At 41.7% G+C, this 131,538-nt stretch overlaps 2 long non-coding RNA genes across 4 annotated transcripts; one reads left to right on the top strand and one right to left on the bottom strand.

Annotated features, from left to right (window-relative positions):
• The first annotated feature begins 21,458 nt into the window (after positions 1-21,458).
• LOC143271194 (uncharacterized) lies at positions 21,459-80,143 on the top strand. Of its 2 annotated transcripts, none has more exons than XR_013048425.1 (4): positions 21,459-29,433; positions 37,603-37,782; positions 70,970-71,088; positions 79,765-80,143. It is a non-coding gene; the product is annotated as an uncharacterized LOC143271194 (long non-coding RNA). The 2 variants fall into 2 exon arrangements; XR_013048424.1 differs by having other exon boundaries at positions 34,655-37,782.
• On the bottom strand, positions 48,129-61,039 carry LOC143271193 (uncharacterized). Of its 2 annotated transcripts, XR_013048423.1 has the most exons (4): positions 60,654-61,039; positions 58,070-58,191; positions 53,848-56,214; positions 48,129-53,415 (listed from the first exon to the last, which is right to left on the bottom strand). It is a non-coding gene; the product is annotated as an uncharacterized LOC143271193 (long non-coding RNA). The 2 variants fall into 2 exon arrangements; XR_013048422.1 differs by having other exon boundaries at positions 48,129-56,214; positions 60,654-61,007.
• Positions 80,144-131,538: the final 51,395 nt, after the last annotated feature.

Below are 131,538 nucleotides of genomic sequence, written 5' to 3'. Positions count from 1 at the left end.
TTTTAAAATATATTTCTGTGGCCAGAAAGTAGGAAGGAAGGATTGGGTGAGAAAGCGGCACAGTGCTTTTGCTTGTTTAATCTGCTGGTCTCTTATTTGGTATTAGTTTTATTTGGGATGAGTTTTAATTTAACTTAGATATTTTATTCATTAGAACAATAAAATGAAAACATTATTCTTAGAGTGTCAGTGTTGCCCAAGGAGTATAGTCATGGCCACATTGAAATAAGGGTTCTTTGTGGATCAGTAATAACTATGGTTCCTGAAGCTTCAACTTGTTCATTTACTACCTCCAGAATGCTTGAATCAGATTAGTAATGTGATTGTCAGTTACTGTTGAGTGAGATTAATATGTTTTAGGCCATTGGTATGGCATTAATGTAACATGATTTATTGTCTAAGTACTTGAGGCCAGAACAGCTTACTGAAGAACAGTAATTTTGAGCTTTTACTGCACTGGTTTTGAGAAGTAAAGTTGGTAGTGCATTCTTGTTTAGGAGCCCTCAGGATGTTTCTGATTTCAGCAGAACATTCTATTTCTTTCACCAAAAGGAGAGTTTGAATATATAATCTCAAGCTTGCTATAATTAGTTCTGATGACAGTTAAATACCTTAGCCAAGACTGTAAATCAGCAGCTAAACTCTGATTTTTGCAACTGATCATAAATCTCAAGCACTGTGTTTTGGGGCAGGCGGATAAAAGAGGGGCAGGCCTCGAACAGAAATAAAGTGTCATTGGAACTTTTGGTAACAGCTGTAAACCCCATACTTAAAATCTGATACCGCTTACACCTTTTGTCTAAACTATCTTTGAAGTCCTGTAGTAACTAGGTTATTTACAGCCGATGAGAAAGTTGAATCCTTGTGTGTGTGTGTCTGTGTGTGTGTGTGTGTGTGTGTGTGTGTGTGTGTGTGTGTGTGTCTGTGTGTGTGTGTGTTTGTGTGTGCTGGTGCACACCTGGGTGTTCTTTAGCACTTAGTACCTCGTTGTAGATGGGGCCTCATTGAAGCTAGAGTGAGGGGAGCCCATCAAGCCTTGTTCTTATCTCTGCACTCCCAGCACTGGGGTGATAGGCCTGCACGTGGCCATGCCCCGCTTTTTACAGGAGTTCTAGGGATCCAAGCTTGGGTCCTCCTGCTGTGCAGCAAGTGCTGCTACCCACTGAGTCATCTCCCCGGCCCAAGAAATTAAAATTCTTAAAATATGAATGTATTACTTTCAGAATGTCTACATTCACTTTGTTAGGAAAAGATTAAAAGATTGATGCTATGCATTTGGAAATATATGTTTTAATTACACAAGGCTGATTTTTCAAACAGATGGCAAGTGTGGTGGGTTTTTTGTTTGTTTGTCTGTTTGTTTTTTGGTTTTAAGCAATAATAAGGTTTAGGAAAAGAAAATTGATGTTATGTCCGGTCCCATTTTGGAATGTGGTCATCAAATTCAGAGCCAACTGATACAATTCAAGTGTTTTTTTGTTTTGTTTTGTTTTGTTTTGTTTTGTTTTGTTTTTTTGTGTGTGTGTGTGTGTTGGCAGAAATTGCCTTTATTTTTAGTCTCTGGCAGGGGTAAAAACACTTTGCATGTCAACTTAATATTTTTAAAAGCCAACTGTTTATTCATTGGCTTAAAATTTACACTCTACTAGAGTCTTAGCTCTGACTTTGATAAAATAAATAGCAATATTTAGAGAAAATGTACACATGAACCACCTTTTTCCAAAAGCAAATATAGATTGGTGTTTGTGGCATCAGTGCCTTCTAACCTAGTAACAGACCTGAAAGTACTCTGTAAACTTGGGGGCTTTATAAACACAGGGCAGCACATTTTATGTGCTTTTCCCCACTGACTCTGTATGTGTGTATATGTTTGTATGTGTATATGTATGTGTGTGTGTGTGTGTGTGTGTGTGTGTGTGTGTGTGTGTGTGTCTTGTCTCTGCTTCCCGAGTGCTGGAATTACAGAAGGCTACCATGGTTGCCCAACTTTTACATACATTCTCAGGATCTGAACTCCAGTCCTCTAACTTGCAGCACTGAGCCATCTCCTCAGGTCACTTGATATAATTTTGTTATTGAATAATCAGAACACATTTTTAGTTTTCAAACATAAATTAACTTTATGCTAGCAAGCTCAGTGTGGCTCCAAGTTTCAGTGACGTGTTGAGGCATTTTATTAATGTGTATGTGTACCTTTTTTCGTGGTTTGAATACTTTTGTTCTTTGACAGTTTCATGTGTATGTGCAGCATATCTTGATCATATCCACCTTTACTCTCCCCTCCCATTCTCCAACATGTTGCCCTTACCTTCATGTACTTAAAGATGATGGTGATGGTGATAACCTACTAAGTCCTATTAGTGCTGCCTACATACATATGGGTGTGATTCCTTCCACCAGAGCGTGGGTAACCTACAAATGATCACTACCCTAAAGAAATGTCCTCATCAATCACCTGCCAATAGCTCTTAGCTAGGGGTGGGGCCTCATGAATTCCTTCCCATCTATGTTGGAATGTCGACTTTCTTGATCTTGTGCAGGCCTCGTGGGTTCATATGTGCACTGTTCTTCAAGTCTAGAAGATAGCATGTTATAGCACTCTTCTCCATCCCCTGGCTTTTTCTTTGTTTCACCTCCCTTTTCTATAAGTTCAGTGAGCCTTGAGCATATATGTTCTTAACCTTAGAAGATACTAAAGTAAACATTTACCACCTTGGAGATTGAGTACTCCATAGGTTTTGATAAATACACAGAGCTGTATTCTTTAGTCTGTATTTTTAATTTCTTCTCTATACTGCCCACCTTGAAAGAAAAAAATTCCTTACATACATGTTAGTGTTATAGCTGTAATCAGCAGACTGACTGGGGAAGGGATCCTTGACCTCAGTGAAGAACAAGACAGTGTGGCAGGTTGTGATGGCCATAAAGAAACTTAGGCATCACTACTCTTTCCTTGGGGTTGGAATGAAGTATGTTGCCTCTTTGCCATCTCTCTCTTTTGCTCACTGGTTAATGTTCTGCAGGTGAGTGTTACTGTTGCCAGAGTGTCTTCAACCGCAGCAGTGCCCTGAGTAGCTTCTTGACTGCTGGCTTTGGCAAATCTGATCTCTGGAATCCAGCTACTGGCTCTGGTGGGGCAGTTTATGAAATGCCACACAGTACTTTGTTTTCAGACTGCCTGTAAAATTAAGAATTAACTGAGACATAATTACATTTTATTGGTATTAGTAATTCCTTTTTAAATTCAAGAAAAAGTAATAAAAATTTCCAAGTGAGATGGTATTTTCAAGCATTGGGTGTTCAGTGTATGTCTTTAACATTCAGATCAAACTTATTAGGGGGATAATATTCAGGAATGAAAGGGAAAGTCAGGGGCAGTGCCTCCACCCACTTCAAAATGTTCTTGTGGAAGGTTTCTCCCATGTCTTGTACCACCTGAGCAATTGCTGCCTGCCACCTCCTGAGTTTGTGGGCCACCTCTTTGTTAAATTGCAGTGAGGGGCTTACTCAGTTACAGGTATGGAATGAGGTAATCCTTTCCCACCTCTCATTCCTGAAGGGTGTGTTTGTCCAGTTATTACTTGTTCATTGAACCTGGAGCTTTAGAAACCAACTACAGTACAAGCTGTAATTATTGATGTCTGTTTCATTTTCATCTGTAAGCTCTGGCATTTGATCAAGAAGTTAATATATCACTTTATCTCCAGGCTAAATGTCTCATCTCTCGAGGTTTTATTATTTGACGGATAGCATACAATTATGACTGCCCAGAAAAAAATGTATTTATTTGTGAGGTGAATGATACTAGAAGTAATTATGAATGTCATGGGGAGTGGTGAAACAAAGAAGCTTTCAGTTCCTTTGAATTCCTATCCTGGTAATATCTGAGAAGCATTTCTTGAACACCTCCTCTCTTTTAGCTCTGAACATGGAAAGATGAGTAAATGCAACCTAGTAGAAAACACTATAGACTAAATCTTAGACAACTTAGCATTTACAGTTATTAGTGACTTGGCGGCTTTGCTGAACACAGAGAAATAATCCATATGTGGTAACTTAAGTAACCCAGGCCTACATATTGCAGTGTCTGGTTATCTATCACATATCCCCATCCCTAGCTGGGCAACTGGCTATAGTAGTTGTCTATCTTAATGACTGATAGATGCTCTGGTGTTCCTGGAGAATAGGTGTGTTGATGTCCTCACTTTCTCAGCTTCCTGTGTAAGCATTGGTAGTATGTGACTGCGGAAGGAATGTACTTCTCTGTACATTCTGTCATTATTTTAAGCTGGGAGTTTTTCCTCGATGGTATCAGCATGTTCCCTACATTTAGAAAGGTTGTCTTAGTGCCTGTCCATGTTAGGTATTGTCATGAATGTGTATCCAAAATACAGTAACTCAGGCACAGTAGGAATTGGTTTCTTATTCACTTGAGGGACAAAGGCTGCAACCAGAAGCCTCTGCTCCATGCAATCTGTAAAAGATCCAGTCTGCCAGTAACTTTCCACCTTTGCATAGGAAACCTGAGTGTCACCTCTTTAATCTTCCAGAAGTTCAGACCTGGCTTGGAAATAAATCTTGCTAATCCTGCTCACTCTTCCCTGGCTACGACTTTATTACTGTACCACACTTAATAGCAAGGGGGCTGGGAAATACAGACTGCTGTTTGCAGGAAGGAGAGGAAATAACTTTAGCTAACAATCTGCTGCATTGCCTTAATCACACATGACCATGCTGTGGCAAGGGTAAGCTTTGCTGATACTGTGAAACAGACTGCTACTTATGGTTTGATAGAGTCATTTTTACTTGGACATGTTGACAAAGCTGTGTCAAAATAGCCACTTGGAACAATGTAGAATGTGGTGGCAGAGTAGAGCAAGTGCTGAAGGGACATCACTGTGCTCAGTGAGTGAGGCAGAGGCAGTTGTGAGGGCCAAGTTGTGAAGGACTGTTGAGACTGTACCAGGCAGACATTTGAAGAAAGTGTCCCAGGCAGGAGCAAGAGACACTTGAGAAGCAACAAGAGACTTTGCACAGAGGAGGGTTAGCAAGGCCATGAAGCTGCAGAGTTGGCCTAAACCAGCTCCCTGCTGTTTGGATGCATACCTGGTTGGAATGGGGTTTTTCTAGGCATCCTCATATGTGGCAGGAAGATAGAAGGATGTCAGGCTTCTGTTTCTAAGTAATATCAAAGGAATGTCAGTCACAATTTAGACTTGCTACATCAAGGTTCCTAGGGAGTGTGCTAGAAATGTCAAGTGGACAGCTACAGAGAGATGTGGGGGTCAGAAAAGAAGGTTGCTGCAAAAGACAGGTCAAAGTGAAGTTTCTAAAAGGTGGCATGCCATCAATAGATGCCGCTGAGCCTTCAGCAAGAGGACAGTGAAAAGGTGGCTGTTATTTGCATTCAGATGGCATGTAGTCATGGTCACAAGAAACTTTAAGCTGGGGTGGAAGTGCATAGTGCCTTGGGTGGGTTTCCTCAAAGTGGTGCATAAGTCTCTTCTGAAAATGATGTATGCAGACAGGTATATATTTGAAAAGTCTGAGCTGACAAGATGGAAGTGGTTCAACAGATCAATGCTAGTGCCCACAGGCAGAACCCCACATGAATCCTGCATTTGTAACTTCACACTGGAGTCATATGGTCAGTGCCTTGGGAGAGGCAGCTTCTGGTTTAGAGGTCTTCCTCAGTGAAGGACATCTCTAGAATAGGGGCTGGTGAACTTGGCAAGCAGGACAGCATTGAGGAGTAGACACAGTGAGGTAGCTATCTGGTGTGTACTGAAGATAGCCACCCTGAAGAGGAGAAAGCTCATGTGTGCAGCAAGCACCCGGATAAGCCATCCTGGATGTGGATAGTGGGACAGCATCTGTCCACAGGAGATCTATTTAGACAAAGCAATATGCGATGATGATCTTGAAATCAAAAGGGTTTAGATAATGCCCAGTCTACCTAGTGGCTAGGATTAAGTGAGGAATACATACACTGGGCTAGATAGAAACCTGCTGGGTCTGAAACTAAAGTGTGACTAACTCAAAATACATGAAACTAGGTCTCAAGTCCCCTTAGTCCTCTAGATTTTGCTTGGTATTTAGCATGGTGCTCACATCCTCTGACCCCAATCCAGGTAGACCCACTAAATCAAACAATTTATTGCCATGTCTTTTTAGCTTAGAGAATCTACAAACATTGTAGAAGCAGCAGATTAGCAACCCGGAACTCTTCACTCTTTGCATACAGAGCCCTTGCAACATCCTTCTAAGCAAACATTTGTTCTGTAGATGAGGAAGTTGGGGTGCTAGGAGGATTAAGAGCTCTAAGACAATATAGCTAACATGAAGGAGCCAGAATTAGAATCTAGGCCAGGCCTTTGGGCTGTGCCCTATTATGGTGTTCTGTGTGCCCCCTAAAAATTGGAAACTTAATCCCTAACTGTGTGGTATTTGGAGGAGAAGCATATGAGAGTTGGGCCTGTCCGGTTTTATTAGTGGCTTTTTAAGAAGAGAGACTAAGCTAGCAAATATGCTGTATCTCGCCGCGATGTTGTAGGCCCTCACCAGATGCTGAGCAAACACCACTGTCATTCTCTTGGACTCCTCAGCCTTCAGAACAGTGTCCCAAATAACCTGCTTCATAATGTACTTGGTTATCAGCACCCACCTGTCACAGAATCACATGTTAAAATGTAAATGTCAGAGTCCCTCTTTGGAGTAGTTTAGTTGGCAAACTCCAGCCAGGTGGCACAAGGAACAGCACCAGGAGTTGTCTTCTGGCCTCCACACAGGTGCACACGTGAATGAATGTACAAGCTGGTGACTAGTGCATCCTAACAAAGGCAGGCTCTTTCCTACATGAAGAAACTGGAATAGGAAAGAAATACATACCAGCCAAACTTGCACATTCTGCCAAAAGCAACAGGGAAAGAAGTGTACTATGTAGTGCAAATATGAAGTCTATTACTGGCTCCAGTCACTAAAACACTTAGATTGCAAATAGAAGAAAAGAAAGCAAAGGAAGGCTCCATCCCTGACAGATTCGATTGGAATCCTCACTTGACACTTGCTTCCTTGCCAGCTGTGCTCCTAAAGAAAACAGGAAAAGAAAATCTCAAGTTCACATTTATAAAAAAAAAAAAAAAATGTTTTGTTCCCAATGACAGCTTAAAGTCCTCATATGTGTTTGTGTTTGGAAGACATTTTTATGAAATTAATATATTACCAGAAGTGGCTGCAACTATTCTTGCAGTTGGAAGCCTCGTAATTTTTTTTTTTTTTTTTTTTTTTTGGTCCGTTAGAATCAGTCTGCCAGCTGCCACCTGCAAGATCCTTGTCCATTCTCTACCTCTCCACCCTTGAGGCAGGGGGGACTACCCAAGGCTCTTAGCTGCCAGGGTGCCACTGGAGGATATTGCAAAGTTGGGTCAGATAACAGACGCTGGAAGAATATGCTTGTCCATTTTCTTGATTCAATAAATATGTGATGGAAACCATACTGAACAAAACAGCCACAGGCCTCATAGAGCTTCTCTTCTAGTAGGGAAAATGGATAAAGGACCATGGTGGTACCCAAGCAATCTTTGGCAGCAACATCAGTATCAGCTAATATAAGGTCTAAATTAGATACCATTGAAACAAGACTTGCAAGGTTGAGACTGTACCAATGAACTATAGACAAAAAGAGGGCCATATTGCTGGCATGCAAATGTTATAATGAAGCAGCTCTGGACCACAGGACAACTATATTCAGATCCCAGCTCTACCACTTAAGAACATGTAACTGCCAGGCGGTGGTGCTGCACACCCTTAATCCCAGCACTTGAGAGGCAGAGGCAGGCTGATCTCTGAGTTTGAGGCCAGCCTGCTCTACAGAGTGAGTTCAGGACAGCTAGGACTGTTACACAGAGAAATCCCATCTCGAAAAAAATCAAAGAAAAAAAAAAAAGGTAACCTACACACTACACATCAGGGATCTTTCTCTGTGTTAGATTTTTCTGAAAAAATTGGAGGTGGAAGTAGCACCCAAATGAACTAATACTGAGCACAAAAGACTTACATGAGAGTACTTCCACATAGCAGCTAGGATGCTTGTTGGAAGAGTTATACTTTGGCACCTTACACATTGTACCTCCTTTGTTCTGTCTCTACATGGATAGGCAACCAGGGAGACAGGTACTCAGTCTAGATTAATGGTCAGCCAGCTATGTTTACTCCCATTTCATTTATTCCCTAAACTCAAAAGTTGCTATCCTTTAATGAAACCACACAGTGTACAGATACTGTCCCACTCTCTTAGACTCACTAGCAATCAGGAGAAATGCCAAGACTATCAATACTACTGCTGTCACAAAATTCTCTTACCCATGAATCTAATGTCTTATTGGCACCCATGAACAGGCTAACAGTAACTTAAAAGTGGGATCGGATTCAAGATCTTTCCTGATTCTTGACAAAATTGTATTCAAATGTTTCATAGCATGATTATGTTGTACTCCACCCTGCAGATTTTGTGGAAGAAACAATCATGAATATAGTGATTCTGTTTTCAAAGACTTCCCAGATGAGGCAATGGTAGATTTCGTGAATAAAATTGACATTGAAAAAGGTTTTGGAGGCTGGGTGGTGGTGATGCACACCTTTAATCCCAGCACTCAGGAGGCAGGGGCAGGTGGATCTCTGTGAGTTTGAGGCCAGCCTGGTCTACAGAGTGAGTTCCAGGACAGGCTCCAAAGCTACACAGAAAAACCCTGTCTCAATGGGAAAAAAAAAAGTTGCAGATATAGCTCAATTGGCAGAGTGCTTGCCTAATGTGTGGAGCCCTAGGTATAATCCCTGAAACCACATTAGCTAGGCATCATGGAGTGTGGGTATAATCCCAGTACTCATGAAAATCAAGTTTATCCTTTGCTGCGTAATGAGTTCAAAACTATCTACTTGGGATACATGAGACTGTCTTTGAAATACAGTGTGAATGAAGATATGATGATAGGAAAACTCAGGCTTTGGAATAAAATGAATATGGCTTTGGGTTCTGGGCACTAACCAGCTGCAGACATTCTGGCCTCTGTGAAGTGTCCTTGCTTACACTGTAGAGTTGTTGAGAATAGCATGCACAGGACCAGGCATGGATAAGCATTCAATTGCCAGTTAGATTCTCCATTCCTTTATTTTAAGACATGGCCAGCTCACACAGGAACTTCACCCTGGATCATCAGTTAGATTCTCCATTCCTTTATTTTAAGACATGGCCAGCTCACACAGGAACTTCACCCTGGATCATCAGGATAATAAGGCCCTCATGATTCTCTTACATTCCAGGTAGAATCTGTTTCTTTGGAACTATCTGAACCATACCTCAGACTTTACCACAAAGAATTCCACAGTTCTAAGTCCCTATGATGAACTAAGAAAAGGACTGCCTTTGGAGTCAGCTCTTAGTTTATATGATATGTAATATGATTGTATAAATTACATCTAGATGGCTTATGCAGATTTTATAAATGTGCACAAGTATTGTATGCAATATGTGCTCAGTCAGTGCAAGTTCTTGCCTATGTCTGTGACCCATGGTCTAACAGGCCTTTTACTTTTTATGCTGTATCTTCAGGACCTTTCCCAGTGTCTCATGTACCAGGCTTTCTCTTTTTGATCTACCAACCAGCTCCCAAGTCATGACATGGTGACTTCTTATTAGTTATTAATGCTCAGCCTAGCTTAGGCTCATTTCTGTCTAGCTCTTTTAACTTAAACTAACCTGTTCTCTTTATCTACCTTTTGCCTACCTTTTTACTTTTCTGCCCTTCTGTGTCTTACTTTCACTGCTTCTCATGTCTGGCTGCCGACTGCCTGGCTTCTGGCTTCTTGCTGCAGATGTGGCCCCCTCCTTCTCCTAGTTCTCTTCTTTTTCTTCTTCCTCTTCTTTTTCCTAAGCCAAGATTTCTCCTCCTAATTATTCTCTCTGCCTACCAGCCCCTTCTATCCCTCTCCTGCCTAGCTATTGGCCATTCAGCTTTTTATTAGACCAGTCAGGTGCCTTAGGCAGGCAAGGTGAAACAAATGCAACACATCTTTACATAATTAAACATGCAGCATAAACAAAAGTAACACATCTTTACACAGTTAAAGTAATATTCTACAACATAAACAAATGTAACACATCTTTGCCTAGTTAAAGTAATATTCCATAACAGTCTCATGTGGCAAGTGTTCAATAAATATTCACTGATAGAATTAATGAACTAAGGAACAAACAGATTCTTTAATTTTACCTGTCCTGAGATATTTCTGCACTAAATTGTCCTTAGTATATATTTCTGAAATCAGAGATCATTCAGAATAGTGTTTCTCATCTCCTGTGTTGCTGATTTTTAAGCTATAGAACTTTTCTGTAAGAGAGATGTGCATGTGGACATAAACACTAATTTTCACAGTTAGCCCTCACATACCTTCTAAGTTTCTCACATCTATGGAAACACTTGTTTAAGCACACCTGGGTTGTCTAGCTACACTATAGCTGACAATTTGGCTACTGTGTCCTCACCCCTGCTCAGCAGGCCATCAAGGACAGTCACACTTGAAATTGTGTTCTGGTTTAGAGCACATAAGACCCACTTCCAGTCACATTGGAACTTAAGGACGGCAAAGGTAAAGTAGTGTGGGAATTTTGAGGCTCATCATGATCATCAAGACAAACTAATGTAAATGTTATAAGAAATGTTACCTTTCATTCCCCTACCCCCATCCAGGCTGAGAGTTGGGGAACTGGCCCTGCCGCTTGCTAGCTTTGGCACTGTGTGGGCCCTGCCCCTCTACAGGGCAGTGTTGGAGAGCTGGTCCCACTTCTTGCCAGCCAGCTGCTGCAGGCGGGAGAGGTGGGCTAACCAACTCAGCTACCACCCAGGCCCAGATCCAGGGCTTTGAGTTGGCACACCCCAATATCTACCCCATCTAAGAACTGCTGGAGTGTATGAAGGGGCTGGTCCTGCAGAACCCAAGTGGCAGGATCTCCATGAGGTCAACAGTATATCTAAGAGGCAAGGATCCAGATCCAGTATTGATAGTGTAGCAGGAGCCAGAGATCTGAGATCAATGACTAATTTTAATGAACATGCGCAAGTAAAGCTGTTTGGGCAAAAGGGTATATACTGTGTGACATATTGACACACTGCAGCTACCATGACGAGATTTTTTTTTTTTTAATTTTGTTTTGTTTTGGTGGGGAGGTTGCAAGGGCAGAGAGCAGATATGGAGGGACACGGAGATGCATGGGATTGGGGTGCATGAATTAAAATTCACAAAGAATAAAAAGTAAAAAAAGAAACTGTGTTCTTTCTTATTGTCTATGTTTACAGTCCTTACAATTCTCAGTGTACTTATCTCTTCATTTTTTTTTTCTTTTCCTCATTCTCTAGTTGTAAGAAAATCCAACTGTCAGAGAATTATGGTTTTCTTTTACCCTTAAGGAACTGAGCATTCAAGACTTTCTTGGAAGGAAGGAAGATAAGGCAAATAACCATGTCATGTACCTTGTTTGACCTCTAAAAATACTTAACCAGGATTGGTCATTGATCAACAGGAAGAGGAAACCAAAGCGGTAGGGAGGAGGATGCAGACCCTTAAGTAGTGCCACCCAAAGGAAGATTTGGAAAGTTCAGCTAGAGTTCTGGAAAGATGTAAGCATTAGAATATTCAGGAATTAAGCAGTGAGTCTTCTCTCTTTGGGGTTGAAAAAGGAAGCATCCACAAGACAAAGAATGGGATTATTTGGGCCCAGAGGGAATTGTCATGCATTGCACACTGTCCAGGGGGCTGAAGAAGGATTACAGCCACCATTGTGGCTTCTTTAGAGTGAAGCAGCAAACAATGTCTAGTGGTTGCTAAGCAACCATTAGCCCAGCGCTGCCCTTTTCCATTAAACATTATCTGCCTTCTTAGATTGTTTTAATTTACTTTTTAAACAGGAAAGGTAATGCAGCAAAATTACCAGTGAAACTAACAATGAAAATGTGAAGATTTTGTAAAGGTTAGATCACTCTTGAGTGGAATAGTTGGCAATAGGTAGTGACAGTTGACTGAAATCTTAAAACATTCTATTACCTGTCCTCGTGTTGGAAAAAGAAAACACACACACACACACACACACACACGAGAAATGATTATAGTTTCTGATACTGTGAAACTCAAGCCTGAGGTCCAGTTTGAATAACCTCGGTCTTCTACTTTGCCCTGCTCCTCAGCAGTGTCTCCTTCAGTACAGAATGGTTAATGGTAGGTACCGTGGCATTCTGGCTCACTCAGCTCCGTAGACACCTGAAACCATAGCATTGACAGATCTGAAAAGAATGTAGAAATAACACCTGTCTGTATAAGGAATGCTTTCTGGCACATAAAGGGTAAAAGTGCCTGTTAGGAAAAGAAGCATTGTTATTTAGAAACCTATTTGCATTCTAATTTTAGAAAGACACTAGCTACCTGTATAAGGGAAAACTGGGGTGACAAGCAAAAATGTACATACAATCAAAATCAGGAAAGAGCTCCTCCTAGTCTGTCATGTACCTTGCTCATAGCCTATGCTTTTAAATATCAGTGGGTTCACCATTTTGCTTATAGGACCTTTCTTAGAAGGGATTCTGGGCAAGTCAATGGTTGGTTCCATGGACTGGCTGCTAAAAAATGTATTATTACACATGTGAAGTTAGCTCCTTGATTGTTGCAATACACATTAGATGACTGTGACCTGAGAAGGGTATGTAGACAACTGTATTCTGATTCTAGTTTTCCTACTTCTGTGACCTTGGGCAAGTTTTTTTTTTTAATTCTTCACCTGTGAGAATAATAACTACCTTGTCAGGGCTGTCCTGAGAATTTAGCAACAGACTTAGATGGTGATCACTACTAATACAATTATCATCTGACTGTTGCTGTTTCTGTATCTGATTAGTAATCAGGTTGCCCTTTCAGATGTCTCTCCCCAAAATGCCATCTGAATAGGAAGAGTCGGGTATATGCCATTCTGGAAGGGCTCTTTAACAGAAAGGAACCCTGCCATGTGGAATAACTGATGTCCTTCAAACAATGGTAGGTCAGTATGTTAATTGCTTCAAGGGTACAAGGCCCTGTCAGAACAGGTGACAACATTGTAGAGCAGGTTCTCCCATGTGCTGAGACAGCCACCTCTTCCTCCTCCTCCTCCTGCTCTTCCCCCTTTTTCCTTTCTTCTCCTCCTCCTCCTCCTTCTCCTTTCTTTCTTTCTTTCTTTCTTTCTTTCTTTCTTTCTTTCTTTCTTTCTTTCTTTCTTTCTTTCTTTCTTTCTTTCTTTCTTTCTTTCTTTCTTTCTTTCTTCCTTCCTTCCTTCCTTCCTTCCTTCCTTCCTTTCTTTCTTTCTTTCTTTCTCCCTTCCTTCCTTCTTTTCTTTCTTTATCCTCCTCCTCTTCCTCCTCTTTCTCTTCTTTCTCTTTTCTTTTGCTTTTTTCTTTCTCCTCTTCTTTTTTTTCTTCTTCCTCTTCCTCTTCTTTTCTTCTTTCAATATAGCCAACACCATGTTATGCCCTTTATATTCATTATCTTCCTTAATTTTAAAAGTCTATGAAGTAGTGGAGTAGCTACAATTATCCTCATAAAGAAACTTATATACCAGAAAGTTGTAAAATTTTTCAAGACTGAACTAATATAAATGGCAAAGCCAAAGCCCAAAGTTGGACTAGGGCTGTTTATTGTCCTATTCCTGGTCTTGGCCAACTAGGCCTTCTGGGAATAAGGAAAAAGAAAGTCTGTGCAAGTCACACAACCACATAAAATTTAAGGTTCCTGACATCTCTTGATGTGCCAATGAGACATAAGACTGGAAGACCCCACCCAGCAAAATGATGACAATGACAGAAGAATCAATATGTGGTTAGATTGTCATGATCCCCATGCAACCAGTTCAGGTTACTAGCTCACCATTTAGCAGGTGTGACATCTGTAGAGACATTTATAGGAGATGTGTATTTGAAGCTTTGTAGGTTACTAGATGCCAAGGGTGATAAGTTGGTTGATGTGGAGTGGTCAGAGAAGTAGAAAAATCAGAAGCAGAGAATTTTGGTGTCTTGATTCAGCAAAATCAGAAGAAATTTTTAGTGATCTGTTCATTCAACACACCCTTGGTCCTACATACCAATTTTCTAGACACCAAACTGTCATAGGATAGAGTGCAACTTTTCTTCTTGCAGTCATCTTCCTTTTGTAGCTTGAAGTCTAGTGCAGAAGAGTGATTTCACTAAAGGATTACCCATCACCCACAAAGATTTAAAATATATACCTGGGATAAATGTTATAAAGGCATTTGTGCTTCTGAAAGGGATTACAATGGAGATGTGGCCTGACTGGGAAGGGGCTGGACTTCACTGGGGAAATGAGAATGGAATTTGACTCTAGAAAGTGAGGATGAGTGAGCCCAAAGAAGAGGATTCTATACAGAGGCAAAGGATTTGTGGTAAGAGAGAGGAGGGACCTATGCTGAGTAGCAATCCCAACCCTTCTGTATTACATCTCTAAAGGCATTGGGGCTAGGAAATCCCAAGATTGCTTAGAGGTGTGGCCTAACATCTACATCCACATGTCTGCTCTCCATGGTTTTCAGCTTTGCCATGTTATCAGCGTCTGAAGACACTGCTTGTGGCATTGCCTGGTGCCTCTCTGTACATCTGTCATTTAATGTTGGTAATGTGAACGAATCACAGCTTTCATTTCCCCCTGTTGTTGAGGAGCTTTCACTTGGAGCTTTTCTATCTGTTAGGATAATGCATCCGGAAAAGCTAAAGCAGGCTGAGAAATTGGGCCCCAGGAACAGCACCCTAGACTTCTGGACACCCAGAGATGCCTCCCTTTCCTTCCCAGAATACAGACATGATGTCTTTGTAAAAAGATGTTGCTCCTCCACCTCTAGTGCCTTTTAGGTGTCCTTTGGGGGTCATGAATACAGCAGAGTGGAAAATTACCCCTATGATGATCATCATCATTCATATATATTATAACCATCATTTACTTAAAAGAACAGATGATAGATAATCTCTGGGTCTATGTTCCTCTGTTTGGTAATGCTAATTGAGTAATTAAAATGACAGCTAAAACTGCTCAGAATTTTTGTCTCATTCATAGTTTTGAGCGTAATGCATGTGGCTATCACTCTGGATTAAGGGTGGTGTTTTCATACTCTAAAGCAGTGGTTTTCAACCTATGGGTCACAAACCCCTTTGGGGTCACATATAAGATATTCTGCACATCAGATATTTATGATTCATAACAGTAGCAAAATTATACTTCTGAAGTATGGGCAAAATAATTTTATGGTGGGGAGTCACCACAACATAAGGAACTATATTAAAGGGTTCGGGAGCATTAGGAAAGTTGAGAACTGCTGCTCTAAAGGGACTAGTCAGGTAACAAAAAGGAAAGATTTTTTTTTTTTAAAGCAGGGCGGGGGAGGATAAGGGTGGAACAGGGATTGGCAGAGTATTCATGGGGCCACTAAGACCAGATGTTCATTTTAAGAAGCCATGAATTTAAAAGAGCAAAGAGTATATTTGAGGTTTGGAAGGAGGAAAGGGAAGGGGGAAATGATATAATTATAATCTCAAAAAATAATAAAAGAAATAATTTAAAAAGAAACTCCAATACCCAGGTATGTTTGGAAGTTCTCAGTTTTGAAATTTTGCCACAGTTGGCTACTAGGTTGAAGATAATGTACCCATGAGTTTTTAGGGGACTACTGTTTTTCATTTGCCACTATACTCAAAGAATCAGAAAATTTGTTTATTGTATTTATTTTGTGGCCTCTATCTGTATCTGTTCTTTGCCTGTACTACTTGCTTTCAGTGTTACCCATTAAGCCATGAAAAGTACAAGCTGACTGTGATGACAATGTAGTTTTCAGGTTTTAACTAACCACATTAAAAATAAGAAGATAATGAAACCACTTGATAGTCAAAGCATGAACTTTAGCATTCAAGTGGTTGGGGAAACTTCACCAATTTCAGCACATGAATGCTGGGAAAAGCAGTAAGGTATCTGATGGTCCAATTATCCACCACTATGCTCAGGAGAGCAAAGCCAGACAACTCAAAGACAACACAGGTAAGAGAAGGGGAGGGGTGTCCAGAGCTGTCAGACCCCCAGGAGCTCACAGAACAATCCACAGGGATTCCTTCAGGATAAGGCTCAGCAGAGGAAGTCAAATTTGATAGGATAGAGACAACTGGGGTGAAGGAAGGGAAGGTCCATATTAAAGGTATAGGGGTGAACTGAGCTGGGAAATCACAGGAAGCAACCAAAGGGTGCTAGGGAGGGAGGCTGAAATCAAGTGAGGTCTCTCAGGAGCCAATGACTGACTTTGCAGCAAGGTAGAGAGAAGAGAGGGCTGTTTCTGTCTTTTTTCACTCAGCCTGACTTAGAGATTTATCCATTTTGTTGCATGTACTAGTAGTTCATTTCATCATATCTCTTAAGTAGTGTTACCAGTATCCGTTGTGTCCTTATACCACTTTGTTTATGCTTTTGAAGGATATCTAGTTGTTTCCAATTTTATACCATTATGACTAACACTGTTTTCTGTTCAGTGACAGATACCTGAGAAAATTAAGGAGGCAAGGTTTATTTGGGTTTATAGTTTCAGAAGATTTTGTTCAGGCACATTTGAGTCATCACTTTGGACCTCTGATGAGGCAGAACAAAGATGTTCATAGCTAGAAGAGAGAGGTGCAGGAGAAGATCCTAATATACCCTTCAAAGATGTGGCTGCAATCACCTATTTCCTCTGAGTAGATTTCATGTCCTGAAGTTTCTGCCTCCTCCTGATAACACTGTTCTATGGAGTTCAAGCCCTTAGCATGGCCTTTGGGGACATAAAAGATTCAGATCACAACAAGCTGTTGTGAACATTCATAGAATATAGTTTTCAGTCAATCTATTTCAATAGCCTTTTCCTAAGTCAAGATGTTTCCAGCTTAATCCTGCACCAACACAATCTACATATCACTTCCAGAACATTCTTCTGCAGACAAACCTCTGAGCTCATTAACCTTTCAGTGGTGTCTCGTAGTCTGTAATGTCAACATTTCTTATTATCGGGAACATGTACATTTTTTTTACACCCATTATAATACCACTGCTCTTTACCTTTGTTTTATCTACAACAAACCATGCTCTCCTCTGATTGCTATCTACCTTCTGTCCATCCTATTATTCTAGAAATGCCTTCTCCTATCATTGTACATCAAATGCCCTACAACCATGACCGGTGTGAAGAAAAGTCATTTCTTCCTTGAACTTCCGTTTGGCCGTGTGTCACTCTTACTTCCATATTTTGTTTTGTGCCTGTGGTAGACTTGGTGCTTTGGAGGGAGTTGGTCCTCTTTCTACTTCCAAATTAACATGTGGGTGCATTCACCATTCTGTGTGGCACTTACACAGAAGAATGCATTTTAGCCTATGCCACTGAGATGGGACATAGAACATTGAACAATCCAGGGAACTTAAATGTAATAGCATTTAGAATAATACTAAACCATTTATATAGATATACTTCTGGAATAAGTTACTAATGCCTTGTGGTTTCTTAACCAGAATGAAATGGGCATAATTTGAATCTTTTGCTATGGCAGGATAATCATTATAATCATCATTTATAGGTGTTTACTGTAGTCATTGGCTGTCCAAGGGGCAGTTATGGGTGCAGAGAGTTTCCCTTTCTTTCTCTACATACACTCCCCCCCCCAGCAGCTGCACTGTTGAACTTATTTTCCATTCTCCATTGGGCTGTAAATTGTAGGCAGACTGTGGTGGTATTGTGTTCCCCAAAATATTGTGTACCCTAATAAACTTATCTGGGGTCAGAGAATAGAAAAGCCACTAGATACTTAGGATAGGCAGTGGTAGCACATACTTTTAATCCTAGCATTCCAGAGGCAGAAATCCATGTGTTCAAGGATACACCCAAGCATGGTGACTCATGCCTTTAATCCCAGAAAGTGAGCCTTTAATCCCAGGGAGTGGTGGTAGAAAGCAGAAAGATATATAAGGCATGAGGACCAGAAACTAGAAGCTTTTAGCTGGTTAAGCTTCAGGCTTTCAAGCAGCAGTTCAGCTGAGAGCCATTGGGATGAGGACACAGAAGCTTCCAGTCTGAGGAAACAAGACCAGCTGAGAAGTTGGCTAGGTGAGGTTAGCTGTGACTTGTTCTGTCTCTCTGATCTTCCAGTGTTCACCCCAATAACTGGCCTCAGGTTTCATTTTATTAATAAGACTCTTTGAGATTCCTGCTACAGAAGACTTTTTTTTTCCTGCCAGCCAATTACCAAATAACCACACAGAGACTTATTAATTATAAATGCTTGGTTGATAGCTTAGGCTTGTCTCCAGACAGCTCTGACGACTTAAATTAACCCATTTCTGTTAATCTATGTGCTGCCCCAAGGCTCGTTTGCCTCATCTATGAACTTCCTAGGTTGTTTCCTTTGCATCTGGCTCAAGACTCCTCAGACTCTTCCCTTCTTCTTCCCAGAATCCTCCTAGTATGGTTCTCCTGCCCAATCTCTTCCTGCCCAGCTATAGGCCAGTCAGCTCTTTATAACCAATGAGAGTAATACATATTTACAGTGTACAAAGATTTATTATTCCATAGCAATAAGTTTCTATTGCAAGGTGCCCAGATGCTGCCTTCTTCATAAACAACAGTGCCATGGTCAGCAGAGTAAAGGTAAGTTTTGTTTAACCACACAGTTGTGTCAGATTCTTCAACGTGGGACTCATGTAATTTTTTATTCAATTATAGGTACACTGAAGAAATACTGAAGGAGAGCTATTTGTTAGTTCTGTATGTCATATCCCAGACAGAGAGAATAAGACTCAGAAAGAAGCCTATGGTTGGTTGGGAGCAAAACCAGGGAGACTAGAACCTAACTAAGTCCCTAACTCTGGTCCAGAACTGACCCACCCCCTTCACAGGTTAATTTCCAGGTAAGAACATGGAATTTGATTTGGTGTATGTCTAGAGTTTGGACATCTGGATTTCTAGAAGCATACCCATAGCTCAGTGTTTTGCTATGCATACATTTGCCACTGTGGCTCTCCTCATCTTCTGGTGATGTTCTTGAGACAGTAATATTGAGAAGTGTGCCAGAAGTTGACAAAGGGGAGGAATGGATGATTCTTTGTCTGTTTGTACCCATATGGGGGTCAACTACATTTCCAGGTCTTTGGTGATAAAAGTACCAGTAATACCTAGATTTGTAAGGAGTTTTTCCCTGTGTGCAGCCCCTGCTGGTAGCAGATCCGGTGTCATATTGACAGAATGTTAGGATGATATAGTGCCACTTCTTTCTTTCTTCCACAGCTCTTATTTTATAATGCCAAGATGACTAATATAGAATCTGCTTGCTTATGACTGTTGGATACATTTCTGGTCAATGAGATGTAAAATGCTGGTCAGAACAAACTTTATGAGAGTGTTTAAATATCAGGAGGTCTTCAGTTTATTTTGAAATGTCTCTGAAGTCAGTAAAATGGATTGACAGATAGCAAGAGGGATGGACAACAGCAGATATATAATAAAGCAAGTAGGAAAATGTTAACAGCAGGGGCTAGGTGTCAGGGGTATTGCTGTTTCTTTCCAAACAATTTTCATTTTAGTACATGTTTAAATTTTTCCCAAAATAAAATGTTGAGAGATGTCATGCTACTGGGAAGAAGGCTTTTGCCTTTTTTCTTTCTTCTCTTAAGTGTTTGAGCCAAATGTAGAAACTGCTATGGCCATCTTGTGACAATGATGGTTTGGTCTTATTCTAGATAGGAGAACCAGGAAGACAAATAGTGCAGGTCCTTGATGCATTACTTGAACATTTACATCAGGACTTCCCCTCTAGACCTCATTCTACTTGAAGTAAATCAAGCTTCTTGAAGTTGAGGCAACTTTGATTGCATTTTTTGGATGCTTTTGGATACTCTAGGAAAAGGCACTTGTTTTAAAGATGGAGCATGTAGTAGAGGGAGGCAGATCCCCAAAGCCCTTTTCTCTGTGCTCTTTTTTGCAATGCATTCATTGTGCTATCTTCTTGGTGGTCTGGAGGCTTCATTACTTCTTCTTTAGGTAGATTTCTCAAGTAGTGGCTTGAGTTTTCACTCTTAAGCAGATGAGATGCAACAGAGTTTAGAGATCTGAATCCTCACTTGGAGAAGCATCCCTAGTCAGAGAAGTATCACTACTATGGACAAGAATGCACAGGCTCCATATGGTACAGATCTACCTTTGCATTGGGAGTCAGATCAAAAGAGTGCAAGTTGAAGCAATGTCAAAAACTAACCTTGGGAGTCAGGGATTTCCTAAACATGGTATTAATACAGAAAGATTTAAGGTCACCAGAAATGGCAGTATCCCAGCATACATTGACATGGACTAATTCTTGTGTGTGTGTGTGTGTGTGTGTGTGTGTGTGTGTGTGTGTGTGTGTGATAATGTGGGACTCTGGAGTCTTGGATCAGGAAAGATTTATTAAGGAATGAGGTCTATAAGATACACTCATGACACAGAACAGAGCTGAGACACCACCGCTGATTCAGCTGCTGCCATCTTGCCATTCCTCCTAAAGGTAATGGAGCCAAACTGCAAGCCATGTTTCTCTGCTGCTTGTTCCTTCACTGACCACCCAAGAGAGAGCATGCAACCCTTACTCCACTGTATCTTCAGAGAAAAATCACACCCATGAGGCCAAAAGTGTTCCATCCAATTGGTCATTGGACAAAATGGCAGAATTCCCACAACAGGGGTACATGTGTGTACATGTCCACTATATTACTTATACTACATTGTTTCCTAAGACAGGGTCTCTCACTTGTCTGGAACTTGCCAAGTAGGCTAGGTGGGCTGGCCTGCAAGCTGGAGGGATCTGCCTGTCTTTGCCATCTCTCACTTGGGATTTGTTTGTATATTCATTCATTTGTTTATTTTTGTGTGGTGATGTAGGTGTGAATCTGTGGGTACTTTGGTGTCATAGCACATGTGGGGGGGGGGTTAGAGGGCAGCTTATGGGAGTCAGTTCTCATTTTCTATCTTGTTGAAGCAGAGTCTGTGTTCTGGAGTTCAAAGACAGATCTTAATGCTTGCAAATGAAGCACTTTCCTGACTGAGCCATCTCCCCTCAGCCTAAAGCCTAACTTAAAATTCCAGTGTATGATCTGTTGTTTATTTTTGCTCTTCTGGGGGGCCCACCAACCAGCTCCCAAATAAATCACACATGGAGGCTTATTCTTAATTATAAATGCCCAGCCTTAGCTTGGCTTATTTCTAGCCAGTTTTCCTTTACTTAAATTATCCCATCTACCTTTTGCCTCTGGGCTTTTTCCTTTTCTTACTTCTGTGTATCTTATTTTCATTCTTTTTTTTTTTTTTTGGTTTTTTGAGACAGGGTTCTTCTGTGTAGCTTTGCACTTTTCCTGAAACTCACTTGGTAGCCCAGGCTGGCCTCGAACTCACAGAGATCCACCTGGCTCTGCCTCCCAAGTGTTGAGATTAAAGACATGTGCCACCACCACTCGGCTTATTTTCATTCTTACTCCATGTCTGGCTGTGTAGTTGAGTGGCTGGCCCTTGATGTCCTTTCTCCTTCTTCTTTTCTTGCTCCTCAATCCTCTCTTCCCAGATTTCTCCTATTTATTCTGTGCCTGACAGCCCCACCTATCCTTTCTCCTGCCTCACTATTGGTCATTCAGCCCTTTATTAGACCATCAGGCATTTTAGACAGGCAAAGTAACACAGCTTCACAGAGTTAAACAAAGCAACATAAAGGAATGCAACACATCTTTATATCATTAAGCAAATGTTCCACAGCATAAACAAATGTCATACTTCTTAAAAAAAATATTCTACATGATCTAATGGAAGAACCACAACTCTGGTTGTGGAAAAATAGTTCTATTAAGAGTTATCCTATTTTGATCATGGATTGGTTTTTTTTTTTCAGTGCATTTATTAAGATTTTGATACATTTGCTAGAATTAGTTCAGCAAAGCATATCTACTCTCTTCCCATGTCAGGCCAGGTTTTCCCATCTGCTCTCACCTCAGTTCTGTGTCTCCTGAGACCAGACTCACCCTAAGGAAAAGTTGGCAGTGGCTGGGGCTATTTGTACCTAAGTGTGGCTGACAACATTTCTTTTCCTCTGTACATCCACAGGGCTCTTTTGCTCAGCTCTGAGGCACAAGCTTTTCAAAGGAAAGTTTCTAGTCAAGAAGCAAGAAAAAGGTCTTTCAAGAGTCTGAATGTCCCTGGAAGCTGATCAGATCTGACTTGGCTCTGTGCCTGCTGGGGAACAGGCTTCCTCCACTGAGGCCTCCTGGGCTCATCACTGTGTTTGGATCAAAGTATTGCAGTGTGTCCAGATACCTTGGAAGATCAGCATTGAGTATCTGCTGGTTGTCTTCATCCTTGATAGCACTCCTTGAGTATCTGCAGTACAGAGCCTCCAGGCTTGGTAGCTGGTCTCTTGCTGTCTATGTGAGTCTCTAAGAATGACTCTGGTCACTAGTCAGAAAGCTCTTGATCACCCAGGGTTGCTGATGGGAATGAGTGGAGCATGCTTAGCCATATCCCCTGGTGTATTAGGGTTTTCTAGAAGAACAGAATTGATAGAATGAATAGGTTAGAAAAGGAGTGCTGTGGGATGTTCTGTAGGTCCTGTGGGAGCCCATTCTCAGGTTCTTTGTGGCATTACCCAGCAGGTCCGTATAGAGGATGATTAGGACCATGGGCCTGAGTGCAGGTGTTTGAGATGGTCTGCACTTGGCTGTGCTGGGGGATGGTCTGTATGCTCTGATTGGTTAATAAATAAAACCTGATCGGCCGTGGCTAGGCAGGAAAGATAGGTGGGACTAACAGAGAGGAGATATAAAAGGACAGAAAGGCAGAAGGAGATGCTGCAGCCGCCGCCATGACCAGAGACACTGCAGCCGCTGCCATGACCAGCAGCATGTGAAGACGCCAGTAAGCCACCAGCCACATGGCAAGGTACGGATGTATGGAAATGGATCAATTTAAGATAAAAGCACAGTTAGCAAGATAAGGACAGTTAGCAGAGGCCTGCCACGGCCATACGGTTTGCAAGCAATATAAGTGTCTGTGTTTATTTGGTTGGGTCTGAGCGGCTGTGGGACTGGCGGGTGACAAAGATTTGTCCTGACTGTGGCCTAGGCGGAAAAATCAAGCTACAAAGGAGTTTATTAATTAAGAAGTGTTATCTGCACACTAGAAAGGGTTGAGAAACCCATAACCTCAGTTTATGAGGCTAGATCCTCTGTAGTCCCGATATGGTGCTGAAGGCCTGGAGGATTCCTGGAGAGCCACCAGTCTTCAGTCCACATTGGGATAGCAAAAGCTAGAGTCTGACATCAGCTAAAGTTGGCAGCAACAATGGTAGCAGTAACAGGATAGACACACTCATCAGCAATAAAGTGAAGGTAGGCAGGCCAGGAAGTGCTGCTTTTCCCTTGGACATAGAAGGTGTCACCCACTCTAGAGGAGGGTCTTCCTCTCCCAGTTAACCTTTCTTGGAAATGACTTTACACACCTATCCAGAGCATGTGTCTTGGTTGATTCCAGACCAAACAAGCTAACATACAATATCAACTGCACAATCTGGATGTGTAGATCATAGAGGTATACTAGCAGCCTTCTGAGTCATGATCTTGCCTATGAACCCCAGAGAGAGGAAGCAGGGCTTCCAGACATAGGCAGAAACCCACCTATAGGCCTAGGATGAATCTCCCCTGGGAAGCCTTCCTGCCTAGGGAGCTTTTCCTAATCCTTTTACTCTGGATTTTAATGCCTGGATCACTGTCATTAGCCCAGGCCTCATTTCTCTTGCTCAGGCCATTGCCTACCCGATACCCTTACTTTGCTCCCCTCTTAGCCAGAGATCCAGGATTGAGTGTGTGTGTCTAAATCTTATACATCCTCCGAGTAGTTGCCTCTCCTCCAGATGCCCTTCCTGTCCCTATGTCCTGGCTGGGTGGCCCTCTCCTATGTAGCCACATTATCCATTCCTCCTCTCAAAAACCTTGACCCACTTTGTGGTAATTAATTCCTTGCTCTATGTCTGTCTCCCTTGGTAGACCTCAAACCCCAGAAGGGCCAGCCTATAGTGAGTCCTTCTCTGTCCTGTCAGCCAGCTCCCAAATCACAACAAGGAGACTTATTATTAATTATGAAAGCTCAGCTGATAGCTTAGGCTTGTTTCTAACTAGCTCTTATAACTTAAATTAACCTTTTTTTTTTTTAAACTAATTTCCTTTCTGCCTTGTGGCTTTATTACCTCATCTCCATATTGCCCATCCTACTTGTTCTGTGTCTGGCTGGCAACTCTCCCTTCTTCTTCCCAGCATCCTCTATGCCTGGAAATCCTGGCTAGCTATTGGTCATTCAGCTTTTTATTAAACCAATCAGAGTAACACATCTTCACAGTGTACAAAAAGATTATTCCACAATACAAGTGTAGTAGAATATTATTTTAAGGTGTGCTACTTTTGTTTATATGGCATTTGTTTAACTCTGTGAAGCTGTGTTACTGTGCCTATGTGAAACACCTGATGGTCTAATAAAGAACTTGCCAGTAGCAAGGCAGGCGAAAGGATAGATAGGGCTGGCAGGCAGAGAGAATAAATAGAAGGAGAAAACTGGGAGGAGAGATCTAAGATCTAACAGCCAGAGAAGGAGAGAAGGAGGAGGACTCCAGGGGCCACCCACCCACCTACACAGCAAGACACCAAGTAAGAGTAAGATTTACAGAAGTTAGAGAACGGGAAAAGCCCAGAGGCAAAAGGTAGTCAGAATAATTTAAGGAAAGCTGGCTAGAAACTAAGCCAAGCCAAGGCTGGGCACTCGTAATTAAGAATAAGCCTCCATGTGTGATTTATTTGGGAGCTGGGTGCCCCCCCCCCGAAAAAATAAGAGTAAAAACAACAACACACCAGCCTGAATCCTCATTTTTCTCCCTGCTGCTCCCCAACCTCAAGCTCAGGGCAGGGCTTCTAAACAGTGATCATGGGTGTGTGCTCAGTGTGATGGAGGGTGGTGCACAGTAGTTCACATGGCAGCTCATGGTGGCTGCCTGACTCACAGGCTGACCTCAAAAGCACACCTAAGAAGCAAAATACAAGATCATTTGACTACCACTTTAATAAAATTCCCAAGGGAATCATGCCTTTGGCTGGGACTGGGCTTTGCTTTTTTGGGGGGCGGGGAGTGGGGCAGGCAATAATACATTAATTTAAAGCCAAACTCTAAGCAGTGCTGTTGAAATTCCCGCACAGGCAATGAGGAAACCTTAGAGTCTTATTCCCCTGCTCCTGCAGTTTTATTCTAGAGTTTTTTTCTATGTTGTTCTCAGATATCACACTCCATTAATCCCTCCAAGTCTTATTGGTCAGTCATCCCTATTCAGTGTAGAAGAAACTGTGTGTGGGGAATAAGAGTCATTGGGACCATTCTGGAGGCTGGCTCTACCACTCAAGGTATGAGATACTTGTCTAATGGAAGTTTTCCATCAAACAACAGTCGCTAGCATTTTTCCTGTATTTGCTACCTTATGGCTACTGTCGACAGTATTCACATGTATTTATTCACTCAAGCTGTCCAGTCACTCTGTAAGGTGGGTACTGTTGTCCCCATTTTGTAGATGAGAAAACTGAGGTGCTAAGAGTTTAAGCAATGGCTGAGCATATGTCATTCAATTAGTGGGAGGAACCCATTGCTGAAGTACAGTTGGTCCACCTTTACAAGCCGTACTTGTCATACTGTATTGTTCCATCTTTAAGTCATAATACATTCTGCTCCCACGGCTGTTGTGCAATTGTTTGTGGGAGGAAGAAAGGAAATATCAAAGATAAAAGGGAGCTAGTGGAGTAGAGATGGTTTATCTGCTGCTAAGAATAGTGTGTTCCAGAATCTGGAAGCCCTGCTGTGCTAAAGATCACAATGTGTGCATGGAGCTTGTCTCCCTTCTCCAGTGGTGGCAGCTTCCTGCTTCCCACTGTGGCCAGGAACACCCGAGGATGGCTTCTGACCATCACATAGATGCTTCCACGGTGCTTTCTCAGGGTTTCTACACTTCCCTGGAAAGAATGTGATTTACCTTTCCCTGTAAATAAACTTTCTAAACTATCGATAGGCTCTTGTTCTCTGTCACTAGGGAGTGCAGACACAGGACTGTTTCATTGCCTTTGTTTGCTGAGTGTTGGGCAGAAGATTATAAGTGAAAATACACCCTGCTCATAAGGACCATACCCATGTGTTTGATTCCAGAGAAACTTAAGTGGCATCAGAAGAAAGCAACTGGATTTCTGAGTTGTGCTTACTTCTGTGGCCCCTGAGATAGGGCTGGGCTAGGGTGGACCAGCTGGAGATGGACATGGTTGAAGTTCTGCATGTGGCTACATGCAGGGTCAATTCACCTCCTTCTGGGTCCTTTGTTGACTCAGAAGAGGCAGCATGCCAGCCTTTAAGGGGAGAAGCACCAGGGTTTGTCACAGAGAAATATAAAGTGTGACTCAGAGCAGGATTCGGTGTGGGGAGAAGAGCCTGGGTAGTGGGAGAGCTGCCATTTTTGCTGCTCTGGCTCCCCCCCCCCCGCCCCCTTTTTGGCTCAGGAGATGAAGGAACATGTGGCTCACAGCTGACTCCTGCAGGCCCTTAGATAAACGACGAGAAGACAGGTGACACCTGGGCACCTTTTTCCAATTCTGTGTCTAGGGAATGAGCCAGATGGCCTCACTCCTCTACCCCATGCAGTCACTTTCCAATGAGAAGAGAAAGGAGGGAGGAAGGAACACTGTGGGTGTGTATCCAGAGACAGGAAGCAGTGTGTTTAAGCAAGTTTGTGCTGGTAAGTGAATGCTAATGGCCATGGGTACTGTTCCTCTCTGATTCCCAAAGCCATCTGACTATGGTCTGGTCAAGGACTCCTTGAAGGTCAGATACAGGTTGCATAGAACTGCATAGAGCTAGGTTTATCCTAAGAGCAATCTTTTCGAGATATGTGTGTGTTAGTCCCATCTTACAGACAGGAAACTGATGCACTAAGAAGCTAACGCCTGTGAGTGTCTCCAGATGTGTAAGTGTAGATCCAGGGGTGCAGATCTGGAGCCCATGTCCAGAACTACCACTCTCCACTGGGGTTCAGAGCAGTAAATTCTCTGAGGTCTAATGACCCAGTGTTTCCCACATGTTCTTCCTGAGTCCCCTTTTATAATTTTAACCTTTCCTTTTCAACCATTGACTGTGCTTACTTAAGTCTATTTTTCAAAGGAATTTTAATATGAAAAAAACCCCAACATTTAGTACAAATAGCAAAGAAACTTAAAAAAAAAAAAAAAACCTCATTAGAAACAGCATTGTTACATTTTTGCTGGTTGTTGCTGCCCATTCAAGTCTCAGAGCCCCAGGCCCCTCAAGTAGAACATGAGGGAGAACAGACTGGGGAGTTCCTCCCTGCTGTTTTGTGTTTTTAGCTTTCCATTTTGCTTGCTTCCTGTACTCTGAGAAAGTCAGTTTACAAGAGTGTTTCCTTACTACAGAGGAAACTGAGACTTAGATAGGGGAATTGTGTGCTTAAGGCTGTGATGGTTGTTGTGGAATATTAGTTTAAGATGTGTTACATTTATTTATGTTGTGGAATAGTTGTTTAATGATGCAAAGATGTGTTGCATTCTTTTGTGTTGCGTTTGATTAATTCTGTAAAGCTGTGTTACTGTGCCTGTCTAAAACATCTGATTGGTCAAATAAAGAGCTGAATGGGCAATAGCTAGGCAGGAGAGAGAAATAGGTGGGGCTGGCAGGCAGAAAGAGTAAACAGGAAGAGAAGAGTGAAGAGGAGGAGAAAAGGAGAGGAGCGTGCCGGGGGCCAGCTGCTGGGGATGTCTTTCTGTTTGCTGTGAATGTGTTGTTCTGATTGATTGATAAATAAAATGCTGATTGGCCAGTAGCCAGGCAGGAAGTATAGGTGAGATAAGCAGAGAGGAGAATGCTGGGAAGTGGAAGGCTGAGTCAGGAGATGCTGCCAGACACAATGGAAGTAAGATGTGAAGGCAGAACTGGGAAAAGGTACCAAGCCACGTGGCTAAATATAAATAAGAATTATGGGTTAATTTAAGTGTAAGATCTAGCTAGCAAGAAGCCTGAGCCACTAGGCCAGTTTTAATTAATATAAGCCTCTGTGTGTTTATTTGGGTCTGAGCAGCTGTGGGCCCAGGTGGGACTGGAGAAAACTCCAGCTACAGCCAGCCACCCAGCTACACAACCAGCTACGGAGTAATAAGGAAAGAAGGAATAAATACAGGTAAAAAGTCCAGAGGCAACATGCAGAAGAGAAAGGGGATGATTTAATTTAGAAAAGCTGGCTACCTAAAAACAAGTCAAGCTAAGGCCGGGCATTCATAAGTAAGAATAAGTCTCCATGTATTTATTTAGGAGCTGGATGGTGGGCCCTCAAAGAGTAAAAGAAGAAATAAACAAACAAACAAAAACAAAACTACAGATGGTGGCCCCTGCATGTCAAGGTCAGCACTCAGAGTCCCAAGCTCCTAAGCATCACAGCCTGCCTCCATTTCTAGGCACATTCTCACACATCCCAATTATATGGCAGGTTCTTTGAACTTATATCCTAACTGTGGCTTACCACAGGGTCTTTTTCTTGGCCAGCATATTTCTGTGACACTTGCAAGCCTCTGCTATCCTAGCTGGTATTGTCCATAATGAACAGAGCTTTTGACCATGTGTGAGGGGTTTAGGTGCTGAGCTAAGAATCAGGACCCCTAGACATACTGGGGTTCACTTTTCCTGGAGACTGTAGGAGACTGCATGCTTGGCTTCTTTTGATCTGCCAACTTCTCTTTAAATGATGGCTAATGGTGTATTCTCTGTGAAGTTATAGGGGGTCACTGGTATAAGCCAAGTGAGTCAATGGATTTGAAAATGCTGTGGTGAAAATGTTCAGCTAAACATGCAAGCTTGTTGTCATTATTGCACTCACTTCTCTGACATCTGTGAATAGTGAGAACCATGAGGGCAGAGTGGGGGGCCATTTGAATCAACACAACAAAACTCGCCAAGTTGCCTCCTGCCTGAATGGGACATCCACTCACCCACAGTGGACATAGAGAAATCCAGCTATGATACCACATGACCTCCAGCATTCATGTGTAAAAGACAAAGTGTTTTACAGCCCTGTGCTCTGTCACAGTGCACACCCTCCTCTAGAGCATCAGTTCTACTTGTTTCCAAATCCAACAGGTCCTATTATCTGTTTTCCTCAATCTAGTGTCTTTACAACAAACAGATGAGAGGAAGTGATTGTTTCTGGAGCAGAGAAAAATTGTGCTGATGAAGAAGACACATTGACTCAGAGAAAAGAGGTGAGACAACTGTGAGTCAGCAATGTGTACAAGGAACATCAGGAGTAATGTGGTGAAGCAGCATAAAACTTACACCAGAACTTAAAAACTCTACAAACACTGAGTTTTGATGGTTTTGAGAATATGGTAATGAAGAACTAATTTTCACAATGATCTCCTGAATTAAAGGCTTGGTGCTTATTGTTCTTTTTGCTTCCTGTAACTCCTTACTAGCTTCTAGCTTCTGCTCAACTACCCTTAATCTCAAGAAGGCCTGCCTTGGCCCCTATTCTAAAACCCATTTCAGTCTAGCTCTAGAATAGAACTTCTGGTCTTTTGACTCACTATCATTTATCTATTTATCATCTATCATCTATCTATTCTCTGTCTGTCTATCTATCTATCATCTATCATCTATCTATCTATCTATCATCTATCTATCTATCTATCTATCTATCTATCTATCTATCTATCTATCTATCTATCATCTATCTATCTATGTCTCTGTCATGTATCTATCATCATTCAATATCATTTACTATGGCTTTTCTTTAACTCAACTCAAACATTTGCTCATTAGTACAATAGTATTTTTCTTAATGATCATTTAGTTGACACTCAGTAAATATTTGCCAATTGACTTCCAACTCTGAGTTTTCAAGGAAAAGTCAAACTGCAGCTATTATCATTGAAACTAGAATGCTTAATGGTACTTCCACTCTTATTATCTATCACATTGTGAGTATTTTTCTGCATATACTTTTATTCCCAGGACCCAAACTCAGTCATCTTTATGTATCTTCTACAAGCTAGTTTTGGCACCTAGAAGCCTTCCTAAGTGGAGGCTGTTCTCACAGACCCCAAGACAATGCCCCACAAAAGGAGCTTCTACAGGAAAGCAGGCCTAGGGGCTGGGGAGATGGCTCAGTGGGAGAAGTGCTCTCTGTCCAAGTGAATTCTGGGGTCCAGCTACTAGAGTTTGTTTCCCTGGACCCACTTAGTGGCCCATTTATAATCCCGGTGCTCAGGAGCCAGATGGGGAATGTTTGGAATAAGCTGACTAGCTAGACAAGTCAACTCAAGTGAGAAACCCTGACTCAGGAAGACACCTGCTCTCATCCTCTAGCCTCCACACACACACATGCATCCCTGCATATGTGCCCCACCATGTAAATATGCATACACATACAAAAAGGAAGAAAAATGTGGTTAAACTTCATATAGGTAGAGATATCCAAATCCTCTTGGACAGTTTCTGGATTTCTTAGCAGATACTGAAGTCATTAGTAGGGTAACTAGTCCAGATATGACTGACATAGAAAGGCAGAGAGTGCAGCATGTACTGCCACTTACTCATCCATACACAGCCACTTAAAAACAACCAGAACGGCCAGAGTTTCAGATTAGCTGCTCTGAATGCCCTGCTCAAGTACTTTTTAGGACTACCATTACCATAGTAACTTGGGCCAATCCTGGTGGTCACTTTGTGCTCAGTTCTACTGAACCTAGAAATTACCTTAGTCTCTTACTTACCAGCCTAGTAAAGGTTCAGTTACGGAAAATTAATTTTTTTTAAAGATAAAATTACTTTTACTGGAGCCAAAGGAACCTCTCAAATCTAGGCAGTTTTCTTCTTAAAAAAAAAAAAAAGATAATTTGTTGGACATTAAAATAACAAAAGGGCTTTGAGAAAGGATTATGGGTTTCTGGCGTGTCACCACTACGGATAGATTTACTTTACATCCCACTGATGTAATCTTGCCTTCTGAGGTAATGTTTTAGCTCTTTCTCTTCACATAAATAAAGATTTCAATGATAGCACTTCATTCCTTCTCCAGAGAATTCCTTTAGATCCCCCTTCCCCCCAGACTCTCAAGACTTGTAAACCATTTCACTGGGCAGGGCCAGGAAGGAGGACAAATTAGATGCAGAACTCTGTCACTGGCAGGGAACTCATTACCAGAGATTTTCTCTGCTACAAGCTTAAAATTGGAATGTTGGAAAAGTCTGGCTGTTTGAATGGGGCTGCCAGGTTGAAGCTGAGGGTGCTTGCCTATACCAAGAGGAGAAATGCCTTTTTGAAATGGGGAATCTAAAGTCCTTAAACCCACGGCCTCCTAGCTATGGGATTTCTCTGAGGCCATGGTTAGGGATGAATGCCAGCTTGGGGTAATCGGAATTCAGAGAGAAGGCATTTATATTTACAGGCTTCATCTGCTTAACAAGTGTTCCTGTCCCCCACTCTCTCTCTGGGCAGCATAGATTTAATTAGGGCTAAACCTATTTTAACTTTTACATAGATGTATGTCCTTCCATGTAAAGTGACTGCAAGCACTATTCTTGAATATCTTTCAAGATGGAAAAACAACTGTATGTAAATAAAGGCCTGATATTTACCAACTGCAGAACAAAAACATGGTCACCCCCTGGCTCCTGGCTGGCTGAAGGACTTCTCTTGCCTGCACTTCTTGCTTATTAGCTTGATTACCAACTTGGATTTATACTTCTCAAACTCACCCTGAGCCTGGCCTTTGAATGCAAAGGAGGAATGCTGTTTATGTTCCAGATTTTTTTTCTCTTTATTCTCATGACTGAAGAGAACGATGAAGTACTTGCTGCCTCTACCAAGGCAGTGTGAGGAAGTCTGTATTGTAATTACCATAAATGATCAGGCCTGGGGCCTCTTGGTACAGGCTCCTGAAAAGCTTGAAAACACTGAGCTACTTGGTGTCAGCCATCCTTGCTAGCTGTCAGGTGGGCAGTAAAGGAGAATCTTACCCACCTTGCAAATGATGCCTGTGCTCAATTTGTGGAGATTAGCTCTAATCAGCCAGAAAAACTCATTCTCTCAGCTGGCTATTTGGCATTATTTGAATTTTAATTAATTATTTTTTTTCCCCAAGCAAATGCTTTACTACTGAGCTGCCACCCCAGCCTCAGCCTTTGTTACTTGGAGTTGAAATTTAGCAACTCCTTTAAATGTTTTAAAGGAAAATCATTCGCATTTGACTCACACAGAAATGTCCTGGATCAATATAAACTTTGCCTGAACAACAACAAAAGAGTTACAAGAGAATGCCAACATCTCCAGCAGACCTCAAATCTGATCAACACAAACCTATGGAGAAAGATTTTGATCTGGAAAAAAAAATCCAAAGATTATCAAAAGTACAAATAGCCTATCCAATGTTTGATCTCAACAATAGTCTCAGATTCTGGCAGCTGAGTAGTGATTTGTTTCCAAAGTCCTCGCCCTCCTCCATCATTGCTGAAAAAAAAAGAAATCAGTGAGTTTCCATTTTACTCCCAAAAGCCTTTGTGCCTGAAGGTTAGACTTAAACAGAAGTTCTTCTTTTAAATACCAGCTATGGGACTTCTCCTGCAAACAATGAGGCCCTAGTGTCCCTGTGGAGGTTGGGAGGTGAGCTGGTGACCATGACGATGGTCATTTTGGCTAGTGCTCCCCCTCCCACACCAGGTGGCAGCTGAGTTGTGCACTATCCCCAGAGGGTGGCATGTCTATTTCTCTTAATTTCTCCTATTCCAAGTGTGTGTGGCATTTCTTCTAATTAATGTGAGAATAGAGAATCAAGAGGGGATCCCTCCAAAGAGTTGTTTTGAGGAGTGGCAAATTAATCCCCTTGGACTTGCCTAGAAGCAGATGAGAGATCTGTTTTGTTTTGCAAAATTCTGCAATTAGAAGTACAGAAGTTCCAGTTTTAACAAAGATTTAAGTTGGTAAATTTCATTCACTTCAGAACACACACATGCATACATACACACCTTTACACTCACACATGCTCACATCACTTCTGGAGAACAATCATGAAAAGTATTTTTTTGATAATTGAAAAACCTTTGCTGAATTCTGCCCCTGCCCCCATCTCTGACCCGGCTGCTGGCCCTCAGTGCAGTTCAGGAATGCCTCAGGGTGGGTCAGGCTTCTTAGGCAGAACTTAGACATCTCCAATTTAAGCCCCCCAACAACCCCAGGAGATATTAATTGTCCTCATTTTATAGATGAAAAAATGAAAGATCAGAGCAGTCACATGATTTAGTTAAGTCACACTGATGAGCAGATAGGATTCAAACACAGACAATTTCAGTCCAAATCCCCAATGCTTTCCTCTGGTTCTCTTGACTGCAGATTTTCTGGAAATAAGAATGAAAGTTGAATATTGCGGGCTTGGGAAATGGCAGAGTGGGTAAAGCACTTTCCACATGAACATGAGGACCACAGTTTGGAGCCCCAGCATGATATAAAGCTTCCAGTGCTTAGGAGGCAGATCTCTGGATCAAGCTGGCTAGTTAGACTAACTGAATTGGCAAGCTCTGGGTTCGAATGAGAGACCACATGAATGCACACACACACACACACACACACACACACACACACACACACACACACACACGTTTACAGGCACACATAGCACACACAAATCCACATTAAAAAGTTGGAAATTTCAAGCCGGGCGGTGGTGGCGCACGCCTTTAATCCCAGCACTCGGGAGGCAGAGCCAGGCGGATCTCTGTGAGTTCGAGGCCAGCCTGGGCTACCAAGTGAGTTCCAGGAAAGGCGCAAAGCTACACAGAGAAACCCTGTCTCGAAAAACCAAAAAAAACAAAAAAAAAAAAAACCAAAACAAACAAAAAGTTGGAAATTTCAACTTTGCAATTCAAAGATCAATACTTGAAATGGAAGGTGATCACAGGCTATGCTTTCAAGTTAAGTATTTGGTTTTTACCTGATGCCCATGTAATTAGTACCTTAGTTCCCACAAGTCAAAGTACTTCCATCAGTTATGGTCTTAGGCTTGAATGCTGGATATGAGTTGTAATCAGGCAGGCTGAATGTGCTTGCTCACCAAAGTCCCCCTGACACACGGAAGCAACTCACCCAGTGAAGTGTTGGGAACTGAACATTGTCTCTCTCATCTTCCAGCTATAGTGCCTATGAAGTCAGAAACTGGCCCTTACCACATGTAATTAAAAAAAAAAGTAAATTCTTCCAATCATTATACTTGGACCAGACTGTATACAATAAGATCAAGATGTGCTTCCACGCTGGTTCAGTGGTGGTACCAAGTCTTTCCAATAGCACTGTTGGGGTAAAAGCAGGGGGATCATGAGCCCCGTTTCACAGATGCACAATTTTGTTATCCTGAAAATTGAGAAACTGATGTTTGACGAGTATAGGGGAAGTGACTTAGGTTCCTTCTCTCCCTTGATGTCATGTTCCCAGAGAGAAGAAATGGATACAGTAAGACATGTGAGCAAACAGTTCTTCCTAGAAGTCTGGCTGCCACAGTCTTGGAAGACCCACACTACAGAGAGTCACAACTCCCTTCCTTGGGTCCATTTTGGAGGGAGAAGCCTACAAGAAAGCCAATGATTCCCCAAGGTCTCTCTACACGCATGTGGTGATAGAGTCAGGATTTAAACCACACCCACTTTCCTTTAATTCCATACTTATTGACACTGAAAACTGTATTTCTGTGAGTATCTTTTAAATTCATTCCAATTGGGTGGAGGAAAAAAGACAGTGGCCTGAGATGATTGACATGGAACCTACAAGTCTACCATCATAAGAAAACGAAGATGTTTACAGATCTCCACTTAATGTTAGCTTTTAAATGTTAGCTTCTCACTGATCAAAGCAACAACTCTTTGTACACAAGTGTCCTGGTAAATTCTGATCTGTCCCTATACATACCACTGACCATCCCCATGACTATTAGGCCTTTCTATGTTTCTTCAAGGCATATACTTAGGCTTTCTTCTCTACTCTTCCACTTCTAAGTGTTTGTATTTGTGTATGATGCAAGAGAAAGTAGACAGGACATTTAGTAGAGGCAGAAACAGGTTTTTGTTGTTGTTGTTGTTTTTCAGAACCAAAATGTTATCAACTGAGCCAAATGTAGACTTCACAAGGTCCCTGGAAATAAAGCTACAGCATTTGGGGGTCTTCCTGTGTAGTTTAGGCTGGTCTCAAACTTGAGATTCTCAAGTCTCTGTCTCCTGAGTATTGGGATGACAGGTGTATGCTGCCATGCCTGGCTAGGATCACAGCACTTGAGCAAGAGTGGATGCTCTACTATACCTTGTTCAGCAAGAGGCCAGTCTAATGGCCATCACAAAGACCACGCCTCTGGTATCTTCTCTTGTTGGCTTCCCAGCTTGCTGTGGTTACCAGCCAGGATAGGGCTTGCAAGTTTATAAAATGGCCTCTTTTCAGAACATGTTGGGAATCTCTGTACTTGGCTTCTAGCCAAATACTCTGCAGGGCTCTCTTGGACTGTGCAAATATCAAATACAATTCAGAGTAAGAAATCTGGAATCTGAAAAACCAGGGTTGAGACAAGTCATTAAACCTTTCTGAATTTTAGCTCCTCATCCATAAAATGGAAATAATAGTTCTTTTCTGATAAAGATGATATGAGAAAACACACACACACACACACACACACACACGATACACACACACGATGCACGCACATGATTCACACACATGATGTAGTACTCAGTGCCTAGCAATGTTTTATTAGCTGTGTAGTTTGGAAGTACCTATGAATACTCTGTATGTGCTAGAATGTGATGGACCTTGGGATGTTATGCCAGGTGATAGAACGCAGAAACCAAAGGCCATGCATTCGTTATATGATGCATTTTTAGGAAATGTTTGTTTTATGCAAACCCATAGAGGTAGAAAGCAGATTGGCAGTTTCTAGGGGATACATAGAGAGGAATGGAAAGTAACTATTTAAGGGGTCAAGAATTTCTTTTTGGAGGTGATAAAAATTTCTAGAACAAAGTAAAGCTGGTGATTACACATTGTTAATGGACTAAAGGCAACTTAAAAGCAAAAACTTGAAAATGGTTAAGATGGTAAATTGTATATTACATATATTTCATCACAATTTAAACCAATTGTTTATATAGACTTTCTACACATATTTCTTCAGCTTTCAATTCTTTGAGATCACTTGTAGCTGAAAGTTTTCCTGTGTCCTGCCTGGCCTGTGGTCAGGACAAATCTCTCTCACCTGAAGGTCTTCACAGCTGCTTGTACCCAAATAAACACACACAGGCTTATATTATTATTAAACTATGGCCATGGCAGGCTTCTTGCTATCTAGTTCTTATATCTTAAATTAACCCATTTCTATAAATCTATACTTTGCCATGTGGCTCATGGCTTACTGGTACATCTTGCTTCTTCTAGCGGCCGCTAGCAGCGTCTCCTCTGCTCTGTCTTCTTCCTTCCTCTCTGTTTGGATTTTCTGCCTTCCTCTAAGCTGCCTTGCCATAGGCCAAACAGCTTTATTTATCAACCAATCAGAGCAACATATTTTCACAGCATACAGAAAGACATTTCTCCCATCAATCACTCATCTCTCCTGACATGCATCAAAGATCATTTTCTGTAGTCACTTATCCCAAAGATGAACCCATCAAAACCCAAGCTTTCCCATTCTGAATGGTTACTAACAAGCCTCCCATACTGAACTAGATTTCTCACCACCCTCCAGAGTAGACAGTGAGTGATACTGCCTCTGTTTCACTGAGGGCCTACATCTTGTTAGTGCTGACATCAGTTTCTTAGGTCACTGGATAGAGGAATGTCAAATCTTTGTTCCCAGGTTCCTGACCAATGCTGTCAATGATTCCATTTCATGTGAGGCCAGTTTCTTGACAGCACATTTTCTGGTGCATAAGTGACCTCACTTTTGTGTTATTTGTATGGGAAGGCTGTTGGATTGATGTTTATTCCTGGCTGACTCTCAGGATTGGGCAGATTGTGGCCTCATGGAGACAGCATTTGGACTGTCTGCTTGCTTTAACTGGAAATTACTGCCTTCACTAGGGGCCATTAGCACATCAAAATGGTGTTTGTTGAGCCAGGAAAAGTGATACATTATGTTTGCATTTATTCTTTGGTCCCCAAAGACTAATTGTTGGTTTGTGTTTTTAAACACCCTTTCAAGTGCTAAGAGCCTCTAATGAGTTAAATTAACAAGCCATTAGGGTTAAGAATAGTGGTGTTGACATGGACACAGTGGTCCAATTACTGATGCTGGACTAGAGAGGATGAAACCCTGTATGCATAGAGCCCAGCTGCCTTGGCCATTTCCGGTGTACTAGGACAGTCGACAGAGCATTTCCCCTGGCTTGTTTGGTTTATCCTTGCAGCAGTCTTTTGCCATGAGGACCAGCCATTACGCAGATGAGGACATCATGGCTTGGAGAGGTGTTGTGCCCCATCAGGCCAGCAAGTGGAAGCATGGGGACCTCAGAGAACCCCTTTTGTGCACAATGCTGACTGAGCTTCTGCTGGTGTTTGCATAGAGTCCAGCTTGATATGGCTGAAAGGTGAACTTCTATGATGCCATTTAAAGACCTGACTTAACTCTAGTGGATAGTCACTTTCTGCAGTTCAGTAACTCTAAGGCCAGCATAGCACTGTGGCAGAATGACTTAAAAAGATCTTTGGGGGCTGTACCTGCAGTATGATGAGGTACTCAGCTCTAAGGGGGAGAGAAACTTGCCCATTCTTCAGAGATAATGCAGTAGCCATGTTAGAAACTTCTGGAGAGATGTTCCAAGTGAAGCTGTTCCACGGTCTAGGCTGATGTCATCTATGCCAACCATTGCCATCATTTCAGCCTGTGTGGGACTGGCTGTTCATTACTGCAGGCATGTTATCATCTTAAGTCCTCTCTGCTGTGCTGTCAGGTCAGGAGGATGATTTCTTATCTTGCAGAAGATAGTGAAACCCAGTGAAATGGTAAAGTCATAATGGCTCATAGGAACACTCTCTTGGGGCAATTTGTGATATCCAAGCAAGATCACCCCCTCCTTTGGGCTGTTCTAGCTTTATTGCTTATCTTCGTAATCTTGCTTGGATGGGCTCCAGATGTCTTAGATTCTTCATTTCTCACCAGGCCAAAGCCAGGTGTGGTAGTTTGAATGTAGTTGGCCTCCATAATCTCATAGGTAGTGGCACTATTAGGAGGTGTGGCTTTGTTGGAGTGGATATGGCCTTGTTGGAGGAAGTATGTCATTGTGGGGGAAGACTTTGAGGTTTGCTATACTCAGGATACCACTCAGTGTCTCAGTTGACTTCCTGCTGCCTGCAAGATATGTAGGACTTTCAGCTACTACTCTTGCACCACATCAGCCTGCACATAGCCATGCTCCCCATTGTGATAACAGACTAAACCTCTGAAACTGTAAATGAGCATCCCAATTAAATGTTCCCTTTATAAAAGTTGCTGTGGTCATGGTGTCTCTTCACAGCAATAAAAACCCTAAGACACCAGGTTAACTTGTCTTGGGTGGTGGGAAAGGGCCAGAAAGAGGTTCATATCAAGACATGGACTAAATCAACCACAAACAGTCTTTGTATTTTGCAGCATTGAGGACAGGGGTCAGAATCATTTAGAATTAAGGGCCTCCTACCTCCTTTTGTGGCAGGAGGGAGATGTTTCTGTTGCTTTTTAGCAAAAACAAATTGTTGCTGTCTAAAGATTGCTAACCAAGGTCTAGCTCCTCAGATCTAGTCTTGATACTATCCCTTTGCTGTTCTGAGCAGCACAGCACTTATGGGGGCTGCTCTGTGCTAGGGGAATTTGGTTTCCTGTTAATATGTAATAATCACCATTACATCTCAATTACTTAACAAATAGAGAAGCACAGGGCCATGTTATTTCCAAAGAGTCTCCTGAGAGTATGGCTGGAGATCTCCAAATGTTATCCAAAATTAGCCTGGAGAGGGCAGGCGATCAGATCTTTTAATATATGCCCAAGAGAACACAGGTGTGTTATTTACTACTAATGCAGGCAGTGCTGTGTCTACTCATGGCCCTCTCAGACCTAGAAAATGGCATGTTCCTTCTCTTCCTGCTAAGAGACACCTAGGCTTTGGAAGAAGCTGCAGCAAGGTCCCTTCTGTTTCTAGAGATGGCGATGGATGAACTTCCTTCTCTTAAGTTGCAAAGCCCCAGCTTCTGGCTGGAAAGGAAATAACAAGTCACCACAGACAGAAAAAAGCACATAAGAAGGAAAAACTCATCAGTAAAAATATAGTTGCAAAAAGAAGTGAAATTGTTTGATGTCTAAGTGAGGGGCAAGTAAACAAGGAAACAAAGCCTCATGTCTGGATAGTGAGACATTTTTATCTCCCCTTTGAAACCACAATAGCTGCATTCTAAGTCTGGTTTGTCAATAAGTACTATTAATATTCTATGAAAGGAGTGCTTTGGGCAAGGCAGCCATAGACCATTTTCTTGGGAAATATACTGTTTCTCAAGGCATTTTTTTTTCTGCCTTGGCAGTTGGCACTTTTCCTATGAGAAAGTAGGAATGGTTGGGGGCAGACCCTTAGTCTAATTTCCAAGACTTGAGTTTGGTTTAATGTAGAATTGTGACCTCGAAAGCAGCTTTGGTTTACTGGTGGCATAGCACTCAAATTAAATTTGGGTTTAGCTAAAAGCCCTCAACATATAATGAGGATTACAAGTTAGGGATCGGTCTGCCCCTGAAGCGTTCGATTTCATTTTGATGGGCATCTGGTAGGGCTCACTGCTCACTGGGGGCAGAAGGCATGCTTTTCATCTACTGGAGCCTGGAGACCTCAGGTACTCTGTGTGCTGGCTTTGCATGTGGGGCTTTATGCTGAGTGAATAGCTGTGCATTTGTTGTAGAATCAAGGACTAAATAAGTAAAGAGGAGAGAAGAGATTACCCTTTGAGCACCCCAGTTCCCACTAAACCAAAGGTAAGCTCTTTGTAACTGTTGATCAGGGAATAAATCCTCCTTTGTAATTCCAGAGATGCAGGAAGCCTCCTTTGCACCAGCCCTGCCTGCACATACAGTTTCTACTGACCTTGCAAGTCTTGCAGAACTGCCAATGTGAAACTTTTCTGACCTTAATTGCTGGATCTTTTTTTCTCCCCTAGAAATGGAAAATGGAAGTAACCCAGCCAGTGAGTTAAACTTTTCCATTCAAAAGGGTACCAAATCATTTACATTTTCAATTCACCCCCATAGTAACAAAAACAGTAATTTTGATCAATGCATTGGAAGCCCCATCATTTCATGTTCAGTGTATAAGACCATGATACAGAATGTTACTACTATCATTCCAGACATTTTTTTCTATTAGAAATCAGAGACAACAGCTCTAGATGCATGCTAAACACTTTTTGAGGAGACACGGCCCTTCCTATTGATGTTCTCTATAGTAACACTCAACTTAGTGCAATAAATAGGTCTGCGCTGCTAGTTGCTGCTGATCAAACATGCATGGGATAATGATTAGCACATATATGTTTATGTTATTTTAGCAGAAAATCCATGCACTGTTGGTAATGAATTGAAGGTTAAATGACAAAATTTTCTTGCAACTATTCCTGTTGTATAGTCTATGAACTGAAAACTGGATTAACCTTTAATTACCCTCAACGATCTCTCAACCCCGAGACAACATTGCCACTGCTACCAGTAGTATTTGCATATACAATTTAATGAGAGAAACATCTGTTTGCATATTTGGAATCATTACTGGCATGCAGATAAATGAATACTTACAGTGAGATAGGCATACAAGCTAATGTCTCATTTTCTTGAGTTTCTTCTTCCATGCTCTGATTCTTCTGGACTTATATTAATTAGATTAGAGGCTGACTACAGCTTTGCACAGAACACACAAATACAACAGGATCTGCAAAACTACATTTCATTCAGCTAGGTAAAAGACACAACTTCTGGGCCTTATAAAACGTATGTGGTATAAGCCTGTGTGTCTGAGCATATGATGTTTAAACCAAACTGTGTTCAACTCAGATATTAAAAAAATCCTAGGGCTGGAGAGATGACTCAGTATGAAGTGTTCACTGTACAAGCATGAGGACCTGAATTTGGATTCCTAGAACCTATATAAAAAGCCAGGAGTGGTGCAGTGTCAGTCAGGGGTTTGGGGAACAGTCTTGGGGACTCACTGGCCAGCCAGTCTAGCAAAATAATAATAATAATAATAATAATAATAATAATAATGAACTTCAGATTCAGTGAGAGACTCTGTCTCAGAAAATAAGGTGGAAAGCTTAAAGGAAGATACCCTAAGCTAATCTCTGGCTTCCATGCATGCATGCATAAGTAAATGCATCTGCACACCTGTTTGCACACATATGCACACATCACATGAACAATTAAGCATAACATTTAAAAAGTATTTTGCATGGTTACTTTGGGAATGACTTACTTTTGCACACAGCTCTCCTCTGATAGTTATACCAAATGCTTCTATGGTGTTGAATAGTTTTACAGTCAACAGAAGGCAAGGCTAATAAAAACTTTATTTTTTTGTGAGACTCACAGGAGATGATGGGGTTCAACAAATTTGATTATCACTTTCTTAGTGGCTCAGTGGAGGGCTGGGCCTCCAAGCCTCTAAGCCTAGTGCTTTTCCATTGTCTTTGAACTGTGCTGTCTTTCTCAATGGTTAATATTTGAAGGCATTTAAAGCAGCACCTAGAACTATTTAATGCAGTTACCTAGGAAATCCACCCAACTACCAGTGGAAGCCACCATTAAAGGTGCACGTATTTACATTGTTTATATAAAATGCTGACTTTATACAACTTTATCATCAAACCTTTATACTGTTTGTACTTGTGCTTCAACTATTACATATGGGACATTTTTATTTTGCATCGGTCCAAAGATCATGAAAGACTCCTTAGGGATTTTCAGGCCTTGAATTTCATCATGTATTTGTTAACGTTTCTTTCAATAGGAAGAATAAAAGTACTGGTCCTTCGTGCTTTTTAAAATAAGAAGAAAAGGAATCTCAATTCTAACTTAACTTCACTCTCTTCTGACCATTACTCCCGAGCCCAGCACCATCACCATCAGCCTCCCCATCAGTTCCAGTTCATCCCTGAGCCCAGCACCACCACCCTCAGCCTCCCCATCAGTCCCAGTTCATCCCTGAGCCCAGCACCACCACCCTCAGCCTCCCCATCAGTCCCAGTTCATCCCTCAGCCCAGCACCATCACCCTCAGCCTCCCATCAGTCTCAGTTCATCCCTGAGCCCAGCACCATCACCCTCAGCCTCCCCATCAGTCCCAGTTCATCCCTGAGCCCAGCACCATCACCCTCAGCCTCCCCATCAGTCCCAGTTCATCCCTCAGCCCAGCACCATCACCCTCAGCCTCCCCATCAGTCTCAGTTCATCCCTGAGTCCAGCACCACCACCCTCAGCCTCCTCAGAATCCCAGTTATTTAGTTGCTCCCAATGATTATATTGTCTCATTAGGATAGAGAGAGTTTTTTGCTTTCATTAGTGAGTCTAGCCTCATTAATTTAAACTAAATGATGGGAGTGGTGAGGGGGGCAGCCAGATTCACTAGGGAACACTTTGAACCATGGAAATGATTTTTTATGGGCATGTACTATTCTGATACCCATGAATGTTCTGTAATTAAAGCTGGTCTGGGACTGGAAAGGTCTTTAAGAAACAGGATTAAATCAATTGGTTTGTGATTGAATATCCATTATTTGCAGGCAAAGGGTGTCATGAGGCTATGGGAAGCAATTTGTTCTCTAAGTATTTTCAGCATCCCTTATACCCTCTCTTCTCATCTATACCTGATTCATTTGCACTCTGTACAACAGGAAAAGCATTCCTAAAAACTAAGAGGCCTAGTTCAGATAGTACTGTTTCTACACTAATCAGATCTTTACCATATTCTGTGTAGAACTAGACAGTCTGATTCAAAAAGACATTTTCAACCCCTAGCGTGAATTGAGCACTGATCATAGAAGGATTAGGTTTCCACGTGAAGCATAGTTAGTTTTTTTTATGATCACTTTAGCTCTCTTTCTCCTACTACTTTTCAGTTAGTAACATTTTAACACTAGGCTGTTTGCTATGTTTTATAATCTATTATGGGTACTCTCAGGGGGTATTGGCAATGGTCCACAAATGCATTCACTTCAGGAGAGAAGGGGAGAGAGATTCTGGGGTATAGATGCAGGTTGCCTTGTGGGCAGAGGCCATATGGGACGAGGCAGGCCCATCTGCCCTGCCGCTGGCTGGGAATTCGTTTTGCTTTGACTAGGTCAAGACCCTTGGATGGTGGTCGGGCCTCTGCCTGCAAGAGGAAATGGAGAAACATAGGCCTTGAAGAGATGGATGGTAAAGACATTTGGGGCAGTCCTTGCACTTCCAAAGCCCCATCTACTGTGGTGATGGGGCGGGGGGGGGGGGGGGGGGGGAGGGGGGGAGAAGGGATTTAACACCACCAGAATTCCACTGGTGTGAGGGAAAATACTAGAACCAAAAGTCAAAAGCACAGAAAGTAGTGCTGGCCAACACGACATGGCTTGAAATCAAGACAAAGGTAATAACTGTATGTGATGGGGACGATCACACCTGCGTTTTTGGGGTGTGTGTGTGGATAGGTGATCGAAGAGTTCAGAGATGTCTAAAGCACAGTATTCACAGTGTTTTCCAGGACAGATGAGAGTCCTTGCCTCCTTTCTGTGTTATCTCCAGCCTCCCTCCCCTTCATTTTCCTGTAATGGTGGACTATTGGGATATTCTACATAATTCCCAGGTCCTAGAATGTGTTACCTTATTGTGTGCCTTGGGGATTTTTACACCTATGTTTCAACCCTGGCCTCTCTTTTCCTGTGCTTTGTGATTTTTAAATTTTTACTTTTGTGAATAGTTTTTTGTACTTATTTGGTCAGCAGGGACCTCACTTCCCAGTGGGCCCCACTCTCTACCCATCTCTATTGTTTACTTTCCATCTTTATTACCTTTATTGTTTGAGCAGCTGGAAAGCAGAGCCTGTGCCTGTAAACTTGTGTAAGAATGCTTGTGAATAAAAGAATGAAGTCAAAGTATCACTCATTTTTGACTAGCTGCTGTTTGCACCCTGCTTCCGTTGAGGTCACCATGAGGAGTCGCTATTTTGTACCTTGTAAGCTTCTTGGGTGGGTCGCCAGGAGGGGTCGCTGTTGGTGCTTCCTGTAAAGGCAAGCATTTGGCTGTTGGATTTTTTTTCCTTTGAGAGATCTGTCTCTCTCAACATGGAAGGGTCTAACTTCATTCACCTTTCCCCTTCCTTCTCCTCAATTGCTTGGGAATGGGCAAGAGACTAACAAAGCCAAGAAGTCAAACCAGAGCGTCTGACTTTATGATGAAATGCTTTGGGCCCAGGGTTCTTCAGAAGGCATAAATTGAAGACTCCCCTGCCCCACAACACACATACACACACACACACACACACACACACACACACACACACACACACACACACACACACACACCTCTTGTGGGATGGACCACAAATGAGCTACAGAAATTGTTGGCTGGGTCTCTGTGGCTTCTTTTAGACCAGAGCACCTATTTTGGCAAGCAATGACATAAAAAAGGGGATTTTGAAAATGCTGGAGATTGTGATCCACACCCTAGAGTGGAGTTTTTTGAGGCAGGAGAACAACAATCACCAACAAAAATCCCTACATGTCTACTTCATCATGTACCCGGCTAGAGGATTCATTTGGCTTTCCTTGGTTAAAAAAAAAAAAAAAAAAAAAGACCCAGCTAATTGACATGTTTTACGCTAACCACAAGACTGGAAGACACATTAGCATTAGCTTGACAACTGTGAGTCTAAAAGACAAATAATTATAAAAGCGTTCATATAAGTTTTTTTTAAAAAAGGGTACAGAGTGTCTCAGTCCTATTCTTTAAAACGGCAAAACAAACAAACAAACAACCAAAACCAAAACCTGAATTTGGGGACATTTTTGTACCTTAGTAATAAATTAACATTTCAAAAGTACTTTTACCTGCTGAGATGGTTCATTCTGCTAATATGGGTAACGCTGTGGACTCGAATAATTAGTGTAAATTGCCTTTGAATAACACGGAGCTGGGAACAACTTTAACTCGAGAAAAGCTTAATGCCTCTTGCTGGACAGGATGAAGAGTCCTTAATGGGGCCTGGAAAAACAACTAATACCTACAAATCAAAGGAGAAAAGCCGTTTTTGATGCATGTGTGTGAGAGTGTGAGTTTTAAACTAAATTGTTAACACTTCTCCCTGCTGAGGGTCACGGATTAGCGAAGCTGGGAGACTCTTTGAGAATCTTTCACACTGACCAGGGGAGGTAGGGGGTTCCAAACACAAGTGTTTTCTTAACCCTAATCCCTACCTCCTTGACCAGGACAGCTCTGCATTTCCCTCTAATTAGGTGAGGAATTAGAAGGTGGATAAATGCGCTCAGGGAAGAGGGTAAAGTGATTAGTTCATTCTGGACCATGATAGTGATTTCTGGCTACTCCTTAGTTCTTTCCAAGATAATAACTTTTCTCTTTCTTACAAAAAAAATATTCCAGCAAACCTCACACATGTATTTATAGGCAGTGCTGATTATCTTTGGGCAAGTCTGGGTCAACATCTTGACAAATGATTTTCCTCTCCTTTGCCTTTGCTCCCTTTTCATCAGATTTTCCATCGTATTGAGAAACTTCTAGAGCAGTTTCTCATCTGAACCAAGTATGATAATTATTTGTGCAATCTGAACAAAATCTAATAACCTAACCTAAAAATGTATTCGCATTTAAATGATCCTTTCAGTGAAGGGGGAAGAAGGACTTGACGCTTAGGAGCTAAGATAAAAACCACTTTGATGCATTTTCTGCATATGAATGCATTCTACTATGTGTGCCTATTTTTTTTTAAGATCTTGTAGATATACTTGGTGGAATTGTAATTTTAAATTTAAGGTTGTATAAAGCAATTATTGAGTAGTTTCAACTTGATGAGTTGCTAGCAACCTTTACTGGTGATGAACTCGCCAGGGCTACCTAGGTGTTAAAGGCAATTTCTATATGAAAATTCCTGACAGGTATCAAAAAAGAACTTTATTTATTTATTTACTTTTGTGTGTAGGTCCTACAGTTGCATCTTAGCTTTCGTCTCTTTTACCCCTCCAGCTTGTGTGTGTACTGCACATTTTGCTCACCTATTACAAAGCTTCCACATCCTAAACACACAACAAAAAGAACTTCAGGAGAGAGAAATGTCATAACAATAAATAACAAGACAAATGTCTTTCCACCTCCTTTCCAAGGGTATCTGAAGAGCCATGACATTGTAACCTCCATCCTTTCCCAAGGCTGTAGCTTCAGTGGGCAAGAATCTAATTATGAGCATTTGGAACAACTTATTTTAGTTTCTGGCACTGTCTCTGGATATTATAAAAGGGTCAGAGCAAAACAGAAGCAAACATCAGGGCTGTGGCTGAGTGTTGAGTCTTCAGGCTCGATTCCTGAGTTAAGCTCATCTGACCAGGAGTAGACACAGTTATGGCTGCCTCTCCCCTTGGGAAGGCACGTTTTTATTTATTTATAAACATTTTTTTTTCTCTGAGCTAGAGGTTTCCCTCCCCAGGCCTAGAAATGTCATGGCTGGTTTAAGGTAAAGCTTTCTGCACAATGCTGATGATGTTGTGCAAGACAGATCATGTTGTACTAGCCGGGATGCTGCTGCCTCTTGATCTTACCAGCTTTGCTTCCTGTGCTGCAGAAGATCTGAAGCAGTGCTGGTCAGTAGTTGGGCTTAGATGACTTCTAGAGCCAACCATCTCTGTCACTGATTGTCAGGAAATGACAGAATGCTCTGCTGCCTGCCACTCCCTTCCCAGGTTAGTCAGGTTAAGCCAGGCACCTTGTAGGCTCATACCACATTTAAATCCATTCATATGAGCCTTCTATGCCTTGGTGCCTTTTGTTTTGCTGTTGTTTGTTTTATTTATAAAAGCAAGCAAACAATTGAGATGTATAACATGTTTGCTTTAAAATTCCTTGGGACTGCACAGAAGAGAGGAAAGGTATGTATAATAAAGGTCAAGTTTAAATTTCTGGGCTATAACAAAGACATCTGAGGGAGAGCAGCTTCACCACTGGACTGCATCTGACCACTCCCATCTTTGGGCATCATCGTGGGAAAACTCTGTTTGGATAAAATTCGAAGTCTCAGCAGAAAGGGCACAGCTGGCCTAGTAAATTGGGTTTAGCCTCCTTTATCCAATGTGGAGCTATTTGAACCTCATCTACTACTTCTGTTGTAATTCTGGTCTATTGTTGTTGTTTGTTTGTTTGTGTAAACATAGTACCAGGGGCTAGCTGAGACTCTTGGATTCTGACCCACTCTAACTCATAGCAAGTGGCTCCTGTGTTGAGGCTAGTTCAACAGCCACATAGGCAGGGGGACTTCATCAGGAGGCTCAAATCTAATAGGATCAATCAATAAGTCTCCCAGCAGAAATATCTGTGTGTCAAACTGTAAACTTGATAATTGTCAGAATACATTTAATGCAGCCAGCGAGAACCCATAGCAGAAGATTAACATTTTCTGTGAATAATTACAAGCTCACGCAGTTCAGCCTCTTATCATTTTATATTGAGTCTAGAAAGTAGGAGTGATCTTTTTTAATTTGTAATTATTTCACTCCAATGCGAGGTCCATCACGGCCTTATTCTTAGTCTTTCGGGATGGAAGACATTGGTATGCAGGAGCCATGCAAGAAGACGCAGTACACTATCAGAGGAGGACATGTTTGATTATTCTTTAAAACCAACTCAGAGAAGTTAATCTCATTGAACTTCTTTTTATTCAACAAAAGAGTTGGCTGTTTCCAAGTCTAACATGACTATAATGTTCATTAAATGGACTTCTTTACACCTTTAAATGGATTAACTGCACATCTTCACAGTCTAATTATTATACATGTCATTCAAAAAAATCACAGATCTAATTCGGGGCATGATAAAGGCCTTTCTTTTGTGGCCATGGAAAAGACATTGCAGTAAATGGATGTGATTTTTATCAGAGCCAGTGTCATTTTTTTTTTTTTTAAGGGCACATGTTGCTCCTGGGAGGTGGGAGGGGGGAGTGGCAGGGAACATGCCCTAGTCATTTTATTTCAGAGATTTAGGATTGGCCCATGCCGATGCTCTTTCGGGCTTGCAGTACCAGGCACCTCGGAGGTTCCTCCCACCAAAGCCTGTCTGGTTAATGACTTCATCTACCCCAGACAGCTCTTAGATAGGTAATAAATTGTGGACCACCCCTTTGGGTCCTTGGCCTTTGTGCTTCTCCAAGTTCTTTTCCATAGAACTTTGTTGGAGGGGGAGAAAACACTCTCATTTCAAGCTCTAAGAAAACACAACCCTGTTTTCACGTTGCTTTTGACAATAGTTCTCTTGGCTTTCTTTTTCTGGGATCTAGGTGAGGGTTGCAATGATATTTTACTACCTGGGGACAGGAAGAATAGTGGGGTGCCCTTTCCACCCCCATGATTCAGGGTCTTTCTGTTACAAGCAGAGCAAAGCTGAGCTCTGCTGTCAGCCATTCATTCCACTAGTATTGATGGAGAGATTCCTATGGATCAGCCACTGCACCCTAGGCAGCCAAAGGCAGAGTGAGTTTGTCACCCACTCAGGGAATGTTTCCTGGAGAGGCATTGGCATCTGTGTGAGTAAATTCATGGAAGCTCCAACGTGCTCTGAGAGAGGGTCTGAGAAAGTCTGTAGTCCAGTAGAAGGCCTGGAGGGCTTGCTTTGACATCGTGCTTGCTCAGCAAACTCGGGTAGTTTTCCTCAAGTTGGACTCAATATGAAGCCACTTTGGAGCTGTGGGTGAGGAACCAGAGGTGGATGATGGACACATTCCTTGGAGCTCATCAAGAAATGGGCTTGGGTGGGACTGTGGGGCAGCTCTGCTGTTCCCATGTGGTACAGTAGAGGGAGCACACACTGTTCCAGGTGGAGAGAGCTGCCCTGGCACTGCCCCTCCCTGGGGATATGACCAGCAAATGGATCAGACACTTTAGATCTCAGTTTCCTCATCTAAAGACAGAGAGGGCTATAACCTTCTTTCAATGCTCTGGAATTTAGAAATAACACAGACCTAAAGGTATAAGCATGGAGCCCAAGTAGTAGTTGTCAGTACTACCTAGTTTTTTCCCTATTGCCTGTCCCTTTAATTGTTCTATCTCTGAGCCTTTCTCTGGCCCAACTTTTTAATGATCTGTAGTAATTAATATGGTCTGGAGTAAACAGAATAGAAGCCCAAAGCTTACTTCCACTCTCAGTCTTTGATGTTAGCAGCCCCTACCCCCCCCCCCCCCCGCGTGCCTTTGTTATGTTAATGTTTTAGTTTGGCTTGAGAGTTCCATGGATCTCAGGCTGCCTTTGAACTTGCTACATGGCCAAGTACGACCTTGAACTCCTGATCTTCCTGTCTCCACCTCCTAAGGCTGGGATTACAGGTATGCACTACCATGACTTCTGTCTTTGCCTTTTGAAAGAAAAATTTAAACCACTCAGAGTTAAAGCCCAATGGAGTGTGCAGTGGTGACCACTAGGGATGGTATTTGGGTCAGGGTGGGCAACCTTAGCACTTCTGGCTATAGGCTATCCCAGCTCCTTGTAGGCTCTGTGGTCTCACATTCCACCTGGTGACTCATTTCCATCTCAAATTTGTCCACTATCTGCATTACAACCTTGGATTATGAGTGAGGATGACATGGCCTAGGGTGTTAATGTACTGTCTTCAAGCCTGGGCTATCAACTTTCCACCTTTACCTGCCTTCTGATGTCCTTTGTTTCTGGTATTCCATAGAGTATGGCAGTAATGGGAAAACACTCACAGAGACGCCTGTGCAGAGCTGAAAACTCTTTCATAAATCATTTAAAAATCCATGGTGTACCAACAGCAATTATCAGAATTAATTGCTCCTTAAAACATAAAGAATTGTGCTACAAAGAGTCAACATCAGCTTGGGACTGTATGTCTCCTCCTCAAGCCTTAGAAAGGAGCTTGCAAAGCAGGTACCAGGATAGAGCAAACATTGGAGAATTGTGTGTTAGGTACTGTGCCCTATTTCCAAACTAATAAATACTGAATGAGTAAATAATTTTGTTTTCTCTCTGGGTTATAAAGATTCAGTTGTATTTGGCCAAGTAACTTCAGGGAATATCATTAAATACTTTTCAAACAGTGCTTCTTGGAGCCATATTCTGCTGTTGGACAATGTCTACAGATGTGATGAGAAAGGAGACAGAAGGAAGTCTAAGTAGGGAGTGGGTATGATTCTCCATAAAAGGCTCCTCAAAACTGGGCACAGAAACCAGTGCTGGGAGGCACACAGGCATCTCGAGAGCATCTGGGAAGCCAATGTAAAATGAAACATTACATTACTGGTGTGAATATCTGACCCACACAAAGCTAAATATTTTATTTTCATTTTATTTTTAGTTACATGTATATGTGTTTCTCTCTCTCTCTCTCTCTCTCTCTCTCTCTCTCTCTCTCTCTCTCTCTCTCTCTCTCTCTCTCTCTCTCTGAGTGTATGTGTGTGCAGGTGCTCTCAGGGTCCAGAAGAAGGAATTAGATCCTCTGAAGCTGGAGTTACATGAGTTTGTTAGCTATCTGACGTGTGTGCTGGGAACCAAACTCAGTTCCTTAGCAAGAGAAACATTTGATTTTAACTACTGAGCTATTTCTCCAGCTCCCACACAAATCTATTATTTAAACAATAAGGTAAAAAACCAGGTATAAATATCTGACTTCTGAATATTTAAGACTAGAAGGCTAGCCAAGTGTGGTGGTGCATGTTCTTAATTCTGGTACCCAGTAGGCAGAGGCAGGTGGATCTCTGTGAGCTTAAAACCAGCCTGGTCACATAGTTCCAGGCTGGTTAGAGTAGGTTACATAGTCAAAATTTTAAAAAAAAAAGACAGAGAAAAGAAAGTAGAAAAGAAGACTAATATTTTATCTGCATATTTATGTGCATATCATGTTTGTGATATGGGCATGTCAATCATATACATAAAAATTTTGTGTGTTGCATATGAATGGATGTTAATACCATTTGTTAGTCAGAAAGCATCATATATTATTGCTTCAAGATTTTTCTCTATGGAGGCAATGGCTGTTTTCATCAGAGATGTATTTGATCTTTATTATTTTACCCAGCACTCCTGAAGGAACTGACTACAGCTTTGATTTGCACATACAGTATTCAGAGACCTGACACCAGCTCCGATGCTCAGAAGGGAGAAGGATCTTTGTTCAGGAAGTAACTTATTGAACAATTAACATGTGGAAGCTATACCAAACAGTATGTGTAAACGATAGGTTCACGTTGAGTCTGCAAAGGGCGGAGGCTCATTCTTCCTGCAAGGAGACCATGACAACTCTTGCTGATGGAATAAATGGGATCATTATATTTCAGCCTCCAAGTAATTATCAGAAATGAAGCTTTGTGAATTCTTTCCTAATGGGGCCACCTGTCACCCCTCAGTCTTTGTGTATAATGGCATTTCATTTCTGAAAACTAGGGCCCCAGTACAGCTCTTCCAAATGTTAGTGGCCATGTCCTGATTCCCTCCCTTGTTTTCCTATGATAAATGGAAACGTTTTCAGGTGGCTTTCTGTCCTCCACCTGACATAGGATTGTGTGTGTCCAAAGAAAGCTGCAGCAGAACCAGGTGTTTCAGCATAATTGCTCGCTTACAGGCAATCCTGATGCTGAGACATCCGTGTGAGGATGTGTGTGTGGGGTGGTGGGGTGGGGTGGGGGGGCGGGCTGTAATTTCTCACCATGATCTCCCCGGCTATGGCCAGATGCCAACTGCTCTGGGCTTGTGTTACTTTATCAGAGGGTGTGCTCCAGGACAGGAGGGCAGCTCAGTGTGGGCTGTAGCCATGGAATCAGAACTTCCAGAATTTACTCAAGGCCTAAGCCAGGACACCAGCTAAAAGGATGCAGCAGGCAGGCTGCATGATTTAAGACTTCTCAGGCTGATGGTGAAAGCAACTTGGTCATGAGGTTTCCCGTGTGACTCTCAGGTTCTCAATTATATGGCTGTTTCCTGGGTCTCTGTAGGTTATTCAAGATTCTTCTACACCAAGGTCATGGCTCTAATGCCACTGTGGTTTGTTTGATCTTCGAGATAAGAAGAGTTGAAAACCTTCTTGTATTTTATGTTAATTCTGTTTGGTCTTGTGGTGCTTTCATTTTCACTTCCTTAGGGACCTGGCATGAGCTTTTGAGGATCCAGAGGAAGAAGGATCTTTGTTCAGAAGGTTTCTTACCTGGCAATTGGCATGTGTCATTCACACAGGAACAGTATGTGAGGGGAATGAATTCGTGTGGTGTTCCCAAATGGTGGAGACCTCCTGGCCTTTTCTCTCTAAACTGGACACTGTTGTATGGGTTATTCAATGACCCCTAAGTGGCAGAAATTCTTTGATAGCCTTAGATCCCCCCTTCTCCAGTGGCTACATTCTGACAGCAGTTGTTGATCTGTTAAAAACACTTGCCTGGTTTACACACAAAGGTCTGTGGATGAATTCACAGGCCTACAAGGAAGTCACCTGTTCTACAGCATGGGGGGAAAACTGTGAACATCTCTCATGTGAGTGACGATTATGAAAGTGGTTTTCAGGGGTTGGGAGTGAGGGTGGGGAAATTACATTTGAGCCTAAGTTCTAGTCTGTGCAATCACAAATGCCTGGTCCATGGGAACACTTGCCCTACCTAGGGAATTACAGCGCTGTAGGTCTGTGTGGATCGGGACTGCAACATCTCTGGGAAATATCATTTCACACTAATTAGGTGTTCTCACAGCCTGCTTCCTGAAAGGTTCAGGTTTACATTAGTGATGCAGATTTTAATCAGCAATCAAGTGCTCTCTCCAAATGCAGCAAGAATCCCCCATATTCCCTTCTATCAACAAAAGATTTCCCAGCTGCAAGCTGGACCCAGCAATGGTGAGTGCCAAACAGCATCTTAACCCAAAATGATGTCTTCAGTCCTCCAGTCTTCTGAAACATCCTAAACTCCCGTTCCTGTCCTCTAGTTAGACAGAGTTTTGCATTGTGTGATTCTGACCACAGTCCCCAGTTTGACACCTGTTGAAAAAATATTGGAACCATATTTGTAACTAATCACAACCAAGATGTCAATTTAATTAATCTGACAATAGAAATGCCCCAGAGATGAGGCCCATGCCCAGGCTGGCACTCCCAGTCAAGCCTGGGCTTACTGTCTGTTACCCGACAAGCCTAGGACAAAATTAACACTAAATATAAGGTAATTTAATTAACTCCTCCCATCCCAGCAGGCAGAGCATAGTGCTCTGGGCACCCCAGGCCTTCTGAAGTAAGAGGGTGGCACCCCCAGCGGGGAAACACTTAGGCTAAGCTTTCATTATTTTAAGTGGGTGATTTGCAGCTAAGGAGATGCATTGAAACTCTTCAGGCCACTAAAGTAACGGATAGCACATTTGTTCTTACCTTACAGACACAGCAACAAACTGTGAAATTCATCATATGAATACATACCTTGCAAGTGTCAGGGTCCCTTGAGGATTTTCCATGGAATATGTGGACCTCAGACAGAGAGCATGGAGGGGTATAGAGAGAAAAGCTGAGACAGAGAGGACAACCTAGTTTTTTTAAAGAAAAGTTAATCTGAAAGTCATCCCACCAGAGGGAAAAGGCTATGACAAATATGAGAAAAATACTTATGAAATTGTTTTATCTTAAAGATATTTGTTCAGCTGATTGGATCCATCCATCCATCCATATATCCAGGTGATTGAAATCGTTGAGTACTCCAGGCAAGTACTTTACCAGGAATGTATACCCCCCATCCCATTTTTATTTTATTAAGGATCATCTTACTAAGTTGCCCAGGCTGTACTTGAACAGGTAACTCTCAAATCAGTGTCTCAAGTAGCTAGAATTACAGGCCTGTACCACCATGACAGGCTAAGAGCTAATATTTTTAAGAGACATATTAAAATCCTTTTTTATTTACAAATTTCAACAATGTTGACTCCCAAATTCCTTCATCCCCAGGATGAAAATCAACCCATTTTCCCAGTGTCCAAGCAGAAGCCAAAGGACATTGGACATAAAGAGCCAGGTTGATCTGTCATGAATGTAAAGAGAAAGCAGGTGACTGGAAAAGTCAACGGTGGAGTTGCAATGTTGAGCAAGCTGAACATTTAACTCACACACAGATGCCCATGGAGGTTCTGAGGAGAAAGAGCCTTTCAGGGGCCCATGGAGAGACTTGCTGAAAGTCAGGTCCCTGTTCTCACTTGAGTCTCGGTGACAATCCACATGATCGAGGATGAAGACTAGCTGAGGCTCTGCATGTGTGGTGTGGGGGACCAGACTTTCTCCCTGTGAAGCCAATTAGGTTAGACTTCAAAACAATAAGGAGGTAGCAGCATATTTCAAATGTGAATGAAATAAGGTACTTGGGTCAGAAAATACCAGATCAAAACATAAAGCCCACAGAACCTCATTAAAAGGCAGATCAACAGGATGGACCCAAATCATTAATTATGTTAATTTGCAATAAGGAAATGAAAATCTTGGGAGAAGCTGGAGGGGGTGGAAGCCCAGCCCTGGGTTCTCTGTACAGGGTGGGGGACCTTGTGTGTTAGCTGCGTTTTCTTTCATGAGCGAGTTGGAATGTAGAATGGAAAGTCACCGTGGGGCCATTGCTTGGTACTTGAGCGCTGGAGATACCACTAACAAGTACTTCTGAGCAAAGGTGCCTAATGGCTTGTGTGGCTTAGCTAAGGCTGTGCTGAGAGCTACTGCCTCTGACAGCATCTTTGGAGCTCTAGGATCTGTCAGTCACAGACAAGGCACTCCAGCTTGCTGGAGGCTGGACGGATAGATGCACTTAAACAGAGATGTGATTTAACACAAGAGCAGCTGCTGTGAGGCAGTGCACATGCAGGAGGCCAGTGGCTTGGCCTTTCTCCTCCGTGTTTCCTGCCAGAGCGGTGCTTTGGAGCAGCCATCTCACCGACAAGGTCTTAGTTAGAGGTGGAACTCAGGATATATTCTGAGATGTGGTCACTTTTTTTTTTTTTTTGGTTGCTGTTCTGTTTGGCTTTTGAGGCAAACCAGGCTAGCTTTGAACTCATGATTTTCCTGCTTCTGTCTTCTGAGAGCAGGTATGTGGCTTGTTGTCTGGCTTTGGTTGTTTTGCTTCCCAGTGACAGTCCCCTTTGTCTTTGCTGGCTTTTGGTTCATAACCCTGTGAACGAACAGAGTTCTGGAAGCCTCAGGGAAGGAAAGGAGGACCCCAAACAGGGAGACCTGGAGATGCTCACCATCTATTTCTCCGGGTACCTACAGATAATGAGAGAAGACAAGGTCTTGGGGCATCTAGGGTCTGTGTGAGGACACTGCTTCTAGAGGTACCTGAGGCTGAAGGCCATTTAAAATGCAGGAGGAAGTGGGAGAAGTGGCAGAGGATGGCATAGGACACCCCAAATGGAGCATTGTACCACTTAGGTCAAGCCTTGATCCTGGCAGGAGCAGCTCCAGACATTGGAGAGGGACAGGAAGCCAGAGAGGTACCTGCTCTTTCAAAGGGAAAGTATAATTTGTAAACAGTCAACATCTTAACAAGCTGTAAAACAACAGCCATGACTTCTAGCAGATTTACGAATATCTGAGTAACTGAAACTCACAATGTTTTTTTCTAAACTCACTTTGTTAATTTGCAGCCTGGTAGTGATTAAGGCGACGAGTCCCCAGGGATGGCCTCCAGCTTGGCTTCCAATTGCAGGGCTGGGGTCTGAGTGTTTTTCTGGCACAGGTGGATGTGGATTTCAGGCAGTTCAATCATGTCCTCTTTTCTTTCTCACCATCTTGCCGGCTGGCCTTGGAACTCACAGGCTAGGATTTGTTTGTTTTGTCTTAGAATTCTAGTGTTTCAAAAATCACCCATCATTTATCACTCATCTGAGCAATTGTGGGTCGATGCTGGCTGGATGCTTTCACCTCCCAACTCCTCCTCTCTCCCCCTCCTGCCACCTTCCTCCCTCAGGGGAAATCAAGAAAAACAAGATTCTACTTGTCCAAGCCCTTGGAGACTCCTCAGAATTGCTGGAATCGTCACAATAAGTGGTAGTAATAGAACCATATACAGGATTGTAAATACAAACTGTTCTGTGGAGTGGCAAAAAATAATGAAGTAATTAGGAGAACTATCATCAGCACCTGTGACTGACTGGCAGGGCACTTCTGCCTGGCTGCTATTGTTTGCCAGGAACCATACACCAGCAGGTCCGGAAGTTGTGGCACTTCTCACCCTGACCCCCTTCTCTCCCCTCACTAGTGCCTCTCTGGTCCACCGAAGTGGGTCCATGCCTGGGTGATCTGAGTGGCCCTGGATGAGGATGTGGGTGCCAGGGCTCAGCCTTTGGAAACCACAGTGGAAAACAAGAGTCCTGTTCACCAGTCCATTAGGGTTAATGCCTCTTTAATTAGCAATTGCCGGGAAGTCTGAAAGTGCTATTTAATGGGCCATTTCTAGCTAAACCTGAGTCTCGCAGACAGACCCAAAGCACAAGACCATTCCAGTGGGAGACAGTTGAGAGGATGGAGATTAGAAAACAGCTTACTGTTGGTTCTGAAGGGAAGTGACCATTGGAATGCTCACCTGCTTTCTGGTACCCACCCCCATCTGGGATTTCTGTACAGAAGTTCCCAATTACAGGAGAAATGCTATTTAACACATAATGTTCTTCACAACATCGCCAAGAGGAGATTCTTCTACCAACCCACTTCACAGATGTAGAAATGGAGGCACAGAGAAGTTAAGTGACCCAGCCAAGGCCACAGAGCTGGGTTCCCAAGTTAGTACCAAACACACACACACACACACACACACACACACACACACACACACACACACACACACACACACACTGAACCTATTACTGTTCCTGTCTAGTGAGCTCCATACAAGGCTGTAGCCTAAGGGATCTTCATCGTGTATCTGATGCAGATACATCAAAGACTGTGCTAAGAACCTAGGAAATGAGTTCTCACAGACTTGCCAAGGACTTGGGAGAAGCCATCATTTTCCACTGGCAGAGGAAATGTAGATACAGGTATGGCCCTCACAGACACAGACCTGTAGACTCAAAAAAGTCTATGTAGTAAACTGGAGAATCACTTGCTAAAACACCCTCTCCCCAACATGTGCACACACACTGACACAGACCCACATCCATACACACAGAGACACATTCAGACACACTGACACAGACATACACACACAGACATGCACACACACACACACACACACACACACACACACACACACACACACACACACACACAGTGCTTCTGAGATTTTTCCTACCCGGAGTCTATCTGAGTCCACAGAGTTCAACTTAAGACAAAGGCCACTTAGGAGTTTAACTTTTAAGCCACCAGAGTGTGTAGAAACCCCAGCCAGTCGGTTGTGTCTTGTTAATTTTATCTCCAGGGTAGGCAGACTCAGTCGTTACTGTCTGGTGTGCAGAGAAGCTAAGGAGAGCATTTTAGGGGCAACAATAGACAAGCACCTTAAACTCTTTGCAATTCAACTTTCCCATCTGTAAAGTTTGTGTGGGGTGACCCCACTTGTTTTTGAGTCATGAGAGTTAAAGAAATGAATGGCTTTTGACTGCTAATTACTGTTATTTTCTCCAAAGAGGTTTTGTCGGAGGAGCTAACAAAGCTTTCCGTTGAAGTCTCTTACCTTGCAGGCCCTCCTCTGTGGACCTGTTTTTACTACTGATAATTTTGTCCTCTGGATCTTAAAACAGGTCTCTAGATAGCATAGACTTCAGGCCCCTCGAACCTGGATCCACCTGGGGTTACCTAGAAAAGGAAATAGTGGCTTGAGCAAACTGTTGCAGCCTTGCCTGACTCAAAGGTGAAGTTTCTAATCTATGGTACAGAGTGCTGGTGTGGGGATTCTCCTGAAAGCCAGTGCTTCTTTAAGATGGGAAATTATGATACCCTAGAACACCTGCCTCAGTCCTGGGCAGAAGCATGACCTATGATTCACTGCAGGGGAGTTCACAGAGTGCCCAGCACAGCCTGGGTTATTTGTTGAATGAAGAAGTATAAACTGAGTGCTGGCACCTTAGAGCTCATGGGTGGGAGAAGTCATTATGACCCAATGTGGACAGATGTAGTCAATGAAAATCTTGTGTGAAAAAAATGAACCTGTGGTAGTGGTGGGGTTGGATCACAAAACCTGCCATCATTTAGGGGTTTGTGGATTATGAGAGGGTACTCCACCCACACAGGAAGGCTGCCATTCCTAAGTTTGGTTTCTATTTATGGCTGTGCACCTGACAACAAATGATATATCTTCCACTTCTAGTCTCTACCATATCTTCTTTTTCTCAGCTTGTAAACAATGCCTATGTCAAAGAAGAACCCTAAACACAATCAGAATTTGGCTAGAGGGTGAATGGTGCCCCAGGCAGGGCTTTGGGCATGAAGGGGAGATGCTCAGGCCCAGATTCCACATGCTGTGTAGACTCCAATTACCCAAGGACTTAGAGATCAAACAGCCCAACTGTGCGGCACAATGAAGGAGGAGGTCTTAATTTTACCATGTGCTACACCCTTCCAGCCAGACTGTGAGAAACAATGCATTCCCTTTATGTCCTCCTGAGCACAGAACCTTCCTGAGATTGTCTTGTGTTATCCCAGCAACATCTCCCTAATGTGGGCAGAGAGGAGACTTAAAGCATTTGAAAGAACTGTGTGATTTCCTCTGGCCTGGGTGAGCATCATGGCAAGCAAAGACAGCTTTAGCAGAGTATCCTATTCCTCTTGGCCTAGGATGGAGCAGGGTTTTAGTGTTATTTATTTTTAGTGTTAGATCTATATTTTAAGATGTATTGTTGGTTTATGGGAAAATGAGTTTACATGAACTCAGCTGTGGCATGTACACATAGGACTCGATATATAGCATATGAGAAAGCTTAGAAAATAGCATCGGCCAGACACTAGAATTTTGCGAGTTTTTGTTTTCTTTCCTCTTATGGTACAAACAAGATTTTTGATGAGTATTGGGTCTGCCAAAAAGCTAGTAAAATTTCCCTTTCAATTTTTATTGAACATTGATCAATATTTGGGAAATTACAATCACTTCTAACATTTAAGATTGAGAAAAGCAGAAATCTCTGAACTTTGCTCTGTGACATTTTAACATGCTTGCCACAGTGAAACCCAAACCCACAGCTTTTATTTATTTTTATGAACCAGTATTTAAAAAAATTCTTCTAATTTCCAGATAGCGGATTTTTAAAGTTTCAAACAGTATACAAAAAGAGACAAAGCTCCTCAGGATTTTTTGATACAGGATTCACTTGTGTAACAATCAGATTCTTCACATTGTTGCTGTGCATAGACTTTGCTAAATATGAGCACTGGAGACATCTCAAGTTGATCAGTGTTTCCATGGAAATAGATAACCCTTTGATAAGGCATGAGAAATAATGTTCAAGATGTTGTTGGTGAGTCTCAACTCCAAAGTAGGAGCAAGATCAGAATTCAGAAGGCACAGGTGCATTTCTGTAGGCGAGAGTTTCCTATGGAAGGCCTGCATCGCTAACGACTGTTTTCATTAGCAGGCAGGGACATGCTGTTGTACAATTTTTAACTTTGTACCCGATGGTCTTCAAGAGCAGTTAACACAACTTTGGAAGCAGTTTTTCCTATTCCTAAAGGCAATAAGCACACTAGCATAGAAAAACCGGGGTGAAGTAAGGTTTCCCCTATCAGTAATAAATTAAGCAATTTATCTTAATTTTAGATATTTTCTATTATTCAACCACTACACTACACCCACACACATTTAATGAATGTGTTTTTTTGTGAAATTCAGAGCTAAATGTCTTGTATCACTCGGAGCTGTCTGGGTATTACCTTTCTGCTGACACTTTCTACAAGAAGAACTCTCCCAGTGTGTACTGCTTACAAGAATAAACTTGCAGATTTTATTTTCTATCACTCCTTCCTGACTAAATCAATATTTTACTGGAATGTCCCAAAATTAGAAAGTTAAAAGTCTGATTATTGATTATTGTGAAATCCTCATCACAGTCCACATCTGAGCACCACCATCCTTCTGCCCGTGGGTAAGAATTAAGATGTTGCAGGCAGGAATCAGCACAGGACATGGGATCAAGCGAGGCTTGCGTTCCACGTGTCGGGCAGCTCAAAGCAAGTTCTCTGAGTGATAGAAGTCGCCCTCAGGCCATGATTTCCACAGACAGAAGTGGTCTGTGCTGGGGAAAAGGGTTACAATGTCACCCACTTACCTCGCTGGTAACCTCAGTTCTGCAGGCACGAGTATCTTCAATCACAGAAAAGTCTGATTTCACACGGATCCAGGAAGAAACCATTTCTCTGACCAGTTACGTCTAGTTTGTTTCCGACACAGGGGTTTTGGGAAACACCACGCATGCTTTCTTTAGTGGCTCCCCTCAATTTAAAGGCTGAAAGATGGGCAAGTGTCCAGTGGCTGCCGGATCGGGACTGGAATTCACAGCAGTAAGGCTTGTTCAGAAAGCTTTTCCCACGACCCAGCACAGTTTGCCGGTGGCCACTAGATGGCGCATGAGAACCATTGTGTCAGACCCTCACGCAAATGGTCAGGTCTGTTCAGAGTACCAAAGAGTCTGAAGAACAATCCCTCCCAAACAACTTTTCTAATATGTTATTATCATCATCCCAATGTTTACATGAAACCTAAATGGTCCTGATTTGCGTGTTGACTGTAGGGGAATCCTCCACATAAGATCCTGTATCAGATTGCAATGTCTCCATTGGTAAGTGTGGCATTTAAATCTGAATTAAATCAGAAAACGTAATTAAGACAGAAAAGGGCAATGTGTATCTACCTACTTGGTACTGCGGCTTCAACAAAAGTTTTCTAAGTGTCTACTTTGTGGAAATGTTCAGTTTATTACCTGAAACGAAGGCAAGTATCAAAAAAGAAAGACACCATCAGTTTCACACTGTGCAGTTATGTCACGGATATGTTAAATCTACAAACATCTCTGGAATTTCAATCGCTGCACTTAAATCTTTTTTTTTTTTTTTGAATGCTTTTTTTTTTTTGAATGCTTTTTTTTTTTTTTTGAATGCAATGTGAAGGAGTCAGCTCTCTCTTTCCACCATGGGAGTCTTTCTTGGGGATTGAAATCATGTCATGAGGTTTGGTGGCAAGTGTGTTTATTCATTGAGCCATCTTGCCAGCCCCTCATTTCTTGATGCAGAACAAATCTGAATGCCAGGGACCAAAAAAAAAAAAAAAATCTCAGGACACAACTTACAATTTTTCCCTCTTAGAGCCAAGGATAACATTCTTTGTCTTAATAAACGTAAACTTCTATTAAAAAAAATACTGAAAGGGACAAAGCTATAGTGGAAGCAGTTTTCTCTTTTGTGTTTTTTTTTTTCATCAAATATAAAAACCATGGCACTATTTCTAAACCTATCTTCTTTCTTTTTTCTTTTTTTGACAGGGCTTCTCTGTGCAGCTCTGACTGTCCTGGAACTTTCTCTATAGACCAGGCTGTCCTTGAACTCACAGAGATCCGCCTACCTCTGCCTTCTGAGTACTGGGATTAAAGGTGTGCATCACCACTGCCAGCCTAAACCTATCTTCTGATAAGCATTAATAATAACAGATGTTATACAAATATTCAGGGTGAAAACTCCACAAGAAAATGTCTTCAAGTTGATTTTAAACTTCTGAAGAAGATTCAGAAATCTTTGACATATGTTCACTGCGAGTCAGCGGCTTAAAAAAATCAGGAGCAGTTGTTTCCTTTACCCTCCTCAAAATAGGTGTGATATTTCTTCTGAGCCAATCTGGAGTCCAGAGTAAAGAATAGCCTCGTTTTTTAGATTACTAGCTGTTTGTTTGAACTGAAGAATTAGTTGCATTTCAAAATAAGGACATGCCTAATGAAATGATTAAAACACACAGAGCATTAAATTATAAGCAGATGGGAGAGAAGAGGGTCGGGGGAGGTGGGCTTGCTGGGGACCTGAGTCAGAGGAGCAGGCACCTTGGGCTTTCCTCAGAGATATAGTAGACAGTTGCTTAAGCAACAGATGTCTACCTCTGGAAGACAAATGTCCCTCTCTCTTTCTCTCTCCCTCCCTCTCCTTTGTGAGGGGGGATAGTGATGAACAATGCAACACCCCCCCCCCCAAAGGATGGCCATTATTGAAAGAAATGGACACTTAGAATGACTCCTGGCGAAGGAACCAGGAGCTGCTTTTGGGGCATTCAGTAGTGGTGAGAGGTCAGGTGCAGGTGAGGGAATCAGGCAGGAGCCACAAAAGTCATCGTCTGGGATTCTGATCTTCATCTTTGGAAGAAAGAAGCTATTTTCCTTGCTGTTGCCTGGCTCCAGTTACTTATGAAATACCTTCTATCCTGAGATTTACCACAGAACATTGCTGCTGCATCTGCTTGAAAGGCTGGGCCTTGGTGGGATGGAGTTTACAGCACTGAAAAAGAAACTTTATGAACAGACATGGAGTGGTTTTCAGACTGTGTGGAGGATCAGCTAGTGGTACCCTGTAGTTTGACATAGCCCATCAGAGTTTAATCTCAAATTTCTATCAGGTCACTGGTTCCTTGGAAACCAACCTTTTTTTAAAATTTTAATATGTGTCATACCTCTTCTTCCCTGGATATACAACAGCAATTTCCACCCATTCGAGCTGTCTTCCTGAACAGTAGCACTGACTCTCACTAAGTGTAGGTTAATGGATGTCGGTCTGGAGATAAAGAAAATGTGCTCTCTAAGATGTTGTCTAATTTTAAAAAGGCTTCTCACCTTCCTCTGCTGTGTGCCCTCTTTGTCTTGGATATCTGCGAGGGAGAGAACAGCATCGTTATCATGACTGTAGCTTTTACCCAGGGCCAGCTAGGCTCTTCATGAGAGCAAGGGTGACCTCCAGAGCTGAAATAGGTGCTTGCTTTAATAGCAGAAAGAATACTTGGCTACAAGTTGTTACATACACATACACACATGCAGAACACACACACACACACACACACACACACACACACACACACACTTGCTGGGAAGGGCTTCTGGACTATCTCTGGCAGGTAAGGCCCTTCCCGAACTTCATCTACCTGCCCCACATGTTGTCTACTTAATTTGTCTAATTTTTTACGTATCTATATCTGGCCTCATTGTGGGAAGCATTTCTCTGGCAAGCCCACCAATGACTGCAGAATCCTCCTTCTCAGCTTCAGCCACCAAGGGAAGGTACAAGGAACTGACATCATGCGTTGCCAGATCAGAATGTCCAGCCCCAAACCTGAGAAGACTTTAAATGAGTGTTTGGGGCCTGTGTCCTGCTTCCCATGCTGTGCTGCCCCATGCTGTGCTGCCCCATGCTGTGCTGCCCCATGCTGTGCTGCCCCATGCTGTGCTGCCCCAGGCTGCCCTTACCAGGGAAGTCAGGCTCAGTGGGAGGCTTAGCTATACCACTGGTGCTGGCTAAGCAGAGAATAGGGCTTGCTCCTCAGACTCTCTCCTAAGGACCACCATGAAATTTCAATTTTGCTTTGTTAATTTTTTTTGTTGTGTTTGTGTATGTGTGTGTATTTGTATGGAGGCCAAAAGGAAACCGTGGGTATCATTCGTTAGCCATGGTTCACCTTGTTTTCTGAGATCAGTGTCTAGGCTGGCTGGTGAGCTCCAGAGCTCTTCCTGTTTCTGCCTCTCAGTGCTAGGATTACAGGTACTTATTCATTTATTTGGGTGGGTCGGGGAGCATGTGTTATGCATGGCATAGGTGTAAAGGCCAGAATACAATGTGTGGGAATTGGTTCTCTTCTTCCACCCTGTGTATTCCAGGGATTGAACTCAGGCTGTCAGGCTTGGCAGCAAGTGCCTTTACCCATGGAGCCACCCTCCTAGCCCATGCCTAGCAGTTGTTATGTGGATTCTAGGGATCAAACTCAGGTCTTCATGTTTGCATACAAGGATTTTCCTAACTGAGCCAGCTCCCACCCTTTTCTCATTAATTTTTAAAACCGCTGGATGTATCTTACAGCAGGGCTCTTTCAGTCCTTAGAAAAGAGACAGGCCACAGATTATATAAATATAACATTTATGTTCAAAATATAAGAATGGTGTCTATTGAGTTGCTGCTCTAGAGAAGAATCCTTGGTGGTTTGAGAATATTGACATTGTGGTTAATACCTTCAGTTATAGGTTAGAGTAGAAGATAGAATCCCGAGGCTAGGCACGGGGGGCTTTGGGGATGGGGTTTGTTGGCAGCTAATCAAATCAAAGCTTATCATGGTGTGGTGAGAAAATGAGTCAGAACTGACCAGTATGGGGCAGGTGCAACCCACTGTGGTTAGGCCTGGGAAAGAGCTAGAGGCATGTATGGCCACTTACCTCAACCTGCATGGATGAGGCTCATACCTCTTCCTGGGCCATTCTAGTTTTCATAGGCTTAAAGGGAGATTGGTGGCCCTGTAGCCAGAATGGGAGGAGCCACTGTGAGTGTCTGGCTTTGCATGCCTTTGTGCAGACCTCTGTATCTCAGTTGAATTTCTCAGTCATTGTCTTGTTTGTCAGTTGTGATAAAATACCCTAAGAAAAACAAATTTCCAAAAAAAAAAAAAAAAAAAATTAGCCAGGCGGTGGTGGCGCACGCCTTTAATCCCAGCACTCGGGAGGCAGAGGCAGGCGGATCTCTGTGAGTTCGAGGCCAGCCTGGTCTACCAAGTGAGTTCCAGGAAAGGCGCAAAGCTACACAGAGAAACCCTGTCTCGAAAAACCAAGAAAAAAAAAAAAAAGAAAGAAAGAAAAACAAATTAAAGGAGAAAGGGTTTACTTTGACTTATAAGTTCAGAGGAATACAATCCTTGATAGTTGGGAATGCCTGGCAGGAGGGACAGGAAGCTGGCAGGTCACATTGCATCAGCCCTCAGGAAACAGAATGAAAAGGAAGTAGGGCGGGACTATAAAACTTCAAGCTGCACCCCTAGTGATCAACTTCCTTCAGTGAGACTCCATCTTCTAAAGGTTTCACAACCTTCTTGAACAGAACAAGAACTACCAGCTATTCCTTGTCTTTGGTGGGGGGAAATGTTAGAGCTGTGGGTTTTACTGGCCCACCACACCTAACATGTAACATTAGACCTGTGAAGATTTGCTAATACTCATTGGATGGTTGCATCTGCATGGGCAGGCTGTCCCTGGCTCAAGGGTGAACAGAGGACCCAATGGCAAAGGCACAGAAGGGCAGCACATGGCATGGACCCAAGACATGCTTCCCTACTCTCAGCTCCAAGCATGCTTCTCTGAGGAGCTTATGCAGGAGGGGTAAAAGTTACAGGTTCTGGACTCCATCGCTAGAGAGACTTTGCCTCACTGGGCAAGGCCAGAGAATTAGCCCCATCACTAAGCTTATCAGGCAGTCCTGATGCTAGGAGCCCATGGACCACTAGAGAGAAACAAAGGCCAAAAGGAAGCAGAGTTCAGAGTAGACTAGTGTGGCTTAGGGATGTTCCGGGTGGGGAGCATTAAGTAAGTCAGATAATGAATATGTCTCAACCAGGGCCATCACACTTTCCAGAAACAAAGCACTGTTCTTCAGGTCCGGGTGCTTTTGAGGAGAGGCAGAGATCAACTCAGGCCAAGCATCCTACTTCTGGAGCTGATGCCTGGGAAGATGCCAGGAGGCTCTGGTCAGCTCTGAGGCCTCCAGGAAGCAGCTAGGATCCTCCCAATCAGGGGCAGGCTCAGGAGTGATTCATTCAGCTTCCAGTCCAGTTGCCTGGATGGGAACAGCTTCAAAAGAAGCCTTGGGTTTACTCAAGAGCAGCTGTGGATCTGTGGGTAGGTGGGGGAGCTGAGAGGAACTGAGGAAAGAGTTGGGCAGTGGAGAAAGAGCTGTTGGGAGATTTTGGGAAATGAACAGATGGGCTTGGGCTTTGTTCATAAGTGGAGATGAAGCCTTAGATTTGTGGTGTGTGTGTGTGCGCAACATGGGTTCTTTATTTTTTGAGACAGGGTTTCTCCATGGCTTGGAACTCCCCAGTTCAGCTTGACTGGCTGACCCGTGAACCACAGGGATCCCAGGACCTGATTTACAAGCAGATGACATCAGGTCTTTGTGTTTGCAAGACAAACATTTTACTTACTGAGCTGTTTCCTTGGCTCCGCCTTCGTGTTTTCATCGGCATTTGATGGTCAGGCTGTCCTAATAATCCTAAGGGTCTCCCCACAAAAATTGTGTTCTTAGGCAGTCAGTTCATCTGATCTCCTCTCTGTGCCTCCCCTTCTCACAGCCACCCAAACACCCCCATCAGAGGAGAGCCAGGAGAGGAAACTGGCTGTCCCTTTGTATGGCTTCCCTAATAGATCCTTTCAAGGTGAAGTGAGTGTAGGGAGTTTGATGAAGGGATGGAGAAATCTCCAAACAAGCAAAATCAGTCACTTAAGATGTGGAGGGCAGAGCCTTTCAGAGGCAGAGCCTTGTCCTGTCTCAGGAAGACAAGAGAGTACCCCACCCCAGCAGTTTTCCAATAGGTGAGGAGACTATATGGAAGGGAGTGCTGTGGATGGCTTAAGTTACAGAAGAAAAAACATGCTGCTCAGAGCTTAGAGTTTAAAAAAATAAAATTAAAACAGGGGCTGTGCAGGACAGACAGAATGCGAGGGTGGACCGCCAAAGAACATGGAATTTCCAGCCCCGGAGCCATCCTGAGAGTGCAGGGCCCTCTTCATCATGGGTTGTTTAGAGTAATGAACCTGATCCCACCTCTGTGCCTGGGAATGGACTTGCTGACCCAGGCAAAGAGCATTCCAGTCCAAACAATTCCCTAATTATTGACCCAGGTGGTCAGGGGGTGTCTCAGAGGAAGAGGAGTTCATTTTCAACCGATTTATAAACAGTCTGTTGCCAACAGTGCTTTGTCATTGACTGGATCACTTTCAAGTCATGGTGTTCAGCAAAATCTCCAATGAGGTGGTTCCCCTCAGCAACTGCATCCTGGAAGATCCTCAGAGTTCAGTCCTTCTCAGACAAATGGAATTCCCGTTTGCTTTGGGCCAGCTTAGAAAAGGTCCCAGGGGTCAGCTGAACAATTCTGTGGCTCCTGGGAGAAAGGGAAGCAGCAGAGATACCATTCACATTTTCCTCTCTTAGAAAGTCCTGTATGTTGCCTACCTAGCTGGTGGATGGAGTTTTCTTCCAAGGACCGTGGGTATGGGGTAGGCTTCTGTGCTGTTCCTGCTTAAAAATGTGTTTTCTCATCATGGTGGCTTGATACGAACATTTTCTATTCTCAGAATTCTTCAAAATGGACTCCCTGATGACACCTTCATCTTGCAGGCTCAGGGATTATCTTCCAAAGAGTTTCAGAGCTAAGGAGAAGGCTCCAGTGGTGGTTGTGCGAGCGTGGCGGCCTGAGTTTGAGCTCCTAGAACTCATGTCAGAAAGCCAGTTGTGGTGGTGCATGCTTATAGTCCCAGTGATCTGGAGGCAGCAAAAGGGGCATTCCTGGGCTTCGCTGGCCAGCTGGCCTAGCTTTATTGGAGAGTTCCAGGCTGGTGAGAACTGAAAAAACAAATCAAATCAAAACAAAAAACAAACAGAGAGAGAGAGAGAAGGGTAGGGGCTAGAGTCTGAAGAGGGACACTGGACACTGATTTCTGACTTTTTCCATGCATGTACACACCTCCACACAAAGGAGTTTTAGTTTAGAAAAATTACTCGACTATTTCATATCTTTAGTCAGTAAGTAATTTTCTATGATAATTTAATAATATACATTATATCTATAAGGCCCAGCTTATATATACTGTATTGTAATTACCATAAATAATCAGGCCTGGGGCCTCTTGGTACAGGCTTCTGAAAAGCTTGAGGACAGCTTGAGGGAGTAAATGGCTTCTCACGAAGGAGTCAACCATCATTCCTGGTTGTTGGCCCACATCCCCCTTTCTGTGTGTGAATATGATTTTTCCCCTCCCCGAACTCACATTGGAGTTTAATCCTCACTAAGAGGTATTGCAAGGGTGAAGACAATCTAACTATAGTGTTGAGAAGTGGGTTTCTTTTGGAGGTGGCAAGGATGGAGTCATCAGGGTGGAGCTCCAGACTTGACCTCTGGTGCTTTATAAGCAGAGCCAAGACCAGAAGAGACAGGTACTGTCTATCTAGTCTTTTATCATGTGATATCGCATGCTACTCTGCCAACAAGAAGGCTATTATCAGGTGTGGCTAGTGACCTTTCTTCTAAGCTGTGAGTGAAAATAAACTTCTTGGAGTGGGGATAATTTGTTTATAATTTATCCTGTAATTGGTACTTTGTTATTAGTGACAAAATGAACTGGGACCCCTCAGAGCACAGCATCCTCTGGTTATTGAAGAGTCCTGGGGCATTCTTTGGAGGGGGAATTCACTACCATTCCTGTTTCAGGGATCTTCCCATTGGAAAAACAGATGCCTGAGTGGAGAACTTGATGTATGTGGCTTCAAAGTGGGAAAACCAAAGGCTGCAGCACAGCTGTGTTCCTTAGACCCCTCCCCATGCTGAAGACACAAACTCAAGTCCATTGAATTGTGGGGAAGGCTCATGTCCACCAAGTGCCCCTCATTGCTATAACACTGAGACAATTAGTAGGAGGACAGGGCTAAGGTGTTAACAGCTGGGACAGGTAGAACTATGCCCCTCTAACCAACTCTGTTCTGCATTGGGATCCTGTTCCCCTCCACCTAACAACGTCAGGTAACCAGGTATACTCAGCCAGGGTTGAGCCAAGGATTGCCACACACTTTTTCTCAGGCTTTATCCATTGGTTTAACAATTATATTTGAGTCTTGTTGAGGGGCAGGGGGTGAGGGTATAGGTAGGGACAACTTCAGAGACTCGGAAAGCTATTATACATAATGGCATTTCTTAGGGAGCAAGAAATCAGAAATCACCAAAATGCTCCACCATTAAACACTTTCCAAGGAATGGTCAGTAAAAACAGGTTTAGTGGGGCTTTGGAGGGTTACAGGAAAAACTTACCACAGGAAAAACATGATTTAAGTACAAAAATTAGAAGTAAATTTTTTTTAAGACTAAATGACACTAAATGATTTAAATGGTAGTTTAAGTCATCAGGGCGGCATACAGTGGTGATTTCTGAGATGTAGTAAGGGGTCCTTAGCAGAGTACAAACTGTCTCTCCATGGGGACCTTCCACAGGTGAGGATTAGCATTTTGTCATGGGCTCCATTTGTTGCTGCTGGCATTCACAAGCTGCATGTTTGGGTGGTCAGGGACTGTACTGCTTTGCTGTACTCTTGGAGTCTTGGGGCCTGGATCTTGCTCATCATAGGTGAACACTTGTGGAATGAATGAATGTGGTAATATTTTATTTGTGCTCTAATAAATAAAGCTTGCATGGAGATAAGAGGAAAAAGCCAGCCACTATATTAAACATAGAGGTCAGGCAATGGTAGCACAGGCCTTTAATCCTAGCATTCAGGAGGCAGAGATTCATCCAGATCTCTGTGAGTTCAAGGCCACACTGGGAACAGAGCTAGGCATGGTGGCACACACCTTTAATCCCAATGCTAGTTAACTGTAGAGGTCTGGAGGTCTGTACAGACAGATAGGAAGTGATGTGGCTGGGTAGAGGAAGGAAGTAAGATGGCAGGGCACAGAAAAGTTTGGCACAGAAAGGATATAGGTGTGAGTATAAAGGAAGTAGCTCTCTCTGGAGGCTGAGGGTTGGTAAGGTGAGATTGGCTGTGGCTTGTCTGATTCCTCTGATCTTTCGGTTTTCACCCCACTATCTAGCTCCCCCCTTTTTTTAAATTAATAAGACCATTCAGCAATTTGTCCTACAAATGAATGTGCTCAAATGGAGGTCTACTGCTCTTAAAGTTTCTTTGTATCTGAATTAAGAGTGTTAGCTGATGTTTCAGGATACCACTGAGGATAAAGAACAGTAGACAATTAAATAGCTACATCTAAAAAGGAAAATATAAGATAGAGGTTTCATCTTTTTTTTTTTTTTTTTTTTTTTTGGATTTTCGAGACAGGGTTTCTCTGCGTAGCTTTGCGCCTTTCCTGGAGCTCACTTGGTAGCCCAGGCTGGCCTCGAACTCACAGAGATCCGCCTGGCTCTGCCTCCCGAGTGCTGGGATTAAAGGCGTGCGCCACCACCGCCCGGCTGAGGTTTCATCTTTTTATTTAAAATAAAAAGAAACTCCTCTCAGCCATCTTCTCTTGGTTAGAAATATATTTTCAAGATGGGAGTTAGTGGTGGCTCATGACTGTAATTCCAACACTTAGGAAACTGAGGCAGGAGGGTCACAGTTTTCAGGTCAGTTTAGGTTACATGGAAATACCCTGGCTGAGCTAGTCTTCCTGCTACTATGCCTAAGGGGGAAAGTGTTTATTTTGGTTCACGGTTTTTAGAGTACAGTCCATCATGGGGAAGTCATAGCTGCAGGGGCGTGAGGCTGCTGGCCTCAGTGTATCTAGTGAAGAAGCAGATAATGATAGACACATGTGCTGAGCTCACTTTCTCTTATGTAGTTCAAGATCCCACCTCAAACTAATCAAGGTACTGTCCCACAGGAATGCCAAGAAGCCCCTCTCCCGAGTGATCTCTTCAAGTTGACAACTGAATTGACATTAGGCATCACAGAGTCTACCTAAAACAAGATAAAGAAAAAATATTTTTAGATGGGAAAAAGGTAGGTAAAGAAGTGTTTAATTTATTAGTTTTAAAATGTAGAACAGTGAGGCATGTTGTAGTCTTGGCAGTAAAACTTGTGATAAAGGACAAAACTCATAGTTTCCTACATTACTATGGTGCAGTTGTTCAAATTTAGAAACCAGTTTGAATGTGTTACTATTAACTGAACCCTAGATGTTTGCATTTCATATTTTTTTTCTCCCCACAAATAACCTTTTTATTTTCTGAACTACAACCTAGGTTATCATGTAGCAGACAGGTTATGTCTTTTCCCAAAGGAAAGGCCTCAAAGCTACCCTGATGGGGAGACATTGAACTAGAACTCACTGTCTGTGATAAATGAAGAATATTCCCATTAATATGCAATAAGAGTGTCTACTTTATGAGTGTTTATTGAGCACTTACTGTAGGCTGAATTAATATGATATATGCCAGGAGCTATGTCTTGGACAATTATATTCATTATTTAATATTTATGAAACTGTATGAGTTAGTTTGTAAAATTCAAATCTCAAGTCCAATTTGTTGCAGAATCTAAGAAAGAAAACTAGTCATAAAAGTTAGAAAGAAAATATCAGACTTTAGATATGACTGCCATTCATGTTCTTCTGTAGCAGATGGGACACAGTTTTGGGGAGTTTAACTTGCTTAAGAGTATACACCTAGTATAAGGCAGAGGCTTGTCTAGACTCTAGTCAGCTGGACCCCAAAGTTTAGCATTTTAATCATCTCAGGAGACACCACTGTCTCCACTACTGGTACCACTTAAAAGTATCAGTTGTGTTTGTTCACTGCTGCATAGCAAACTCTTCCAACATTAGTGAGGTAAAACAGCACCCATTTTTTTTAATGTCCATGATTTTGTAGATCAAACATTTTGTAGCTCACATAGCTACAGATGACCTGTATGACACATTGGGGAATCATACACCAGGATCTTGGTTCTGGCTCATGGTTGGACTCTGGTTTCTTGGTTCTTCTCCATGTCAGTCATGAGAGATGATGGAGGATCAAAGGCTGTCCAGGTGTCCTTTTCTGCATATAGGTTTTCCATGCAGCTTGATTGGGCTCCCATGAGCAGTGGTTTCACAGGAGCGTGTAAGCTTCCTTCAGAGTGAGTATTGCAAAGGACAGGAAGAGGAAATTGGCAGTTTCCTGAGGCCTGGGTTAGAAACTGTCCAATACCGCTTCTTTATTGGTCAGAAATTCATTGCAGCAATCTTATCTTCATGATAAGTGATCATAAGAGTTTCAAATTTTGATAAAGTAGATTTGTCTGTTTTCTTTTATGGCCTGTGGATTTGGTATGAATCTGCCTAGCCATAAATTTTGAAAAGTCTCTATTTTTTCCCTAGAAGCTTTACCTTTTACATTAGTGAGCTAATTTGAGTTAACTTTTGAGAAAGGTAAGAGTTACCCCTCTCTCCATGGGTACTTAGTTGTTCCAGCATCATCTGATATAAAAGTTATCAGTTGCTTATGGGGTGAGTTTATTTCTTGCCTTTGTCAAGTATCAGTTGGATGTGTTCATGAAAGTCTATTTCATTGACTAATGAATTTATCTCTTGTGCATACTACATAGTCTCAATTAACACAGCTATTCAGTCTATTTTGGAATTAAGTAGACCAGCCCAACTTACTTTTTACTTCCAATTTTGTTTTAGCTGTGATGGTTCATTTGCTTTTTCATATAAAAGTTTAGAATAATCTTGACTTTTTGTAGAAAATCCCATTGGTATTTTTTCTGTGAAATATTTTTATTGTTGTTAATAATTTTTCATGCTGACTCTAGAATCCAGAACCTCCCACATGCTAGCAGGAATTCTATCACCAAACTACTGAGGTCTTTTTTTATATAAATTATGTCAAACCTATTGTCAGTTTGGCTAGAGCTATCATTGTTTTCTATTGTGAGTCTTCCATGTCGTGTGTAGAATGTGCCTGCTTCTCTTTTTATTTTTTATTGTTTAATATGTTGTGTTCAACATAGAAGTCCCATGTGTGTTTTGCTAGGTCTATGATCACATGTTTTTATTTGTTTTAAGGTGTATATCTGCTGTGGGATGTTCTGTATGTTAAATGTGTTGTTCTGATTGGTTAATAAATAAAACACTGATTGGCCAGTAGCCAGGCAGGAAGTATAGGTGGGACAAGGAGAGAGGAGAATTCTGGGAAGTGGAAGGCTGAGTCACAGAGACGCTGCCAGCAGCTGCCATGAGAAGATGTTAAGATACTGGTAAGCCATGAGCCACGTGGCAACTTATAGATTAATAGATATGGGTTAATTTAAGATATAAGAACAGCTAGCAAGAAGCCTGAGCCATTAGGCCAAACAGTTTAAGTAATATAAGTCTCTGTGTGTTTACTTGGTTGGGTCTGAGCAGCTGTGGGACTGGTGGGTGAGAGAGATTTGTCCTGACCATGGGCCAGGCAGGACCAGAAAAACTCTAGCTACATACATCAACAAATCAATAGATAAATTTTAATTTTAGGTTTGTTGGTGTATTTGCTGCTAATATAATATTTTGTTTGCTCATTCATCCTATATCCTGAAGCCTTGGTAAATTACTAGTTGTAGAAGATTTTAAATTGTAGATGCTTCAGCCCTCCACAAATAGGGGTGGCTTTCTGTATTTTTTTTCCAACCCGTACTTTGTACGAATGTTAAAAGGTCTTATTAATAAAAAACCCAGAGCCAGGTATCAGGGTGAAAGCTGAAAGATCAGAGAAGCAGAAGTTCTTACCTCTACAAAATCTTCAGTCTAAAGAGTGAGTTCCTGTTTCCTCACACCTTATATACCTTTCTCTAGCCAGACATCACTTCCTGGGATTAAAGGCGTGTGTGCTTCCTAGTACTGGGATTAAAGGTGTGTGCCACCACTGCCTGGCTCTGTTTCCAGTGTGCCCTTGAACTCACAGAGATCCAGGTTGATCTCTGCCTCCTGAGTGATAGGATTAAAGATGTGTGCCACCACTGCCTGACCTCTATGTCTAATCTAGTGGCTGGCTCTGTCCTCTGATCCTCAGGCAAGTTTACTAGGGTACACAATAGATCACCACAGTACTTCAATTCCTTTTTCCAGTATTACAGTAAGTAGAAATTCTAGCACTCTGTTGATATGAGCAGCGAGAGTGGATAATCCAGACCTCAGCCTTTCACTGTTATATATAAGGTTAGCTGTTGATTTTTGATCATTTCTCTTTATCAAGTTGAGCCAGTTCTTTGATTCCTATTTCTCTAAGTTTTTTTCTTTTTATGGATCATGAATGAGTGCCAAATTTTGTCACAGTGTCAAATTGTGATTATATGATCATGTGACTTTTTTCTGTGACCACGGTTTATTATATCGGTTGATTTTAAAGTACTGAACCAAACCTTCATCATGGTATAGAATTCATTTCATATTTTGCTCAATTAAATTTGCTGGTGTTTTGTCAAGAGATTTTTTGCATCCTTACTCATAAAGAACATTTATGAATATTTCTCTTTTTTTGTAGAGTTTTTGTCAGTGTTTGCCACATTGTAATGCTAGCTGTTCTCAAACAGTTGTGAGCTGGAATAAACTGGTGTAGACCCCGTTGATTCTTAAGATACTGAGTAGAAACCTCAGTTGTCTTCTGGGTCAACAAATTTCTTCTTTTATGAATTTTCAAGCTATGGATTCAACTTCCTTAGTAGTCAAAGTATCTATTTCACACTGAGTTATGACAGTTTTTTCAAGTAATTGGTCCATTTATCCCAACTGTCAAATTTATGCACAATAATTTATTACTTTTTGATATTTTAAGAGTCCATGTTATATTTCATACTCCATTTTTCATAATTTTATGTTCTCTATGTATTTCTTTATGTTTTGCTATATGTTTGCCAGGGTTACTTATCTTTATCTCTAAAAATTAAATTTATTTATGTGTGTATGTATATGCACATTTTTTTTGTTTCATTGTACTTCTGTATTTTACTGTTTCAATTTAACTAATTTTTTTCCTCACATTTAAATTTGATTTAGGTTTATTATGTTCTTTTTTTGAGTTTTCATATGGAACCTCAGATTATGGATTAAATCTTTGTCTTTCCTAATACAGGCATTGAGTACTGCTGATTTTCATGTCAACACTACTTTCTTCATGTCTCCCAAACTTGAAATAATTTTCATTTCCTCTCAGTTTGTGTATTTGTTAGATTTTCCCAAGGTATCCTCTTTGACTCATGGATTATTTAGAAATGTGTTGTTTATTTTCCAAATGTTTGCAATAAGATTTATTTTAATCTATCTGTTATTGTTTTCTAGCTCAAATCCAAATATGCTCAGAGAACATATTTTGTTTGATTTCAATCCTTTATATTTGTAGTTTTAAAAAAAATTACTCAAGATGTGGGCTGTGTTGGTACAAGTTTCATGTTTTCTTGACAAAAGCAAGCATCTGCCTGTTGCTGGGTGAGGTGTTTGACAGGGGCTGGGCCCAGTGGTTGTTAGTGTTGAGTTCTTCTGTGACCTTGCTGATTCCCTAGCTGTTACATAGAACACTGACAGAAGTATTTTCATCCCACTTAGCAGTGGATTGACTTTTCCTTTCAGTACTGCTCATTATTACAGCCAAAATCTTATTGGCTTGTTGTTTGGTATACACACATTTAGGATGGCTACATCCTTTTGGTGAACTGACTTTTTCATCATTATAGAATGTCTCTCCTTGTCACCAGTAATTTTCTTTACTCTGAAGTCTCAGTTTTCTTTCGTTCTATCTGCTTATGACTGCTTTCCCCATCCTTTCCTGTTCAATTCCATGTCTCATAGTTGTGAAGAGATTCTTGTGGACAGAGTACACTCAAGTCTTGGTTTCTGATCTCTGCCCATCTCTGTCGTTTAGTTGATGTATTGGATCATTTGCATTTGAATGATTATTGCTATGTTAGGTGTTAAGCCTGCCATTTAATTTTAATTTAATTTTATTCTTTTCTGCTTGATGTATGCTTTCACTTCTTCATTTGCTTTAAACTCACATCCTGTGTTCCACTTGAGTATTTTTTTTTGCATTTTCTTTTTTTTTTTAATTTATTTATTATGTATACAGTATTCTGTCTGCACATATCCCTGCAGGCCAGAAGAGGGCATCAGATCTCATTACAGATGGCTGTGAGCCACCATGTGGTTGCTGGGAATTGAACTCAGGACCTTTGGAAGAACAGCCAGTGCTGAGCCATCTCTCCAGCCCTCTTTTTTTTTTTTTGTTTTTTGTTTTTTGTTTTTTGTTTTTTGTTTTTTGTTTTTTGTTTTTCAAGACAGGGTTTCTCTGTGGAGCTTTGCGCTTTTCCTGGATCTCTCTCTGTAGACCAGGCTGGCCTCGAACTCACAAAGATCCTCTTGCCTCTGCCTCCCAAGTGTAGCTAGAGTTTTCCTGCCTTGCCCATAGTCAGGACAAATCTCTGTCACCCGCCAGTCCCACAGCCGCTCAGACCCAACCAAGTAAACACAGAGACTTATATTGCTTACAAACTGTATGGCCGTGGCAGGCTTCTTGTTAACTGTTCTTATATCTTAAAGTAACGCATTTCTACAAATCTATACCTTGCCACGTGGCTCGTGGCTTACCAGCATCTTCACATGCTGCTTGTCCTGGCAGTGGCTGGCAGCGTCTCCTTCTGCCTTCCTGTTCTTTTATTTCTCCTCTGTTAGTCCTGCCTATACTTCCTGCCTAGCCACGACCAATCAGGTTTTATTTATTGACCAATCAGAGCAACTTGACATACAGACCATCCCCCAGTACAGCCAAGTGCAGACCATCTCAGACACCTGCACTCAGGCCCATGGTCCTAATCATCCTCTATGCAAACCTGCTGAGTAATGCCACAAGGAACCCAAGAAGGGCTCCCACAGGACATACATTAACATCCCACAGCACCCAAGTGCTGGGATTAAAGGCGTGTGCCACCACCGCCCGGCTGCATTTTCATTTTTATTTATCTTAGTGCTTTAGATGCTTTCTCTTCCTATAGCATTTCTCTGATTGTCTTGGGTATTGTGTTGTATTTGGATAATTACCAGCTTCCCCAACCCCCACAAACCAGTTTTAATGAAATCTGGAAATATCATTTCCCCTTTTGTCCATTTATCCTTCTTCAAGTAATGGAACTTTGTCAAATGTTTCCTTTAATACATTCTGAGCCATGTCAGAGTGTTGCTGTTGCTTTTTCTTTTTCTTTTTGTTTAGCTTTAAACATAAAGAACCCAAGAGGAGAATGCATTGCATTTACCTATATATATATTTTTTTTCTTTTTCTTTTTCTCTGGTGTTTGAAGGTTTCTTCTGTCATTCTTCCCTGCTAGCTATTCTTCTACCATAGGTTTGTTCTTTGTTTTCCTTCACTAGAAAATTTATCAATTTCTCCTTATACTCAGAGAATGTTTCCTGGACATTTTTTTTCAGTATGAGAGTGACATGCACTGACTATGGACTCAACAGCCGCTTCTCCTCTGCTGTCCATAGAGTTCATCCTCCTTTTATAGGAGTGGTGTCCTTTGTTGATTTCAAAATTCTTTTGTCTAGCTGGGCCTGGTGATATAGACCTGTTATTCCTGGGACTTGGAAGACTGAGGCAGGAGGATTTCAAGTTCAAGGCCTGCCTGGGTTACAGAGTGAATTCAAAGCCAGCTTGAACAACTTAGCAGGATTCAGTTTTAAAAGTTAAAAAGAGGTTTGGGAAGTATAGCTTAATGGAAGAATGCCTATTGAGAATACATGGTGTCCTAAGTTCAGTTCTTAGTATTAGTGAAAAAAAAAAAAAACCAAAAAATCTGATTTTCTTTTTTTTATTTTTTAAAATTTTTACTCTTCCTTCCTCCCTCCCTTCTTTCCTCCCTCCCTTCTCTCTCTCTCTCTCTCTCTCTCTCTCTCTCTCTCTCTCTCTCTCTCTCTCTCTCTCTCTCTCTTTCCACGTAGCACTGGCTAGCCTGGAATTCTCCATATAGCACAGGATCACCCATGCCAGGTTTCTTTGTCATTAATTTTAAGAAGTTTGACTATGGGGTCTGGGAAAATGGTTAGTCTTTAGAGTCAGCCTGAAGACCCAAGTTAGATCTGAGAATCCCTATAAGAAAGCCAGGAGTGTGCTGGCTTACCTCTGTAATTCTAGTAGGGAGGCAGAGAAAGGCAGATTCCTGGGGCTTTCTGGACAGCCTGCCTAGCCTAATAGGAAACCTCAGTGAGAGATCCTGTCTCAGAAAACAAGATAGGAGATTCCTGAGGAACAAATCTGGGATTGCCCTCTGGCCTGTGTGTGTGTGTGTGTGTGTGTGTGTGTGTGTGTGTGTGTGTTCATTTTCCTCTGTTGTTTAACTTAGGTCCTTTCTGTTCTTCAAAATCAATTCAAGTAATATTCTATTCTTCATATGCAATGATTCTTTCCTATCTTCCATTCATTTGGCTAATGAATTCATATATATATGTATGTATATGCATAGTTGGTTTAATAAAGGTATCTCCAAGATCCCTACCTCTGCTTCTCTAGTGCTTGGATATAAGGTATATGACATCACACCTGTTATAATTAGAAATATTTTAATATAGGCTTAAGCATGAGAGTTAATGAGAAAGATAATTGTTCAGAAAGATACACCTAAGAGCACGGGTGTGAATTTATCTAATAGAAAGTAATAATTTATTCTATATTTCAGTCATAAAAATTTCCTCATATTTTCTATTGCCTGGATGAGACATTTTTAATTGTTTCAAGTCATCCGCTATTGCTCATCAAAACATTTTTGTGATGGTTGCTTTAAAATTTTAGATAATTTGAATGTCTTTGTCACCCAGCATGGGCATCTGTTAACTGTCTTTCTCCTTCAGTTTGATGTCACCCTGATTCTTGGCATCCTGAGAGATTTGAGTTGGAATCTGAACATTTTGAATACAATGTTATGAGACTCTGAATCTCTGCAAGAACACTCTTAGAACTGATTAACACTTCTGGCTAAGTTGCAGGATACAAAATTAACATAAGAAAATCAGTAGACTTTCTATGTACCAATAACAACATGCTGAGAAAAAGATCATAAACACACTCTACTCACAATAGCCTAAAAAATATCTAGGAATAAATATAACCAAAGAGGTTAAAGATGTCTACAATGAAAAGTTTTAAAGTCTCTAAATAAAGAGATTGAAGAAGTCACTAAAAGATAGCATGACCTTCTATGTTCATGCATTGGTAGAACTAATATTGTGAAAATGATTGTCCTACCAAACATAATGTACAGAGTCAATGCAATCCCTGTAAGAATCCCTATGGCCTTCTTCATAGGAAAAGAAACAAACAAACAAAAACAAAAGTCCTGAAGTTCTTATGGAAGCATAAAAGATCCTAGAGCGCCAAAGCCATATTGAGCAAAAAGAATAATGCTGGAGGGATTACCATACCTGCTCTCAAGTTATGTTACAGAGCTACTGTAATAAAAACAGCATGATACTGGCACAAAAAATAGACACAAAGATCAATAGAACAGACTAGAGAACCACCTGGTTTTTGACTAAGATACTAATAATACACACTGGAGAAAAGGTATCTTCAACAAACAGTGCTGGGAAACCTGGATGTCGATGAGTAGAACAAAACTAGATCCTTATTTCTCACCCTGAATCTTACGTCTTACCTGGTTAATTTTCTTTTGCACAGCTTGGACAGGAGGATAGGAGGCAGAGTGATCACCTCATCATGGACAGCTAGGGGTATCCAGTTGCCTCTTGCTCTCTATTGATATCACTTTGAGGGAAGGATCCCTTGCTAATGCTGAGTGGGGATGAGAGTTCTTGCTTGTCGCTTAGCTCAGGTTGCAAACCTGACTTTTCAGTCGCTGTCTGACACAGCTACAGTGTAGTGGAGTCCTTTGTTGCTTTCGGATGAAAGCTTCCTAGATGGTCTCCACTGACACCACACATACGGTGGTGGTTTGGTGGTGGGGGAAGCTCATTACCTCCTGGAAGGGATCAAGGCCCAGCTCCATAACCATGTTATCACAGGTTTCACCCCATCCAAGGTTGTGGTTGGTGTGAGTTTCCTCTTTATGGCCTGTGAGTAGTAGTCCCGCTCCTGCGTGGTCTCTGTCCTGGTTGCCATGTGGTCTTGGTCTTGGCTCCCACGTGATCTCGGTTGCTTCTCTGTGATGCACAGCTGCACCAGGGTGATCACCAGGCATTTCTGTTCTTGCTCAGCTGCTCCTTTTCCGGTGCAGTCCCCTGAGAAAGCAAGCTTTTGTTGGGCATGTTTGGCTGTACTGGTTGGCTTTGCCAGGCTGCTGCTTCTTCCAGCACCTGGTTTGAGTGTGGAGTCTGAAAGAAAACCAAGGATTCATCAGTCCCAAGGGTTTAATCTTATTTAGAAGGAGGACAGGGGAGAGGTCATTTTGCTTCATTGTTCATCTTCACTAATCTTTACTTATCAAGATATAAACTTTTCTTTAAAAATAAATTTGAAAGTACAGGCTGCACAGAATAAAATGAAGTAAAGCAAAAATGAAGGAAACTTAGATGTACATTGGCAATAATGGCTCATCAAGTCGTTTTGGAAAACTTTTCCATCATTTGAACTTCAAACCCCACTAAACAGAAACAATACTTCTTTGCATGTAGACAGCTGTATTCCTTAAGAACATTTTCATCCTCATTCTGGTGAATTCTTCTAGAAACCCTGTGGGGAGGGAAGAGCGAGGGCAAATGTGATGCTAATTTTATAGAAAAGAGAACAGTACTGTATAAACCGGGACAAAACATAGGTTCTATCAAATATTTACCTTTAAAAATTGGAATATTTGTTTTCTTACTATGAAATGAGCAATTCTCTTTTGTAAAAAAACCTAAAATCCAATGTTAACAGAAGCTTTCTTCGCTATCATCTAAAACCAGAATATTTTACCTGCTCCAATGCTTCCAGGTTGCAACCATGAGAACACTTGTTTGGAATCAATGAGAGGGTTGGGATTTACTGTTTTCCTGCCCCTTTCAAACACACGGCTCCATAACTCCTCCAACTCATGAATCATGCTTTGAAAGTCTTGAGTTATATTTTGAATCCTCATCTGGACCCAAGCTGGAGAAATGGCCTCTCTTTTTAGTTTCAGATTTTTTCCGTGCAACTGAGGCCAAGCCCCACAGGGTCTTTCCCCACCTGCCTGTGCACATGTGGCACACCAGGACATGGGAGCCGTTCTGAGGAGTATGTTATGATGCAAGAGCATCAATGGCATTAGTCTGACCCTGAATTAAAGACAGGAGTGCACTGTAGTAGAGTCTCTCTTGGGTACAAAATGGTCTCACAGGATGGGAAAACTCCTGGGGTCTGAGTCTCTCTCGTTTGCCTACATGATCCTGCAAAGGACATAGAGAGATGAACTAGGAATGGGCTTTCTTTTGAAGACACAGAATGGAGAACCCCTGTTTAGTTTGTTGCTGTGTGAAAATTTAAGGGACTCAAATACAGAATCTACTACAAAGAAGGTTGTAGGCAAAATAATATATTACATTAAACTCTAAGACATTTGGTACATGCCTGTAATCTTAGTTACTCAAGAGGCTGAGGCTGGAGGATTGCAATTCAATGCCAGCCTGGGTTACAGATTGAGTTTGAGCTAAGCTCAGCAATTTAGGGAGACTGTGTATTAACTAAAGTAAGAAATTACTCAGTGACAGAATGCTTACCTAATATGTACATGGCCCAGGGTTTCTTTCTCGAAACCACACCTTAACAAACTAAAGTCATGCTAGAGAAGGATGTATTTGAGAGTAAGGAACTGAAGGCTGGCAGAGCGCAACACTGAGTGGAAGGACTTAGTAATGGCTCAGCAATAGATCCAGGAATGGTGTAGAAAATTCATTTCACCAACCAAGTAACCCAGATTCCCTGTTTATTCATCTGATGCTCATCAACTTTGTCTAAGGATACTTCTCAGGGCAAGGACACCCATCTTCACCTTCAAAGAACTCCTGGTCCAGCTGAGGATGCTACAGCCAGTTATGAGAAGGCAAGGAACTACCAAGCAGGTTGTACATACAAGCCTCTGTTTCTGTGAATTTTCTCGTTCTGTGAACGAGGCTGCCCCTGAGATTTATAAGGGGAAAGCAAGAAGTACTGGCACAAGGTTGGTCTCCACCTTATGCCGAGGGGCAGAGCATAAAGGTGACCATTGTCAAGGAAATGTTTCCAGAGTGTGGGAGAGGAAGCCCAGGAGGAAGGGTGTGTGAGACTGAGAGTTCTTGGCTTGCAGTGGTCAGGGGGGAGAGGAGTGACATGAGGGAGGAAGGGCTTTTGGAACATGAAGCCAGCACTGGAGCCAAAGATGGATTGCAAAGAAGAGACCTGCTTCAAGTGGTGACAGGTCGTTTATTTTGAAAGAAATGTGCCCTTCGTGTTTCAACAACAAGCCTCCAAGGGGGAATAATTAGTTTGAATCCTCTTGAGCTGTTTACAATTAATATGGATAAATAAATGTCTAACATCCAAATTTAGCCAAGTCCAAAGTCTGTCAACCCTTGGGATTTCCCTAATGTAATCCTGAAGTCATTAGTCAACATCCTCCAAGCATCTTCTGAGTCCCTCCACTGGATTATACTCAGATGTGGCCTAAACCATGTGCAGACCTGAAAATATTCTGCCCCCTTTACTTGCAGAGAAGAAAATAGTTCACAATGTTGAAATGCTACTTTGCTCAACATTTTTCACTTTTGTGTCGTGTTTTTGTAAACATTATAAAAACCCTTTGGTGTCTTACCTGCTAATGCTGTAGGGAAGACGAGAGAATTCCACAGAGGGACATCTGAGAAGTTTAAATAATGTTAGAAGGTGCTTGATTGGGTTTGCTGCAGCATTCACAACCATGGGTGCCCTGAAGACTGCATCTTACAATATAGGGCAGGCTATAGAAGATAGAGGGTCTCAGAGCTTGGTAGTCAGACAGGGTTGTATGTGATCTACTCCACAACTCCACCTTCAAGTGACCCTTCCAGAGATGTATGCTCACATCACCCCCTGCTCTGCCCTTTCTGTTAGATGGTAAGTTTGAACATCAAATCCCCCCAGTCCAGGTGGGGTGCACATTCTCTAAGGTCCCTCCAGAGTACAATTCTTTGATGACTCTATTCCCAATATCCATCCCACGTCAGTTCAAGTTTTCTGGCCCATACTTGTTTCTTCTAAACATGCACCAAGATCTGCTTTACCAATTCTAGAGTTTTGGGATAGGAACACTGGAAACCCTGAAGAGATGGTGGCACAGAAGGTGGTACATAACAACCTTCTAAATCTCTCTCATTTCAAATGCATCTCCTCCTTTGCCCAAATATGTGATCAAGCCGAGTTTTCTGGGAAGTTTCTCTGTAGGGAAAAACCATACTAAGTGCTGGAGAGGTAAGAGAAAGACCCACTGTACAGGAAATGCTCACAGACTGAAAGGAAGAGGAGACAAGTTATTAACACACCATGCAAGAGTCTGGCATGGGCTAACTGCTAAGTCAGGCTGAAGCACCTATGAGCACTATGTAAAGGTGTTCTTAGGAGGGCAGCTCACAGAGGAATGGGCCTGGGTTATGGGCCTGCTATGATGGTAACTTTTGGGTTATAGCTATTTTGAACCTGCTATCTGTTTGTCTTGAAAATACATACAATGCTTCTCTTCTTCAGCAACCATACTGGCTTCCATAGTACCAACTTCTAGCCATTCTGAAGAATAGGGTTGGCACAGCCAAACAGACCTTGGAGAGTCCTGTGGAAGAGGGGGAAAAAGGATTATGGGAGCCATAGAGGCCAAAGACACCACAAGAAACCCCACAGAATCAACTATTCTGGGCTCATAGGGGCTCAAAGAGACTGAACTGACACCAAGGAGCCTTCATGGGACTGATCTAGGCCCTCTGCATACATGCATATATATTACAGTTGTGTAGCTTGTTCTTCTTGTGGGACTCCTAACAGTGAGAGCAGAGTCTGTCTCTGATTCTGTCACCTGCTTTTGGAACCCTTGCCCCATTCAGCCTTAATAGGAGAGGAGGTGCCTAGTCTTACTGCAACTTGACATGTCATGGCTGGCTGAAATTCATTTGAAGACTACCCTTTTCTGAAGAGAAAGGAGGAGGAGTGGGTGGGGGCAGGAAAGGCAGAGGGTTGGAGGGAGGGACTGGGAGGACAGCAGAGAGGGAGGGAAAATTGTAATCTGGCTGGGAAAGTTAATTATTAATAAAAAAAAATAAGGGTGGTTGTTCATCTGTCCTCTGGTCACATCTACCTCAGGCAGTCCATCCTTTCTACTTCCAGTTCAACCTTCCTGCTCTGAGGAAATAGCGTCAGTTTCTTTGGGTGCCTTAGTATATTTTAACTTATTCCAGTTGTTATCTGTTTCTTTGGCAAAAGTAAAGGCAAGGATTAAGACGCCTTACAATGATCTGATGAAATAAAGTTAAAAATTGAGTGTATTAGGGCCAGGTGGTGGTGGTACACACCTTTAATCCCAGCACTTGGGAGGCAGAGCCGGGCAGATCTCTGTGAGTTTGAGGCCAGCCTGGTCTACAGAGCAAGATCCAGGACAGGCACCAAAACTACACGGAGAAACCCTACCTTGAAAAACAAACAAACAAACAAAAAAAAAAAGAGGGAGTGTATTAGTTTCTTAGGACTCCCTCAGCAAAATGCCAGGAGCTGGTGGCTTAGCACAGGAAATTCTCTCTGTTTTTCCTCAGAGTGGAATCAAAGGTCTCTTGCTTGTCCCTTTCTAGCTTCTTGAATTCCTTCCTGGCACTCTTTTATTCCGTGGCAGGTGACTGCATACTTTGATATCAGCCTCCATTATGGTATGGCCCTTTCCCCTTTCCGACATCTTTCTCCTCATCCCTTTCTCCTTCCTCCTCTTTTCTTGTGAGTGTGTGTGTGTGTGTGTGTGTGTGTGTGTGTGTGTGTGTGTGTGTGTGTGTCCTGATTAGTTTGTTGTCAACTTGACACACTTGGGAAGAGGAAATCTTCAGTGAGGAATTTCCTGGATGGTACTGACATGTGGGCCTGTCTGCGAGGCATTTCCTTATTATTAATTGATGTAGGATGGACCAACCACTGTGGGTAGTGCCATCTCTGGGCAGGTGCACCTGAGCTCTGAAAGAAAGCCAGCTGAGCACGAGCCTGTGAGGGAGCTAGATGGATAAAAGTAAGCAGTGTTCTCCTGGGGTTTCTACTTCAAGTTCCTGCCTTGGCCTTCCTTGACAATAGACTATAATCTGTAATCCAAATAAACCCTTTCCTCCCCAACTGAGTTTTGGTCAGTGTTCTCTTACAATAACAAAATGTAACTAGAACAGCATATATAGGAATAGGTGAGTGTGATAGACCGTGGTCAACTACTCTCCATCTTATGTTTTGAGACAGAGTCTCTCAGGAAACTTGGCGTTTGCTGATTCAACTTGGTTGGCTGGGTATTAAGCTCTTGGGATCCTCCTGACTCTACCTCTCTAGCCTCAGATTATAGGTGTGCCCTACATTCTAACCTTTCCACATGAATGCTGGGGATCAAACTTAGGTCTTCATGTCAGCACATCAAGTACTTTACCAATCGAGTTATCTCCTTAGGCCCTTTCTTCTTTTCTTTTTTTCCTCTCTCTTTTCTTTTCTTTCTTTCCTTTCTTTCTTTTTTCCTTTCTTTCTTTTTCTTTTCTTTCTTTTTGCTTCTTTCTTCCTTCCTTTCTTTCTTTTTTCCTTTTTTCTCTCTTTCCCTCTCTTTCTTTCTTTTTCTCTTCCTTCCTTCGTTCCTCCCTTCCCTCTTTCCCTCCCTCCCCCCTCTTTCTTTCCTTCCTTACTTCCTTTCTTTTTTTTAAAGACAGGGTTTCTCTGTGTAGCCCTGGCTATCCTGGTACTCACTTTGTAGACCAGGCTGGCCTGGGACTCAGAGATCCACCTGCTTCTGCTTCTGGGATTAAAGGCACATGCCACTACCACCACTCAACCCTTTCTTTTCTTATGAGGAAAAAAAAATTGGATTTAGGCATAGCCTAATCTAGTGTGACCTTGTCATAATTTTATCTGAAAAGACCCTATTTTTAGACTCCTTTTTTCTGCAATGACAGGGATTTAATCCATGGCCTTATACATTAAAGACAAGTGCTCTACCATTAAGCAACAACCCCAGCCAAAGACTCTTTTTCTAAATAAGAAACATTCTAGGTTCTGGGTACACAAGAATCTTAGAGAAATACCATTCATCTTACTACAATGAGAAAACAGCTGGGCAGCAGTGGCACACACCTTTAATCCCAGCATTTGGGAGGCAGAGGCAGGCAGATCTCTGTGAGTTTGAGGCCAGCCTGGTCAACAGAGTGAGATCCAGGAAAGGCACCAAAACTACAGAGAGAAACCCTGTCTCAAACAAAACAAAAAACCAAAGTAAAACAGAGAGAGAGAGAGAGAGAGAGAGAGAGAGAGAGAGAGAGAGAGAGAGAGAGAGAGAATGAGGAATGGGCCTGTCAAAAGGAAGTATGCTAAGGAGTTAGGTCCCCCTAAAACTCACTTGTTGAAGTTTACTCATCAAGGTGATGGTATCAGGTGGGACATTTGGTCCATGATTGTGTCATGAAGCTTCTTGCCTTGTGAATAGGATTATATAATTAGTGTTTTATGTTCCCTCGTCTTTACCAGATACTGAATCTTGTGCCTTGATCTCAGGTTTCCCACCTTCCACAACCATGAAATCCCCATGGTTTATAAACTGTGGTGATATTGTGTTCCCTGTAGCAGGAATCTTAAAGAGTCTTATTAATAAAACAAACCTGAGCCAGGTATTGGGATGAACCGGAAGATCAGAGAACCAGAACAAGCCACAGCTACCTCACCTCGCCGGATCTTCAGCTGGTCTCATTTCCTCAGACTGGAGGCCTCTGAGTCCTCATCCAGAATGGTTCTCAGCTGAACTGCTGCTAGAAGCCTGAAAGCTTAACCAGCCAAAAGCTTAACCAGGCCAAATGCTTCTAGTTTCTGGTCTTCACGCCTTATATACCTTTCTGCTTTCTACCATCACCCCCTGGGATTAAAGGCGTGAGTCACCATGCTTGGCTGTGTCCTTGAACAGATGGATTTCTGCCACTGGAATGCTAGGATTAAAGGCGTGTGCTACCACTGCCTATCCTCATGTTTAATATTGTGGCTGTTCTGTCTCTGACCCCAGATAAGTTTATTAGGGTGCACAATATTTCAGGGAACACAATACCACAGTTCCCCAATATATTGTGCACCTTAATAAACTTATCTGGGGTCAGAGAACAGAACAGTCACTAGACAGACATAGAGACCAGAAAATGGTGGCACACACACCTTTAATCCTAGCATTCTGGAGGCAGAGATCCATCCGGATCTCTGTGAGTTCAAAGCCACACTGGAAACAGCCAGGCGTGGAGACACACGCCTTTAATCCCAGGAAGTGATGGCAGAAAGCAGAAAGGTATATAAGGTGTGAGGACCAGGAACTAGAGCATGGTTAAGCTTTTAGGCTTTGAGCAGCAGTTCAGCTGAAATTCATTCTGGATGAGGACTCAGAGGCTTCCAGTCTGAGGAAACAGAATCAGCTGAGGAATTGGCAAGGTGAGGAAGCTGTGGCTTGTTCTGCTTCTCTGATCTTCCAGCATTCACCCCAATACCTGGCTCTGGGTTTGATTTTTATTAACAAGACCTTTTAAGATTCGTGCTACAATAAACAAATAATTAGTGTGTCCATCTGTAATTCCTATCCCTTACGTAGGAAAACTGTCAGATTAGGAACTTGAGGCTCCAGCATACTTTGACTCCTGGATAACATCATCACTGTGAGGAGTGAGTGAGTACCTTAACCTCACTGTCTGGGGCTCCCTTTTTGTTTTTTCTCTGAAAGGTGTAATGGCAGTTGTCAGGGATGAAAAGAACTAACGCACAAGAACACTTGGTTCAGGTTGTCTTCTGTGAGAACAAGCTGTGCATTGCTGGCTGGGTGGAGTCAGGGGTGCAGATGGTAAAGGTTGCTACAAACTTGTGTAAAGAACTTTCAAAGGCATGGAAAGGTCTGCTTGGAGCCTAGGAAGGCTTCAGGGACCATTTGAACAGTGAGCGCATGCTGGGATCTGTAGGCTACGGTTTATCCTGTAGGTCTGGCTTTGAGCAAACAGGATCAGTAGAGTTTATATGGAGCTAGAAAACAAGATGAGAAGTGTGTGGGATGATTGGAAGATACTTTGGCCAAGCAGTAGACATCGGGGTGAAGAATGGTCACTTGTGCTCAAAGTACCAGCTCATGTGGGGGCCCTAGGAGCTCAGGTCCCCCAGGGGAGAGGCATTTCTTGGTCTCTATAGGAGGTTAAGCCAGCCTGGACAGTGCTCTGTGCTTGCCTTTCTTATGGCTGTTGGCTTTCAACCCCATTGTAAATCCTAGTTTGCTTTGATGTGTCTGAACCACTTCCTCGTTCCATTTGGTGGAAGTACAACTGCCACTGCCAGGCTGCACACTTACCTCAGATGTTGCTTGCCAAATGCCGAGTTTTACAACCTTGTATCGTGCGTGTCTCCACCCCCGCACTTCTTTATCTATAAGCAGGGTTATATATGTGACTCTGTGTCTGGTCCACTCTGACCCCTGGATCATTTCCAGCCTGCGTCTGGGGTCCACGGGCATTCTAAATCTTGTGCAGTCCTAATTTGTGTCTTTCTTCTCAGCAGGGCATCCCAATGGGCTCCTCCAGGGCTGCTCTGTGTCAGGGATGTAGCAGGCTGCTCTCCCCTCCTCTGCTACAAACCATAAAATTAAGAACGGCAAGGTTCTCTTGATTAATTTCATTCGAATGACTTTAAATCCATTGACTAAAATGCCTGTTTAAATCATTCATTTTTGCAAATGTATTTGTAAATAATACTTAAAAAACACTTCATCTAATTATTTTTACCACAGCTGAATGTTAACAGATTGAAGATGAGATTTATGTTTAGACAGCATTAAGGTACTAATTTTTTCTCAACAATAGGCACTGCAATTGACAAAATTAAAACAGAAAATGTAGACCAACAAAAAATTAATTTGCACCAGGCTTAATAGTTTCTCTAAGTAAATCCAGCCACTCCTTGGCTGCCTCAGAAAAGCCATAAAATTTTCTGAGGAGAATCTGGCGCTGAGGATTCCACACTAATTACGTTTCCTCCCCCTTTACCTCGCCCCCTCTCCTTTCTCCCAGAACATGCAGTTTTCATATCCAAAATGCTCTGGGCTCTGCTGGGTAAGGAAGTCAGGGGAGGCAGGGCAGGCTGTGAACCACATAAATAAATGGGAATTTCCATGTAGACATGAGGCTTTTCTCTCTTCATTTTTTTCTTTAAAAATGAGAATAAGGCACGAGTATAAATTCCAAAAAGAGCAATTTATTTAAGTCTATCATTTTTGGCAACACAATAGAACACACGTCGGGTGAGCAGTCACAAATCACTTCCCTTTCCACTGTCTGTGGGCTCCACCATATGTTGGGGGGGGCTACAATTCACATGCTAAGTTTTACTTTCTTTCCATGTGAGAGAGCATACTGAAATTTCAGCAGCTTGCCAACCCAGCCAACATTTTGGGACAGTGATGGTGTAACAGAGGAAATAGAAGTGACCCTGCAATCAGAATATTTTTAATTATGCAGATTTATTTATTTATTTATTTGTTTGTTTGTTTATTTGGTTTATTGAGACAGGGTTTCTCTGTGTAGCTTTGCGCCTTTCCTGGAACTAGCTTTGTAGACCAGGCTAGCCTCGAACTCACAGAGATCCTCCTGCCTCTGCCTCCCGAGTGCTGGGATTAAAGGCGTGCGCCACCACCGCCTGGCATATATATATATTTTTTTTAAATACCCAGAGCTTGTAATGTAAGGATCAGCACATTCTTCTGGATTCCCTATTTACAAGCTCTCAATTAGCTCTTGAGGCTAATAGGGATACTTACCTCTTCCTGTCTAGTTTGGTTTCTGGGAAGATGTCATTCAAGTTGCCTGTGGTCACACAATCAAAAGGAATTATATAATGTCTTAGCTTGAGCCGCTCCTCATATGTGGCAATTTGGACCTCTGATTGACACAGGAGCTCAGAAAGGCTCTTCATGTGCCCCTTCTTCAGCATCCACTGAGCAATAAAAATCCTCTAGCCTAGAAATCTTTGGGGTGTTAAATATTTTGCATAGCTATCCACCAAGCTTGCCTTGGCCGAGTTGGCCTTGAGATAAGCCTGGACAATGGTTGGTCATTTCCCAGGTTGAATAGCCAACCTGGAGCCGAGAACTGGGGACTTCAGGCAGTTAGCAGCAGTCTTTTGATCTGAGGTATGATCTTCCAAAGCTGCCCAAGAAGTTTTTTTTTTTTTTTTTTTTTTTTTAAGCAAGTTTATGCCAAGCCATCTTGGGATCATTAACTGACCAGTGTATGTTCTGTCAATCTTTCTTAGTTCAGGTTGTCACTTTTGTACACAGGGTCTCTATCCTTCCCCATGACCAGGGAGATGTGGGTCTGAGGTCTGTACTTGGTAGAAAGGTTACAATATTACATGTTTCCTATGGACACACTTGTTCACCTGTGATGGGTAAAAAGTGTTGGTGGATAGGCTGGAAAGATAAGGGTGCTTGCTGTCAAATCTGACAACCTATGTTTATTCCCTGGAACCTACATGATAGAAGGTAAAAACCAACTTCCTCAAGTTGTCCTCTTACTACTACATGGCATGTTCATATTCTCCACCCTCAAATAAATAAATGTTAAAATAAGAGTGAGTTGGTGGAGTGAATAAAGGTGACTATAAGGCAAAAAACCCATCCTAAACCTAAGTTGGTACTCAGTGTTCATCCATTAAACTGCATCTCCCTATATCCGCACATCCAGAGAGACCAAACTTCATTCTTCAATGCCAACTTACTTGTCATAAAATGACAGGTGGGCATTCTTTGTGTTATAGCTTTTGTGATCTCCGGGCCCAAGTACACAGTACAGATGTGTCCAGGAAACAGAGCTTCTTAGAGACATTCAGAGCTGACTCAGTATGAGGTCAAATATTTTATTAAGCCCTGCTCTTTTAGTTGCTTAAGAAAAGAAAAAGAACTTGTGTTTTCATTTATAGCATGACAGTGTTTGAAACAGTATTTGAAACAAGTGTTTTGGTCCGTTACCATCAAACCCCTATGAAACTTAAAAATGAGAGAAAAAAAAACAACGTTGTTTTTGGTTCTTGGGAGTTCTAAGAACAAGTTAAAATAGTAATTTTGCCTCGCTAAACTGTGCATCAAACTCTTCCTTTGAATTAAAGTGAAAAGATGTGGAAAAAAACATGAGCTATGTGTCCCTGTTTGACTCTAAATGAGCTTTCAGCCTGCTTCCTACAGCCAGTTTTAGCCTAAGCCGCCTTATTGCTAAAGCCTGTAACTTGATACTAAAAGCTTGTCAAAATTAAGTGCATGCTTTATAAGTTTACATTTTTACAGTCTAACTGTTTTTCTTTGATATTTGACAGGGACACAGGTTCCCATGTCATCTGGCCTTCAGTACTTTCAGAACTTTCTCCTGGGCCCATGTGAGGGAGCTCAAGGATGTAGTGAGTTATGGAGCCCTTAAGCTGCCTGCCCAGCAGCCGGCCCTTGGCCTGCACTTGAGGGCTAACACCTGCTGGCTGGACAGAGCAATTAATTTCTTAAAAAAATGTGGTAAGCTGCCAGTAATCAAAGCTAAAAGGATAAAAAATATAATTTTACCTCTTGAGCTTCCAGAAGTGGCCTTTGATCTTTCCCAGGGCCCTTGGGACAGCAGGCCCAGATCTGCAATATTCTTCACAAAGAAGCATCTTTAAAGGACACAGACAATGAAGTGCTGATAGTACCCACCCTCAATATCATTACTTTTGTGTAGTTGTTCACACTGAGATTGAACAGAGACAACCTAAAGTCTTGTCTACTAAATGTTGGTCTTTAGGAAAGCTTATATTGGAAGGTCTTAAATTATGCTCCAGTCCATTCCTTGCAAGATCAAATGTTGGTTGAGTTTTCTGGTTGATGGTTATAATGTATTTGTTGTAGGATGTCTGCACGTGAAACAGATAACTGTGAACTTCAAAGAGCTAGAGTACCAACTGTAGGCTGGGGCTTGGCCACACATACAGCCTCCCTCATGCTCCAGACCCTTTGGTAGTCAAGACAAGGTCACTGATCAGGGTAATTTGCAGGAAAAGTCAATTTCTCAAGTACCAAAGCAGGTGCTGTGGCACTCTATGACAGTTTACTGAATCTAAATTGAGGAAGTTGAAAAAAGCAAAGGTCAGGAGCCACAGGAAGAAAGGAGGAAAGAAAATCCCTCTGACTGTGTTTTAACTCCTCTTCCACTAAGATGCACTTGCCAGCTGAGACGATTAACACCAAAAATAAATAAATGAGAATCACAATCTCTCAGTCTAATCGGACTTATCTGATTTCTTTAAATAAAATAGGGGGATTTTGTGTTTGCCTGAATTCACAAGGAAATAAGCTCAATTTATAAGAGTTAAAGAGAAGTTCTGCTCATTAGTGATTGAGGCAAAAATCAAACCAAGATGTCAGAATTTTACATCTTTAAAATAAAATCACACACAGGGTTGTTGATTCAGTGGTGGAGCACTTAACTTGATGTGTGAAGCTCTAGATTCATTCTTAACACTTCCCAAAATATCAAACAGATATTATATGGTTAAATATATGAAGTATACTACTTAGCATTAGAGTATAAAGTATACATTGTGGCTTAATATATGATGAACACGTAGTACACCCTGAATATTTTTATTGTAAATCTGTGTATTCTCCACTTCCCCAGCACTATGGATATAGAACACAGTGGGTAGGAAATACTTGCAGGATAGGAAGACAAACAGACACTGGAATCTATAATGTGTTTGGTATAGCAAGGATCACCAGGGATGGAAAAGTTAGAAGAACTTGAATTCTAGCTAATCACTCATTGCATTATAATTGCATAAAATTATTAAATCATTTTAAGGCTCTATGTTTCTGACGTGCAAAATTAAAGGTTTATTGTAAGGATTAAATGAGTGTATATGCATAAGTGTCTGTAGATAAGCACCTAACAATTATAAATACTAATTATCACTATTAGCCCAAAAGGCAGATTTTGCTGTGGGCTGCTCTGTACCCCTCATTGTACACGAAGCTTTATAGGTGTTTATAGTTCCAAAAAGTGAGTTAATTTGAAGAAATATGTCAAATAAGTCATGGTATGGATGAAAAAAGATAGAAGTAAAATGAAAAAGCCTGACATTTGGGGGAATCTTTCCAGATTTAAATTCTTCTTGGGAGGAAGGGGAGAAGAAATGGAGACATAAAATTCTCCACTGATATTTTATATTCATGAAAATACTCTTTAATGTAGAATCTCTCTCTCTCTCTCTCTCTATCATTTATAATCTATCATCTGTCATCATCTATCATCTGTCATCTATCACATATCCTATCTATCCATCTATCTATCTGTCTATCTATCTATCTATCTATCTATCTATCTATCTATCTATCTATCTAATCTATCATCTACCATCTATCTATTTATCATCAATCTATTTGTAGGTATGCATTTTGATACTGGCCTTCACATATCCAAGCTGGCTTAGAACTTGATATGTTGCCGAGGGAGATCTTGAAATTCTGATCCTCCTGCCTCCACCTCCCAAGTGCTAGGATGCACCACCACCCTCTGTTTATGTGCTACTGAGGATCAAACCTAGGGCTTGTGTGTGCTAGAACTATACCAACTGAGTTATACCCCTGAGCCTTAATATAGATATTTTATAAGTAGGTGTCTAACACAGTAAATTGTAGGTAAATGAATTGCTTTTAGTTAGTTAATTCCAACATTAACCTAAAAGTAGGGTTCATATAAGACTTGTTTCATTCCATAATAAAGATTTTCACTGAAGCAACACTATGCCCCAATCCAGATCTCTGAGTTCTAGCTGGAAGGACTTTGAGTTTTGAAACAACAAGAAATATAGCTCACTCATTTCCAGAATGTTTCCTCTGGAACAATATTCTCTGTCAGTGAAGGTTAATCCACTAAGGCAGTGCCTGGATAGTACTTTAGAAGCTCAGATGGCCACAAGACACCATAGATGTTATATATGCTAATGTCCACATCTTAGTGATGGATAAACAGGACCAGTCAATTAGTGCCTGCATATATCACAGACCCAGGACTGGAACTGTTTTTGACCCCACTGTTCAAGTTCAGGATATTTCCTAGTCCCTAAATGAAAGTACTTCATGTCCCTCCTGAGTCATGTAGGGCTTTTCTTATTTAACTCATCTCTATCCAGGTTTTTAAATGTATTGGTGCTAGTTGGAATCTTGAATAAAATATAGGTGTTAACCACAGAAAGCATTAAGTTCTCAGGACAAGGACTGAGACCAAATGTCCCGTGCCCCCTGCCTCCCGTTCTCACTCTTAAATCCTGTGATTCTACATAGAGCTTATTTCTGAGATGATTTCCCATGCTCATTCTCTTTCCTTGGATATAAAATCACTTTCACGAATCCTACTTAGTCTTCCTCATGGGGATACATTCTATTTTTATTGGAATATTTCAATATTTTGCATTTATAACTATAAACCCAGCCCACAAAACATGTGCTTACAAGGAAAATAATATCAATCTTGACACGTTACCTTTGTATATTTAACCCGAAAGCAGGCTTCTTCTTAAAGTGTTCATTGCCGCTGTTTCAGAAGCTGGTAGTTATACCAGCGGGGAAGGAATTGTATTTTAAACTGCAGGAATCTGTGGTCACTTTGGTTTTTAGAAACCAGGCTGCAGAAATGCAGAGAGAAACATCCTAGCCAGGACCATTCTCAGAACATCTCAACACTAAGTCTCACAGCATCAAAAGTCCATTCCAGAATTTTAAAGTTCTTTTTGTGAATCCTCATCTTATTTTTGAGACAGACTCTTGTATAATCCAAGATGGTCTTGAACTTTCTATATAGCTGAGGATCTTGAAATTCTGATCCTATTGCCTCCACCTTCAAGGTGCTGGGATTACAGTGTGTGCCACCATGCCTGGTTTATGAATTACTTACGTATAGAAGCCCGGGTTTTAGGCAAGTACTCTACCAACTGAACTACAGCCCTGAAAAACACAATTTTTGATTTTGGATTTTTCAGATAGATTCTCGCTGCAGCCCAGGCTGGCCTCCAACTCATGATACTCTTGTCCAAGCCTCCTGAGTGCTAAGATTACAGATATGAACCATCATGCCTGGACATATTTTCAATTTTGCAATAATTTCAGGCATTTGAAATAGGTACAGAAATACAACACAGAGTCTCCATCTAGATCCCATCTCAATTGTCAGAATGTGTACATTTACAACTGCTTTTTCAGTCTCCCTCATAGATAGATGATAGATAGACACATAGATTTTTCTTGAACCATTGGAGAATAAACGGCATAATATATTATTTTTTTAACCCCTGCATATGTCAATGTTTATTTCTCCTGTGACCATAACACAGTCACCGTAGTCAGGAATTATCATCTGTAAAGTGCTGTCATCTACCAGAGACACTCTTACTTTCTCCCAGTTGTTGCATAAATTTACTTTGCAGTACCTTTGATACTTTAAGTTAGCTTTTGATGCCTTACCCGGATGGTATATCAGCTCTTCTATGAACCAGAGTCTCCTATTCCCATAGCAGGCTCTTACCTAACACTGCGATACAGTTCCTCATGCGTGACCCCCAACCATAAACTTATTTTCCTTGCTATTTCATAACTGTAATTTTGTTATTGTTATAAATTATAATGTAAATATCTGATATACAGGATATCTGATATGATAGGGTTGGTTAACTCCCAAAGGGATTGTGACACACAGGTTGAGAATCGCTGCCATACAGTTAGCTTAGGTATTTTGAATAATTTAGCCATAGTGAGTATTGACAAAATACTCATCTTTGAGTTAGATTTGTCAGAATGCTGTCCAGTGACTTAATGTCCTTGTGTCTGTTTGAACTTGGGGACCTTGCCTGACTACTTGTTCTCCAAGATTGGAGAGTTAGCCTCCATCCCCAGACTCCAAATGTCCAGGAGAGATCTTTTCTGCAACACACATTTAACGGCAGCCTAGGTTTCCTCCTCTGGTCACAAGGGCAAGAACTTCCCATGTTCTTATTATGTGAATTCCTGAAAACAATATAGTATTTAGGGAAGTGGCCAGATCACCTTTGACATCATGGATTTTATTGGAATCATGACTAGGGAAATATTTGGATAAAATCTAGTTTCAGTTCAACTTAGCTCATCTTTTCCTACTGCTTCCCCCTTTTTTTCAAGATGGGGTTTCTCTGAGTAGCCCTGGCTGTCCTGGAACTCATTCTGTAGACCAGGCTGGCCTCCAACTCAGACATCCACCTGCTTCTGCCTCCTCAGTTCCTCACTGCCACCACCTGGTTCCTACTGCTTTTCTAATCAATCTAAATACTAGGTGTCCTCTAGGAAGGAAAAAAAAATACAATATCATCTTGGATGTTTGAAACTACGGGATATATTAAGTAAGAAGATAGATCAGGAACAGGGGCATATCTTATTTGTATACAGCAGTAGACATTTTCTTTACAGTGCAACAGAACTACATGTTTTCTGATTATCAAGTCACACTTCTAATCCTTTTCTACCCGCTTTTACAATTCGAGAGTGTATTGGCAAGATTAAACACAGGAGACATCTGCTTCCTCTTTCCTTTCTTTCTTCCTACTCTCTCTCATACACACCCTCTCTCCTCTCTTTTCCTCCCTCCTTCCTTCCCTCCTCTCTTTCATGAAGAGACATAGCTAGCTTGGGAATTCAACCCTCAGTCGATTAGCCAGACAAATAAATAAATACAGCAGAATACACAAATACAGGTGGCCACGCCTGCAAGCACTTGCTTGGGTGAGAGGGCTCCATGCATGTTGGCTGGCCCCGTCCCACAGCACTGACCATCCTTCAAGTGTAGTGACACCGTTTTGCCTCAAGCAAGGTCAGAGCACCAGGGATAGAAACAGAGGGGGCATTGTCTCCATGTTCTCACAGAGGCACTGGCCAGTGGACTCTGATCTGCAGCTGTGACTTGGCCTCCCATGGTGGTAGCACCAGGGCCTCCTTAGGCAGCCATCTGCCCTCATCCATTAGCTACCTCCCTCCCATGAACCTGACTCCTATAAGATGTCTTATTTTTGGCTTTTTGAAAACTCTTCAATCCAGAGACTGGGAATTCTAAATCCCCTCTTTGTACAAATAACCTTTAAATGAAAGGAGAAGTTACTTGGCCTGTGGTAAGAATGTTGCCTGGAACCAAAGGCTCATTGAGAGTGATGATTAATGAGTCCAGTAAGGTCAGTGTGTGGAGCCAGGGCATCATCCCAATACCACCCTAAGCAGGAGTGTGGACATATTTATGCAACGCAAAAAACAAATAAATAAATAAAAGTTTCTACAAATTAGAAGATTTTACAGAGATGACATGTTTAAAAGCTTCCTGTACTATTAGTCAAAAGAAATGTAAACCAAGCTTTATCATGCCCATGTTGAGAGAAACTTATTAAATTTGAATTTTGGCTTAGTTACACAGTTTATCCTGTTGGTAAATGAAATTCTGACAGTGTAAGATTCTAAGCAGTTCTATACATACCCAGTTCCTGGGAAAAATAAATATACCTTTAAACAGAAAGTTCTTAATTACCCAGAGATTCCATAAGGCAAAAAGTTTAGGGGGAAATTTTGGTCATTATTTGTCCATTTATTTTTCTTATTGAGTTAATTTAATTATCATTGAGACACAAACATTAGCTTCAGTGCAGAGCTTCTCACATCTGTTAGTAAAGATTTGATTAGGGCTACACAAATGTGCTAGATTAAACTATCTAGTTGGTGAAATTCAAGCCACCTGGATATTTTAGCAACATCAATAAGAATAATTCTCTTTTTCCAAATCAGTAAATCCAAGCTATATTAAAAAGAATTAATTAATGAGTGCCAGATAGGCAAAACAAACATTTGACAATGAGCTAGATTATCAAAGGTTTTGAGGGAGATCCCGCTCAGCTTATGTTTAGATGTCAAATTATATTACCAAAAACTAAACAATCTGTTAAAATGATGTCTTAATGCAATAAGTCTCTCATGCTGTTTTTAAACTTCTTAAACATTATTAGTAGGAAAGAAAGAGATTCTCTCCATTTACCAATGATAATCAAATCATAAAACATTTGCCCCACATTTTACCTTGGTTATTTCCAAGAGCTGTTAATATTGTTTAAATCCTACCAAGAAAAGAAAAGAAACTATCATGAAGTTCTGTTCATGTATTCTCTGTATCTCTAGAACTTTGTCTTGGAGAAGGAACTTGCTAAAGACAGGTGGACTGGATAGATTAATATATACAGAAAATAATTCTATGACCAAAGGAACTCAATAATTGTCAAGTAAAGAAATATTTACTATCTTCCCATTCTTATTCTATCTGTAGGCAGAGAGTACATATTTTAGATGATGTGTACTAATGATCTTTGTCATAACTACTGAATTTAGGACTTTTAGCCATAGTGGATGTGATTGTGATTGTGTTCCCATAAAACTTTGTGTACAAAAGTGTAACACTATTCTAGTGATCCCTTGTGAAATCCACATTCCATATTTTAGGGATCAGACACCTTAGGCCTCTTGTAAGAAAACCACTTATTTGCCCAAGGTTAGATAGGTATCAAATTCAAATGTAGTCGATTGAGCTGCTGGTGAAACTGGCCCTTCCAAGCATCCAGACAAGCATTCACCCCAGGATGAATTAATTATAACGGCATGTGGATGGTTGGCTCCCTTCAAACGTAAGCTCTGCCATCCTCTTAAAGCACATCCGAAATGCTTCGTGCATTAAATGTGGATGGAACTGGGATGTATAGATGATTCCTGGAGTCTCCAGAGAATATAATGCTTTTCAGAGACCTAAGCAGAATCACAAATAATAATTTTGGGGAAAGAAACACGAACATCCTGACAGCTAACCAAGCATGAAAATGCTTGACTGCAGAGCCACACATGGCTTGCTTTATTAAAGACCATTTCAGTCCTGGAAAAGTGCGCTTCTATTGAATATTTATAACAAATATGATTGAATAAGAAGAATTTAAAGCGGGGGGGGGGATCTGTGTGTTGTGACTCTAAATTAAATCTTATTTTTCATGGTTGACAGTGTTTTGTATTCCTCGGGTTTGCTTTATACAAAGAACCGTCCGTCTTCTTGCAATACCCCATCCCAGCACTGAGTAATAAGACTTCTCTCATTAACACCTCAGTCACCACCATCCACTTTCTGGTGGGATTTCTCTTTTCACAGAACTCATTCTGTTCATTTGAAAATGTTGAGACAAGTTTGTAAGAACACTGGAGTAGATCTGTGATCAGTCTGATCTTTTTCTAAGTCTCCTCATGTGAGGAAGCTTTGTAATCACAGCTCTAAAAACTGACAGTCTAGAAAGACATGATTGATGAGAGGGAATGGGATGTTGGAGTCAAAATGCACCATCATTAACTAACTAAACCAACTGAATGAAACGGGGTTTCCCAGGGGCAGTGGAGCACATTCTTCTCAGAAATATAGACCTAACGTTTAGGATGTGTTTGACCAAAGGCGGTTGGGGGAGTGGAGAGAGCCATTACTTAATGGTTCCCAGCTTGCAAAGGTGAAATACCCCCCCCTCTCCCTCCCTCCCTCCCTCCCTACACACACACACACACACACACACACACACACACACACACACACACACAGCCTCCCCCTTCTGCTCAGGTTTAAAGTTCTTTTGAATATTTCTTACCATACAGTTGTAGGTTATTTCTTCTCATATGTCATGTATTTTCTAGTCCTGAAATTTATTAGCAAAGTTTCCTAATGTAAATGTGAGTGTAAAATTATAAACTACAAAGTCTTACAAACATCCTTCGGACTATATATTTCATAAGCTAGAGTAGTGTAGACAGCTCAACCAAGATTTTCACTCACTAACATTGCACAGATCTTTGTTAAATCTTGCAGGTAGCATTTGTCATAAACCCACTCAGTCAATAGTTTACCATTTGTCTTTTTAAACTATTGACAAAGATTTCTTTGCTAATAGTAAAAGTAAAGTTCTACTACCATTATTGCTTTCTAAAATAGACAATTTAAGCAAGTTAGAGTGAATTCAGCAGCATTATTTATTATTATTTATTTGTGTAAACAAAAGGAAATACATCACATGAGAGATAAAAATATATTTTATGTGAAATCATGTCACTATGAACAGTAAGTTTTTCATACATAATATTTGTTAGAATTTAGTATATATGTAACACAAGGGATACAGAATATTGTTTAAAAAACAAAACAAAGCCCAAATACTATACATTTTTGAAACATTATAGCATATAAACTAAAAAATACTTTAGATAAAAACTTGAATTTCTCTCTCCAGATTGCTGGAGGTCAAGGATAACAAAAGCATGAATGATTCAGACAAACACCTTTTGAACTTTCCCCAGGAAGACTTGGGCGGTGTGAGAACTCAAGGGTTTTCAAGGGAATACATGCAGGTGGCTGTTTCTCCAGACATCTTGAAACAGTTTCCGTGCCTAGCAAGGAGGCTCTGGTGTCAGAATGTGGCTTGCCTGAGAGTGAGGGAAGGCGGGTACGCAAATGACACACATGTATTACTTCAAGAGTGATACCGACCACCTTAAAGGTTAGCAGAGCAGAATCTCATTATCCTTCTCTCAGAAACCGACCCAAAAGGTAGAGAATTTCACCTAAAATGTGTTATTTTCTTTGTGCACCATTTACTGGAGCAAAATAATGTCTTAGTTTCTATAATAAACTATAAAGGAATATACGACAGGATATAAGATTTTATTATGTAAGAAAACAAAGACAAATGGTAAAAAGGGTTTACAACAGATGTTACCTGCAAGATTTAACAAAGATCTATGCAATGTTAGGGAGTGAAAATCTTGGTTGAGCTGTCTACACTACTCTAGCTTATGAAATAAGTAATCCAAAGGGTGTTTGTAAGACTCTAGTTTATAATTTTACATTCACATCATTCCTTGTTTCATGTTATTTTCTTATTCCCACCCCTGTCTTTTGTTCTCTTGAAGTATCTTGGGCACCCTTACATTCCTTTTTAGAACTAGAAAGAGTTGCACATATAGTGTGAATTTTACACAATTATGGAAATTTGGAGATGTTATCATTCACTGATAGGCACAAATTATAAGAAAAGCTGGAGTCATTAGCCAAATAAAGGATTAGAGTTAACAATGAAAGTGAACCTAGAGTATAATTAATGAATTCTCTAATTGCTCTTCCTGTGTTAGTTCATTAAGCCTGACTCTCGGCTGGATATGTGGGCATCTGTCTCCAGCATCTGTCATCTCACGGATTCTGCAGGCTGACTCTGTTGGAACCTGGGAAGAAGGCTGGGTTTGCCTTCCTTCTCTCTGCACTTCACTCGGCAATCTGAACATGCTGGAAATGAAAACCGTTCTTCCATACATTAATATAATGGGCAAAGCCACTTTGAGAGAGGTTTAACCAACCTAAAGCTTATATGGGAAGACTGGGGACTGATCAGCCTTGACTAATGTCAGATCCTTAGCTTGTCAGTTCCTAGCCATGTGTCATCTTTGGGAACAGAACCTTACTGATGAAATGGTGGATAGGCACATATCTGCTCAGAAAGACAACCATTCCTGGCACCACGTTTTGTTTTTTTTTCTTTCGGGAACAAGAACTTCAAGGTCAGTGTGTGGTCTGCACCACATAACCCCTCCCCAACAAGAAAGGTCTAAATTGTGCTCAGAGATGGACAGCATAGAGAATTTTTGTTGTTGTTGTTGTTGTCTTTAGTGGACTAGTGTTCTGAATAATACATGGGTAACTAGAGGAGTAGGAAGACCTAGAAAGCAGAGTCACAGAAAAAAGAAATAGGTAGATTGTAATCAGCTTGTTAAGCACTAGGAATTTACATCTAAAATCGAATAGTTGTTTACAGTAACATGTTGTCCAGAATTGTTGGCTAGCAGAAATAATCCCAGGATGAACGAGTTCAACACTGGAAATTATGTTGGTGGACACCATATTGGGTTAACTTTTTTTTTTTTTAACATATTGGTGATAGTTTGGATACTCAGTTGAAATGAATCCAGAAAATCAAATTCAGAGTCAGGGAAATGGTGTGACACACTGAGGTTAAAACCATATATACATATATTTAACATTTATAACATGTATATATATATATATATATCACATACAGTGTGTGTGTATGTATGTATAGTGTGTGTGTACTACTGTCATTTTTAAAGTAGTTTGTTTTTGTCTGCACATTTTGTCTGGTTGTATATAGAGACTTGATCAGGATCATCACTATTACTGGTGTTTAACATATTTGGGATGCATCTGAGTCCCAGTTGAATGGGTTTGTTGGAAGGCACTCTTTTGTATAGACACTTGCTATGTTTCCAACTGGTTGGAGGATGAGGGGTGGATGGAAAGAACATAGGCTAGAGAAGGAGGATTTACCACCAGTCAAGTGACCTCAGTAGGTCTTGTCCTTATTCCATCTTGGTCTGTCAAAGAAAGGAGTGAAATGCTGATTTCTGAACTTTCTTCCTAAGTCCGACTCATGTAGACACTGTCTCTTCTTCTAGAGAAATGCTCTTGTTCCATAGGTGTGGTAGACTTACAGAATTTCTCTCTCTGGGTAAACTGTTCTTCTTTCTATGACCTGGGAGTCACAACCTTTTCTTACTTTAAGTTGTCAAAGAAGATAAAGTTTTGAGAGCATCTGAGTGATTGATCAATTCAGAAAACCTCATTTCATCCTCTTACGTGTAAACTACACTTACAGCTTCATTCACTTGTTGTTGGTTGTTTTTACTCTTTGGGCTCTTTTGGATCTTTTGGGGGGGCCTGTCACCTAGCTCCCAAATAAACCACACATGGAGGCTTATTTTTAATTATATGTTAAGCCAGCCTTAGCTTGGCTTGTTTCTTGCCATCTTTTCTTAAATTATCCCATCTACCTTTTGCCTTTGGGCTTTTTACTTCTGTATTATCTCACTTTCACTCTTACCCTAAGGCTGGCTGGGTGGCTGTCCTCTAGCATCCTCCTCTCCTTGTTCTCTTGCTCTTTCTTTCCTCTTCCTGGATTTCTCCTATTTATTCTCTCTGCCTGCCAGCTCTGCCTATTCTTTCTTCTGCCTTACTATTAGCTGTTCAGCTCTTTATTAGACCATCAGGTGTTCTAGACAGGCAAAGTAACACAGCTTCACAAAGTCAAACGCAACATAAGAGAATGCAACACATCTTCGCATCATTAAACAAATGTTCCACAGCATAAAAAATTGTATCACATTTTAAAATAATATTCCAAAGCATTCACTCATTCAACAAATCTTTGAAATGCTATCTGAGGGCTTGTCACTATGAAGAAGGTAATGTAGAGGACAGGAGAGAGTGGTCCTTGCTTTCTTGTAATTCAACTGAGGGAAGAGGTAAGTCCTATAGTAGTTTCAGCTAAAAGGATAGAGTCTCCTTTGTTCTTGGGCAGGAGGTATTTTGATGTAGTCTTTAAGACCCTAGATTGACAGAATAGAGCTGAGAATCTTGGGAGATTGAAGAAGCTCAGCTCAGTAAAATTCCTTCCCCTGGAGAGATGGAAACAGCATTTAAACCCTTCCTCTTAAGGTCCTAACCAAAATGATTCCACTGAGTTAATCCTGGGAAACCAAGGAATTTATTGGGCTTGCTTGCAGAGCAGGGTGAGTATGGGTGCCCAAGGAGCCACAATGGAAAGTTTATACCCATCATGGATGATAGCTTCCTTAGAGCTCCATAGATGGAGTCCCTTTCCCTGCTCTCCCCAGCCTGTATGATCTAGTTCCTCCCTGAGATGATGAGGCAGAATTACATCCAAATTTCTGGGAATAGTGGCTGTAACTGCAGGTAGGGACCCAAGGACTGACTCTGCCCTCTGCTAGGAGAGAATGTCAACAGTCAAATAACCCAGCTGTGATGATCATTTGTAAGAACTGATGATCCGATGAAGATAGTGGCATGAAGGATGTCATCTTACAACAAAGACAATAAAAACAAGTACTGAACTGTGATTCTACTAAAATAAACTCTCCAAAGTGGTACTGTAGAGTGTCAAGAATCCTTGGTCCCCTTGAAGATGAGATATGAACAACTTGGAGAGATACTTTGGGGAGGTGAATCATTGTGTTATTGTTATTTTGATTGTGTTGACCCTATAGATCAAATATGTCTATTTGTGAGCTTGGAATGAGTATAATATATTGTATGCCACATACTGTCTGCCTTCCTATTGTTCTGATAAAACAGCTTGGCCAAAAGCCACTTACAAATCAAAGAGTTTATTTTGGCTTATGATTCCAGCAAAAGAGTCCATGATAATGGGGTAAGGTATGGCAGCAGGTGGCTGGGCTAGAAGCTGAGAGATCACACCTCAATCACACACAGGAAGCAGAGAGCCAAGAAGAAGTGGAGCAATGGTATAAACTCTGAAAGGCCACCCTCAGGGATGAACTTCCTCTGGCAGGGCGCCACATCCTGAAAGAGTCATAACCTTCTCAAATAGTGCCTCCACCTGGGAACCTATGGAGCCTATGCAGGATGTTTTTCTGAAAAATGAAGCCAAAGCCGAGGAAGTATTATTTAAAATAAATACTGTGGTGGTTTGAATGTAATCCCCCCTCCCCCCCCCCGCCCCCGCAATCTCATAGGGAATGGCATTAGTAGGAAGTGTGGCTTTGTTGGAGTGGGTATGGTCTTGTTGGAGGAAGTGTCTCTCTGTGGGGGTCAGCTTTGAGGTTTCCTGTGCTCAGGATACTGCCCAGTGTCTCAGTTGACTTCCTGTTGCCTGTAAGATGTAGCACTGTCGGCTCCAGCACCATGTCTGTTTCCACACTGCCATGTTCCCCATCATGACGGTAATGGACTGAACCTCAATTAAATGTTTCCTTTATAAGAGTTGCTGTGGTCATGGTGACTCTTCACAGTAATAAAAACCCTAATTAAGACAAATACAATAACATGATCTGTAACACTGTACATTATAACTATATAGTAATCACGTGACATTCATTTAAATTTATATGAAAAACATCAATAGTTTAATAGATAAATAGCTCCAGCCACAGGCAAGAAAATTTCAAATAAGAAAATTAGACAAAATTTTAAATGAGAAAATGGGTAGATCTGAGAGGAATTGGAAGAGGAGGAGGTAAATATGATCAAATACATTGTAAGACATTCTCAAAGAACCAATTTTTTTAAAAACGAGAAAAATGTTCCATTTCACCAAAAAAAGCAAAGAAATGGAAATGAAAATAAAGTTATTGATTTTTGTGACAGGTGACTGGCTCCCACTGTGTTACTTGGGTTGTCTAGGATGATCTTGAACTTCTAGGCACAAGTTATCCTTTTGTCTCAGCCTTTTGAGTAGCTGGTGCCACCTCATTGAGCCAGAGGTATCAAATTTTCTCTTACAATTTAGAATTTGTTTTCAAAGGACAAAAGATGCTTATCAAGGAATAGGATGATGGTATATAAGATGATGGCCTCTTGTATACTTTGCTTACAATTCCTTGTAAATTTATATTTTTCTTTGAATGACATTTGGAATGGATTATAGATATACAACCCAGCCCGGAAAAATTAGCTGAGAACAACTTTCTGTTGTTCTAGTCATCTTTTGCTTTGTTTCTTGCTCTGGGAATGGAACCCAGGCTTTGCATATGCTAGGCAAGTGCTCTGCTGTTGAGCTCAATACCTTGTCCCTTGATCCTGCAGGTCTGCTACATCCTGAGGAAGAACATTCTAGAAATACAAACCCACCTCACTTACAGATAGTCACCATGATAACATTTATAATATGAATCTGTAAGGAACAATCTAAAACCAAATCATTAGGAATTATATAATTAATTTTTGGAAAAATTATATATAGTCATGTAAATTCAGTTTTTAAAGCTTGTATAACTGGGAGAAGAAGATAATGTAATATTAAAATAAAAATAGAAAAAAAAAATAAAAATAGAGTACCCTGATTGCCTGGCATGCCCCAGGACCTGGGGTCTATCCCCAGAACTTTGAATAATAAAAGTGACCCAGGGCCTCATCAATTTCCAAACCAAAGGTCAAATAAGTACAGAGGAAAAAATTAGAAGTAATATTAAAGTCTAATATTTCTTAAAGTCTAGTGATATGTCTGTTTCCCCAGACACAGGAATGATACGTGGGCCTAGGTGAGGGGGAAGACCCCCAAGAGCAGAGGAAGGACTGGTCTCCACAGGTGGTGGCAGATGCTTACACTGTGTCCATAACCCAGTTTTTCACTCTGAAGGCTAGAGAATTTATAGACAGGCCCAAAGAGGTCCCAAGATCTGCCTTCATGGGGGGCACTATTGCTAGGTAAATGCTATCCTCAGGCCACATACTTCTGAAATCTGTACATCCACCTAGCTCCTTCATCCTGGCCTTTTAATATTGATGACTCTAGAGCAGCAGTTCTCAAACAACCCTTTTACTTAAGATCATCGGAAAATACAGATATTTACATTATGATTCATAACAGCAATAAAATTACAGTTATGACGTAGTGACATGATAACTTATGGTTATGGGTCACTACAGTATTGAAGTTTCGCAGCATTAGAAAGGTTGAGAACCACTGCTCTAGAGGAAGTGGATTGCTCTAGACTATCCCGGGAAAAGTGTGTTAGGTGTCTTCAGCTTTAAATCAACAATATACATTCTGTGGAAGCCTGGAAAGGCATATTTATTTGGAGGCTCTCTTAGTAAAATATGATTGTGTGCCAATGGCTCTTTGTGCAATAAAAAAGAAAATTATTCGACACATGTAGGCAAGTACCAACTTGTGATGACAGTTTCTGTGGAGATGTAGGATGTCTCAATAGTGTCTTGCTGGGAATTATCTGTTGGTTTTCATGATCTAATATCTACTAGGTTTGAGGGAGGTGATCATGTGGATATATGTGTTTCCATCGAGGAGGGAAATGCCAACTTATTCACATTTTCATCTGCAGAAATGGATTGAAATGGTGTTCGTGGATTTGCAAGTGAGCTCTGTCATAGGGTGTTGCAGTTGGCAGTATCTACTGAAAGGTGCATCTGAAGGAGAGGCTGTGTTGGCAGCCATCCAGGCTGCTGCCTCTAGATGAAGGATTTTGTGGGTAGTTTTAAAAGGGACTTCCAGTTGGAGGGTCCCCCAGGCTCTTGATAAGAGCTAACATGTCGCACTTGAGCTTGTCACCTCTTCAGGAAAAGCTAGTCTATTTTCTAAGTCAGGAAAGACAGGATTATGGTGGAGGTGCTACAGAAATGCTTTCAGCTCTGCTGTTTTGCTCTGAAGCTGTTGAAAGGATTTGTATAGTTCAGAAAGCAAATAATACAGTAGAGACTTGCCCTGGGCTAATGGCCTAGGCTTTACTGTGCATGGGTTCTGGAGACTTTAGCTCTAACTGGCATAGCTCCCAGGGTTCTGGAAATGGGAATAGGCACATTAGAGGATGATGACAGAGGGCATGTGGGCCCATCGCTACCCAGGATGGAGCCATCTCACAGGAGATTTTCTATTAGCCAAGAGTGACTTTTCCATCCAGAGGGCAGAGCTGACCAGGGTATCACCCAGTGATGGATAAGATGGGAGTAGAAATACTGCGTCCCCATATTGTCCCCTCTCATGAGGCCTGATGTTGGAGTGGTCATGGAGAGCCCTGCTCTCCCTGAGCCACAGACCACTAGCTTCTTCTAAGCTTTGTTCCTAGGAATTTGAACTTTTAGAAGAGAGACACAGCTGGAGCTTGTTTTAACCCTGTCCTCACAACTGCCCGAGTCTGACCATAGTACTGGGAGGCAACCTGTCATCCAGACTCTAAGTCACAGGGCTCCCCTCCCCCCAGCAGCCTCCCAGTATGTTCCCTTCAGTGGCTGTTACACAATATGGGCCACTGTCCTGGTTAACTGCCAAAGACTGTTCTATGACACCACTGTTCTGCTTTTGTGTGTGGTTGTGTGTGTGTGTGTGTGTGTGCATGCTAGTTTGTATGTGGGATCACGTATGTGTGTGTATATGCACGTTTGTCAACCTCATGTAATTCCTCAGGAGCTATATACCTTGTTTTTGAGACAGGGTCTGGTAGTAGCATGGACTAATCTAGGCTGGTTGGCTAATGAGCCCAAGGGGTTCACTTGTCTCTTCTGGGATTATAAATATGTGCCATCCCTTGTGACTTTTTTGATGTGGGTCCTGGGACCAGACTCAGGTCCTCAAGCTTACGTAGCAAACAAGCAGTTTATAGACTGGGCCTCTCTTTCACCACTCCTCCCTGCCAAATCCCACTTACTTTTAAGACCCTGTGCAAACCCTCTTTCCTCCACAAAATCTCCAGAATCCTCACCTTCCCACTCTGGTCCCAAAGCAATCATTGTTCTTGCCCCTTCTTTCCCATGGCCTGTTATCCATCTTCCCTTACACTGTGAACTGGTCAGTGCTTGGGGTTCACTCTCAGCCTGTGCTGACTCTGAGTCTGAGTCTTTGGGAGTAGCAACAAGATCTTTAGAAATCTTGGGGCCCCAATAAACTCTGTACAGTGTCTTCCACATGGCAGGTTTTCAGGGAGGCCCACCAGGGAGGAACTGATGAGGTAGCTGAGCACTTAGGGTAGACTATGCCCTCTGCCCTTCTGCTAACCATGCATATGTGATAGTTTTTGTCATCTCTTCTTTACTGGGAATACAGTGGAATATTTTCTGGAGGTCAAAAGCTTTAGAGAGCTTTCAAGGTACCCAAGTGGCAGTACATTCATCTGCTTGAACTATTTCTCTGAGGTAGGAGTTTGATATAGAACCCAGACTGACCTTGAACTCACTCTATAAGCCCAGGGTAATCTAAACTCATTATCCTCCTGCCTCAGGCTCCTAAGTTCTGCAGTTATGGGTGTGTACCATCACAGCTGGCTATGCTTTGTGTATGCACCTATGCATGTATGCATGTGTGTGTATGCATGTATGTGTGCATGTGTGTATGCATATGTGGAGGTTAGATGCCAGCATCATATGTTCTCCTCTATTGCTCTCCATCTTTTTTTTGGACATGATCTCCCAGTGAATTCACAGTCCAACAATTCAGCAAACTCAAGGGATATGCCTGTCTTTGCCTCTCCAGTGCTGGGCTCCAGGTATGTGCCACTGTCTCTGGCTTTTCATGTGGACTATGGGGATCTGAACCTAGGTTCTCATGATTGTGTAGTCAGCATTTATCAGCTGAGCCATCTTCCCATTCACTACTTTGACTTTCTAAGTAGTTTAAAGCATGATAGTAGCAGGGGAGATCAGTAAGCTGAGTAGGGTGTACCTTGCTTGTGGCCTCTGGTGTAGAGTTACTTGAGTAAATGCATTCTTCAGTGGTGGCCAAACCCGGAGTGGTCTTTAAATGCACTCCACACCAGAGAACAGCAACAGACCCATAGCCTCCTAGATCCCACCACCCCTATCTGCCACCTGAGCAGGGTGAGACAGTGTGAACACAGGAGTGCTTCAGGGTAACAGTGCTATGGAGCTGGTGAAGAGAAGGGTCTCAGCAGAGCAGACCAAGACAGAGCCTCTGCTGTTTGCTGTCTGAAGGCTACTGTGGCAGGCTGATTGGTCAAAAGGTGCATCATCTTCTGGACTCTATTCTTACAGGATGTCCTAATACAAGTGGCATCTTCCAAGTGTACCATGTTCCAATGAAGGGAATCATAGCATCTGATTTAAGGACTTTCAGGCTATTGATAATCTTTCTACTTATACCAGTTCCTGAAATGAGTTGTCTTGGGCTATGACTTTACTAACATGGAGTAGAATGTTTGACTTCTTTAGCAACAGCTTAGAAAGCCACTAGGACTTTTGAACACCTCACTAGGTCTCCTCTCCTCTTCTGCACTGTGCCTTGTCTGTCACAGAATACCATATTTGGAAGGAAACCTAAAAATTCTTATATGTGTCAGACACTATTTTCATGGGCAGATGCCTTTATGAAAAATTGCAAACCTCATTTCCTTTCAAGGGCATCTCAGTGTGGGGCTAGTTTTCTGTCTGTGTTTAGGGCCAAAGAAAGCCTGTGTGGCGAAGAGCATCGCACTCATGCCGTCTTTCTGTCCTGTGGGGAAGAACGTGAGACAACACGAAGATCCTCAGACACTTGGCTGTGGAGCTCAACACCCTACAGAAGCTCAGGCTCAGCATGGGCTTGTGATCCTCCACCTTACACTGGTCTAAGGTATAAAGCAGTCTTGAGAGAGTACTCACCTTACTTACTGGCCCAATTATAAAGTCAGGTTGGGTGATAGAGGAACTGCCCCACCCTGCCTCCTGTACTTAATCTCTGTCACTCTTTTGTTTTATTTTATTTCTTGAAATACTGTTTCATTATCTCAGGCTAGTCCCAAACTCAATCCTCCTTCTGAGTTTGAGGATTACAGGTGATGCCCCCCATGCCTTGCTCTTTGTCTTTCTAGAATCTGTTCATCTTCTTGTGTTCCCAGCTCATGCTTTGACTTCACCCCATTACATCCACCTCTAATTCAACGTTCACCTAATTAAACCCCAGACCTCATTTAATCTGGTCTGTTTCTTCCTCACCCCTTAGTCTGGGCTCTGTCATCTTCTAACTGCACTGTGCAAAGCCTCCAATTGCTCTTCTTACTTCTTCTTGCCTCTCAAATATGCTGAGATCCCACTAATGCAGAACACATACTTCATTCCAGGACCACATAGACAGTCCATTTGTCTCAGCCTTCCACAGACTTACCTGGGAGACCCCAATTCAATCCTCAGTCCCACCCTAAACCCCTGAGATGAGATTCCTTTGGTTAGATGTTCTCAGCATTCAAATAGTAACATTTTTCTATAACGGTCAGAAAAAGAGTGCTATTGACTTTCCTGGCTATGAGGTCTTTGTAACAACCCCACAGCTGCAGCAGAAGGTAACCATAGAATATGTAAATGAAGAGCATGGGATGTGATTTATGAGTAAAAGATACTGGACCATACTGAATCTGTGAACCATATTTTGCCAGTCCTATGCCTTGGAGCATTCTGTCTTTTTGTTTCATAATTTTTGTAATAATGTGTTACTAATCAGTCTATCTGGATGATTCTTTGTTCCTTAGACTTCTTTTCTATGATGACAGAGATCAAACCTGCTTTGCAGCACCCATCAGGGACACTGAGCATCCTAATGCAACAGTGTCTCAAGCTACATCATTTCCCCTGGTCAGACCATACCTTCAGTTTTTAGTTTGAGCAATGGGGAAGAGGCCTTTACAGTAGAAGACAATAAATTGACTATACAAGGAACCTGGAACTGATACAGGTATCTTGGCACCCTGCAGAGCCCCAAAGCAAAGCCAACATTGAAAAGCCAAAGGAAAACAATTGTGTTGTGGATGTATTATTCATGTCCCAAATGTCACTTATTCTATGTACTGTGTGTGTGTGTGTGTGTGTGTGTGTGTGTGTGTGTGTGTGTGTGTGTTATGATGATGATGATGATGATGATGATGATGGTGATGTTGATGTTGATGATGATGATGGTGATGAGCATGTGGAGGCTGGAAGAGGATGTTTGGTGTCCTGTTTTTTATCATGCTCATGTTATTCCCTTTAGACAGAGTCTCCCATTGAACATGGAGCTAGGCTGACAGCCAGCAAGCCCCAATGATCCTTGTCTTCCCCTCACAGTACTATGGTTATAGGCTTGCATACAGTTATGACCAGCTTTTCACATGGGTGCAAAGTATTCAAACTCAGGCCCTCACTTTTCTACAAAAAAATTCTTTTACTCACTGTCATCTCTCCAGTCCCTCTGTGTAGTATTTGATTATTTGTCTATAAAGCCTCATGAGCTAGTATATTCCTATTTATATGAACTTATATTAAAATTTTCTATTGTGTGCAATGGGAAAATGTATATGTAAGGCCTGATGTTTTGCTACTCATGCAGTGGGGATGGCAAACTGTAACTTGAAAAGTTACTGTAAAAATATGCATGCCTAGAGATGTCACTGTGAGGCATTGTCACCAAGATGCTGACAATATCATGTGCACTGGCAAGAGTGTGGAGCCACAAAAACTGTCAGTCATAGTTGATGGGGATGGTCCTGGTGGGGAAGGGAGTTTGGTGTCCCCTCACCCTGTAATATGGCAACACTGCTCCTTGATATTTATCCACATGAACTGCAGCTGAATTCATGGCTGTCAAAGTATGGAAACAACTCTCATGGCCTGGTGTTCCTGTTCCACTCTGTTGCTGTGATAAAACACACTGGCCAAAAGCAACTTGGGGGTTTATCAACTGACATTTCCAAAACACAGACTGAGGGAAGTCAAGTCAGGGAATCAAGGAAGACACCATGGAGAAGTGCTGCTTGCTGACTTACTTGAAGGCGTATGTTTAGCTAGCTTCCGTATTATCCCATGATCTCTACATAGGGGTGATGCTATTAACAATGGGTTAGCCCCTCCTACATCAACCATTAATCAAGACAACCCCTAATAGACATGGCCACAGGATAATCTGATATGTGTATTCTTTGAAATAAGACTCCTTCAGATGAATCTAGGCTATTTCAAATAATAGCTATATACTTATTAAATGGACACCTCAGGTGAATAAATAAACCATGGCACATCTAGATAACATGATAATCATCATCAATACAAAGAAAGCCATGAAAGACCAGTAGGAACAATAAGTGAATATCACCATGTAAAAGAAGCCGTTCTCAATCTGGGTGTGTTGGCATTCACCTTTAGTCCTAGTACTCGGGAGGCAGTGGCAGGCAGAGCTCCGAGTTTGAGGCTAGTCTGGTCTACAGAGTGAGTTATGGTATAGTTAGGGCTACACAGAGAAACCCTGGTCTCAAAAAAACCAAAACCAACCAAACAAAAAAAGCCATACTTCAGATACTGTATACTGTGTAATTCTAACTATATCAGTGGTTGCTAATAGTTTGGGAGCCATGGATAGGCAAAGCACAGGGGTATTTTAGGGCAATGAGCTGTTCTGTGTGATGCTATACTGGTAAATATATGTTATCATGTGTTTTCCTAAGCATATGCAAGGTCAACACTAAGAATGAAACTCAATGCACACATGGGGCCTTGGGTGGCAATGATGGGAGAGTGTAGGCTCATGTGGTGGGGCTGTCCACAGAGCAGGTCACACACGTGGGCAGCAGTGATGGGAACGCTGCATGTCCTGTTTTGCTCTGAGCTTAAAACTGCAGCAGACTAGACAAAGAACTTCTATGTGAGACATAAACAGAGCCCACTTTCCCATGCTGCCCATATTCCCGTGCCCAGCTTATTTCCCTCCGCGATTCTGTTCTCTCTATACTACATCCATGTTCTCCATGCCGAACCCATTTTTCCCATGCTGAGCCCACTTTCCCCATGCCAAGCCCATTTTCTCAATGTGAGCCTATTTTGTTTTCATTTGGGAGTCATTCCTGGCATTTTTCATACCACTTAGATCCAAATCCCAAGTCCTCACCAGTACCAAAATGTTCCTGTGTGTACTGACTCTGCACTTCTCAGCCGCATCCTTTGCTACAGCCCACCACTCTGGCTCCTTTGCCTGTGCCTCAGTACCTTTGCTGTGCTCTCTGCCTTGAAAGTGCTTCTCTTCCTGGTTGAGTTCCTGTCACTTCATTCTATTGTCTGACAGAATGCTCTGTCCCCAGGGAGGCCATCCTGGACCCTCATCTTAAAATATCAACTCCACTTTGGCCCTCTCCATTCCTCTTCCCTGCCTGACATTTCTCTGTAGCTCCAATCACTGCCTGCTTCTATTACATTTTGTTTTCTTTGACTGTTCCATGGCTGACTTCTACTTTTTCATGAGCTGTTTTTTCTGTCACTAGGCTCTGGTATCCTCACCTTTGCATGTACATCTCTCTCTGGTACACAGAAGCAACTCAAATATTTATTGACTGAATTCATTGCAACCAATTTCTATATGTCAACCTTGCAATCACATTAAATTCATTGCTTGACTTCCTAACACTGAAAAGAAATCTCAGTAGGTATGCCCCCACCCTCTAACTGCCCACTCCAACGGCTGAGTCACAGGTGACCGACTCTGCAACGTGCCTCATTTATTCCACATTAAACAGCCATAACGTACAGAATATCACATTCTTCCTTGTGAAGACATACTTTTCAAGAGGATTAGCTTATAAGAGTGAGATAATCCTCCTGGGTTGGATAAATAGATCTTATAGAAATTCCTGGGGCACGTTCTACATAAGGCCTTTTACTCAAATTAAATTAGCAACAAAATGAGCTTTTCTTAGAGTAAATTAGAGTTGGTTTTCCTTTACAAGCTGTTTAAAACTATCACGATCTGATAGGCAGAGTCTTCCTCCAGGCACACAGACTTCTCAAACCCTTCACACAGAACAGTAGGGCCCTACTCCAAGAAGAAGAGAAGGAGGGAGAGGATGTGGAGAGAGAAAAGAGATAAGGTAGGAGGGGAGAGGGGAAGTATGGGAAGGGGAGGAGAAGGAGGGAGATGAGAGGAATGGAGACCAAGCTTACATCTCTAGAAAGGACACTGGCCATCTTTGCAAAGGAAGGCAGATTTGTCAACATTTCCCTTTTTACCAGGAGATTCCAATGACTCTGGGAGACTTCAGGTTGGAGTTGGTACCTATGTCAATCTGAAACACATATAAGGAACTTGAATGTATTGAAAAACCAGCTCATTAGCTGCCTTCTCACCCTGAGCAAACCAAAGCTGAGATTTTGAGTATGTCATAGACTCTCAGGATTTGTCAGTAGCTGCCACCAGGGCAGTGACCTCACCACAGACATACACACAATACTAAAACTTACTTCTCACCTACAAAAATGTTGGTCCAGATGATGTGAGTCTAAGCCCCCTGCCTCTCCCTTAGGTGCAGAACCACGTCTGTGCTGGACTGAATCACACTGCTGTGCAAATATTTTACTTTCATATATCATCTGTAGCAAGTGTAATACTGAGATTTAAAGGTAAATAACTAGAGAAATTGCAGTTGTGTTATCAGACTGACAATCCTATCACTGCAAATCAAATTTTGCCATGTACAGCCAAAAGCAAATAGTGGTTTTAGTCACAACCCATTTTGTGGGCTCTCAGACAGTATATAGACAAGACTGTGATTTTAGTCAACAAATAATCAAATGAAAACATACTTCATAGGCGTTATTCTCAGCTAAAGGCTTGGACTCTTTGTCTTAGAATTCTATATTTATTCACCTCAGAGGGCTTCAGAATTACTCTAGAGGAAGTTAACATTTTTGATATGATTGAGAAAAGGAAGAGGCAACCCAAATGGGTATATTAAGGTACAATAAACCTGTAAAGGGAGCTAGCTTCACTGGCCATGTCTTCGTAGACATCTCAACTGATATGTTCAGGACTAAAGCAGCCTCTTCTGTGAAAATGAGTAGGAGGTGGAGCACAGAAGGGGAAAACAGGATGAAAAGTTACTTACTCACTCACTCACTCATCAATCAATCACTTGAAGGCAATCTTGTGTCAAGCTCTGAGCTAGAATTTGGGAAGAGGAAACAGTCTCCTACTCATTATTCACTTAGATATTAGCATATGGGCACCAGTAGTATGAAATGGGCACTGTTCCATGGCACACAGCAAAAGCACCCCTCTTCCAACCTGGGAGAAAGACTCAGGTCCCCATAGAGCCCCAACTCAATCCAGAGCCACAGGGACTTGGGTGATACTGTACACAACAGCCACATCTAGAGACACATGAGGGTTGGAATGGGAGAGGTGGGAGGGGACCTGGAGGCCTGTTGGTAGAGTCAATGGCTTTATTGTGTGTGTCCAGCTCAAAGTGATGACCATGTCTGTTGGCTGAGTGGCTCACTCAGTTCTAGGGCAAGTACTTCTTCTGGAGCCAAGAATAGAGATTCTAGAGGCCCAGGAGTTGAGAATGAGGTTTGGTTGGGTATAAGGATAAGCAGGTATGTTCACCAGAAGAGTGGTGGATGGAAACTGAGCAGCAGAGAGAACAGACCTGGGGTAAGACAGTTGTTTAAGCTCATGTAGACAAGAACAGTAGCATTTGATCCATGACCAGGGGCTCCATATCCATTTCTCTCTAAATAGCTGGCTCTGGGTTCAGACTCTCAGCCCAGCTGGTAATCCTTATGCAAGAAGAGGGGCTGATGAGATGGTTCAGTGGATAAAGGCTTTTACTGCACAAGCCTGAGTGACTTGAGTTCAATCCCAAGAACCCAGAGAAAAGTGAAAGGAGAAAATCAATTCCACAGAGTTGTGTTCTAGCCTCCAGATATGCAGTTTCTTGTGTACCCATGGCCATACACAATGATCAACAAAATAAAAAAGAAGCCATGTGTGTTGAGTGTCATCTGCAAACAATTTGTTGTTCACATTATCTCTTCTTATATCCAGGGACAGAAAAAAATTGCCCTTGGTTTTATCCAGCTCAAGCATGGACTCACAAAATAGGTCTTCTAGGCTGATGGGTTTATAAGGCTCGTGGCACTTCTAAAAGGAGCAAAGGAAAGAGGGGAAAGTTATTCAGAGTTCTTTCTGTTCCATCACACCCCAACTCATTCTATTTTCTCCACTTCCCTCCCCTTCTATCTTTCATTCTTTCCACCCTGTTCTATCCAATCCCATCTCTCCTCTACCATCCCCTCCCTCCCATTCATATTCTTCCCATTTCTTCATGCCTCCCCCATCTCACTTAATGCCATTCCATTTCCCCATCCAATCTCATCCTCTCCCATCACATCTCATCCTCTCTCTTTTCTCCTCTCCCTTCCATCCCTTCCCCCCCTCAGATTACCCTATCCTATTCTCCCTGTCTTTCCTATCCATTCCCTCTCATCCCTTCTCACCCCAGGAGTTGTGGTACCTGCTTCAACCCTGATTTTGAGTGGAGACTGAGCAGTGATGAGGACATGGCTCCACCATCTAATAGAGTGGGATATTGGGAGTGAGGGACTCTTCTGTTTTTGTCTTCTTGAAGGAAAGAATTCAGCTGAGAGTTTGGACAGAAGCTTACTTAGGAAAGGATAGTATATTCCAGAGAGAGAATGGAGTGGACTGACTTGAGGGTGTGTGTGTGTGTGTGTGTGTGTGTGTGTGTGTGTGTGTGTGTTGGCTTCTATATCCTAGATGTTTTAGAAGTTTATTATGGTCCTCTTCCTCTTGTGATGTCATTTTTCCCCTTGGGTATAACGTTGATTTCACTTTGCTCTATTATGCATGCTCAGGTCAAGACGTTCTTAGTTTTTCCCTCCTCTGCATATCAAGATGCTGTTTGATGGCATGAATGGCAATTTGGAAATGTCTTGGTGTCTTAATTTCTGATAAAGAAGGAGACAGTGCAGCTTCAAGGATATTCATCCACAAAGGGGCATTTTACCCAGTAGAAGGATAGAGCCACAGAATCATGGGTTAGCTCACATCTTACTCTATGCCCTCCTGGTCAGGATGCACAAGACCACAAAACAGGTGAATCTTCACAATACCCTCCTCATACCTGCCCATGTCTGCTTAGATACTAAATCTAACTGGGGCAAACTCACCACAGACAGAAGCATATGAGTCTTGGTACAAGTTGATCTGTCTCCCATGATAGATGGGACAAATACTAGAAACTCATTTTCCTAGCCTCCATTGAAATGAGCTCATGTCAGATACACCTAAGCCCCATCAATTGGATCCAACCATCCTAGACTTTTCAACTGGTGATCAGGCAAAGAAGGGACCACAGAGAATTCTCACTGAGTAATTACCTTCCACTGGATAAAATGCCCCTTTGTGGATGAATACCTTGAAGTTGAACTGTCTCCTTCTTCATCAGAAATGAAGACATCAAGGCATTTCCAAATTGCCATTCATACCATCAAACAGCATCTTGATATGCAGAGGAGGGAGAAACTAAGAATGTCTTGACCTGAGCATGCATAGTGGAGTAAAGTGAAATGAACTTTATACCCAAGGGGAAGAACGACATCACAAGAAGAAGAGGACCATAATAAACTTCTAAATGGAGGCACCATGTAGGTTCCCCTTGTGGTGGTCACAGTTATGCTAATGACAGCTGTAGGTATTAGGCCTTGGAGTGGCAGACTCAAGTTTGTTGATTCAGTTATATGATAGGAGGCATTTTTTCTTGTTAGCAATGATGTGTTAATTTGGTGAGAATTTTCCTGAATCTTTTTTTGTTAAGTGACATTTGTCTTATTTTATTTTGTTTCATACTTGTTTGTGAGGAACTGGGGGTTGATCCCAGGGCCTGAATTAATGCTAGGAAAGCTCTCTACCCCTGAGCTATAACCCAGTCAATGTTTTTCTTTTTTATTAGCAACTTTGTAGAGATATAATTGACCTAAAACACTGTGGTAGTTTGAATGTCATTGGCCCCCATAAGCTTATAGGGAGTAGCATTATTTGGAGGTGTGGCTTTGTTGGAGTAGGAGTAGCCTTCTTGGAGAAAGTGTATTACTGTAGGGGTGAGCTTTGAGGTCTCCTTTGCTCAGTGTGACACTCAGACCACTTTCTGTTGCCTTCAGGTCAAGACGTAGAACTCTCAGCTCCTTCTCCAGCACCATGTCTGCCTGTATGCCACCATGTTGCACCATGATATTAATGGACTAAACCTCTGAAAATGTAAGCCACCCCAATTAAATGGTTTTCATTTGTAGGAGTTGCCCATGGTTATGGTGTCTCTTCACATCAATAGAAACCCTAACTAAGACAAACACATTGTATACATTTAAAGTATTCAATGTGACAGCTGGGCATATGGATATACCCACAATTAAGATAGGACAGACAATGTATCTTTATACCCTCTTCATTACCTCCCACACAATTCCTAAATTCCCATTCCCTGGTATACTTTCTACTAGATTAGTTGCTTTTTCTTAACTTACACTTTAAACCTTATAGTAAATTGGACTGAGTTTTTGTGTTGAGAAGCTGGCTCCAAGTATGACAACATTAGAAGGCAGAAGCTTGAGTGGTTTAGGTCCTGAGAGTAGAGCCCCACCCCTGCTTACTGCTCTCATAAAAGGGATCCAAGGTAGCTGTTCACTCCCCTCCACCATGTAAGGACACATAAAGAAGATGCTTATCTGTGAATCAGAAACCAAATCTTCCTTTTAGTACCTCAATCTTAGACTTTCCATCCTCAGAACCATGAAAAATGCAAGTTTGTTATTTCAAACACCCTATCTTGGTATTCTGTTATAACAACTGAAGCTGACTAAGACCTCCAGTATGTTCTTTTTCTCCCAGCATAATATTTGACAACTCAGCCATGAAGTTGAGTAATTTATCAGTTCATTCCTTTTTATTATACAGTAACATTCCTTTATATGGATATGACACATCTCCCCTGACTTTTCATAATGGAGTTGTTTGTAGTTTGGGCTATTATAAGGCTTTTATGAATATTCATGTATATGTCCTTCTATGGACAAATGCTTTCATTTACCTTAGGTAAATATCTGGGAGTGGGCATTGCTGGATCATATGTAAACATTTAGTATTTTTTGAAATCTTAAAGCCCACCCCAGTGACACACCTCTTCCAACAAGGCATATATAACATGCAAAGTCTCCCAGTCTATGATTGATGATTTTATTATTCAGCAATTCCTTTCTTCTTTACTTCCCTCTCCTCCTTCCTTCCTTCTTCCTCTCTTTTCTTTTTAAAACAAGACTTTCCTGCCTCTACATCTCAAGTACTGAGCACATAGGCATGCACACCATACCTGTTTTTATGCAATGCTGGGGATCAAATCCAGGGTTTTAAGCATGATAGACAAGCACTCTACCAACTGAGCTACATCCCCAGCCCAACAGTGCCTTTCAAACAGTGAAAAATTTCACTTTCAATGAAGTTCATTTCTCTCCTTCAGTCATGCTCTTAGTATCATATTTAAGATCTCAGCCTAACCAAAGGCCACACGTGTTTTTGTTATTTCCTCTAGAGGTTTTATAGTTGATTTCACATTTGCTTCTGTGATCTATTTTGAGTCAATATTTGCAGATGATACAAGAAATGAGTCAAACTTTGCATCAGATAGACACCACAGGTCATTTATTTACTCACCAATGTAGAATTTGTAAACAAAACAACACCAGTATGTTCCAGCTAGCAGCTGTATCCTCTTGCCTCCACTTTCTATCTATTCTTGATGGCTGGCTCTCTCTCCTAGAAGCTTGCAGTAGTCATTTCTTTTAACTAGCTTTCCTGAAACATTTAAAAATGCTGGCTTGAGAAATTTGGTGCTAGGCTGGAGAGATGACAGTGGGTAAGGATGCTCACTGTCAAGTTTGACAACCTCAGTTCAGTCTTCGGGACCTGCATGGTGGAAGGAGAGTACTGACTTCCACCCTCTGACATCCATGTGTACATAAAATAAATGTGTAAAAATTTAAAGTAGCCTGTGTTTCTGCCACCAGGGGAAAGGGACAGCATCTACAGTCTCGGTGATGAGTTTGATGAAAAACATTTTTATATGGGATTATTCAATGATGTTATTTGAGATGATAAACTTACATAACAAAGAAAAATGTTAAGTTACATTGTCTTAGCATATTCTTACTAACACACACACACACACACACACACACACACACACACACACACACACACCAGAAACAAAAACACCCCTCCAAAAAAACCTAAAAAAAGAAAAGCAATTTTATGTGTATGTGTGTGTGGCATATTTGAGTGTGCATATGTGCATCGTGTATGCAGAAGCCTGCTGAAATCAGAAGAACCCCTGGAACTAGAGTGATAGGAAGAGTTTGTGGGGAATCCATTGTGAGTGTTGGGAACTGAACAACGGCCTTCTGCAAGAGGTAAGTGCTCTTAACTGCTGAGCCATCTCTCTAGCCCCAAAATGTCTGTTTAAAATTACATTTCTAGGCTTGGAGAGATGACTCAGTTAAGAGTGTGCTCCTCTTACAGAGGCCCCCATTCCAGTGCCCACATGGAGTGACTCACAACTGCCTGCAACTTTAGCTTAGGAGAATTCACACACACACACACACACACACACACACACACACACACACACATTAAAAAATAAGATATCTAGATAATGATGTAAGCTTTGATTTTTTCACACAGAGAGACATATAGACATTTTGAATACCCCACTGAGAAGTGGATGAATAATGGTTCTAAAAATTTAGTTGCCACAAAGGCAGCAAAGAGCCCTATCAAGTAAGTGTCAAACATTCAGGCCCACCACAGGGCTGTCCTTCTGTCCATCACTCACAACCTTCCACATTAACAGTAATGCTCAAAACAAATAGCTCAGTGCTGAAGCGTGCCTCTTCTGAAAACTGCCAGTCCCTGGGTTGTCGTTAGCAAGTCAATTCCTTGTCTTCCTGCTTTGATTTCTTAGCTTCAACTTGGAATGAGAAAGAAAAGAGAAAAGAGACCTAACATAGAGCAAATGTCATACCCTCAACATGGCTTTAATATTTACTATATTAGAAACAAAATAAATTTAGGTCAAAGAAACTATTTTCCTCCTCCTCTTCCTTTATGTGGAACAGCAGATTTCTGTCCAGTATTTTGAAAACCAGAGCTGTCTAAATAAGATTTTAAAGTATTTCTTAGTACATGTTTAAGGAGTTTTGGATAGGGTCATATTTTGAACATATGTAGAGAGCAGCATTCCATAATTGATTTATTAACATATGAGGTCATGTTTATGATTTCTTTCTGAAATATTTAAAAGCCAAGTATAACTGCATAATCCTGTAAAATCTATTCATCACAAACCTGCTTCAAAAGTTCATAAAAAGCACAGAAAGAGCCAGCATATTGTATTTAGTTACGGTTGACGTTTGTGTTCCGAAGGACAAATGAATACGATTTGTATTTGCTATGGATCTGCTTGTGTTCTCTTCACAGCACAGGGCATCTCCAGAGACTTGGCTAAATAAGTCCAAATGGCAGAGATTCAGAAATCTAGAAAAATGCAAACATTACATTCTTCTCCCCATGGTGGACAAGACAGGAATGATTAAGAAATCCTTTAGAAAATATTACATTTTCAAGTGTTTTCAAAAGGCCGTGGAATTCCTGAAGGCTAAATCTCTCCTCATCCGTCCATCTTCAGCTCTCCTGTCAATGACTGTGATCTCTAAAAAATGTGATGCACAGACTTTGTTCTGGTGAGCCCTTTTAATTCAGGCTTCACGGATCCTTTCGATTCATCCATTACTTGTCATCATCCCCTGTCCATCCCAACAGTTGCCAGAGAAAACTGAGACCGTGTGCTGGCTCAGTTAGGTTAGGTTGAGTCCTTTGTGGGGCAGTGTCTAGGTTATTGGAAGCCTTCTTCCTGGAAAAATTACCTCCCCAAAGTGCATGTGTCTAGGTACATGCATGAGGTGTGTCTATGTCCACACAAAAGTTCATGTGGGGTCAGAACAGCCTTGATTGCTGTTCTTCAGGAGCCATCGACCTTGTTTTTGAGACAAGGTCTCTCACTGGGACCCAGAGCTTACTGACCCAGCCAGGCTGGCTGGCTAGTGAGCCCCAGGCATCCAGTTGCCTCTGCCTCCCCAACAAGCACATACCTGGAATTAACGGGTGCTTAGGGATCAAACCCTGCTTATATGTTTGAGAGACAAGTACCTTACTGACAGAGCTTCTGCCCAGCCTCTAAAAGCTCATTAAAAGGTAGTTTTAGTATGCTTTCATTCTGTGTGTATGTGCATGTACATATGGGTGCCTGCAGAGCAGGAAGAGTGTGCTGGGTCTCCTGGAGCTGGAGTTACTGGCAGTTGTGACGGCCTGATGTGGGTGCTGTGAGCCACACTCCAGTCTCTGGAAGGGCAGCAAGCACTCTCAGCAGCTGAACCATGTCTCCAGCCCTCGCTGAAGGAGGTAATGTAGGCCTCTTGCATCAAGTTTATTCCAAGTAGTGCATGGATTTTCTTAGATTTTTCTGAGATAAGTCTTTCCTGGATAGATACGGAGATCTGGTACTTCTGGAAATTTGTAGAACTTAAAAACAAAAGAAAAAAAAAGAAATTGTGGGGAAAAGATTAGGGATCAACAAAGGAGATGTTTTGGCGTTAGCTTTCCTGAGGCTTAGGGGAAAAGTAAATGAAAAGGAGTGACTTAGCATGGCTGCACACAGGTCACCAGTGTCACAAACAGGGACCTTACGTTCATAACAAAGAGGCTGCTTTGGATTTCCCATAGATGTGGGACTAAACCATAAATTTCTTAAGTGGAGAAAACCTTGGCTTTTATACAAATATACACTTGTCACAGATTTTGATTTAATCTTTAATGACAGAATCAGTAAAATGTGAGGTCTATCTATTGGATAGAAACAGGAGAGCACTTAGCTGAGTTAGAGCAGGGTGTGAATGAAGTGACCAAGAGTGCACAAATGTCTAGGCTAGAGACATGGCTCAGCAATTAGGAATGTGTACTGATCTGCATAGGATCCGAGTTAGGTTTCCAGCACCCAAGTTAAGTCAGTAACTACAATAACTACAATTCTAGGGGATCTGACTCCTGACTTCTCTGGAAACCCACATTCATGTGCATATACCCTGCCCTCTCTTCCCCCACAGACACACATACATACACATAACTAAAAATAAAGCCAATATTAAAAAAAAGAATGCAGAAATGTACTCGTTGATGTGTACAAACTTGTCAGTATCTGTATGGCCATTGTTGTGGGATATCCACCAGAGAAAACTACTTGGACATGGGTTTAAGCCAATAGGAAGTCTTTATAAGCAGGCTGGTGACTACAGTTTGTGTTTGGGATCCCAGCATAGCACCAAGCCTTTCTCAGGGCGAGTGTCTATATGCTGAGTTTAATGGCCTGAATGGCACTTCTATCATGGAATCTGTGTGATAAGGTCTAGGGGCCGGTTATAGCCATAATCATTTCTGTCTGTACAGATGAGAAATATCAGTATTGCTATCACTTTTCTGCAATTTACAGAGTTGAAAGTTATTCAGAAACAGTAAGGATGGAGACTCCAAACAACCAGATACTCCCTGTGATGTTAATCTCGTCAACTTGGTTGAGCCCTGAATCAACTAAGTGATACGCTTTGGGGTGGGTCTGTGAGGATATTTCTTGGAAGCACAAACTGAGGGGAAGAAAGCACTCCCCCTACCTCCCCCCGCCCCCATGGACATTACCTTCTCATGACAGCCCAAGCATAGAAAGGTTCGAGGGAAAAGCAATGGTGCTTTTGTTTACTCACTTTTGCTTCTTGCTGCTGAGTGTGTCTAATTGTTGTTGCTGCTGCTTTGGCCTTCCAATGTGAAGCAAGTACCAGAAGTCTCTAAGAATCCTACAAGCCTCCAGCACCAGCTTGGAACAATTGAGGCACCCAGCTTTATGGAGTGAGCAGCTGCTGGCTTTTCTATCACTCCCCTATGCACATGGCCATTGTTGGACCACCTACCCCGTAGCATGTAAACCAGTCTAATGAATATCCATTTACAGTATATTTTCATTCTATTGTTTCTGTCCCTGATTGATACACTGTCCAAGAGGATCTGTTTGAACCAAGTTTTCTCGATCTCATTTTTGGCTAGGTAACTTTTTGTAATGGAGGGCTGGAGACAGTGGCAAACCACCAGAGATTCAGGTTCAAATAATGCCCAGCTGAAGGGAGTGTAATAATCCTGTCCATTTTCAAGTCTTCTACAGTTTTCCTAGACAGAATGAAATTCAAGGAAGTTCAACATTTTAGCTAAGACTGCACCTCTTTGAGATGGTGGAATTGACTTCCAAACAATTTCCAACCCCAGAACACATTTCTCTTTGTCTCATCTCTATGAAAGTAGAGTTGGTGATATTTAGTTCCTTCCATGGTGTGATGCTTTAATAATTACAACCCAGATACACTCCAACTTCCTCTGCTTGATGTCCATGTTAAGAGGAATACAATTAAGACTCCAAAGGTCTTGAAAAGTGATGACGGTCTTCATTCAAATCCCTCAAACTGAAGATTTTATCACATCTGCAGTAGCAAAGCCTAGGTGAGGGCATTATAGCTTCACATTAATCAGCATCATTTTTCTATACTCATTTTCTAGTTCTCCATCTTTACATCTTTAGCAGAACAGAGTTCCAGAGGTGACAGAAAAGGCTAACACTGAATCATTACATTAAATTTTTTTAACCTTAATATATATGTAAGTTATTTTTTTTCTTTGGAGATGAAAAGCCAGATGACACACTCCAGGGTTGCTATGGAAAGATTCTGACTGACAGTCAGTAGCAAGGAGTGGTCAGCACCCAGATCTTGGTTTCTAAATACTAAGTCTCCAAGCTAAGGCTTTAGAGATGTCCCTCAGCGAGGGACAGAACAGAGAGCCCTGGAAGGGCTCACAGATCAAGCAAACATGTTTAAAAGATTCTGGGTCCAGTTAAAGCTGTTTCCAGGGCCAAGATGAGCAACAGAAAGAATGATGACTCCCATGAGTCACAGCACAATGAATTCATGAGTCCATGGTATTACCAACAGCAGAAGGATATTGAAAAACCCAGAGGTGTCAGTGGGAGGAAGAGAATGGAAAGACAGTTTTCATTAAAAAAAAAAAATGGTGGTGACCAGTCAGTGCTAAGGAAAGATGGACTGAAGATGGAGTCTACAGCTTGCCTGTGTGATTTAGCTTGAACAGTTCATTTTATCACCACAGTAAAGACTGAATAGGTATAAGTCTATATGTCTATATTTGGAGTGCTAGGATAATAGCTCAGAGCAAGGACACTTGAATAGTCTGGGTGGTCCCTGAGCTTGATTACAGCATCACAAACACCAAGTAAACAAACCAACATCTATGAGGATTTCTTGAGAGAACTTTTAGGTTCTTCTGATAAAAGAGACTTAAAAGCTCATTATACACCTTAATTGCACATATATTTTATGTCTACTTAGGTCTCTGTGTCTAGTAATGTGTATGTGTAAGTAGTTTAACTGTACTTACATTTTTTTATTCTTTGAGAATTTCATATGTGAGCACATCACATCTTGATCACATCCACTCCTCATCACCATCTCCTCATGCCCTCCATCCTCCTCTGAAATTCATGTCCTCTTCTTCTAGTCTTTTAAGTATGTAACCTGCTGAATCCAATTAATGTTGCCCATATGCACATGAGTGTGGGCTGACCCCATGTCCATTCTTGAACAGCTATTGGCTGCCTCTACTCTTTCAAGCAACGCCCCCCTGCCCCGGGCCTCGGGCTTCTTATAGTGTCCCTCCTGCCTCTTTCAGCATGCTCCCTAAGCCTGAGGGAAGGAAGGGGCTGTGTTGTTGATGCCCCATTTGGGGATGGCACTCCATAGTTCCCTACTCTTTGCCACTTTGGCCTGTTGTGGATCTCTGCAAAATCCTCAGTGTTCTGCAGAAAGAAGCTTCTCTACTGAGGGCTGAGAACCTCACTAATCTATGGGTATAAGGATAAGTATTTAGAATGGAGGTGGATTCTATATCAGTTTATCAAAGTGGTAGTTTAATTACACTTCAACGGTTGCAATTTTAAAGTATGTTTTATGCTGAAATGAATTATTCATATCTCCCTGTGCATACTTTGTTTCCTTCTGCTGGATAAATATTGAGAAACAGAATGTCTAATTCAAAGGACAGTTTTAGTATCCATTTTCCAGTTTTAGTGCAGATTTCCCAGAAATGACATACTGATCCCTCCTTCTGCAGTAAGCTTGCAGACTTGGTGATTTAGTCACAGTAACCATCACACTGGCTGCTATCCACTGGGCACCTGCACCATGCCCCAGGACTCACAGACATGCCTCTCCATAGTTCCCTCAGCAACCTTTTAATGCTTCCAATATTTTTGCATATGAACAAGGGACCCAAGGCTCCAAGGGGCCCAGTCATCCAGAGTTACAAGGGGAACAAAGTGTGCTGGAATGTGAAGTCATTTCCTTCTGTCTCTGGAGCCCGTTCTCTTTTTTCACTTGGCTGAGCAACCTCCCACATGGTGCTGGAAACAGGGTCTCATTTCCTGTGACTTGGTGTCTCTCCATGTTTAATTTTCACAAATGACAACTCACCCTTTACTCAGGGGAGGGAGTAACCTGCTTTCTTATCCTGCTTGGATCCTGTTTCCCATAAAGTTGGCTGCGTCTAAGTCTGACTCTCTACCCCCACAGTGCACATGCAAACACACGTGTACTTTTGCTCCAGGGGCACATACAAATGCACCCACAACTGTGATGCCTCTGATTCTAATCTAAAATCATGTGTTTCTGTCTTCTCCATAGCATTAGCTCAGGAAGGACCCCAGTTCTTCAAAGCATCCTTATGTTTAGTTCTATACTTAGCCTTGTAATATAATATCTTGATACCAGTATCAACAACCTTGCATCTTGTTGAATTACTTGCTGTTATTTTATGTTCTTAGCCTTCTTCAACTGAGGTGATATACTAAAAACTTAGATTCTTACTTCTACATGGTTTACATTATCAATTTTATGCACAGTTTGTTAGTTTGTTTCCATATATATTTAGATTTAGTTTCTTCATCCTTCCTTATTTAACTTTATTGTTTACACACAAATAATGCAAAAATGTTATTCAAAACTAAAAACTGACAATCAGAAATCTTATTTCTTTTATCCTCCTAGTTTTTATCATTCTGCTTTTATAAATAGCTACTTTTAATCAGTTGTTGCCTATGCCTTTTGAATTTTTTTCAGGGAGAAAAATTATTTTTCCTTCGGTCTTACATGTAAGTAACACTTTACATATATGTTTACATATGCATAGTTTTGTTTTCTGACTTTGCACCTTTTTCACTTACAATATATACATCAACTCGGTCATCCATCAGTTCATGTGAAGCTTCCTTCTTTAATTTTCTGGACTCTGTACTTGTTGCCTGGTGTGGCTCTATCATCATCTATTCAACCATTTCTAATGGATGTTAAGGTTAATCTCAATAATTTTCAAAATCAAGGAATGCATTTCAGCATAGTTTATGCTGTGTGAGGTGTGTTTTCATAGTGAAAGGCCTGAACTTGGAATTCTGAGCCAATAGGCAAGTGCATTCTATAAACAGACATTGCCTATGAGAGAGATGTATGAGGGTTCCATTTCCTCGAAGCTTGAAGTGAGTGACCAAATTTTTTTTACATTCTGCTTATCAGATTCATTAGACATTGCATCTCTAGGCAGCTTTAGTTTACGTTCTTCATATAATAGGGATAGCGAAACAGCTTTTAAATTTATTTATTTCTTTATTTTTGAAATAGGTTCTCACATCTGAAACTTACTGTGTAGATAAGCCTGGCCTTGAACTTGCATAAACCATGCTGTCTCTGCCTCCTCAGTTCTGGGATTACAAAAGTGAGCCTTTTTTTAAACTTATAATGGTCATTTTTCTGTGCCTCTGTGTGTGTGTGTGTGTGTGTGTGTGTGTGTGTGTGTGTGTGTGTATGATTTTGAGTGTGTGAATTCTCTGTTTCTCTACTTTGTCCATTTTTCTGAGTTTGTTTTTTTTATTAAAAAAATAAAGAACATTAATTCCTTGTGATGTGAGTCATAACTTTTATATTTCAGATTAAAAATTGTTATTTACATTCTTTTCCACAACCCTTTTTATTTTTAGAAATAGAGTCACATGTATCATACTAGGCTGACCTCAAACTCCTGCTCCTCCTGCCTCTGAACCCCAAGTGCTGGGATTACAGGCCTGCGGCACCACATCCTGCCATTTCCACAACTTTTAAATTGAATGTTTCCCTTATTATATCTTCATTTTGAGTCACAGCTGGAAAACTTTCTACACATTCAAGTTATATAAGAAACTCACTCACTGTTTCCTCCTCTCCCGAAGTGTGTTTTTTCTTACATATTACATTTCAATCTTTCTTATTTGGAGTTTATTTTGTGCATTGTATGAGGACAAATAAGATTGTAAATTAACTTTAAAGTTATTAGTTGCTTGGCTTGTGGTTTCTTTTAGAAATTGGCTAGAAAATGTGACTTCTAAAATGCAAGTACTATGAGCATAGGGGACGCCGGTGGCAACATTGTTGCAAGAACCTTAGTGTCTGGGTGGGGGTGTCCTGTTACTAGCTTGGTCCATACAGAAGATCAGTGCCTGGCATCCTCAGTCTGCATTAGCCCTGGCAGGAAGTGTGAGTCTGGACTGTTGGAATCACAAGTGGACAGGTGGTCAAGTGCTTCCTTAACATGCATAAAGCACTGGATTCCATAGCATAAATGAACCATGGTAGCTTGCACTTGTAACTCCAGCTCTTGGGAGTTAGTGGCTGGAGGATCAGGAGTTCAAGGGCATCCTTGGCTATCTAAGTTTAAAGTCAGTTTGGGCTCATGAGAGTCTGCCCAAAAGTAAAAGATAAATATATGATGATGACAGATAGATGATAGATAGATAGATAGATAGATAGATAGATAGATAGATAATTTCTTCTGGAAATATTGGACAGGAGATCCAACTAACAGAAATGAGTAGCAGAAATTTTCTCTCTAACAAGCAGGTAACACAGGTAACAGAGGAGTCAGAGGAGGGAAAAGTGGGTGAACAGGGATGACTTCAGAGGATGGCCATTCCCTCAGTCAGGGGCTAGAAGGAAAGAGCTCCAGGGCTACAAAGACTAGCTCCCATGAAGGACCAGAGTTGGGCTGAAAGCATCAGAAGAAGCTATAACGCTACCTTGGAGATGGTGGAGCCAGTGGTCATAGTTCCATGTCTTCCAGGAGAGCTCATGTTCATGTGAGTTCTATGCTCTGTATATATGCTTTGGATATAGCCCAGCATGGAAAATGATCTGTGTTCTTCAGAATGGAAGGAGAAACTCAGCCATTTCAGAGAGTTTTATGGATAAGCCCCACGAGCATTAAAAAATGCATTGCACAGAACCAAACACAACTTATAAGGATTTAGAGATCTTTCTGACATACACCATAAAATCTGGCTCGAGGAAACATCCGTGAGTCAAGCGCATTGCTCTGAGTAAGAAAGAACTAATTCCACTGAGTGAATTATCCCTGAATATGAGAGCAGAGGAAAGTTAATGTTTGGTTTTAGTTAATGACACGACTGTCATTCCTGTACCACTGCCCCCTTCCCTGGGTGTGGTAGGTTCTTCTAACACCAAGTTACAGAGACAACCCAGAGGACTTATTCTGACTACACATTCAGAAGCTAGACCCCATACTGGCCACCTGAAAGAAAGCCAACACAATGTCTTTCACCCGAGAATCCTGCCATCTGTTTCATGAAAGCCAAGAGGTTGTGAAAATAGGCAAAAATCCCATTCTGAGTACATGGAATGATCCCTGGGATTCACTGGACAACTAGTCTAGTTAATCACTGAGCTCCTGGTTTAGTGAGAGACCCTGCCTCAAAAAATAAGGTGGGGAGGGATTGAGGAAGACACCTGACATCAACCTTTGGCACACACCCACCCACCCACATACATGCACACACACACAATGAACACAAACACATACATGTACCACACAAATACATTGTAGCATAATAAATGAATAAATACCTTTCAAGTAATAATTAAAGTATGGTTAAATTTGTTAAACCTTGATAATGTAATTGTAGGAAAACATAAAAAGGAGTTACAAAACAATAGCTTACAAACTTCTTTAGCAGGAAAAAACTTAAAAATCTATACAGAATCAAAATATACACATATAGACACACATACTATCTTAGTTTGGTTTTTGGTTGTTGAATAAATACCATGACCAAAAACAATGTGGGGAGGAAAGGGGTTGTTTCAGCCTTCAGTTTACAGTCCATCGTTGAGGAAAGGCAAGGCAAGAATTCAAAGTAGGAGCTTGGAGCAGAAACTATTGAAGATTGCTACTCATTGGCTTGCGTTCTCAGTTACCTTTTTTTTTTATAGCCCAGTTCTACCTGCCTTGGACTAGTACAGCCCACAGTGAGCTGTGCCCTTCCACATCAATTAGGAAACTGCTTCACAGACATAATCACAGATCAATATGATCTGGGCAATTCTTCAGTCAAGGTTCCTTCGACTCTAGGTTTGTGTCAAGTTGACAGCTAAAGCTAACCATGACACTAATCAAGTGCTGTATTTTGAGACAGGGTCTCACTAAGCTGCCCAGATTAGCCTTGAACTCTCTCTGTAGTAGAGGCTGGCCTTGAACTCTCCCATCCAAGTACTAACCAGGCCTGACCCTGCTTAGCTTCTGAGATCAGATGAGATTGGGTGCATT

This window comes from Peromyscus maniculatus, chromosome 1, assembly GCF_049852395.1.
Source record: "Peromyscus maniculatus bairdii isolate BWxNUB_F1_BW_parent chromosome 1, HU_Pman_BW_mat_3.1, whole genome shotgun sequence".
Lineage (NCBI taxonomy): Eukaryota > Metazoa > Chordata > Mammalia > Rodentia > Cricetidae > Peromyscus > Peromyscus maniculatus.
Note: the sequence above shows the minus strand (reverse complement) of the source record. Positions and strands in the feature narration are given on the sequence as shown.